We start from the raw sequence: 134,517 nt of genomic DNA on the forward strand, positions 1-134,517 counted from the left end.
CGAAAGCGAGTACGTTCTGAAGAATTCATTGCCGGATGAAGAATTAACTAATTAATCATGGTGCCATGTTCTGTCTTCAGTTAAAAATTGGGCTGCCGGCAAAAGGAATGGATTTGATCTGAAGGATCTTTATTACTCATACATGAGTGGGAAAGAATTCAGAAAGTCCTTTTGATTCCAAAAGATACAAAATGCATGCAAATCCAAGTTCTTCTGAGACACAGAAGCTTACAGTGAACATAACACAAGTGTCCTTTTTGATGAACAGATGGTACTTAACAAAGATAAAGTGTCAATTGGCATCAGTCTGTTGATTTCAAGGGTGCTGTCAATCAGTTTTGTTCAAAGAGTGAGTGACACGCTGAGAGCATAAAGTGATCAATCTGAAGTCTTAGACATGATGTCATAGATCAATTTCTACGGTTGCAGCATAAATGGTTTATAATCTGCCTCTAGTGAAATATTAAGATATCGTCTGTTACCTCTCAACAGAGCTTACAACTTTTATTTCCGCCCTTTGGGCTCCAACGTTCAGAAAGTCAGCACTTCAGACTTCCATCCAGGGGTTCCAGCCAAGTATCTATTGTTGAAAGCACTTGTGAGTGAGAAGAGGCAAAAGATCAAGGACTGCTGCCAAAGGAACAATAAATAAGTGAGATAACATCCACACAAATCGTGTCTCGGAAACCAAACAAAAGAAAATACTGGGCCATAAAAACAGGTTAAGAGAGAATGGTGCAGCACTCAGATACAAGGAAATGCCAAAGACAGGATGACCAGCTTGGGTCCAATAATATGTGAATTATAATATAATATTATCTGGTCATGTTTACCACAATAATCCATACGGGATCATAAGGATTGGGGTGGGGGGAGGCATGAGTGTGTGGTTTGCTCATCATACAATATTCTGCATACTTGTTAGAATGCATGCACTGAATTCAACTCCTGAGTAAACACCTTTACACACACCCCTACACACACACACCAGTATATATATATATATATATATATACACACACACACACACACACACACACACACACACACCATATACGGCTTAATCATAAGAAAAACAAAATGAAGTGGTGAATAACATCATGATTTGATACAAGCCAAAGGCTATGTTACATGCAGAGTAGACCTACTGAAATTAATGCACCAAAGTTGCAGTGTGATCCTAACTACAGTTCCAGCACCCGTTTCTTCTAACATAAGCATTTTGTACATGGTTTTGCCTAATGCGCACATTTTGGCAAATTATCTCCTTTAACATAATACACGGTGTTTGATTTTGAAGTGCATTTGTTTGCTTTGTTGTAAGCTGCTTTGAACATGGTTTTTTTTTGGCGTGTGTGTGGCAAAGCAGCATACAAATCACCAGTGTATTAATTTTTGTTTGCATTTCCCCCTGCTGTATCCATTTTTGTGTGCAAAGTTTTGGATTGGATAAGTTCCTCACAAAATTGGGAGAAGTGTGAATTCCAAAGTATAGCTAGTTGCATTCTGGTTTACATATTAATTCAGGAAATGTGAGGTTTGCTGGCATCAAAATGCAACTTGAATTAGTTACTCTCCCATCCATACATATCCTTAACTCTAGAGCCAATCCAGTAGCATTTTCTAGCATGGCAACATTGACCCACAGCAAATTGTTGGTGGGACAATGTTGTAGACCAGCTTCCAGCATGATGCTGGTCATGACTGTGCATTATAGCAGTGTTTACATCCCATCTAACACACTTTCTTTTTTATTTATTTGCCAGCAGAGTCTCTCGTAGGATTAGGCAATTATTTCTGATTTTCGACAGCTCTGCAAGCAGAAATTGTGCCAGCATTCTGCCCTTGCACCCCCCACAACCCCATCATTTTTCATTAAGACAATTTAATCACACACACATTTAGCGTAGCTATTCTTAGCTGCCCTTTCACAGTCTTGGTGAAAAATCCATGGATGTTACGCATGAGCCAAGTATAAGTCAGCTGAACACTTTTAAATTGAAACCCATTTCCCCTGGAACACAAAGGCATTCCCCAACCCCATCCCACGTTGAAGATTATTTCCACTTTTTAACCACAGTCATTTTGGCTTAAAGGTTCTTTGGAAAAGATCCCCAGCCTTTTTATAGGGGTATCTGGGTGCTTAAAATGCCTGAAAATCAGGCCACTCATTGCCGTGGTTAAATGTGGGATGGGAAGCCAACTTTATTTTAACACTATGGTTTTAAGCAAACCTATATGGCTTTCTTTTTTTGCAAGCAACCTTCCCAAAACGATTCAGCGGCTCAAATTTTGACAGAACATAACTTTGTATAAACTCTGTACGGTGTGTTTATAGGAATAATGTTGCTTGTATAAATACAATTGGCAAGGAGGATGGGAAACAGAGAATGGCCTCTTTGGTGGCCCAAGAGACCCAGAACTGACCCCAACATTAGGTTGGTCTCAAGTGGCATTGAAGAGGGTAGCCCCCAAGATCCCTTGCGCTGTCATAGAGGATGCTGGGAATGGGATGAAACTTTCTGGCCATCTGTGCCAGGGGTGGGCAACCTTTCTCAGTCTGAGGGCCACATTCTCTGCTAGCCAGCCTTCTGAGGGCCACATGCCATTTGTGGGTGGGACCAGAGGAAAAAGTGGGCAGCAGAACAAATGTGAATTCTACTTCTGTACAAGTAGGCTAGTTCCTGTGCCCTCTCACACCCTGACCTCTTCTCCAGCCAGGCAAGAAAACAGCATTATCAGAGTTCAAGGACAGATTCCAGGGAGGCATTGCAGGCGGTTAGTCAAGATGACTGTTTGACCCATCTTCCAACTCTATGATGCTGTTATTGTATGATTCTAAGGACAAAACCCAAAACAGAACAAAGCTCAAGGAGGGTACAAAGCAGAGCTGGTGAAGGGTATGTGTTGGGAGAAGCCCAAGGGCCAGGTAGAAAGAGATGGAGGGCCATTTGGCCCCTGGGCCTCAGTTTTCCCATCCCCGGTGTACACAGAGGAGTTCTGGAAGAGGAGGTACATTTCTCCCTCTGTGCGATTCCAGAGTAAAGACAACTTAAAGGGCATCCATGAAAATGAGAGACATCTGGTATCCCTGTAACCGCCATGCAGCCACTATCAACAAACATGCAGCTTCCCCACACAGCAGAGGCTTTAGTTAAAATGTGGCAAGGAATATAAACAAACAGAGGATAATGGGATGGTAAAACTGTAAAAAAAATTCCACATAACTTCAGGATCAATTACCAGTGTCATCTTACTTGTTTCTGGGAGGTTGTGTGCCTCTCGGAAATGGTCCCCTCCTCCCACCTCCCCATTGTTCTTGGCACCTAGACACATCTAAATTAAAAGTAGCTGGTTGTTGTTTATCATATTGAAGATTGGGTATCCAAGTGCATTGACCATAAATCCTAATGAAACATTTTTAATGCTCAAGCCTGCATTTTCTGTATGGTTTGAATTACCCCATATTCCGTTTACTAGCTTTGGAGTGTTGTGGAGGCAACAAATGCTCCATTAACAGGCCATTCAGCACAGGCTATTTATCTCCAGAAAAACGCTGAGCACTTGCCTGTATGTGAAATGATGGAATTTTCCAATGGAATATTATTAGTGAGATGGCTTATTGGTCAACACACAGAGAGAGAGCTTTTCATAGCATTCATTTAATATTAAAAACATGACCAGGTAATGTTTAGGTTTTGACAATCCTGTCATGGCCCCATGAGGTCTCTCAAGAGCATCCAGGAGCTGATGGGCTAAAATGGGCTTCATCCTCCAAGCAAGGTGGAGTGCTTAAAAGCCTTTTTCATGATGGTTAATCCCAAGTGGACCGAGTGCTAAAAGAACTTTCAAGCTCTCTGCCTTGTTTGGAGTTAACTTGTGCAATTTCAACTGGTCTGGCTTCAGTCATGTAAAGATGAAAGTGTGCAAGCTAAATGCATGGGCAGGGTCTAAATATTATTATTATTATTGCCTTCTCTGTCAAAATGACCTCCAAATGGTTTACAACAAAGGAAACGTATCAATAAGAGTAGGGATGTTGAAGAATTCTAACAAAGAAAGAAATGGGAGTGCAAATTGCTGATACACACCTATTCATTCCATATCCAGAACATAAATTAATTCAGCAACTGTGATTTCATGGTTGTTGATGCATTCAGCCAGCAAAAGATACGTAATTGATTATTTCTCTCACCATCCCTTTGCATTGCATTTCCCATGCACCGCAATGAATAGAGTGGAATAATGTAATGACAATTTAATTTATGTGATTAATTATGTAAATTACTTAAATTAGGTCATTTTACCACAGTGAGACCTTCAGTTTTGGTGGAACACCAACTGCAGCAGCACTGGAACAATGCTGCATGAAATGAAAACAGGGCAACCCATTCAGATAGGCGGGGTACAAATAATAAAATTATTATTATTATTATAAAATGGAAAACAAGGCCTTCTTAGACACATAATGTTACAAAAAAATAGTGAAATCACAATGAAAAGCCAACAGTAAAGCAATAACAATGCAGAAATATTAGAGGGTGGAAAAAAAGTGGAATCAAATGAAATATGGCCTTTGAAAACATGGGAAAACAAAGTCTTTAGTGTGTGGTACCTAGGAGTGGTACCTATTTATCTACTTGTACTTTAACGTGCTTTCAAACTGCCAGGTGGGCAGGAGCAGGGACTGAGCAATGGGAGCTCACCCCATCGGGGGGATTCGAACCGCCGACCTTCTGATCGGCAAGACATAGGCTCTGTGGTTTAATCCACTGTGCCACCCACATCCCTATACTACTATTGGTAGTTTTGTTCAACAGTATAGCAGTAGTAACATTCCGGCCTGAAATTCTAAAAGCCAAACTGGTCATTTTTCTTTTCAGATGGACTTGTAAAGCCTGAGAAACATGCAAAAATGCTCCATTTTGTATGTGTGTTTTTATGAGGACAGCTCTAGGCTGTTTTAAAGTTTTTAAAGGAACCAAATGAAAATGGATCCATTTCTTTACAAGTGGTGGTTTAATCCTGCTGGTAATGTGGTTGTATTCCAGACGACTCTCCCAAGGGACAGGGAGGAGCCCAGCCAAATGTGTCTTGTGTTGAAAGGTTTACAAAGGAGAAACAGATCACATTCAGCAGGCTGATAAATGGCTTCATTTCCACAGCCAGAAGGAAGAGCGCTAATATAAGGCTATTTGTTTGGTTTGTTTGCTTTTGAGAAGCAGAATGACCCGTGTCCTCCCCATTACCTCTCAATTGGGGCTCCCAAGGGAGAACTATTTCCCCATCAGTTCCGAAAGGTAACACACAGACACAAAAAACTTTCATCGTGAACCTCTGGATTCCATTATGGAGTTTTAAAAAAGATTTCTTTCAGTAATGATTTGATCCAAATGAAGTTAGCAGTTTGAACATGATGAAGGCCCTGATGATTTTGATGAAACGCAGGCCTATAAGAACATTAAGGCTGTGAGATTATTGCCATAATCTTAATAATGTCTTAATGACATTAAGACATCAGAGAGGCTGTGGCACCTTAAAGTCTGACAAATTTATTGCAGCATGATCTTCAATAAGCCCAAGAAAGCTCATGTGGGAACAGATTTTTCTAGGCTGCAAGATATTCCAGGAACTATTGAAGTGCACTGGAAATCCCTGATTTAAATCTCAGGCCAGTGGGTAGTTTTAGACAACTGAGGATGCCCAGGGCCAGCATCTTGTTCTGGGTGGAAGACAATTGTGTTTCCTCCTAAACAGTTTCTCCAAATGATGCCTCTTTTCTATATAACCAATGGGAAGGGATTTACTATGACTACATTTAGAGCTCACCTTTTCTCCAGGGAGCTTGAAGTGGTGCGTATGGTTCTCCCCCTCTCCCTTTTATCTTTACAACAATACAGAGAAGTAGATCAGGCTGGACCATAAAGAAGGCTGATCGCCGAAGAATTGATTCTTTTGAATTATGGTGCTGGAGGAGACTCTTAAGAGTCCCATGGACTGCAAGAAGATCAAACTGATCCATTCTTAAGGAAATCAGCCCTGAGTGCTCACTAGAAGGACAGATCCTGAAGCTGAGGCTCCACTACTTTGGCCACCTCATGAGAAGAGAAGACTCCCTGGAAAAGACCCTGATGTTGGGAAAGATGGAGGGCTCAAGGAGAAGGGGACGACAGAGGACGAGATGGCTGGACAGTGTTCTCAAAGCTACCAGCATGAGTTTGAGCAAGCTGCGGGAGGCAGTGGAAGACAGGAATGTCTGGTGTGCTCTGGTCCATGGGGTCACAAAGTGTCAGACACAACTAAATGACTAAACAACAACAACAAGATTAGGCTGAGAGACCGTGGTCACCCAGGTCACCCACAGAGCTTCATGGCTAAATGGAGATTGAAGCTGGTCTCCCAGATCTTAGTACGACACTCTAATCACAAAACTACATGGATAAGTCAGGGGAAAGGCTGTGAATAAGGGGAGAAATTGCCCCCATTATTTAGCCCACACACGGTCCCTAGATAGCCACTAATAATGCCTTTTGAGCCTATTGGGTTTCACCAGTCTCAACTGTTATTTAGAAGATTTCTATCCCATTTTTCAGTTGAGTGATTCTCAAGAACAGCTTACAAACACACACACACAAACCCCAAACCCACACAGGCTGGCACTCCTCAGCCTGTTGGCTGTTGAATAGGGCCGGAGTGTGATTTCCTTCATCTCCACAGTCCCAGAGTATCTAGCAATTGGAACAGAATGTTCTTTCTAGGGGTGGAGAAGCAAGATCCCTGCAGCAGATGGATGGGACCAGAGTCAGCCCAAGACATTTTGCTCCCTGAAGCAAAGGGCGAGATGGGTCCCTCCCCCCATGTACAGAAACCAGCTGGAACAGGGCACTTAAATCTTACTTCAACACTTTGTTGATGGGTGGATCCAGAGTGTGCAAGGCAAAAGCCATAGCCCAGTGGTAGACCATTTGCTTTGCAGGTTCAACCCCAGGCACCTCCAGGTAGGTTTGGAACCCCAGAGAACCACTGGCAGTGAATGTGGGCAATATTGAGCCAGGTGGACCATTGCTCTGACTTGCTATAAGGCAATATCCTATATTCTTATGATTACTGTGGACAGACCAGCAGCTTCTGCTGTACTTGAGGGCAATGTGCTAACTTGGGGGTGCAGGGCAGCTCATGTGGCACATACTGCCCTACCCACTCTGTGCTCCACAACATCTGCCTCAGGGGGCATCATCTCACTTTACCTGATGGTAGGGCCATTCTTTGATGGGGCCATCTTTCTTTCTTTCTTTCTTTCTTTCTTTCTTTCTTTCTTTCTTTCTTTCTTTCTTTCTTGAATTTATATGCTGCCCTATACCCGCAGGTCTCAAGGTGGTTCACAGAATAACATCAGAATATTAAACCAGGATGTCAGTCAAATCAACCAAAGGCCTGGTTTAAAAGCAATGTTTTTGCCTGGCACCTAAAGGTGTATAATGAAGGCACCAGGAGAACTTCCCTGGGGAGAGCATTCCACAGACGGGGAGCCACTGCAAAGAAGGCCCATTCTCATGTTACCACCCTCTGGAGGAGGAGGCACACAAAGAAGTGCCTCAGAAGATGATCTCAGGGTCTGGGTAGGTTCATATGGAAAGAGGCGGTCCTTGAGGTATTGCAGTCCTGAGCCGTTTCCCCTGGTCATTGTGTTCTTTCTGGGAAGCAGGGGGTACATATGGAAAATAGGACCAGAGTATGCTTCCCTTCAGTTTTGCAGTCCCAGAGCAACTGGCTGTCCTTTCTGGAAGGGATGGAGAGTGACGCAAATGCAACCATGATGGCTGATCTATTCCTTGATCCAAGCTAGAAGTTCAAAATGCTCTGAGCTAAGCACAAATTATTGCATCCCAGAACTTGCTGTAAGTGGAAAGGAGAGTGGGAATTCTGGAAGAAGTAACAATAGTCTGTGTATACAGTGGTACCTCTGGTTAAGAACTTAATTCGTTCTGGGGGGTCCATTCTTAACCTGAAACTGTTCTTAACCTGAGGTACCACTTTAGCTAATGGAGCCTCCCACTGCTGCCGCACCGCTATCGCAGGATTTCTGTTCTCATCCTGAGGTAAAGTTCTTAACCAGAGGTACTACTTCTGGGTTCGTGGAGTCTGTAACCTGAAGCGTTTGTAACCCAAGGTACCACTGTAGCTGTATGCAAGGAAGAAACTCTGAAATAAAACTATGCATCTGCAAAACCTAGGCTGAATCTAGGTTCTTATTTCTAAGAGTTTTGTTGTTGTTGTTGGTAACTACTTCTTCGACTGAATTGCCGCTTCTCCATGATATTCTTCCTGAGAGACATCTCCATGGATGGAGTAAGGGGTTCTTAACCTTATGTAGTTAATATTCTGCAGTGTGAGTATGCTGTATTATATTGTCCAAAGAAAATATCCCAGCCAATGAGATTTGCACTCAAATTGTAGCTTTCAACCAATGAAAAAAGTGACAATCTTTTAATTTATTAAGGATGTGTGTTTAGAAAAATAAACTCACGGGTACAATGAATTTATTAAATATCCACTGATATTTCCCCCCTTCCCCCCAAAATTATTTGCAAGAGGGTTGAGGTTAGAGATGAAGAATCTTTAATATTTTCCCAAACCTTGTTTATATAAAAAGCAAAAAACAAAAGCATTACAAGATGAGAGCTAATTGCAAGTAGAGTTGCAATCTCATGATATGCCTGGATAGATATCACAATACTTTGAAGAGGGAGAGAAAAATTTGGATGGGAGGGAAAGTGAGAGACATGATTCGTATTATGTTGTCTTCTTTTTTCTGTTTTGTATTAGACAAGGCTCTCAATATAAATTCTTCACAGTGGAAAAATGTGTCTCATGGGGATCTATTATATTATTGCATTTTTCTCTTTTGATGAAAAAAATGGTAATGATACGAAGAGGGAAATGTCAAGAAAAATTAGTCTAAATGCTTGACGCTCTAAAGCAAAATAGGAAACACATTTAGTGACATGTCACTGCTCTTTGCCAGAGGCTTATCATACAGGTGAGCCAAAATATTGAAATATGATGGATAGCTTTTCTTTTGCACCTAAGTGTTCTGTCCTTTAGGATCTTTATCCCTCCTTCAGGTCTTGATTCAGAAAAGTCATCACAAACCTGCTTAAATCCAGATTGTTCTGAATCTATTTTGTCCCGCACTTGGGGAAGGGAATTCCTTGATGCTGGATGGCTGACCTTGGTGTGACCTTAACGTTCCCCAATGGTCCAGGAAGCAATGCTATCAGAAGGGTCACTGAACTGGTAGGGAATGAAGAAGAAAGCACAAGAATATGGATGGTCTAAAGGGGTTGTACACCAGGGGTGGGCACATGCTAGAGGTGGACAAGGCTAGCAGCAAAAGTGGTTGAACCAATGACTGTAAATGTTTCTTTTGCTTTTTGTTTTGTACAATAAGCATTTCTACCCTCCCTCTCTATCTTCCATTCAGGCAAGCAAGAGGCACTAGCAGAATTCAAGGCACAATCACTCAAGGAAGATGAAAATCAGTCCCACTGAGGTGTCATGGAGGCGATGACCATGAGGATGACCATGAGGAGGAATCTCAGTGGGCTGGGATAGTGGTTTCTGAACTCCAATAGATGTCTGATCCTGGGGAGGGTTTCAGTAGGATAGAGGGTGGATTCCTGCCCCCCAGAGAAGGCTCAGGCAAACTTCTAAAAGTGCCTCCTGTTACCTCCCTCACAGACATGCCTCCTTAGCTTCTCCAGCTACACAGTTACAAAGTAATATATTTTCCCCTGTATAAGACAATGCTTTTTGCTAAAAAAAAGGCAAAAATTGGGTGTCGTCTTATACACAGAGAATGAATGCGGGGGGGGGGGATGTGCAATTAATGACAGCAGCAAGCAGGAGATTGGCAGCGGCGATTGGGCGGGTGATTGGTGGCTGTGGCAAGGCCTGCTGGCGACTGGCTGTGGCTGTGGCAATTGGGAGGCGATTGGCAGCTGTGGCGAGGCGAGCAGGCGATTGGCGGTTGTGGCAAGTGGGTAGGTGGGCTGCTGGTGGCGACGGGCGGGCAGACAATTGGCGACTGTGGCGAGGTGTGTGATCGGCAGTGGCTGTGGCAAGCGATCAGCGGTGGCAGGCAGGCGGGTGAGCGATTGGTGGAAGTGACCTCCCCCACCCCCAAAAGGTAAACAACTTAATTTCTTAATTTTGGGTTAAAAAAATAGGGGTCATCTTATACACGGAAAAATACTGTAATTTCTCCCTTTAGGCAGCAGGGAGTATATCTGGTGCTGGGATGGCACCCATCACACCTCTGTTGCCTAGGACAAGGAGACACCAACATGAGTACACACAAACCTCACCTAGCCAGCCCACTAGAAGGTGTGCCCATTTGCTTACCAGTCTGGGGACTCCAGCTAAATGCTGGTCCTGACCTGTCCTCCCAGTAGTATTGCTTGTTGGCTCAGTGCCATAGCTCACACTTAGCTATGCCTCTGATGCCTCATGAAACTGCTAATCCTTGCAACTTGTGAGTTCCCTGATGTTGATGATGAAGATGGTGATGGTGATTTTACCCCACCCATCTGACTGGGTTTCCTCAGCAACTCTGAGTGGCTTCCATGAGGAGGCAGCCCCCGGCTGAGGTAGAGAATTATTTATTATTATTATTAATTATTATTATTATTATTATTATTATTATTATTATTATTATTATTATTAACCCACCCTCCACCCCAAGGTTCTAGGGTGGGTTACAACATTAAAACACAATTATGATTTTTTAAATTTAAAAAATGGATAAAATCTAAGAAATGCTGAGTGCAGGACACTTAAGTCTAGGAACTGAGCAATGTACAGAAGGTTTTGAGAAGCTATTTACTGGCCAAGCTCAGGTGGAAGACTTAGTGCAATCACACTACCAGATGTCAGTTTTGCAGAAATAAAAATCAAAAAGGTTACCATCCACCCATAGAGAGTGTGCAGACTTCCCAAACTGACCTGCAAAGCACTAGATGTCTTGAGCCAATTGTAGCTGAAACAACTGAGAATATAGATGTAGATATATATATATGATGCAGGTATTGTGAAGTCATAGTTCAGAGCAAGTGAAACTGCCAGAGCACAGAGTGATGGCTGCGCTGGCCCTTCCAACCTTCTAAAACCATCTTCTCCACCAATGAATTCCTTGTTGCTGTCCCTTTTTAAATACAGCTGCTACTGCTGCTTGATAGTGAGAATGCATAAAATGCATGCGAGTGGGGAGACAATATATTCCTGTGTGAAGGTGCTTACTGTGTGTGTGAATACAAGCCCATATTTTACACTCGTTTTAAATACTGTTGCTGTCCAATTGAAGTTGCCAGTTTGGTCCTGGACAAAATTGGTTCCCCCATCTCTGGCTGAACAAGAGCAGCACATTGATTCATCTTTCCTTTGGGTGGCCTCATTTCACTTCACGTGCAGAATATATTTTACGATTTCAGTTCACTGGTGCTTGCATGTAGTAATTGCAGGAATATTTCAGGCTAGCAAATGGAAGGAAATTGGCTGTTGTCTCTAATTTAAAGTGAAATTGACAGGAAATACCTTATTTTAGGCTTAGAGGGTGCATACACATTTTCAGAAGGGAACTCTTAAGACCTTAATGTGAGCCACATTAAATAATAACTTATGAAATTAATCAGCTGCTTCCCATATGGTCTTCAAAATATTTTCCAATAAGGTAAATATGAGCAAACGTGATTTTTTGATTGAATAGATTATTTAATGTTTTCGTACTCTCTATCTTTCCAGAAAGTAAGATGGTTATCGGAACATAAAAAGGATTTTAATTCAAAGTGACTTTGCCAGGTTCAAATAACATCACTGGGGTTTGATATTCTGTTCAGAGATGTAAGATTTAGACCTATTTCCTTGCTTCAGCTGCAGTGAACGTGGTGGTGGTCGTGACTTCAAGAGGAGTTTGCCGTTAATAAAAACGAAGGGCTGGAGGGTTTGGGTTTTATTAAAAGCATAAGCCATAATGATCAATTTGGATAAATTAAGCTTCTGTAATTACTTGCAACTGATGCACTGCGAGGACCTTGAGGGCTCTGTTTTATCAGGAGCACAAAACTCAGTTCTGAGCGCAATCTCTGCGCTTTCTCTGAGCTCTCCAGAGGGCCTACAGCTCAGTGACAAAGCAGATACTGAATCTCCAGCAACCTGCAGACAAAGAGCCCATAGAAAGCGCTGCCAGTCTGAGTAAGCCAGACTGATTAGATGGACTATGGTCTGACCCACCATAAGTCTGTTTCATATGTTCATGAGGGTTGCTAGGGCTGCACTCCTCACCTTACTTTCCCAAAAGGAAGCTCCGCTGAATTCAACAAGAGTTATTTCTGAGTGGACGTGTGCAGTAATGCTGCTATTCTAACCCACGTACCTGGGAATCAGGACCATTGAATACAATGGGACTTACTTCTGAGTAGAAAGTGGTTGGAAACTGAGAGCTCCCAGTTCTCTCAAGTGTCTTCCCTTTTTATTTATGGGCAACGTCCTCTTCAGATATAACTTGCAACCCAAGCCCATATTGCTAATATTTGGCACAACCCTGGGCTTACATTTCCCTTCAAAAATGTCACATGTGCTCTTTGCGAGCCTTTCTTTATTTGCTTCAACATTTGGGACTACAGTATATCTCCAATGACTCACATAAACTGTTGCATCTATGTCAGTGTCTATAATTAACTAGACCCTATTTGCTAGAACTGAGGATCTAGTTAGGGTAAATGAAGTGACTGTCTACCAAAATATGGAGAGAGTTGTCTGCTACGTTAGGTTCAATCTAATTTGGATACCCATATTTTTCTGTATATAAGACATCCCCTACTTTTGGGTACCCCAAATTTAGAAAATGGGCATATGCATTATCCGTGTATAAGACGCCCCCAGATTTTTAACCTTCTTTTAAAGTAAAAAAACCTAGTCTTATACACGGAAAAGTATGGTGTGTGTGTACACACATACACACAAACACACAAACACCGCTAAATCACAAAGCATATACAACATTTAAAAGATAAAAGCTATACAACAAAACATAAAAAGTCAAAAACAAATTAAAAGCAGAAAAGCATTGAAAAGTTAAAAGCATGCATCAATAAACCATTGTTGGAAATGGACTCTTAAATGCCTGCATAGACTTGGTGGCATAAAAAAGTTTTTAGCAGGCACTTAAAAGATGAGCAGGGTATAAATAAAGTATTATTGTTGTTGTTGTTATTAGTCCCCTAATGCATGGAGAATTCCATGTGAATAAAAGACCCCTGTAGATGAGAAGGTGGGAGGGTCAAGGCTGATGCACACAAGGGCAAATGCACACGGGGACACTGAGAGTAGGATATGTGCGTGAGTCTCTGCTATCATCCCCCATTTTAACCATGGCACATTTTGGGCATATGTCTCAATTCTCTCAATAAGTTTCCCCGTGATTTTTCAAGTGGCGGGGAAACGAAGAGCAAAAACAACCAGATGAAAAATATTGCTTGAAAATAAATATTTTGCAAAGTTCTCTTTTTTTGACAATTGAGCTTTTATGCTTGTTCCGAACATATTTATGGAGCAGAGCCACTTGGGTGCAATCCCATCAAGACACAATGAATAGCAAGGAGGAAAAGCAACGTGTTGGCAAACAAATGGTTTTATGTCTAAAAGATGGGAGAGGGGGAGTTTGAGGAATAACTCATTCAGGTGACCTTTCGCTGAGTTTTAGCAGAAAATTTATATGGTTAATACCAGCGTCTGTCCATTTCTTCATTTTGTGGAAGCCAGCAGTGGTTTTGTTTAAGAAAGACAGAGCAAAAGAACAAAAGCAGAGTTTGTGCTATAAAACGACAACTTTAATATGTTCCAGGACTGACTTTCACCAGAAACACTTAAGCTGGAGACAGATTGTCCTTTTGGAGAACGGGATTTCTTAATTTATTTAAAACTATGTATTTCTGCCTGATAACAGGCCTCTAGGGCAGCTGGCAATAAGTGAAAATGAATTTGTAACAACTCTTCATAGTATTCCTTTAAATGGCTGTGGTGACTTATGAAGGCTCTAGGGGATCGACAATGGGAAATTTATTTATTTAATGATAGCAGTTGTGCCCCACTTGTCAACTGAAGGGAGAAAAAGCTGTCAAACTGTCTTATAAAGAGCAATAATAAGACAGTCTATGTGAGATTCGGCATCACACCAGATGATGTTTCCTTTTCCTCCATATGAGAGAAAGGGGAAGTCCCATTTTCCCAATGACTCTGGCATTGGCATCTGGCTCCAGTAACTACTTGAAATGAAAGCAACACCAGCCATTTTTCAGGCATCATGATCACTCACTATTAAACCACAGCCAGATCCTGGTTTATAATCCGCAAGTAAACCACAGTTTCCAAGTTCAGATGTCACAGGAAACTGTGGTTTGATAAGTGAGGATCAAAGCACATGAGCCAGGTTGATAAGGGAAGAAGAAGTCCAACAACTTTGACTCATGTTATTCTCAGGCTCATAAAACCATGATTTTATCAGCCTAAGACTGTTATATATGAACTGGGCCTATCTGAAAGCACATTGAGCAATGGACAACCTTCTAGGATGGGTATAACTTTCCACTACTCATGATTATTTATTTTTATTTTATTTATTCATCAAATTTATTTACATTCTGTGAAAGCAGTCCACCCCCCAAAAAGATATCATGATACTTCAGTATCCAGCCCTGAAAACATCATTGTAAAACTGAAGCATGCATCATATCTCAAGAGAACAAAATGCAAATGTGCCTCAGGTTTACTCAGGAGGAGTTACTTGATATGGCAACTGTTACATGGACTGTGAGATAAGCTACTTCCATAACAAAAAAAGGCACCATTTTTCATATTGGCTCCAAAAGCCCCAGGAACAATGCTAAAGATCTGCAGGAAATGCAGAGTCATGAACACCAGGTGCTGTTGCTCTTCCCCAAGTGATTCTTTCAGAATAATTTGCTCTATGCAAGCAATACTACATATTCCCACTCCAACTCCAAACGACCAAGGAGAACCAAACATATTTTTCAACAGGAGATTTCATGTGGGAAAAGAAGAGGAACCACATACTGACATGTGGGAAAAGAAGAGGAACATACATTGATGACTCTTCTGAGTCCGGCCTCCTTAATTTGACATGTAAATTTAGCCCACCGAAGCTGTAAAAGTGTATGTCTTTTTTGATGAGTCAAGTTGTTGCAACTAGGTTCATAAATTGAGAGCAATGGGAGCTGAGAGAAATTAATCCTTTGTTGATACATTACACGCCTGATGCCATCACCACCAGCTTAGGAGTATAGGAAGATGCCCTACATTGGGGGGGGGGACCACTGGCCCATCAAACTACCGTAAGTATTGCCAGCATTGTTTGGTAGAGGCTCTACTGGGTTTCAGTCTTACCTGGAGATGCTGGAGATTGGACCTAGGAGCTTTTATATGCCAGGTAGATGCTCCACCACTGAGCTGTGGCCCTTCCCCACAGGCTGGGGGGATAAATGTTGCAGTTGTGGAGGCTTTTCTGTTCCTGTAGTTTCCCTGTGCAAGTTGGAAGCCTGATTGTCCAGGGTTTTCAACTGAGCAAGGAGCCTAAATGTGTAGAGGAGGCTCTCTGCGCCTATGTTTGCCTCCAACTTGTGAAGGAAAATGAGGATGCTGGAACTACTCTGCCCAATTCCATTCTAGAAGAAGAAGAAGAAGAAGAAGGAGGAGGAGGAGGAGGAGGAGGAGGAGGAGGATAATTTATATGGTGCCCATCTGACTGGGTTGTCGTAGCCACCCTGGGCTGATTCCAGCAAAGACTCTCCTCCCCAAAGGGAGGGGAGTGGTTGTGGACGGGAGCTCCGACCCCGCCCACGCAGGGGCGGGAGCCCCTGCCTCTTCCTACTCACCTGGCCGGCGCCACACGCCCAGGAGGCGGCTCCCACCTGGAGCCGCCCGTAAGGGGGCGGGCCGAACCTGGAATATATGCTGGGGCCGGCCCCTTCCTCAGCCTCTTTCTTCGCAGCCGCTTCGAGAGTCAGCAGCTAGGAGTCATCACAGCCATCACAGGGAAGAGCCACGAGGTTTGGAGTTGGGGGGTCTGTGTGTGTGGAGGCTTGCCTTTTAACTTTAGGAGGCTTGCGTGCGCTCATTGCTTTACTGCTTTTAAAAATCCAGGTTTGCCTTGCTGTGTCCTCCTTTTTCCATGTAAAAACCTACATTTAACCTTCCATTTCCCCCCTCTCCTTGATTTGTTTGTGCTGTCTAAGTGCGAATTACCTTTCTTAAGCTGCAGCTTGCTCCCTTGCCCAGCACATGCCCCCGGTGAGGTCTGAGTGTGAGTGTGGCTCCATCTTTCTTTCTCCCTTGTCTCCTCGCTTGTCTTCCCTGCCTCTGCTTGGTAGCTGAGCTGTGCGTCTTATTTTAATTTTTGGCCAGGGTGCTTGTACATTTCCCCTCTATTGCCCTTGCCTGTCCAATCGCATGGCTGGTCCGGGTGACTGCATGGTGCTGATAATGCCAAGGTTGCAAGTTTGATCCCTGTATGGGACAGCTGAATATTTCTGCATTGCCTGGGTTGGACTAAATGATCCTCAGGGTTCCTTTTCCTGTTCCTCTCTAATTTTAAGTTGTGTGTGTGTGCTTGCAGCGTGTGTTGGTGCCTGCCGTTTATTGATTTATTACTCTTCTAGCGTGGGTTTAATTAATTTACCCTGCCATCCCTTCCATTGGTACCACTTAAATCGGGAGCCCCCTGTAAATTTTAAAGGCGGCCGGGGCTTGGGAAAGACTGTGCGCTTAAACCTCACCCCACTTGGTTTCTCTAAGCCACCCCCCCCCCTTCGCTTGAGGTTTGGGGGATAGAAATAAGGCAGGGCTTGGGGTGGACAATTCAGGGTTTCTGATCGGGGAACCATTCCTCAGCACTGCACGTTCATACGTTTAGAACCTTTGAAGGTGTGCCTTTGCCTGGTTCTTGTCATTGGCTTCACTTGCCAGTACAGGCTCCCTAAAGAAAACCACTTTTAAACAACAACAACAACAACAACAACAAAGGTTACGGCTTATGGTACCTTAATGAAAAGTCCAGGTTAATACACTGTTTATATTTCCACTTCATTTTGGCTCACTGTACAGGATAGCTATTTTTCCTTTTCTTCAAAAAGATTTTCCTTGCCTGGCATGTTCATTTTCCCTCCACCCCTCCTCCCTCCCAACTCTCCCCCCCCCCCCACTTTCCTTCTCTGCCCTCCACCTCTCCTCCCTCCCTACACCCCTCCCCTTGCAGGAGATACATTGGTCTTTGGAGTTTCCTTTGCTTCTTGCCTGAGTAATCACAGTTGCCAGACAGGTTTTTCAACTGCTGGGGCAGGCTTGATTGCTCTCTGAGTGACCAGCATTTTGGGAGGCATTGTCTTTATGCACCTGGCAGTTCAGCAGCTCTAGTTGCATTGTCAGTTTAACTAACCAGCAGTTTGACCAATTACAGTCTTTTGTCTGTTTAAGCACCCTTATTTCCCTCAACTGGTCTTGAGCCACCTTGTGGGCAAAGATTTACTTTCCTTTGTTGGGCAAAGTTTCCTTTGTTTGATAAAGTTTCTCCAGCATGGCCGCTGGTGTGGAATCTTATTGATTTCCTTTGTCTTATTTTGGCTGCAGCTTTTGAGCATCTCCTTGTGAGCAGTTATTTTCAATTCTGTTTGATTACTTGGCATTGCTTTGCGCCTAGATTTGCCTATCATTTAAAAGGGGCAACTTAAGAGCCTGGATAGCTCAACTGGTTGGAGCATAATGCTGATAATGCCAAGGTTGCTGGTTATTGTTCATTTTGTCAGCATTTACGCAGAGCAATTGATAATAGTAATTCCTACTCATAGCTATAAATCCATTGGCTATTAATTGAGATACTATTGATTAATAGTTAATTCATCAACAGTGCTCCGAACTTTATTGATGCACAATAATTGTTTACTAACATTTATTTACAGTCAAGTTATTAATTGATTGGTGATATTAATACTAATTAAAAAAATAACAACAACAATAATAAAATAAAATAATAAATAAAATAAATTTGAAAAATAAGTAATAATAATAATAATATTAATAATTAATAATTAATAATTAATAATTAATAATTAATAATATTAAATAAATAAATAAATGAAAATTAAATTTAAAATAAAATAAAGTAATTAGTGACAAAATAAATAGCATTTTGCTAGTGCACAGAGCAGCTCATGGCGCCCAAGAAGAAGCGCACGGGTGCAGCACCAGCACACACTGCTGCTGGCGACCGTCATAATAATAAAACCAAAACCCATTTCGCATTTCCTCAATGCCTTCAGATCATTCATTGTTGACTATGAGCAGCGCTTTCTCTTAGCTATTCTTTAGTTCTATTTGCCTTGCGTTTCTTACTTCCTTGTTTCGCAAACCAGTTCCAGCCTTTAAACAACCCAGGCGCAGGCCCAAGCCCTCAGTCAGGAACGGCGGCTGTGCAAACTAGGTCTCGGGCTTGCTCGGTGACGACTTTCAGAACCGCATCAGGGCGCCTGTGTGGTGGCTGCCGGCCCGTATCAATAACCAGGTGGCTTCCAGTTCTTCTAGTTCTTTGCAGAATAAGCAGCCCAGGGTCTAGCTTCCAGAATCAGGCACCTCATCAGTCGGTGATGACGAGTCAGAATGGCTTACGCCCTTCATGTCGAGAAGAAGCCATCAGAGGTGTATCGCACTGGAAAGCTGGACCTTAGAAGGATTTAAAACGTAAGGTGTGCGGGTAATTCAATAAAGGGCAATGCCAATGTGCAGGGGCTCACCCAGCCACAGTGTGTTACAAAGGGAAGCGGCTCTTTCGGGGAGGTCGGGGCTTTCACCACTCTAGTTCCAGATGAACCCCCGCAGCAGGGAACCATCGATAAAGTCCTTCTGGGTCTAGCATTTTCTCAAATTCAGCTTTCTCCTCTCCTCAACCACTTGTCTATCCATCCGGACGGAAGTGCAGCATCCTATCTTTGGAAGGGTTTCTCAGAGGGTTAGAATCCTAGTAGTTGGCTCCTTAACCGCGAAGGACTCTACTAATCAGAAGTCAGTAAGGGAAAGGACGGTCGCCCCGCCCCATGGGTAGCTAGCCCCACCCCACCATGTGTGCCACTCTGGGTGCCAGAGCAGCTACCTCTGCCTCTGGAGTCACACTATGGCATACACTATGGGATGAACCCAACAGGGCCACCACTTAGCCCCTGCTTGGTCTCCAGACAGAGACACCCCTTCCCAGACCCACCCCCCTTTTGAGATTATTAGGCTACCAAATGTATCATTCCATAACACCTCATACAGGAATTATTTTTTCCTGGGGAACCTGCCTTTTCGCCCAGATCAACTACAAGAGCAGGACCACAGCTTTAACAAAATGACAGCCCAAACAGAAAGACACATGGGAGCAATGGTACTGCTTTGAAGTGTTCCAGATCCATTCCCTGTTCTCCCAATGAGCAGGGCAGCTGTGGGCAAAATTGCAAAGAAGTACAATAATGATTTAGTCCTCAGTCCTAGAATCTAGTAAGCCTTTAAGCCCAACAGTCGGAATCGCATAATTTCAGTCCGTTAACCATATTAGGGAACATGTATAGTTAGTAAACAAATTGCTAGTTTTGTGAGAAATAACACTGAAGTGGATAACGCTTTGGCTAAGAGCTCACCTTTGGCAATCTTCTAGAACATGTTGCATATGTAGCAGTTATTTCTAGCTAGAGTGAAACTGAAACCTGACATTTACAGTATCAAAACAACAACAACAACAACAGCAACAACAACAACAACAAAAACCCTTCCCAAACCTGCATATAAACCTTGGGCAACGTGCCGAAGAAGAATCCCAGGGAATTTCGGCTCATTCACAATTTATCCTATCCGAAGGGCGGCTTAGTAAATGACGCCATTCCACCAGAGTTATGCTCGGTGAAGTATGCCACCTTCGATCACACGGTTAAATTGATCAGGAGTTTTGGTCAAGGGGCGCTTTTGGCGCAGTGTGATATTGAATCGGCTTTCCGCCTTTTGCCGGTGCATATTTCAAGGTAAATATTATGTGGATAAGGCCATGCCAATGGGCTGCTCTGTAGCCTGTTCGGCTTTCGAAACATTTAGCACCTTTTTGGATTGGGCCTTAAGATTTAAAACAAATTCCATTGGGGTTACGCACTATTTGGACGACTTTCTCTTCGTGGGGAGGTCCGGCTCCGGGGAATGCGCCTCACTGCTGGAGGCCTTTTCGGCCTTGGTGCAGTACCTGTAGGGGGGTTTCCCCAGGGCGCCCCTTCTGCGCTCGGCTGGCCAGACTATCAGCGGGCCTCAAGTACCCGCATCAGAGGGTCCGACTTCCCATGTCAATCAAGTCAGACTTGGAGGTTTGGGCTATGTTTCTGGAGCGCTACAATGGGGTCTCCTTGTGGCAGGATGTTATTAATCTGTCCTCAGACTTCCAGGTCCAATCCGACGCAGCAGGATCCTTAGGCTTCGGCATGTATTTCAGGGGTCGTTGGTGCGCTCAGCAGTGGCCGGCGAGCTGGCAGGGTACCGCCATCACTCGTGACCTTACTTTTCTCGAGTTCTTCCCTATAGCAGTAGCGGTACACATCTGGACAGAGGAGTTCCGAAATTGCCGGGTGTGCTTCAGATCTGACAATCAGGCAGTGGTAAAAATCTTGGCGAGGCAATCATCAAAAACGATGTCCCACTTCTGGTCGCTAGCACCTGGAGCTCAACTGTTGCCCAAACCCTTTCCGGAGCACCTGTGCAGCGTTGGAGACGCAAAGTGATCAAGGGAGTATTAGCGTCTATCGCGCCTTCCACTCTTAGGTCCTACAAGAAGGCCTGGTGCAATTTCCTGGGCTTTAGGGTCAGGGTATCCGGGCAACCTGCTAGCGTGCCACCCACCACTGATGACGTCTTAGAATACTTAGCCCACCTGGACGACTTGGGGCGAGCATCTAAAACCTTTAAAATACATACGGCCGCCATCAGTTTTTTCGCCAAAGCGACATTGGCCTCTGACCCTTGCTGTGACTTTCTAGTTCGTAGAGCAATAGAGGGATGGGGTTGATTGCAACCGTCCAGAGCTAGGGGCCGCAAACCAATCTCATATGGGCTGCTCTGCCAGATACGGAAAAGCTAAGGTCGGTTTGTTGGTCCAAGTTCGAGGCCAGACTCTTTTCAGCGGCCTTCGCCATCGCCTTTTCCGGCGCCCTCCGGGTGGGCGAGGTGGTGGTTGAGGCAGCTGGAAATGGGTCTGGCTGCGGGCTCCTGATGGAGGACGTCCACTTGTCTGAGGCAGGCATGACAGTCCGGATACGTCAGTCAAAGATGGATCAGGCTGGCAGGGGAGTCCTAATAAAGCTTACAGCATCAGTCAAGGATACCAGGCGTTTCCTCCGCCTGCGCCCTCCCGGTCCCGGTCCACTTCTAGTCCACGAGGACGGGTCTCCTCTGTTGAGGCACCAGTTCTCTAGGGTGCTCTGCAAGGCCATTGACGCGTGCGGTTTACCATCACAGGATTACGCGGCGCATTCATTTAGGATCGGTGCCGCCACGACAGCCGCGTGCTTGGGGCTGCCTGCTGATAGAATTAAGGAATTGGGCCGCTGGAAGTCTAACGCTTATAAAACTTACATACGTTAATTTGGGCCTATTTCTTCTCCCCGCTTACCCCTTTTTCTCTCTCCTTCATTTTCATAGTGGCTTTCAGGAAGACCGTGTGGATTTGTGGCCACAGTATTGTCCACTGGGCCCACAAGAGGGCTGTCAGCCGGGGCCTCACCGCCAACCTGGGCTTGCACCCAGGAGTACGTGTATATTGGTACACCAGAAGAGGCATGCTCTGGCAGGAGCTTATGCCCTTGCTGAGGGCGAAGGTGGCAGCATTCGGCCCCCCCGACATTATGATCATTCAGTTGGGCGAGAATGATCTTGTGAGCAGAAAAAGCGTGGACTTATCTTGGGCCATAAGGACTGATATCGATGAAATTGCGGCTTTGTGCCCCGGAACGACGTTGTTTTGGTCATCCCTCCTGAAAAGAACTGTTTGGCGCGGTGCGCAGAGTTGTATGGCCATTGAAAGATCCAGGAAAGTCCTGAACCGGGCCGTGTCCCGCTGGGTGCGCTTTTTGTATGGCCAAGTTATCAGTCATGACCGCATCCGGATTGGCGATGGCGCCTTATACCGGGATGACGGGGTTCACCTCACGGATAAGGGGAATGACTTATGGTTGGACAGCGTAATCAGGAGTGTTAGGGATTGGTTACGGCTTTGAGGGTATTGGCGGCGAGCCTTTTCGGCTCGGGTGGCGGTTAGGCATTGGATTTGGGTGTTATGCTGTGTGGGAAGGCTAGGTGTGGCCATCGCCTACGCCTTCGATTTGGGTATTCCGTTAAAGGAATCCGGCGGTCGTGTATTCTGTCCGATGCCTGCTTGGCTGGAGGCCATGGCACGACCCCGGTGACATCAGGGGTGAGCCTATAGTTGGATAGGCATCAACTGGCTCCGTCTACCCTACTGATGATTCAACCCCTCTGCTGTGGTCATCCAATGCCTAAGCCAATACCTTTGCATTGCAGTAACCAATAAACCACGCGTCCTTGTGTGTTTATTTCCACCTCACGGGGGTCGGGGGTCCTCGAACCACAAAGACTCTCCTCCCCAAAGGGAGGGGAGTGGTTGTGGACGGGAGCTCCGACCCCGCCCACGCAGGGGCGGGAGCCCCTGCCTCTTCCTACTCACCTGGCCGGCGCCACACGCCCAGGAGGCGGCTCCCACCTGGAGCCGCCCGTAAGGGGGCGGGCCGAACCTGGAATATATGCTGGGGCCGGCCCCTTCCTCAGCCTCTTTCTTCGCAGCCGCTTCGAGAGTCACCCACCCTCCACTCCCTCTAGCTCAGGGCTCAAGTTTTCTTCTGGCCTTGCTATGGACCTTAGGTTGGTCGCCCGGTTGTCTGGGGGCCTGGTAGGAGTTTTTCCTGTTGGCATTAGGCCTATGGGTTTTTTCGCCTACCTCGTAGCAACCGTCACAACTTTTGTGGTATTGGTGGGTAGGTTAGGCATTGGATTTGGGTGTTATGCTGTGTGGGAAGGCTAGGTGTGGCCATCGCCTACGCCTTCGATTTGGGTATTCCGTTAAAGGAATCCGGCGGTCGTGTATTCTGTCCGATGCCTGCTTGGCTGGAGGCCATGGCACGACCCCGGTGACATCAGGGGTGAGCCTATAGTTGGATAGGCATCAACTGGCTCCGTCTACCCTACTGATGATTCAACCCCTCTGCTGTGGTCATCCAATGCCTAAGCCAATACCTTTGCATTGCAGTAACCAATAAACCACGCGTCCTTGTGTGTTTATTTCCACCTCACGGGGGTCGGGGGTCCTCGAACCACAAATTAAAACATCAAGCATGCTTTTAATTGCACTGGTGTGATTAGGATGCCTCAAAAGCAGTGCAGTTTAGTTTATTTGATGTTCTGACCATAAGCATGAGATACTGTATAGGGTTATCCAGACAACAATACAGAGAGAGAAAACACAATATAAATGCACACAGTTTGTGTCTTTTAAAATAAAGATCAAAAATATATAGACAATTTTGTCTGTTATTAACAATTGTGTCCTAGTTTTCATGGCTATGGCAAAGAACTTGCTATGTATTCTGTGATTTTAGAGTTGGAGTAAAACTTTATCTGAGTTCCCTAAGTTTAAAGAGAGTACTGAACACATAAATTGGGATCTTATATCCCTATAAAAAACACAATAGAGAAGAACATGGGCCAATGCTTCAACTGAGCATTTGAGATTCTGTCCACAAGGGCAGAATCTAAAATGTCAATTTAGCTGGGTTTTGGGTAAATCAAACTTCCAAAATTGCCAGTGGCAAAGTATTAAACCTAACCATTGGAAATGTTTTCCTGTATTTTGGAATCTTTAATGCTGCTAAATACCTATTGGGCTGATTAGATCCCCCCCCCCTCATTGATGACTTTTTCCTAGTTGCTACAAACCTTACCTGTACACACCCTGGGCGACCTACCTGACTAATTTGTGTTTTGATTTTGATTTCTTTGCTTATTTGGTTGATTTTTCTCCTGTTGTGCTGAATGTTCTTCCTGACATGTATCTTCAAATTCAACTAATATAATAGGGTTGTGTTTTTTTTACAAAATAAAATCTAGCTCAAATCATTGCCATCCCATGCCTCTCTTACTAATAAAGCTTCTGGCATAGCTGTATGTTCAGATCCTTTTTGTTTATTGTCCACAGAACCCATCCACCTGGGACGGACAGGAAAGATTGGAAACATGCACAGCGGCCAGCCAGCCAGATTAAAGATCCAAGACAATTGGCAGTCGAAGTGCAGACCAGAATTTAATTTACACCATAAGTATTGGTCTGAATCATATCCCCAAAGAGTTGATTCATTACGGACAATCTCCACCAGCAGGGCCTCAAGCGGAGTGTTGTTTTTTCCCCCTTTTCTGTTTGGCAACTGTTTTTGACACAGCAGCCCATTCAAATTTTGAAGTGAGCACATTCTAATTCTAATTTTGTTGTCACCAAAAGTCAGCTCTCTCATCCAGGCTCAGTGTAGTCACAGATGATACCTAACATTCTTGAGGTGAGATTGACAATTTCCAACAAACAGCATTTTAGATGAAAAAGATGGTATGGGAACATACGGGATCTGCTTCCAACCCTATCCCTCTCCTGTATTTGACTCAAAGCATCAGGAAATTGTCTACAAATTACAGCTCAGTCGTTCTTCAAAGAAACGTACAGTCAGGGTTAATTGGACCATATCGGTGCCTGAAGAAGAGAAGGAGGATATTCTACTACCAGCCTCCCTCTCTGCTTAAGAACGATGTAATACTTGACGTCTTGCTAATCTGCAGGCATGTTATTCTTGATTTCACATTCTTTTTATAAATGTAAGAAAGAGTTGGACCTCAATAGTTTAAATGACTCATGGGACTCCGTCACATCTCAGTGGCTGCAGTCTTACAAATTCTCTCACATTCTTCCTCTGCATTACAACAGGACATGACACAAGTCCATTTGAGCTTCCCATCATAATTGGTGCATTTCTTACCTCATTCCTATTAAGGATCCCTCAGTCTCTAGAAGGGATTATGTTGTGCAGAATAGCCACAGCTTTATTCAGGACACGTAAAGGATCATCTGATCTTCTGTGCTCTGCCTCAGTCACCGAGATCCTCTGATGGGGAACTTCAGCCAGTGTGGTGTAGTGGTTAAGAGTGATAGACTCGTAATCTGGGGAACCGGGTTCGCGTCTCCGCTCCTCCACATGCAGCTGCTGGGTGACCTTGGGCCAGTCACACTTCTTTGAAGTCTCTCAGCCTCACTCACCTCACAGAGTGTTTGTTGCAGGGGAGGAAGGGAAAGGAGATTGTTAGCCGCTTTGAGACTCCTTAGGGTAGTGATAAAATGGGATATCAAATCCAAACACTTCTCCTCTTCTTCTTCTTCTATTGGTCCTCCTTGTCCCTGAGGTTCAGTTGACCTTTAGTGTGCCAGGACTTGCCCAGTGTAGCTCCCTACCAGTAGCAGTTCAGCAAGAATTGCACCTGCCTTCTTTTAGATGACTTTTGAAAAATACTGTTCAGACAGGCCTTTGCAATATGATTTTTTTTTTTCATTTTTAAAGATCCAGCATTTGCTGACATTTTTACTGATGCTTTTACAGAGCTTTTTATATGTGTATACTGCCTTGTTATACTTTTATGAAAGTGCAGATGATAAATTCTTAAATTAGTAAATAATAAATGTTGACCTTTGCAAGATAATAAAACAGTGGTACCTCGGGTTACAAACACCTTGGGTTACAAACACTTCGGGTTACAGACTCCGCTAACCTGGAAGTAGTACCTCGCATTAATAAGTTTACCTCAGGATGAGAACAGAAATCGGGCGCCAGCAGCGCAGCAGCAACAGGAGGCCCCATTAGCTAAAGTGGTACCTCAGGTTAAGAATGGTTTCAGGTTAAGAACGGACCTCCGGAAAAATTAAGTTCATAACCAGAGGTACCACTGTAATAGTAATAATAATAATAATAATAATAATAATAATAATAATAATAATAATGGTATTCTGTTGTCCCTGTTGCTCTTCATACTCGATCATTCATGGGAGGGGTATTTCTAACAGTCCTACCCTTTGGAAGCCTTATAAGGCGCTACTGCAGGAGAGAGACTGTGAGCAACACTTCGGGCGGGTGTTTCTTGGACTAAAGTGAAACAGTGACACTCCTTTGTTATTTTTGCTATTGGATGGTGTATGGGGTTTGTGTAATCTTGTTATATTTATAGTATAGTATGTCATTATATTTGCTATAGTTTTGCTTTGTCATTATGCAATTGTTTTTGTACTGTTTGTTTGAAATGCATTCCTCCTTTTTCTGTAAGCTGTTTTGAGCATGATTGTGTGTGTGTGTGTGTGTGCAAAAGTGGCATACAAATAAAAGGAATGAATGAATGAAATGAATTTTGTGGTAGTGATTATTTTAATAAATGCAACCTTTTAAAAATTCTGTAGGGGTCCCCCATCACACAATGAGCTGGCCCTCTCTGCAGCCCACCCAGATGGCGGTCACTGTTGTTCCTTTTAACAGATAGGAATTGAGAGATATGAACTTGTCCAAGGCGATGTAGTGATTCCATGAGACTGACATTTCTACTCACTGGAACAAATTTCTATAAATGGTTTGCTCAAACTATGAGGTTTCCATTGCTCCCATTGGGAGAATATGGATCTCATTCGTGTGTGTGTGTGTGTGTGTGTGTGTGTGTGTGTGTGTGTGTGTAGGGTTGTATATATTTCATGGCAGTCAGCCTAAATTCTTTGCTCAGTTCCATCCCTATCTGTTCTAATTACATCCTTTGGACCACCAGAAACTATTCTTCTTCCTCTTTGTTTCTTAAAACAGTTCAAATACTCCCCCCAAATTTGTCATTATTTAGCCTTGCTATGCACATTTCCTCCCTTTCATCTTTCTGCATAAGTCAGCGGAGCCCATGGAGCCACCGTAGAGATGCAAGCATTGATGAATAAATCCCATCGTGAGTGTGATTGATACGGCGAGATTGTGGTGGCTCAGAAGAAGCTGCCAAAACGAGACGAGAAATATTAAAGGGGTATTTGCTTACATTTTGCTCCCCTCTCTACCATCCAATTACGCTTCCCAGTTGTAGTTGTTTACATTTTGGAAATGTTGACTGGAGCTGCTCACAGAATGAAAGGGAAAGCCAGCTCCAATATTGCAAGCATTTAGATGCTTTTGCAACACATGTGAGACAAATAATGAAAAAAGCAAGTTAAAATACAGCTATTCCACAGGAAATGCTTTTTGCTAGTGAATGTGCTGGCCATGGTTTTCTTAGGGATAAGCAACTTTCTCCCATTCCATTGCATGATTGTTCCATTTTTCTGCCCTGCAGCCTGCTAGAGTTGGTGCCTCTGCTGGAAGAATCATGTCCAGGATATTGACATACATTTCATTGCGCACATATATAAGGCATTAGTGATAATAGAGGAGTTTAATTACAGGAAGGAATAATGATGTTTAATTGTGGGTTGATTCAACAAATCTCTGATGCTGGCAGACATCTCTGTCCATCTGATTATGGTGAGGGACATTTGTGCCTCATCTAGAGTGTCCTGCTTGTATCCCCCGAAAGCCAAATACCCAAAAGCAATTACTAAGAGCGCAATGACAACATCCAGCATACACATCTCTGTGCTTAAACCTTCCTTTGTTTGGTGTTATGGAAAAAATTGCAGCAACACTGAGCGAGGGAGGGAAGATGAACAAATTGCGATCAGCATTCTCAGTGTTTCCAGAAAATTCAAAACATCAGCTCCTTAGCCTAGAGGCTGAAAATAAACGTTCCCTGTCAGCACAATCTTCCAGTTGGCATAATCTCCATTGACTTTAATGGGTCTTGTGCTAGCTAATGGAACCGCATGATGAACCATTGCCAGCTTATTTAATTGATCTGATCCTCTTTAATCTGGGTGAGCATTAAATTTACATTTTTCACAGAGCCGTTTGAAGTGTATGTGGGCATGCTTGCATTTGATCCTTCACAGGAGAGAAGAAGCCCGTAGCTTTTTTAAAATTGCAGCTCATCAGGGCTGCCTCTCTTCTTCCTCCTTTTTGCTGGAAAAACAAAGGGCTCTACACTTGTACAATGCGCGCATTGTAGGAGGAGTCAGGATGCATGTGGAAGACGTTTGTGTGAATGGCTGTACAAGTGGTGACTATAAAAGTCAACAATGGACTGATCTAAAATAAAATATGGGGTCCAAACTGTGAGTACTGCTGGCATGGGCTGTATGTTCCTATGTGTGATCCTGTGTGGTGTTCTCAAGACATGGACATCTGTTTAACATCTTACTGTCAACATCAAGCTACATGTTATGTGGAAGCTCTGTGATTGGAAATGCCCATATTTTCTTTCTCTCTTAAAAACAATTGGAGGGAGTTTGGTGCTGTGAGGAAGTGGTTCTAATCCTTCCCTCTCATACCAGTTTCCCCATGGAACTCATGCCTGCCTCCCCCTTGTTATTATGTGTAGAGAGGAAAACACCTGGATCACAGGCAGGTCTGGGATTGGCTGGGGACCAGGAAGCTGATATAGTAGTACTATGCTGCACAGGTGTGGCATACCTGGCCAATTTTCCATTGCTTTCTTTACTTTTGACATGATAGAAAGCTACAACCCCCTCTGTTAATTTGAAGCATTTCGTCCCTTGGTTAGTTCCTTGGTCAACAAAAAATGATTTGCCTTAAATCTTAGCTTGCCTGCACAAATGTTACTAGCTCACAAAAAGGTTTCAGTAGCCCGCCCTCTTCCACAAATTGTAGTTGAAGGGTCAGGCTGGGACTACCTGATATTTCAGCATTGTTGAAGCTCAATTTTGGCTAGCAGGTGTCTACTTTACAGAAGACAGTCCTCTATCCAAAGGACTCTTGTCTTTGAAGGGCTGGCTGGTCCACATCCAACTAAAGAGGCTGAAGAAGGGAGAGCAGGAGCCAGGTGTCACTAACAGGCTGCCTTCCAGATTTTATTGGACTCCAACTCCCATCAACCTCAGCTAGCATGGCCAATGATAGGGGATAATGGGAATTGTAGTCCTATGTCATCTGGAGGTCACCATAATGATTAGCTCAGTATTAAGCAGGTTGGTTAGGATTGTGACGTCCTGAAGTACAAGGCATAACTGCAGTGGTTTTGGGGAAGAACACACAAAATGGCCTGTGGTAGCCTTTTAAAAACTTTTACAGTTGCCACTTCCCCCATAGCTTATCCTTATTTTCATTCTTTTGTCATTTTCTTCCTCATATACTTTTCATGTCTGTCCCTCAGCCTTTCCTTCTTAACCACCCTTTATTTTGTCTTTTACGTCTCGGTTAAAAGAAAAAAAAACACTCTGTTAACTCACCCTTTCTTCAAATGATAGACCGACAATAGGTGTGTGGAAGTGGTTGATTTCTATGTTTCAACAGCAACACTGTCCGCCTTTTGCCTCGACAGCCTTGTGGAGTTTTGTCTCATTTTTAGGCTGCAATCCTATGTGCTAGGGAGTAAACATGCTTAGATGCACATCTGCTGAAACTCTCTGATCCCCTTCGGTGATTCTGCTGCACAATTAGTTGCCATCATTATACATGTGTGTACTCAGATTTTCCATTTGACTTAACAAAACGTTAATCCTGTTTGTTGATACTGGTGAATTAAATTTCATGGTGTTGTCTTAAGCCCAGTTTGTTCATCTTTTTTGAATTGTTCTCTTAGTTTATGACATCTTTGCAGCCATAACCTGGCTGTTTTTGATTTTGGTCTTCTTATACCCAATGCCTGATTTCAATTGCGTAGTATAGGGGTAGGTGTACGAGTAATAAAGTGGTGCTGTTAAAAATTTTAGGGGTGCTGGAATGCACTTCCTTTAGAAAGCATGTGACAACGTTGTTGTATCCAGGCACAGTGAATTAGCTATACACTGCCCCCTTAGACATTCAATTCCAGCTTCTAAGTGCCCTTCTTTTTCTTACCCCTTGAACTAACCCTTCCAAAGCATACAGTTGAGTCGTATAGATTCCCAGCTGTATAGGGAGGTGGCTCAAGACAGATTAGATTAGAACCCAGCTGTTGTGATCCCACCAATATCAACTGAAGAGTTACATCTCCATCACAGAAACTGATTCCAACAAATTCAGGACAAGAGGTGTGCACTGCGCCAACATCTTAGCCACCAAGAAATAGGGACAGGGGCATCTGTCAATTTCGGGTTCACTCAGTTTTTCATGTTTCCAGTCTTAAATTTGGTTCTCCACATTTCCACATGAGTTTGCATATATTTTTTAAAATGAAAACATGTCCTCATGAAAGCTGCCAGAATTTTAGTTCAAATTTCTTCTCGTATATCCATTTTTGATGCAACTTCCCCTGATATTTGGACCAATAATGTATTTTTGTATGTTCTTTCCACCTGAACAGAAGTTTTTGTGCATATTTTACCCAATGTGCGCTCGCTCTCTCGCTCTCTTTGGTAAACCTTGCTTTGCTGGGAAACTGCATTGCAAAATTTGGAAAAGTGCAGATTTTGAAAGACAGCTGCATTTCAGTTCCCACATTGTTTCAGGAGTGTGAATTAAGCATGTGTGCCTTTAAATGTGAACTAAACCAAATTCCCCCCCCCATCCCCATTGTGAATAAAATTAAAGGGTTTTGTAGCATTAATTCATAACAAGGATACTTTTTCTACAATTACCTGTTTATATCCTTTTGCTGACTTGGCAAGAACGACATTGTTGGGGGAAAGTTATTGAAATTATAAATTACACATTAGCATATAAAAACCTTTTCATTAGGGAATTTGATGTGGGTCACAATGCATGATCAGAAATAAATTCCAGTCATTTCTCGCTTGTAATGCAGAACTCATTATTTGTCTTTGGCTATGATAGGGTTTCCACATCTGCAGTGCTGAAATACACGGTGCCAAAACTTGCTGCATTGCCTCATTTGAGTAGCCTTACTGACTTTAGTGAAATGATTCTTATGTGCACAGTGGATATGTTTTGGCTTAAAGGCAGTGTGAAAACCAATATCTAGGCCCATATCTGGGCTTTGGACCATTCGTATGTTGCTGGTTAAAGGTGTTCAGTTTTTGTTTCCAAACAGAGTTGTCCATCTAACTTGGAATAACGCTAGCTGAAAGAATTTAACTTGAGTATGGAAAGATAACCAGTAGACCTAAAAAATTAAAACAAGCTTTCTTATACTATGATTACTTTAGAATTTTAAAGAACACATTATAGCACAGTGATGGATGACTTCCAAACATGCCATGCCCCTTATCAAATTGGATTCCGGGTAGCTAAAACAAATTATTAACCCACTAAATCTCAAGATGTAGGGCTGCCATATTTTCCCAGACATTACCGGGATTTCAAAGGTGGAATTGACTTCCGGGCGGAATATCCAAAAGGTGGCACTTTGTCCTGGATCTTAGGCAAGTCAAAAAATAGCGTTCGTAAGTAAAGCTCAATAATTTTGGCAGTTTCCTAAAAAAAAAGCTCAACAACCACTTTTGGGGTGTCCTGGTTTTTACTTTTTGAAATACAAGAAACTCACCTTCTCACCTTCAAGGTCTCCTTCTCCACCACCGCAGCAAGGCCTCAGGGTCCTCCTCCATCGCCGCAGTGAGCTAAAGCCTCCTCCACTGCAAGATGTCCGCAGGGTCAGAAAAAGGTGCTACATTCAAGAAGCACTGAATCACAGCTGGAAAAGAAGAATTGGAGAACACTGAGAGTGCACTCAGGAGTCTTCCTCTGCAAGTTACAGGTTCAAAGTTGAGTCACCAGATGTCACCTGACACCAGGTGATTGACAGGTGGACGGTTCCACCCACCTGTTAAAGTGGTCCACAGAGTAGTGGGGTGATTTCTGGAGCTTGCTGACAGATCCAGCCTCCACTTCTGCAGTAAGGTCTCGCTAGGCAGTGTGAAAACTAAAAGTGAAAGAGGTCTTTCCATCACCCGCCCCCAAAGGGACTGACAGACATAGTGAAATTCAATTTAGGATGTTGGCTTTGATTTTCAAACCCTAATTAAACCTAATCCTCCAAAAACCCAAATAAATAATGCCATTTGATTGTACCACTGGCATTCTCTGGACTGGCTGGGTTGTACAATTGCTTTCTTCTTACTGAAGAGAAAATTGACCAAAGATGTAAATGTGGTTGCTTGTGCTTAACTAGCTATTTCCAGTTCTATACATGGCTTTTTTCTTTCAGAAACCAAACTAACATATGAATGAAGCCACTTGGATAGTTGCCTAGCTTTCGTCTGAAGTACCAATTAAGAATTGGCTCAGGCAGGAAGTGTAGGGCCTAGCCATGTCCATATTAAGTTGGTCTGCCATCCTAGAGCAACTTACAAGTCTTTCCGCACAGTCAAAGGATGTCTGGAGGGAAGAAATGAATTTAGGGCTGTGGTTTTGGTTATTGGAGGAGCGCAATTATAAACAATCTTAAGCAATTGATTGAGGTCTGCATCTGATGTAACATTTTCCACACTTAAGAAACGCAGCGGAGTCTTAGCTTTGTACATCCAGTTCGCATCCCCATTGCCACAAGTACACAGAAACAAATGGCAGGCGATCAAAAGTGTTAGAGGGAAAATCACACACAAACAAGACATCTAAAGAGGGACAGCTTGTTGTACGCTCGTGCAAAAACAAAAGTGTCTGACAGATTGTTGAGCAAGTTGACGGAGGACATATTAGAGAGAAGGCGGGTTGCAATCATAGCTGGAAGCAAGAGCTACAGCAGGGGTGGCTAAGCCGTGGACCTCCAGATGTTGTTGGAACACAGCTCCCATCATTCCTGGCTATTGTGCAGGCAGGCAGGGACTGTTGGGACTTAAGAGTCCAGAAATATCTGGGGGGAACAGCTGACATGGACTGGTTGGGCACAGAGGAATGGTGAGAGGAACCATCTGAGGAACCACCAAGGAAGAAGGCTCAAAGTGGAGTGGGAGTGGCAGTGAAGAAGAAGAAGAAGAGTTTGGATTTGATATCCCTAAGGTGTCTCAAAGCGGCTAACAAACTCCTTTCCCTTCCTCCCCCACAACAAACACTCTGTGAGGTGAGTGAGGCTGAGAGATGCGAACCCGGCTCACCAGATTACGAGTCTACCGCTCTTAACCACTATATCACACTGGCTCTGTGGGACAATGATGAGTGCTCACAGGGAGAAGAGGGAGAAGACTGGAAAGAGGAGGTATCAGGAGATGAAGGGGCAACAGGGTTTCGTGAGCTGGGAGAGTTTGTGCCAGAGAGAAGTTCGGAATCAGAGGCAGGAGCAAAAGCAGAGGTGGAAGGAGGTCAAGAGTCAGAGATGAGAAGAGTCTGGTGATGTGTCTCCCTCTCCTTGCTGTGACAAGCTCCACTTCCTGCTTGTCTACCAGAACCAGATGAGGCATGAAGTGGGAGGTGCAAATGCAGACACATAGGCACAGTCTCCAATTTCTTGGGGGGGGGGGAACCCTGGAGAGGAGGGGACTTAGGCAGCTGTGTGGAGGCAGGGACCTTCAGTCTCAGCAACTGATCCATAGAAGCAAGACCTACAAGGAAAGAGTTCCTGTGCTCATCAGGCCTGACGCTCCATCGCTCTGTGCAGATCCTGTTCTAGCTAATAAAGAGTTAACTCCAATGTGCATGGTGTGAGTTACTGCTGGCTTGCTCCGGTCAACACCTTAGCCACCCCTGATTTACAGGACATATCACACTGGAGATGGAGGTACCATTTGTTTCAAAAAGAGCCAATAAACAAAAATCTTAAAAGAAGCCAGTTTGCCTGCGGACTCACTGTGGCTAGGAATTCAATGCCCCAAACCTTCTTCATACTAAAGATTAATGATTGTACTCCTAAACCGAACACTGAGGATGTTTTTGAGTTGCAGAACAATATCACAGAAATAACTGAGGTGGCTGGAGTTGCAAATGACATTTCATTTCATCTTAAATGATGCCCAGCATGAAATGTAAGTGTTGTTGAACTGTTTAGAAATAGTAACTGTCTGCTCACAACATCCAGGATAGCCATATTTTATTTGAAGAAGGACGGCATTGTGTAAAATAATAATAATTAGAATGTTAGTTTAAGGTAAGGCTGAGTGAAAATGGCATTCTAAAACTGGTCTCAACATTACATAACACTGGGTTAAGATTTTCTTGCTTGCCTGGGGATTTTAAAGATCTTACATTTGTATTTAGTCTGCTTTTTCAGCTTTGAAGCTGTTGTCTCTTGTTTTAATGTTTTTATGATGGATTCTGTTTTACATCTATCATATGTTGTTGATATTGTTGTTATTTGTTGTTGAATGTCATCCTATCCATTTGGATGAAAAGCAATTTTGGATTTTTAAAGAAAATAAATAGAATGTCTTTGGCAAAAAACTATTATAATTATTTGCCATTAAAAAACAACAACACACATTCTTTCAAGAAGGACCAAATTCTAAAAAACGAATCAACTGAAAGGAAGTGGAAAGGCATAGTTGGTGGAATTCTTAGTTCCTGGAGATTAAAACCAACACCACAAACAAATCTACCATAAAAATAAAATGTCCATTACACCTATGCAGGTTATTGCTGGGGCTGGGTGGTGATTACTTGAAAACTCATAGTGTTGAAAAGACATCTAGGGTTGGACAGAAGCCCTACTAAAATTCAAATGACTACCCTTCCCCTACACCCCAGAGGCCAGAGAATAGGCTTTAATGTAATAATAATAAGGGCTGGACTACTTAAGGTTATTTCATAGGATAGAAAACAGACAGAAGAAAAGCATTAAGAGCTCATCCTGCTCCCTTTTTGATATGGCTCCCCTCAGCATGAGGCTACTGCTCTCTTGCTAGCATGTTCATAAAAGCTTTCCCCTTTGCTTGCTAGCACGTCCTTGGCTACGAAACACAGAAAATGTTTGGCTCCCCTGCTTCTTAATGGAGAACAAGGAACTAGAACAGGCTTTCTGTGTTTGCTTGGAATACATTTCCAGTGCTCTGCCCTGTGGCTGACCTTTAAGCCTGCAGTCTTCATATGCATCACTCTCCTTCTGGCAAATGTCTTGGTAAGAAAGGATGGTCAGGTGGTTTGCTGGCTGAAGCCGACATTATTAATTGAACACATAGAGAGAAGTGAAATGAGTTTTCATGGTGATGTCATTACACCTTTGCCCTGTAATCAATCTGTGCAGCTTCTTCTCCTCCCCTGGGCACTCTGAGCTCCACACAGTGTTCTTCTTCCATGAGCAAAAGATCTGACTAGACTACTGAAAGGTTATCAGCAGCTAGTGGAGATGCAATCCTTAACTGATTTAGAAGCAGTTGTGATGACCGGCTCTGAGGATGGATTACGTTGCATCCCAAAGAAATGCAGTGTACTCTTCCTCAAGCGAGGGAGCCCCACGTCTAACATGTAGAGTTTATTTCCAGCTATCAAAGGAAATATTCCTTATTCCTTCTGGTTAACTTTCAGGATTCTCAGTCATTCAGACTTGAACCATTTTGAATGCTCTCATTCATTTTACAATTTGGCCACTGTTCTGTGTCTCTAAACTATTAGAGGTGGTGAGTTGCTGTGAAAGTAGCTGAAGATGACAAGGTCTCTTGACTAGATTAGAATGGTGATTACACTTTATGACTTCACTTAGCTGAGTCGAGGCCTCACAGCAGCTCAGCCACACACAAAATCTAATAAAAATATTGGTGTATATATAACTGCTACCCAGCAATATTATATGCCCCTTTCAGGCATAGCAGTTGTAGTGCTATAACAGCTATTTCTTTACAACCCCCCCCCCCCCCGCATACTTCCATATGATGTCATTGTCAATCTGTCACTATCCGGAATATTGCACTCATCCAGCCACACAAGCACATTTCTATACAGTGGTACCTCGGGTTACAGACGCTTCAGGTTACAGACACTTCAGGTTACAGACTCCGCTAACCCAGAAATAGTACCCTGGGTTAAGAACTTTGCTTCAGGATGAGAACAGAAATTGCACAGCAGCGGTAACAGAAGGCCCCATCAGCTAAAGTGGTATCTCAGGTTAAGAATAGATTCATGTTAAGAATGGACCTCTGGAACGAATTAAGTTCTTTCTGTTCTGGCTTCTGAGATTCAGAATATTTTTTTTCTTGTTTTCCTCCTCCAAAAACTAGGTGCATCTTATGGTCTGGCGCCTCTTATAGAGTGAAAAATACTGTATATGAACCAAAAGTGTGGATTATAAATGTGTAAGTAAATAAAACGATGTTCATAACACCAACATTTGATTGGAGGAACAAGGGAATGGAAGGGGTGTGGCTATCTACAGAACTTTTTTTAGTCCAACCACATCCTATCTTTGGCGTGAATGGGAAAAAGCTCACCCACCCTCCAAAGGAATGCATAAAAGTCCAGTGATATGCAACTGAGTGCGATGGACAGTCCACTACAATATCTCCTCCCAAAGCATCAGAACAAACAGCAGTTATGTGCTATAAACAGTGTGCCTGGAAAGGCCCTCAGTCAAGAAGGTTTTACGGGATTTTTAGCTCTCATAATTGACCAAGGAAATATATTCACATGTCTTGTCCTGAAACACCTCCAAGATCAGATTGGCATGTGACTGGGCCTGATTCTATTTCAAAAGGCAATATATTAGTCCCCAGATAATTCCGCAGACACTCTGCAGGCTCCAATAGTATTAAATAAAAACACAAAAACACAAAACAGAAATCGGACCTAGGAAGCGGTTCTAGGAACTGGCATGGCAGAAGAGTTGGCCATGTGCCCATAACGGAAGCGGTTCCATAATGAGTGGCCACTTCTACATTATTATAAGAAGGATCTGAGGAAAGCCAAGAGATGGGCTGGATAAGACATCGATGCAATTATCATCTCTGGTACTTGGAGTTTACCCCAGAATAATCAGGCCTGTCTAGTAGAGATGGGTGCCTACAACCAAATCCTTGACTGTGGAACGTTGGCTCAGCACTGCAGCTTAATGAGCAACTGAACACTCCAATATGCTGCCAGAAACCAGAAAAAATGACTAATTCCAGCAGTGTGAATGATTTTCCATTTGAGCCTTGGCTCAGTGCACATACCCTCCCCTCTGAGACAGACCCTCTGGATTCTGCAGAACCATTCCCACCCTTAAGTCCTCATTCTGTTGTGCATAACCTTCCAGGGGCTGCATCCCAGTGACAGGTGGTGCCAGAGAGAAAAGTGGGTGAGTCAATGGATGTGTCTTACTATTTATGGGGTCCTTTTAAGGCTTATTTTCCAAGTTCAGGGTGTGTGTGTACAGAAGGGATGGAACTGCCTGCCATATGAACCAACGTTCAGTTTCAGTAAGCCATGATTATCAATATAGGCCTATGCCTAGGCTGAAGGCTAGATGAGCAGAAAGGATCTTGGCTTGAAGGCACAGATAATTCTTCCTATCATACCGGCTTTGAGATAAACACAGAAATAAACGCAGCAATATCTTCCTTTGAAGCTGGGTGTCCGGGTGGTTAACAGTTCTCTGACAGCAACAGCAAAGGGGGCCCTGGACAAGCAAATTTTGTTTCTTCCTATTCTAATTAACAACAAAATAAAAAGGAAAAGAGAATTTAATTATGTGATATATTTGAGCCTGTGCTGGAAAATAATAATAATATTTTTTTGTTTAGTTGGGAATGAAATACCTTCTGGTTTATATTTTTGAGTGCCCTTAGGTGTTACTTGTTTCTTGTTCAGATGTTTTTGGGCTACAAAACCTTCCCTGAGGTCTCCCACTTCACTTGGCATTTTTGGCATCTAATGACACTTTTCAGCACTATTAAAAGGGCTTTAATTAACATCTGGCCTTTGGGAATTAATAAATATATAAACCACCTGAGTCAATTCAATTGCAAAGCCCTAAAAAGCTTGGAAGCCAAATACCTGCAAGAGCACCTTGTTCCATATGTCTCTGAGATCATTTGGTGAGGTTCTCCTAGTGATGCTGTCAATGGACTCTACTTAGTTGATTGTGACATAAGACATGGTCTTCCCTACAGTGGCACCCCAATTATAGAACTCCCTCCCTTTGGATATACATTTGGATATACAAACAGTAGTGTATTTTGGCATCTTTTAAAGACACGTTCATTCATTCAAGCCTTTAGTTGGGACATCAGGGTGTATCTGTTTTTATATTTTTGAGATTGGCCAGAGCTGAATACTTTATTGAAATTAATATGAATCTAATTTTATAATGTTTTATGGCATGGATGGTGCTTTCAGTCTGAGGACCGGATTCAAACCTGTCTGAACTTCAAGGTCTGCTTTCAAATGAGGAGCACAGCTAGAGGCAAAAAGCAAAAGAGGGTGTGACCAATTTTCAACTAGTTTATATATTTTACATACATTTCTCTTATTTCACATTTCCTTTTGGAGAATTAGATGTAAATTCCGCAAAATGTACCTAAGATGCATAATATTCACATAAAATCTGCAAAATTTACAATCTAGTCATAGGAAAGCCACAGTTAGTGCAGAAAGTGGCTAGGTTGATAGATGACATCAAAGATTGACAGATGACATCAAATAATGTTGGAGGTTCCTCACAACTGCTCTAATATATTTTTTAAATGTTTTATTGCTGGTTTCATGTTTCAAATGGTTATATTTGAATGAAGGGCAGTTTAGAAACATAACAGCAACAACCCGTGAATTAAATGACTGCAAAATGGGCTAACACATCCCATTCCTTGAATCACACCTATAGAATCAGTGGGGCCTGGGAAAAGAAAGCTCAACCCAAACTTGACAACTGATCACCCCTCCTAGCTTTGGAAGTACACTGAGGCTAAAGGCAGGTGGTGGTGGAGAGAGAGCAATTAACTCATTTATTTCCTCCCCTGCCCCCACAAGTGCTAAGAGATGGGCATCTCATAACTAATCCCAGTTATAAAATTTCAATGTTCCAGATGAACAAATTTAACCATTTCCTTCGGTCCAAAGACTGTAAAGGAGAAACTCCGAATGTCTGAAATGTGCCCTTCCCTCCTATGAAGTACTGGTTACATAAGCTGTCGTGAGCAGAAAATACTTGAAAGCCAGAATAGAAGCTGAAAGTGGGAAAACATTTTGCAGCGAAGAATATACATTTATTTATTTTCAATCGGTGGTTTTAGGCCCATCTGTGGGCTTGACACAAATTAATCTCAGTGGTCTACGTTTGGTCCCATTAGGGAGACTTTTACATCCCCAAACTCGAATACCCGATTTTGCAGAATTTGACACTTATCTGCTGCCTTGATGCCAAACGAAAACAAACCTCTTAGGTGCATGGAAATTAAATCATCTCCTACCCCAGAGATGGTCATCTTCCCAGGTCAGGGTTATGTTAAGAACAAATGAGCAGGCTTGTGTTTCATTGCTTGGACCATAACTCTTACTATCCACACAACATACTGTACAGTATTTTATTATTATTATTATTTTAAAAAATGACAAAGGGTTATATCTGCACACACAACTTTCTTTTAAAGTAATAATGCCACACACAGTGCTGCATTTAGCAAACCATTAGCTAGAGAAATGTGTTGGATCTGAACATGGGTTGGTTTTGTTGTTGTCATTGTTTAACATGCGCATCCCTTCAGAGGCCTTCGCCAAAACATACGGTTTGCATTCATTGTCATGAACGAACATTAGGAAAATGGTTTTGAACTTTCCAAACATAGCCAGTGAGGACAGTGAAACAGAGAGACACTGTGAATGAAAAGAAAAGGCTATCTGTCAGAGACTGGACTAAGGGAGAACGGAGGACGGATGGTTTTGATAGCATGCTGATGTTTTGCAAAAGTTCACAATGTTTAAGAAGCCTGAAGGCACCAGAGGAAGAAAAAAATAGATTAAAAATAAAAAAGCAGGAAGGAAGCCACAGCTACATCACCAGGGCCACCATGAACATTTCTGGGCCTGTAAGAATTTGCAAGTTTTGCACAGCTCCCCTTAATTGGTTTAATCAGAATTTGTGTTTGATATTTTTGTATATTAATACCATACATATGAGAGTTCTGTGTTCAATGTTTGTTTTGCTCTTGGATAGCCCAATACAATCCAGTTGTAGAAACAGTCTGACAGTTAGACACACACATATTGGGATTCATAAGAGCTGAAACACTGGAGCAAGTAATCTCTTGATTGTGCTATGCTCAGATAGCTGCTACGTCCAATCAGAATTAGTGGTGGCAGGCTGACGCCATGTCTGGGCGTTTATCCTACCCTGCCTCTTCCAAATGGGTAAAGAGTGTCCGCCTTCCCAAATCTAAATCCACGAGTAATGAAATACTTGTGTACACACACACACAAATATACGCATATACACCAAACTGGAAATCTGGTGGAAGGGTTTGTGAGAGGTCATTGAAGATCCAGTCATCTGTTGTTGTTTTTAGCACCCCAGATGACTGTTGCTTCTGGTACTGAAAAGAACAAGAAAAGTCTTCACATTTATGTTGCAGGTGGGAATCAGTAGAAGTGTGGAGTTGGGGTACATAACATCTGAAGGGCACCAGCTTATGGAAACCTGATGTACATCACCTCATAAAGAGGAGGCAAGGATTTCTATAATGAGCTAGCAGCTCCTGGTCTACTCTCTATGAGCCCAAATCTGATAGCATCAATTTCATTTTGCAAAAATAGTCCAACTCAGCTTTGTATTAGTACTTGCTTTTCATCACATTTTGGTTGTTAGAGTATGATAACCAAAAGGGATATAAATACTCCGTTTCATTTCTGAGTTTCAAATGTATTTATACAAACAGATACATTTGTCTCTGCGCATGTGGTATATAAATTTTATGAAATAAATAATAAATAAAATGGGCAACATCACAATGTAACCCCACGGAATAGAGTTCAGGTTACTGTGTCTTAATATGGATATTGTAGAGCTGGGAAAGTTTCTGAAAAAGGTAACTGGGTGATCAGAGGAACGCCATGAGGAATGATTGCAAAGGTCCATGACTCAACTCAGTGGCAAAGCACCCAGCATCTCCAAGTACGCCTGAGAGGGTACCTTGTTTGAAATCCTGGAGAGCCCCTCAGTGTAGACAAACCTGAGCCAGGTGGACCAATGATCTGACTTGGAATAAAGCAGCTCCCTATATTCCTAAGGTTGCCGCATAACATGTTGTGGAGGAAGTGGACACAAAGAGAAGTTTTTCTACCTCTAATTCTATAAGGTCACGCAATGAAGAGTGCAGTTGTGCTCAGTTCCAACCTGTAGGCTTCTTTTAGGCATCTTGTTGGCCACTGTAAGAACAGAATGTTGGACTAAAAGGGTCTTTAGTTTGAATCATTAGGGTTCTCCTTATGTTCTTAAAATCCAGAAGGCCCTAGAGCAAACTCTCCTTTACATCAAAGGCAACCAGGATGACTGTGCTGCTGTCATTGGAATTAAGGTTTACACTAGGCTAGCTAAGAAAAATATCAAGCTTGATTTTATTATTTAGTTATGTCTTTCTTCCTGCCTGTTTGCTTCTTGATTAGACTGAAGACCTAGTAAAAATTCTTACTAATCAAGCTTTGTCTATTTTTCTACAAGGACCTGAATCTAAATACAAAGTTCTCTTTAGTTACCTCTGAGATTTACAGTTGAAAAGTTTGATGGACATTTACTGCCTAAGAAAATGCCCAACTAAATGCCAAAAAATACTTCCGCTCATTCAGCACAATCATATTATAATTCACTGCATGTCATACTGTAATTCACTAGCAGAGCATTGTCACAGGAACACAGGAAGTTCATTATACCAAGTATACCACTGGTCCATCTACACCAGTGGTGCATTAGCTACACTAAATGGTAGTGGCATCCCAGGATTTCAGGAGTTTTTCCGAGTCATAATAGGAAATGTGAAGGATTGAAAGGATGCAGGCAAAACATGTCAGTCACTGAGCTATGATCCATTCTAACTGAGGCAGGGCTGGCTCAAGACATTTTGTTGCCTGAAGCAGAAAAATTGCCTCCTCCCAGTTCCATTCGCAGTATGAAAGCTCAGCAGACCATTGAATCTTCATCCTCCGCAAGCACCCTGAGGGCAGTGGCTTACACACACAGCATTCCCTTCAATATTTGCTGCCTGAGGCACCTGCCTCACTCTGCCTCATGGTAAGGCCAGTTCTGAAATGAGGGCTTATTCACATTACCTCTTAAGCAAGGACTGGGGAACCTTCTTCATCTTGATGTCCACATTACCTCCTTGCATAGGTTTCGCCAGTGGGGCTCATTAGTTGAATCCCTCCCAACAGACCTAACTTGACAGGTTAATTAATTTCAGTGAGTATCCTCTAAAATTGAATACCACCCATTTTGGCAGTTCAAGGGCACATTCCAGCCAGGCAAAAGTACTCAAGGAGAGAGTGGCTAGTGGGAGGGAGCTTAGCCTGGAGACAGTCCCAAGGGCCAAATAGATAGGAGTGGAGGGCTGCATCATCCCCTTGGGCCCGAGGTTCCCTGCCTCCTTCCTAAACCATGGTTTGTTTTCATCTCAAGTCAGCTGCTCAAAAGAATGAACATGTTAGCTTAGCTTAGCCTAGCATTATTTCTCCCTCTAACACTGGCCAGCTGTGTGGCTCACAAGAGGAGCAAGATGCTGGCAGGATTTCTCCTAAAAAATAGAGGTATAATAAAAGTTTAGGAAACCTATAATTCACTTCTAGGTAGGTACTCATGATTGCTATAAAAATGGCTACATCAACCCAATGGGTACATCCCTTTTCAGCCTCACCCAATTTCATCTTCAAAAATACTTTTTTGGCCATAATTAATTGATAGCTTTGAATGGATGAGCAGGTCTTGGATTCACCCCACCCCCAACCCCCTCTACTCACTATGATTCAAAGACAGTTATAAATGAACACTTGCAATCACCACAGATCATGTTTTACCAGGAATGTCAACTTCTACATTGTTCATATTTACTAAACCAAATTCTTGTTTGAAAGACACGGGACTCTTCCAGATGACCCATTTATTGAGCATTCAGCTTGATTTGTTTGCAGGGAGGTAATAAAGCAATGAACATTCATCCTAATTTTCTTGATGGGTGATTACGCATCTTTGTGTTAAACATTCATTCATTCCACGCTTTTCAATGCAAAAGGTCAGTTTCTTTTTTAAAAGGAGGATTTGTTCCACTAGGCTGACAGAGCGCTTTAATCCATTTTAATTGCGCAAACTGAAATCTCCCTGCATGCTTGAATTCGTCCTGCAAAAGACTGGCAGTCTAGAGGTGCTCATGGATGTACTCTGTCTAATCAACACTGTATACGCCTATGAATACCTGAGTAAAAAAAAAAAAAAACCTCAACTAACTCATGAGAAGCAGCTGTAAGTGATGCTAGGTTGGTTCCAACGGCTGAAGAAGCAAGCCAATGTTCATTTTTTTAATTAAAAAGCATGTACATCTCAAATCTGACACATTAAAACATCTTGAAAACATTACGTTCATATATTATACCATGTCTTTGTTATTCCAGAACTCAATAAAGAGCATCCACTTTGCCTCAAAGACATTTGTTCTCTGTCATCCTTCCTTTACCCACACATAATTAGTCAGTTTATCCATTGCAGTATATTCATATTTTCCCACCAATTTCCAGCACGATGCATGAAGAACTTTGCATAGTGCTATGGGAAGGGCCTTGCGTGCGGAAGGTCCCAGGTTCACCCTCCAGTGTCTTCAGGTAGGGCTGGGAGAGAACACTGCCTGAAGCCCCAGGGACCGACTAGCCAGTCAGTGTAGGCAATGCTCAGTTTAACAACAACAACAACAACCATTTTTTGCTGCTGCTGTCTTCTTCTTCTTCTTCTTCTTCTTCTTCTTCTTCTTCTTCTTCTTCTTCTTCTCCTCCTCCTCCTCCTCTTCCTCCTCCTCCTCCTCCTCCTCCTCTTCCTCCCCCTCTTCCTCTTCTTCCTCTTCTTCTTCTCTCCCAGAACTTAGGAGCCATAGAGTGAGAGAAGAGGGTGAGGAAGTTGTACTGCCCAATTAAAAGACTTTGTGCTCGTAGAAGGATACTGTCCAATAGGACCCATTTTAGATTCAAACCAATGGTATAGTTCCTTTTTGAGAGAATAACAGCCCAAACCTTTGTTGCTATTGGAGATGACTGCTTCCGAATACCAGAAGGGCTGTCACATACAGTAGAAGAAGGCGGAGGCCCAGAGGCAAAGACTGGATCCAATGGGCTTATGTTATACTAGGGTAGATGTTGGTGGAACTTCAGCAGAAACTTATTAGCAGTTAGAGCAACCTGATGATTGAAGCAATTACTAACTAAGAGAGTGGTGAGTTTTTCATTTCTGGCTGCAGGGACCCGATAGCCAGATTCTCTAGCACCACATTTCCTGCACTGAGTAGTAAATTGGACTAGATAGCCTAGAATGCTCAACGATTTTATAAGCAGTGCATGTGAAGACTCACTTTTCCGAAGTAGAGGGTTCTGCAATCACCTGTTGTATTCTGCAATTGCAGCATTCAGTTTAAAATGCCACACACCTCATCTCTCCGTGTGCTGCTTTGGAATACTTGCCCTTGGCAAAGGATACTTAACAGAACACAAATTGGAAAAAATAGAAATTAACATTTCCCTCTTCTGTAGGCTGAGGTAATGAGGGGAAATGTGAAATTCACGAAAATTCAATTTCCTGGGGGAAGCAAGCAACATCTGCATTAGCAAGAAATATAGCTTCATTAATTACTTTGGCTAGCCGTGGTCTTTTCAAGAAGGGTGCTTCCAAAAGGGGGTTTATTGTGGGATTGGTGCTCCTCATGCCTGCAAGCTTTTTGCAGCATCCGCAGGATGCTATTGACATCAAAATGGCAGCATGTATCCCCTTCCCTGAATTTAATCAGGATTTATCCTTCATGCAGGAAATCTGTCCTCAGCTGTGCTATTCACTGAAGGCAGTATCATACCACTTTCAACAGTCATGCCCCCCCCCCCATTAATCATGGGAACTGTAGTATGCTAAGGCTCCTGAGAGCTGTTAGGAAAGCATTGAAAAAGGTAAAGTGACCCCTGACCATTAGGTCCAGTCATGGCCAACTCTGGGGCTGCAGTGCTCATTTTGCTTTATTGGCCGAGGGAGCTGGCATACAGCTTCCGGGTCATGTGGCCAGCATGACTAAGCCGCTTCTGGCGAATGAGAGCAGTGCACGGAAACGCCGTTTACCTTCCCGCCAGAGTGGTACCTATTTATCTACTTGCACTTTGACGTGCTTTCGAACTGCTAGGTTGGCAGGAGCAGGGACTGAGCAACGGGAGCTCACCCTATCGCAGGGATTTGAACCACCAACCTTCTGATCAGCAAGTCCTAGGCTCTGTGGTTTAACCCACAGCGCCACCTTACAAAGCTGCAATTCTCATATTGGTTTCACAATCAATCTTCCCCAGGAACTCTAGCACTTTTGGGGAAACACTTTTGGGGAAAGAACTCTCAGCATCCTTAACAAATTTCCAGGAGTCTTTTGGGGGGAGCCATGGCTGTTGAAAATGGTATGATATGGTTTAAATGTATAGTTCAGATGGGCCCTCTGATAAGGCGCGGGGTGGGGTGTGGGAACCTTATTGCCGATGTCCCATTTGTGGTATCCGAATTACCTGTTTGTGATACCAAGCCCCCACACGTCTTAGTTTGACATGGCTGTGCTTCCCTGTGCCTCTTTCAGAGCATTCTCTTAGGGAGCAGTACCCTGAGACTTTGGTTGTGACTTATCTCTGGCTGCAGCCAATTGCAACAGCGCACTTGAAAAGCTGTGTGAATACTCACAAGATGATGGGTCAAGTGCCATACATTGTGGACTTTTGATCCGAGTGTCAACTTTGGGTTTGACAGCTAATATGCTGCATTCCACGAGGATTCTTTGCAGATGTTGCTGTGGTGTTTATGACATAATATCTCTTCCCACCGCAGTCAGATAACTGAAAGTGACCATCAATAAAGAAGGAAAGGAAAGCACTCGCATGTGTTATTTCATGGGGGAAGTAAGTCAAGCATCACATGTGCGAGAAACTTGGCCAAATAACACACATTAAACCTGACTGTGTCTCGGTGTTTCCCCAGGAGGCTTCGTGTACAGATGTTACTAGGGCATTTACAATATGCGCGCACACACAAAAATTATCCCTTCTCTGTGAACTAAATCGAAGTTGGGCCATGGAGACCCCGGCTCAAGATCTCTGTGGCACAGGTTCCTCGAGCAATTTTTATAAACACTTCCTAAACGCTTTATGAGCTATGAAAACAGTTGGGAGAAACTGTGCAGCCACATAAAGGTCACATGCTAAGTATGTTGCTGGAAAACAATCGGGAAGGATTGGGGAACTGGAGTTCACAATGACAAATGTTGCGGGCCTAAGGCAACATTTCCTGCTGTAGTTCTTAACATCTGTGTTATACTCTGCAATACTCCTACACACACACACACACACACACACACACACACACTCATGCAGAGCTGTGGAGTACGCATTTCAGTCACCAAACACGTGTCTTAATTCGCATTCTTTAAATTCAGGGCTATAAATCATAAAGCTTGGGAAGAAAAAGAACCTGGATCACTGGGGTCTGAATTTCCACCCCCACCCCTTCTGTTTCTGGTCTAGATTACAGACATGTAGTTGCTAAAAACAATTCTTCTTTCCTTTTCTTCTTTTCTTTCTTTTTCCCCCCTTTTCCTTTTTTTTAAAAAAAAGCCATTTGCTGAATTAGCTGATTTATGTCTTGCAATTTCCGTAAATGCCATCAGATATAATTCTCTCAAATGGCTGGGGTTTTGCTGCCTTGTTTTGCATTGCACACAAGGGCTCCTTGAAGCAGACATCAGAGAGCGAAGACGTGGCCTAACAGTCTGTAGCGCCTCCCATGCAAAATGTGCTGCCTGAGATCAAATGTTAACTGAAGTGATAGAGTTAATTACAGTGCCGAAAGAACCCAATCCTGCAAGGTGTTGAGCTTTGCCAGTGAGGTGCTGAGTGTTTGGGTTCTCACTGAGGTTTGTGGGAGATGAAAGTGCTTAGCACCTTGATGTGGAATTGTATTGAATCTAGATTTGCAACCCACTCCCAGAAAGCTGTGTTACCATGTCGTTGCAAAACAGACTCTTAGTTTTGGCATCATCCTGATGAAAGCATATGGGGGAAACCTCATGGGGGAAACCCTTTATCTCTGCTGTTGTTTAAAACTACAGTTTTCCTCTCAGTGATCCTTCACCGCCACTTTACTCAAACTTCTGCCATTGTTTAAAACAGTCACTCATTTTCCTTTCAGTATTCCTCCCTTCTCACTATACTCAAACTATACTCCCTCTTCCATTGCCCAGCTGCCTTATGTGAGAGCAATAATGGATGTTGAGCCCTCAAATATTCCATATTCAAAGCTCTGCTGTTGGTTAAAACCACCATCTCCCTCTCAGTTCCCTTTATCCTTGATTTATTCAAATTTCCACCATTGTTTTAAACCACTGCTTTCCCCCTCTTAGTGCTTTTCCCATCTTGCTCCTATGCCATGGCTACTGCTGTTTTCACATTTGCTCCCCTCCCACACAATGAAAATCAAGGATTGTGATATGGCACTACAAATACTTCAATGGTGGCTGTGTGATGACATTCTTACATTTTTATTATATAGAGAGAAAATATAAAATTGACCCGTGGGGATCTGTTAACATAGCTGGCTCTGTGGGAGCCAGAATGGTGAACCTAAAGATGTCATTGTCACATTCCACAGCACTTCTGTAGATAACCTGCCTGAGACAGACCCCCTTGAAAGATTTGCCTATGCTTATTAAGTTGTTTTAACACCTCTCAAAATCCCCCCCAAAAAAGAAGCACCCTCACATTGATTGTAAGCTCCTTGGGACAGAGACCTGCCATTTTCTTTTAACTTTTTGCTAGCTATAGCAGCAAAAGGAGAGAAAGAAAATGAGGTGCAAGAGCACAGTAGACAACTACATGGGTCCCCGGTTTGCAAATAATTCCAATTTGACTTGCATTGTATTGTCTTGATTCCGAGAATGGTGCAACTCACCCTGAATGATCTTTCTCTGAAAATTCAGTTGTGATGCTCCCTCCCCAAAGTACCCATCTGGATAAAGTCTAACATACTGAAGCATCTATCAGCTTTCTTCAGACATCAATAACGATGCAAAGGGAGCAGGAGAGAGTTATACATATAGATGTATTGTTTGGAAGCTATTACACAGGAAGTGTCAAATCCAGGCAAGACTGGTTTCCTCCAAGCATTCAATATTCAAGCCATGCCAAGAAATGTGGTTATATGATACACCTGTCCAAAAAAGCAGCCCTCTCTGCACAGCTGCAGCATCACTAGCCACCAAGACGGCTTTTGATGGTATCAAGTGGGAATAGGCTTCATGTGCGCAAATGGATTCAATTGGACTTGCTTTTCATTGATTCAGCTACGATTCCGCACACAAATCCATCTGTCAGCAAACAATGAGAGATAGTTGATAAATGCTGCTTGGAGGGGCAGCGGTTGCCTGCTGTATCGTGATGCTGTATTTATCTTGGCCTTTGTGAACATAACTCAGGCGATTTGAAAAGCAGCAAATGTAACAGAGATGGAGACATATGCAATGGGATTTCAGAGATCTGAGTGAGCTCTTTTCGAAAAGCCACAGGCTTCGTCCCAGTACTCTCAATGTTGTCTGGAATATTTCTCTGTCATCTTAATGGGAGGGAACACACTTAGCCAAGGGGATTTGGTCACTAACCTATCTTCCATAGGCACTTGAGGGTTGCCAGGTTCAAATCCACTTGGTAGCTCTGGTCTCTAGCCTGGAAGCACAATCCCATCAGCAGGTTTGGGGGGAGAATTGAGGTTTCGTTTGCATTTTCATTCATGCTTCTTGAAACAATATGCAAGCCAAAAGGCAGCTATACTTCAACACAGATACTTCTCTGATTTTTGTGATACCATTCTCCAGCCAAAAATAAAATAAAATGTGTGTTTAGTGGCATAGAGATAGGAATGTAAAAAGGCATCATTTCCCATTTACACTTGTATTCCTCACATACAGCGCTGTTTCTCTTCCTCTGAAGTTTGCCTTCTGTCAAAAACCATATTGTTTGTCTCACTGTTTGCTGTATTGAAATTACATAAATTATGTTGTCCACCACGTTGCAAAGGAAACACAATGCAAATAGGGGAAACCATGCAAATCAATTGCATATTGTTTGTGGACTGCAAGCAACAGCAACACTGAATGCTGACTATAGCCACTCGGTTGATTTCCGTTCTGGACCTGGGATGAATAAATAAACATTGGCAACTTCTGCACCAATTTCCATTTCCATTGCAATTCTTTGATGTCCCTTGATAGAGGCTTTGTGATACAAATATAGCCATCATGAGTAGTAGCCATTGATGGAAAAATAGCTCCTGAGAAGAGAGCAAAGGTTTAATGAATTACTTAAATGTGAGTGTTCCTTAAGTTACTGTTCCGTGTTACCACTGTGCAGCTTGGCTTTGTGAGAACTGCAAGTTGTATCACTTAGGCAATGATTGCCCATGTTTATTAATCTTTTTACGAGGTTCCCTTTGCCCAGAATACTCCCCTGCCCCATACAAATATATCCATGGGCCTCCTTTTTAGCATGTGTCCCAGGCTTGGTTTATTTTGTGGGTTGCACAGTTAGCAATACCTCTAATAAATTTTGACGGAGAGTTTCCGTTGTTGTTTTTCACATGGTGCCATTGCCTTTGGAAGTCTTTTTGGAGAAGAGGAGCAAGGAAACATGTTTGGGTGAGATCCTACTGCATAGCAAACCACCTTCTGGCAAGTGTTAAAATTAATTTCTCTAGAGTTAGATGAAATTAATAACATTTGTTTGCCTTTGCCTCTATCTATAAACATTTCTGCTGTTTGAATACCCTTTCTGCTGGAAAGTGACATGCATATGGATGATTTATGAGGAATCAAATTGTTTCGTAAGGGTAAAAGGAAAAACAAAGTAGATTGTTTCACAGTTCAGCATTCCTTGAAACTTAAATTTCAGGCTTGGTGTTACTTCCATTAAAGTTGGCAGGAGTTTTGCCATCGACTTCAGCGGAGTGGAGCAAATGTTCTTGAAGTCCTGGCCAGATGGTGAAAATAGTTGTGGGCCTGGATTCAAAGGACTGTGTGGGGAGTCCCATATATGCAATAGGGATGCTGAGGCCCCCTGACCACAATGCTCCCAAACCTGAAAAGCTTGTCTTGAAACACAAGGGATTTTCAAGAACAGCGTCCAGCACGGTGCAAAGAGCTGCGGTTGGACAACAGCCTCCAGGGAAGCTTTTGTCCACATGTGGAAGCATTTGTGCATGGCTATGGGGCTGTTTGGATCCTGGCCTGATGCTCTTCATTTATACCTTGGAGTCAAGAGGCTTTCTGTTTGTGTTAGTTTCTTTTCCGTCAAGAGGTGCAAAGTGTGGAGAGAAAGGGGGAGAAGATCGCAGCTCCAATTCCCATAGATATGCAAAAGTTACTTGTTCTTCTAACTCACTCCTCTTCCTGATGGCAACTGAAAATCTATACCTGATCCCCATCCCTGACCCACAGTCCAGAGCTTTCGTTCACAGCTAAATCATTCATATAAATGGAGAAAGTATCTTGCCCATCTGGATATTCAAAGGAATGCTTGCATAGATTTGACTTCACTGGAATGAATAAGGTGCTATTTGCATGCAGGGAAACTTTTGCTGCATCCAGACAGAATGCTAAACCATGGCTTAGTTCAAGAAGAATAAATCATAGTGAGTCCTGGGCTGGCATAGCTGTGAGAAAGGGATTGAAAGCTTTCCATTCTGATATATATTAGCTGAAGTTTAATGTGTCATCTGAACCCTTAACTGCGGTTAATCTTAATTATGGTGAGTAGAAACAAGGCAACTTAATAAATTGTCATTTGCATATCTTCACTAATCAAAGCTACAGTATAGTTTGATAGGGTTGTCATATGTCCAGATTTTCTAATGACAGAATTAGCATCTGGGGGGAATTTTGGGAAATCAGCAAAATGTCCAGATTTTTACTTGAAATATGGCAGCCCTAAGTTTGGAAGCATTCTGAACTGTCCCATGTCCTCTCTGTGCCATTCCAATGTTATTTGTTATTTGGGTCCAAGTCTTATTTGTTAAATCTGAAGTTCTGTTTCACCCACATTGACTCTAATGCTGGAACTAAAAACAGTGATCTCTTTCCCTTGCTTTTCATGTAAGTGAATGAAATGTGCAGGCAGAAGTGCCCCTCCAGAGTGGATTCAACCTTATTACATTTTATCAAGATTCACATGGGACACGGGTAGCGCTGTGGTCTAAACCACAGAGCCTAGGGCTTGCCAATCAGAAGGTCGGTGGTTTGAATCCCCGTGACGGGGTGAGCTCCCGTTGCTCGGTCCCTGCTCCTGCCAACCTAGCAGTTCAAAAGGACGTCAAAGTGCAAGTAGATAAATAGGTACCGCTCCAGCGGGAAGGTAAACAGCGTTTCCATGCGCTGCTCTGGTTTCGCCAGAAGCGGCTTAGTCATGCTGACCACATGACCTGGAAGCTGTCTGTGGACAAACGCTGGCTCCCTCGGCCAGTAAAGTGAGATGAGTGGTGCCACCCCAGAGTCATCCACGACTGGACTGTCAGGGGTCAAGATTCACATTGTTTGGGTGGGTTGTTCCGTTTTTAGAAGCATAACAATAACATATAATTCAGTATGACCTCCTAGCATCAGTTTGTGTTTGAGGAGTCGATACCTCCCATGGCTGGAAAAAAACACAACATGGTTGCAGTTATAATGTTTGCTAGCCCTCCTAGCCCAGTATTCTGTTCTCACAGTGGCCAGCCAGATGCCTAGAAGTCCACAAGCCCAGAAGAGCATTCTCCGTGTCCCTGCACTTTCTTGCAACTGGCATTCTGAAGCACACTATCTCCAGCACCCAAAACATTAATTTGCACAGCCATGGATTTTAGGAGGATCAAAAATGCAATAAAGTCCCAGTTTGATCATGAAGTCATCTCTGAAGGAGGAAGAAAACCACACATCTGGTGACAACAATGACTTCAGAGTCATGTGAGAGACTCCAAATATAGGGGGGGGGGGGAATGGCATTCTGCATAGAGTAATAACTGGAATTGGCTCACACATTTTTCATTTCCATGCATTTGTTATTTGTTGTTGAGGCATGCAATGAGGGAAAGTTCCTTTGGAGCTCTCTGCAGTAGTGAGCTGTCTTTCTGGGTGACACAATTTTCCTTTTACACAGAGCAGGAGGACAGACCCACACCTTTCAAAATGAGGCATCCCTCCCAGTTTTTTTTCCGGCCCTGGAATAGCAAGGGATCTGTTCTTCACCCCATATGTTGTGTCAGCCTGGAGTTTATTCAAAGGCCACCAAGCCTGTGGGAGGATCTAATATCTTGAATGAATTTGGACCATCTCCTAAGTACGTTTCATTCTCTGAATGAACAGGGATGGTTATATAATCCTCAAATACTCTTCTAAAGCAATAGAGTTAGGGTTGGGTTTTTTTTTTTTGTAAGCTGGGATGCAGATGCAATTTTTAAAAAATCAGGAAATTCAGGGATTAGTTATCATAACTTGAAAACAGAAGAATTTACCCCAGTTGCTGGAAATCACAGGGGGGGGGGAGAATGCTGTTCCTTATGAACTTTCCTTAGACATTTTTGGCCACTGTGAGACCAGAATGCTGGACTGTGTGGGCTATGTGCCTTGTCAGGGGACTGCCATAGAAAAGGGCACAAGAATACAGGGAGCCTCCAACGTTGCTGAGAAGTAGCTCTTCGTCAGGCAGTGGAGAGAGCCACGCCTCCAGTGAAGCAGAGGAGGAAAGGAGGGGCGAGGCGAGGGAAAGGCTCACAGATGCTACTGTGATCCCAAGCGCCTCACTTAGCCAGGCTGGTTAGGAAACAGACATGCTGCTTCTGTCGCCCAGTTTTCGCAGAGGGGTGAAACGGAAGGAGGGGAGGCGGAGATTTGGGGTGGCCAAGTTCTTATGTTGAGGGGAAAACTGGAAGGGGGCACTCCCAGAATCTGCAAGTGACTGAGACAGACATGAACTTGGGGTTTCTGCACTGTACATAGTTTGCACGAAATAAAACCTGTAAAAGACAGGTCAGAGTCCTGGCAACCATCTGCAAACCTGACAGCCCTGATCCAACAGGCTCTTCTTATGTAGTTCTGAACAGTTAGCAGTCCTTTTCCCCCTCCTCCACTTTGCTTGTAGAGCCCTGCTCAGCTGTTAGTTTTAGATCAGCAGAACTGGCTCTGCTAAAGGGGCCACATAATACCTGTTCCACATTTGTAAGAACTTAATCGCATAGTATGGCAGCACCAGCACTTAGGAACTCTCTGCCTATTGAGATCAAGCAGGTGCCTTCACTGTACTTTTTTTTTTTGGCACCTGAGAAAAACATTCTTGTTTAGACAAGACAACCTGATGCTTAAATAGTCAAGGTAAGTTGTATGTTTTGTACTGCTGTGAATTTTTCTCTCTTTTTTTGTTTTATCTTTTTGTAAACCGCTTTGAGGGTTTTCTCCCCTTTATACAGCCAAGAGGCATATAAATTTTATGAAATAAATAAAATAACTATGCATATAGGAATGCTTCCTTAAAGAAACATGAGCTTTGAGAGAAGTTATAATGGTTTCATTCTCACTTCTGTTGCTGTGCAGTTGGAGGACTCCCACAGAAATCATTGAATCAGAATATAATTACACATATTTCGTGCTACTCTGAATTTTGTGGTATAGTTTTCAGTTCAAAAAATGTCCTAAAATGTGTTAATGTGTATTTTTAGGATCAAATGTGATTGGAAATGAGTATATTAAAATAAAATACATGTATATTAAGATGAAATACTTCTTCAACTCTGCAATATGTGATAAAATAAATAAAGGTAAAGGTAAAGGTACCCCTGCCCATACGGGCCAGTCTTGACAGACTCTAGGGTTGTGCGACCATCTCACTTAAGAGGCCGAGGGCCAGCGCTGTCCGAAGACACTTCCGGGTCACGTGGCCAGCATGACAAAGCTGCATCTGGCGAGCCAGCGCAGCACACGGAAACGCCGTTTACCTTCCCGCTAGTAAGCGGTCCCTATTTATCTACTTGCACCCAAGGGTGCTTTCGAACTGCTAGGTTGGCAGGCGCTGGGAACGAACAACGGGAGCGCACCCCGCTGCCGGGATTCGAACCGCCGACCTTTCGATCGGCAAGCCCTAGGCGCTGAGGCTTTTACCCACAGCGCCACCCAGGTCCCTGATAAAATAAATACATTTCAATAAATTTTTAAAATCTCAGATTAATCTGGAAACAGGATGATGATGAGGAGGATGGATGAAGTGGTCTTAATTTGTGAGTGGGCATATGTGAAATAGACTGATCCACACATCCCTAGTTGAAAGATCCCAGTGGAGTAAGTCTAATACGGTTCCAGTTTCATACTCTGTATGGCAATGCTAATTGAAGTTAAACAGGTAACGCTTTAGAAAGAATTGAGATTCAAATGTATTAGATAATTTTTTTAAAAAAAAAAATAAAGAACCTTAATAGTATCTCATGAGTGTAAATGAAGTTTAAAGCACACTTGCTGAGGCGATTCCCAAAATAAACACCCGAAAACGATGAAAGATGTCCTGAATCTGGTAAAATATTGTGCAATCTCTATAAGAATCCCCAATGAGTGGAAATTCTGTCATCCCAGCTGCTGCTAAAGTCTTTTAAAATAATGGAAAAGGAGGATTTATCGGTGGGTGACTGCTTTGTGGATTTGGTTCTGGAATATAAGCAGTTGGCTGAGATCAAGGATGGAAATCTACGAGCATTCATGGCACAGATGTTCCAGGTACAGGACTGATCGCATTGTGATTTTTCGTTGCCTACCTTTGAGACTGTCCATAGTCAAAGTGAGTCCATTAAAAGCTATATCCATCACTGCAAACACTCAAGGGTAAGTCTGAATAAAACGGCAGGAAGGAAATGCTTCAGATTAACATTTTGGCGGAATGCCTCACGAAGAAGGCATTAGCTGAAATATTAGTCTATAGGATTTCCTTCCTCTAGTTGTTCTCAATACGCCAAGGACCCATTGCTAAAAGAGTTGGGATATGTTGGTTTAGGATCACTGTGTTTGGGGGCAGAAGAGTGTGATAGCCTGGGCATTTGTTGCTGCGTACCAAAATACAACAAAGCCAGTTCTGATTAATTGTTCTTGAACATTAATGTGATAAATGGCACAGTGTTTTAACATGCATCACTGTCTAAAAGATATAACAACAACAACAACAACAATCATCCAACATCACACAATCACACAAACACAACGCATGCTGGGCCCCCTCAAACTAGGGGGCAACTAGGTGCCTCTGCATCCCATCATAGTAAGGAATACTGTTTTCAGGCGACCAGTGTGCCTGCTCAGTCTGTTATTGAGGTAATGACAGCTGATGAGTAACTTCAAGGCCCCTTCTCTTCCTTCTTACGGTTTCTTTGTCTAAGCTGGACTTGGACCAGGCAGTCTTTCAAAGAGAGGAGGGCCCCATGTAAAGTGTATGTGCTCTGTGTGTGCATTAGATGATGTCTGCAGCTTTAAATCAGTATGAATGAGATTAATTCTAATTCAGGAATTCCATCTGAACTAGGCCGGGACTGGTATTTATGTAATGAAATTCTAATCTATGAAATTATTTCATACAAGAAGTCTGAAAACATTGACTCTGGAGTAAGCACACCAGCTTCAGAGGTCTACTCTGGACAAAATGGTTTCAGGAATGCTTCTGATGCATGTGATTTCTATAATAAGAAAAATACTTTCAGAATTCCAATTTGTATTATATTAAGCACTCATAGCATTTGTGTGCCATAAAATGTGAGCTATATCAAGCGAAGGATGACATCCAACAATAACAAACCAAAGATCCTCATTCCAGGATTGTGGTTCGATGAATGCCTAAATATATCTGCTGACATTAAGGATTTTCTACACTTCTACACTTCTACGCCACATACAGCACACGTTATCTGAGGAAAACCATCTTTAAGAACTCTTTAATCCTACAGGCTAGGGGTTGTGTCCAATATCAGTAGACACATTGAAATTAATGGACATGACCAATTTAGGTCCATTCATTTCAAAGGGTCTGCGCTGAGTAAAACTTAGTTGAATTTATTGGTATCCGTCTGTCTTGAGAGACAATGGAATGCACTTCTCGGGATGAAGTCAAAGTGCTGCATTAGCATCACCAAAGTGACCTCCCTGGGGTACAAGCCTGGCCGGTGTGTATGGAGGTCCTGGGCTGCCCAGACGACAAGACCCTCCTCTTGGCCTCACTGATGTGGTCCAAAGAAAAGCAGAGCAATATGATTGACATCAGCTTGGCTGCAGGAATTGCCATAAGGAGGCATACAAGGTGCCATCCAACAATCTTAGGGATTCCACTCCAGATTTCTGTAGGATTTACTCCTTTTTCTTCTCTTGAAGATATCCCACAAAGCAGTAGAAGTTTAGGACCAGTGTTTTCCTTCTCCTAGATGGGCTACCTTCCCAGGTTGATGAGCCCCATCTGCCCGTCACTTCCCTCTACATGACATGCAGAAAATGCCTTCTTGACGGTTGGACCTGCTGCTGATCTTGGCTGCTCAATATACCAGAGCTTGCAAAAGTTGTTGGGCTCCATCAGTTCTATAAAGCATGGCCAATGATCGGGGGGGGGGCAACAATATCTAGAGCAGCCTTTCTCAACCTGTGGGTCCCCAGATGTTGTTGGACTACAACTCCCATAACCCCAGCTAGCAAGGCCAGAGCTCGGGGATGATGGGTGTTGTAGTCCAACAACATCTGGGGACCCACAGGTTGAGAACCGCTGATCAAGAGGGTCATAGGTTCCCATCTCTGCTGTGGTATTCAGCAAAATCTGCATGCTGTGAAAGCAATTTTTAACAGACTTCATCAGGCAAACAGTATACAGTAGTAAATTGTATTTGACAACCTATGAACTTTCATATTTGAAACACACATATTTTAAAATTGCCACAAGAGATGTCAACTATAGGCATTTCAAACATTTTAATTCTTCAACCTTATTTTTCAGGTACACATTTTACATTCAAATTGTAAATTTGAATTCAAAATTCGTCATCCAAAGTTTAGATTTTGAAATTGGGGCAGGGGTTCACTGAAATGTCATATATTTGTGATTATTTATGTTGTCTCTGTCAACACCATTGTGTGATCAGTTTATTACTACCAACAGATTCAGCAAAACCATGTTTTGCTTGGGGAAGAAAATGAGGTCATAAGCGTATATAACTTATGAAATCAGTGTGAATGCTGTTTTTAGGTTTTTTACCATTTAAATAATCAGCTTAAATAAATGGGAACAAGTACCCTATTGCTTTTGAAACATTGTCTGCTTGTTCTGAAGATGTCGGAAAACAAGCACAGGGCGCCTGTATGTTTAAAGTTAGCCAGCATTGCGGATTGACAGATGTGATGCCTGCATCCGCTTGCAGCTGGGATGGATTCCTCACAAGTGTAGAAATATCAGATGAGGATAATCTTTCAGTGAACTATTAATTATTTGGTTAGTTTCCAGTATCTTGAACTGCAACAGCTCATTTTGTTCTGAACTCACTTAATTTATTCTTGCCAGGATGCACTTAGGTGATGTATTTGCTAGTTTGATACATTCTGGGTAACATTAGCACTTCCTTAAAATGTGTTAACAGGTGCACAGGTGAAAAGTTGAACAGCTTAAAGGGCTCAAGTGGTGCAAAGAAAGGCGACGGATATTTTAGGTGTGCTCCAGGAAAATGTTTACATGCTCCTTCTGAGCTGTACAAATCTCTGAGTGCTGCAGATGCTTGCTCTTTGGACAAAGAAGGGCAGCGAAAGGTCAGTTTGCTGCTGCTTTGGGTGTTTCTCTCCATCTTTCCTCTCCTTCAGAGCTGGCCAACTTTATGGAGCTGTCTTCTGAACTCTGCACTGAATTTTTCCACATTGTTTGCACTTCGTATTGCAAGGTTATGCAATGGGAACGAAAATTCACATGGAGGCTTATTGCTTTAGTATACATTTAATGAAAGTTAGTGGTGCTGTCTTTGCTTGATGTTTCACCTGCAAAGAGGCCTTCTCTTTCCCTTAGCGTTATGGACACATTTCTTTCTCAATAGGGTGATTTCCTAAAGGTCTTATGCTGCTGTTGTCTGACACATTCAGTAAAGCGATTTGTTTTTTGACTAAGCGGCACTAGCAGATGCTTCTCATTTGCTCCCGCTGTAGAGAGGCATGCAGATCGCCCCAACGCAAATGCCAGAACAGTTCAAATCTGGAAAGTTACTACTTTTCCGTCAGAGGCAGACTGACCAAGAGAAGACTTCCTGAACTTCAAGAAAAGCTTGTCAGGAACAGGCTGTCTGACCCATGAAAGCCTGAGGCAAATGCCATCTTTGATTTCATATCCGAAACAACTTTACAACCTCGTAGCAGAGTCCAAGAACAGTATATTTTCTCAAGCCTCTTTCTGTCACTTCCCTGATCCTTCTGCAACAAGTGTAATAGGAAATACGCCTCCCCCCTCCAGCCCTACCACCCCAATATCAGCAACGCACGCACTTGCCTAGCCAGGCAAATTCAAAGTGACATCTTATTTTTCATTTTTATTGTTTGCATGTGGTAGTCTCATTCTGAAGCTTAGAATGCATCCTTTCTGAAGTCGCAGAGGTATCCCATCTGAGGCGATCTTTTATTACCATTAATACTTCTCTGCCCACAATACTTGAGTCTCAGGACAGTTCCGTAATATATTAATTAATGGTGCGCTAGGATGTGACATTTCTGGCGTACATCACCGGTTCACTACACTCCCTAATTTTGTGTAAATCTTGGTGTTTTATAACTGCAGAGAATTAAATCTGCTATCAAAACAGACTTCCCTTTATCCTGGGAGTGTCATAAAATTTTAAGGCCTTTATTATTTAGTGCGCTATATATGTCAGGAACAATTTTCTGGGTTTTTTTCTTTCATTACCCTTGAGCAACCCCCCCCCCCACCTCAAACTTTGCAGGATGCACATAGCCCCCTGAGAGATCTCTACATTGCCCAAATAAACTTATGTGGTGTCACAAACTGTTCTAGAAAACCCCCCTTTTTTGGCATGCTACATATAATATATTTTTGCATGTGATTCTGGTGGGTGATTGGCTAGTTAATAGTCGGAGTTCTTTATTTCTCCTATAATATTCTATTAACGTACACATCTAATTTCACCACAGTAATTTTCACAGACGTTATCCAGTTTCTCTTTTCTGCTGTTCTGGCCAGCTGGGAATGCTTTTCTGTTTCGTTCCATTATTTTACTCAGCTTACTGTAATAATGTATGAAGGCAAAATATGCAGAGAAGACAAGCTTCTGCTGTGGTTTGAGTGGACAAAATGTCTACTCAAATGAATAATCCATTACCATAGCTGCTGTTTTCCTAGTTTCAAGCATAGCTACAGTTCAGAAAAGATCATTTGGGATGAAAGAAGAGAATCCTGTTGCATTGGACCACAAACATATCCCCACAGTGACCAATCAAGGTGCCCGTGGGAATCCCACTGGCAGGACATGAGTGTTGTTCCCTGAAAACTGGTGTTTTGAGACATGCCTCCTATGATATTGGAGGCACTATGCTGATATCTGGATGTATAGGGTGTTAGGGAAGGGGTAGTACCTATCAGGCGCAGGTTGGCACAAAGAGGCAGAGGCAGTTGTCAGTGAAGTTAACTCTTTATTCAAGGAAATGGCCTACAAATCAGCAACACTTCCCAGTCGTTCTTGACCCTATAGAGCTGTTGCCAGAACTGAAGGTCCCTGCCTTCCATCCTTTCTCAGGCTCCTGGATGTTTCCCAAGCAGTCTCAAACTACGTCTGCACACCTCTGGTCTCTGGCCAGTGTGGTGTAGTGGTTAAGAGTGGTAGACTCGTAATCTGGTGAACCAGGTTCGCATCGCCGCTCCTCCACATGCAGCTGCTGGGTGGCCTTGGGCTGGTCACACTTCTCTGAAGTCTCTCAGCCTCACTCAACTCTCAGAGTGTTTGTCGTGGGGGAGGAAGGGAAAGGAGAATGTTAGCCGCTTTGAGACTCCTTAGGGTAGTGATAAAGCGGGATATCAAATCCAAACTACTCTTTTTCTTTTTCTTCTTCTCCTCCTCCTCCTCCTCCTCCTCCTCCTCCTCCTCCTCCTCCTCCTCCTCTTCTTCTCCTCTTGTCATTATCCTGCACGTTCTTGGAGACCAGGGGGAGCAGCAGGAGAGGGAGACTTCCAGCATTCTTCAGCAGCCTCTTACCTGACCCCCCCCTCCTCTGCTTCAGCCTCAGAGTCTGAATGGCTCTCTGTCGCTGGCTCTCCCTCCTCACTAAACCCTGTTGCCCTTTCAGCATCCAGCCGCTCCTCCCAATCTGCTTCCTCCCAATCTGCTTGACCTCTCCTCAGTCAGAACCAATTCCCTGGCTCTGAGCCTTCCTCCTCTGGGGTTTCCTTTGTGGATTCCCTGGTTAGCACTTCCCACCAATACTCGTCGTGCAGCCGGTCCCTGACAGTACCTCTCGTGGAGAACATGTTGTGCTCCTTCTGGGGTAGTTTGTCCACCTTTGGTCCCCACCCTGCACTCAGCTCTCACCTGTGGCTTCCAGAAACCATCAGGATGTGACAGCAGACACACGCTGGGAAAGGGTTTCAACATATCATTTTCCACAATTATAAAACATACTTTTATATCTTATACATTTTTTTTTTACTTTCGTCAATCACATCTGAGAATTTACCAATCTTTTCCACTTAATTTACATTTCTTACTTCCACTACAGTGATACCTTGGGTTACAAATGTTTCAGGTTACAGATGCTTCAGGTTACAGACTCCCCTAACCCAGAAATAGTACCTCGGGTTAAGAACTTTACTTCAAGATGAGAACAGAAACCATGTGGCAGCAGTGCGGCGACAGTGGGAGGCCCCATCAGCTAAAGTGGTACCTCAGATTAAGAATAGTTTCAGGCTAAGAACGGACCTCCAGAACAAATTAAGTTCTTAACCCGAGGTACCACTGTATTAGATTTCAGTATCATAACTAATGTGTCTCTTCTTTATCTTCTTTGCAATATTTCATATATTTCTCCTTACAAAACTTATTGTAGTCCTACTAGTGTAATTTGTTGATTACAGTTGTTCTTCAAATAGTTCGTATATTTCTTCTGTGAATCTCTGGTCCCACAGGTTTCATATCCTTCCTGTGATCTTATCTAATTCTCTGTAGTTCATTAATTTCATCAGGAGGGCATCTGATGGGTCTTAGACCCTCAGTGAGTTAGGGACTTCCCCTGTATGCGAAGACAGACTCTGGCACACTGAGCAGACAAGATGGGGCTTGTCAACCTGGGAAGGTCGTACATCTTAGAGCAGGAAAACTGTGGTCCTAAAATTCTGCTGCCTTGAGGGATATCTTCAGGAGAAGAACAAGCTAAGGATTAAACCCTACACAAAACCAGAGTGGAATCCCTAAGATTGTTGGATGGAAATCCCTGCAGCCAAGCTGGTGTCAATCATATTGCACTGCTTTCCTTTGGACCATATTAGTGAGGCCAAGAGGGGACTTTTGTTGTCTTGCCAGCCCAGGATCTCCATACACATTGCCTAGGCATGCACCCTGGGGAAATCACTTCACTAACACAGTGATTTGACTCCATTGTCTCTCTGGACAGAAAGGTGCCAAGAACAATGCAGCTGTCATAGCTAGTAGCCATTGATAACTTTACCTTCTGTGAATTTAACTGATCGCCTTTGAAAGCTAATCAAGTTGGTGACTATGACTTCATCTTGTGGCAGCAAATGCCATATCAGCTGTGTGAATCTCACACCAGTCAACCTTTTCCAGCTGTACAATATCATTTTTTGAGATAGATTCAGGCAGTGCTTTTCCATATTGAGTTTTCTTGAAATAGGGTGGGAGATACCAGGACCAATTCTTAAATCCACAGTCCCCCTCAAGTCCCTATTCTGCTTAAAAAAAAAAAAAAAAGAATCAGTGTGTGCACTCACCTTCAGAGTTACCATTAATCAGATTACATCCTCAACCTTCGTATCTAAAGGTTATGCCTCTGAGAGTGGGTGGGCAGATGAGTTTATTGAATATGTCTGTGGACTGAATTTAAACTACAGTGGTACCTCGGATTAAGAACTTAATTCGTTCTGGAGGTCCGTTCTTAACCTGAAACTGTTCTTAACCTGAGGTACCACTTTAGCTAATGGGGCCTCCTGCTGCTGCCGCGCTGCCGGAGCACGATTTCTGTTCTCATCCTGAAGCAAAGTTCTTAATCTGAGTTAATCTGGGTTAGTGGAGTCTGTAACCTGAAGCGTCTGTAACCTGAAGCGTCTGTAACCCGAGGTACCACTATAAACTAATATATCCAAAATCACAAAATATCATTGAAGTGTCCTGATCCAGTGGAACATATTCCATGCATTGAAAACAACTTTTCAAAAAGTATTGTTGCATGTGAGAAATGCATAGATGTTAAGATAAATATAACTTCATTTCATAGTTATTGGCCAGCTATCAAGACTGCATCATTATCTGCTTTCAGCACTTTAACTTTATGAAGGCAGGAATCCAATGTTTACAGGGGAGGAGCAGTCTCTTGGGATCGAAGGGGCTAATATTCTTGGCCATTTAATGCATTTCAATGCTTATGGTCACATGGAAAGCACTTACCCTGAGTGATTTATGGTATGTAAAGCCAAAATAAGGGTTATCAGCTTCCTTTTAACTAACCAATTGATTGAGCAAAGCAGAAAATTACCAAAGCTTCATCATTAGTGCTTATTGAAGGGAAATAAATTGTAAGTTTCTTTGGCTACCTCTACTAACCCCTTTTGAACATTAACTACCCGAACCAGCCCTTACACTGTATGTGAATAACAAGACTTCCGACAATTTCTCTCCCCCACCTCCAAACAAAGTATGTTTTTACATAAGGTTTTTGTAAGGCAAGAAGTTAAATAGTTTGTGAGAAAATAATTTTAGGAATAAACCCTAATTTCACTGCTTGCATAGCTACCCACATGGGCAAATAAAAAAAACGCACAGAGCTAAATGCATCCAGATATACCTACCCTAGGGATGCGGGTGGCGCTGTGGGTTAAACCACAGAGCCTAGGACTTGCTGATCAGAAGGTCGGCGGTTCGAATCCCTGCGACGGGGTGAGCTCCCGTTGCTCGGTCCCTGCTCCTGCCAACCTAGCAGTTCGAAAGCATCTCAAAGTGCAAGTAGATAAATAGGTACCGCTCTGGCAGGAAGGTAAACGGCGTTTCCGTACGCTGCTCTGGTTTGCCAGAAGTGACTTAGTCATGCTGGCCACATGACCCAGAAGCTGTACACCGGCTCCGCCGACCAATAAAGCGAGATGAGCGCCGCAACCCCAGAGTCGGTCACGACTGGACCTAATGGTCAGGGGTCCCTTTACCTTTACCTTATACCTACCCTACGATTTCCCCTAACTAAGCCAATCTACATCTGTCAGCTCATCTTCTGGGTCCCTTTCTGGCCTTCTCTCGGCTCCTTCCTTGGTTCATCTTTGCTCTTTAACAGTTTACAGTGTTCCAACTCTCTTAAAGATTTCAGTTCTTTCTTGCTTTTGCAGCTCTTCAACTCCTCAACTCTTCATATCTCTGCCTCCATAACTTCTCTTCTCTTCAACTAGCTACGCTATTTTCCAACTCAACTATGGGCTGTGTTCAGTGCTGTGCCAGCACGGTTCCTCTGATATAGCTGGACTTCTTCCCCATCTCTCTCTATGCACCCCAAAATCTGCTTTTCAGGATCCCCCAAACAGAAGGTTATCCAACTTGAAATCTCGCCGCACATTAAAAAAAAAAAATCTACTAATTAGTAGTCATAGTGTTGGGTCTCCATGCCAGAATACCTGTGTTGTTTCAGAACACACTATGGTATGTTTAGAATATTTCCTGGTACTCTCTAGCCCCATCTATTGGGAATATTTCATAGCTTTGATCTAACTTGGATGCATTCCAGGTTCCGGCTTTTAATACGTGAAAGGAAGGCTGAAGGATACGTAATGTTTTTTAAAAGCCCTGCAGTGGGACTGACACTATGGTACTTTTAAAAGGTGGAATTAAAATTATGTGGACATATGACAGGTTCTCTTGTAATATTAACCATGTAGCATTACTCTTCAAATTCTGAAATCTACAATCAGTTTCGGCTCACAATATTACATGAATTCAAAAAATCGTCTTATATTTTTCCTTTTGGACGGCATGAGAGAACTGCTAACCTCACTGTGGAAATAAACCAATGCTTATTTCCACAGTTCATAGTTTTCTATAGAACACTACTCTCTATTTCAGTGGATAAGCATAAATCTGTGTGGGCAGATTTGGAGGGTTGGATCCAAAGAATATGAGTAGAAGGAAACTAGCCATGGGCACTATTCTGCAAATGCTTGCACAAGATCTTTCACTAGGGTTTACACATTCATTCATATCGTTACAGGCCACCTCAATCTCAGTTGAGAAGTAGCAGCAAGAGATTCCAGGGGTCTTGGCACCTAACCAGAGTTGTGTTTCCATTGGAAAATTAAGGCACAGTGGAGATTGGTGTCTTTGAGAAATAAGGTTTATTTTACACCTTCCATGAAGCCTTTCACACCCCAAGTGTCTCTCTCATGGTTCCTCTCATAGCTTCAGCAATCTTGGGTCAAAAACAACAGCCAGTCATGACCTCCGGTCTCTTGGTACAACCTCACCCAGCCAGCATGCATAGAATTCTGCCTACTTCCTGCAAAATAAATCCCGGCTCCCAAAATCTTTGTAAAAGGACACTCTCTTTCCCTGAGGTGACACCATGCCCCCCTCTTACCCTGACAACGTCCCTCTGTGCCTGAGAGAGCCTCCTGCCTGGTTGATGACTTCCACTGAGGGGCTAATGGCTGGCCATCGGCACCATTGTTTCTTCAATGTCTCACCATCACCGTGTGGAAGTCAGCTGAAGTTATTCCCAGCTCTTCCTAAACTCAGGAATTTATGATTTTGCTCAAATTCTGACCCTTCACTGAATGTAGAGATTATGGAAAGTCCTGGCACCCAGGAACTGATCACTACAAATCCATAACAGCAAAATGGTGGTGGCCCTCTTGGCCTTTTTGTATGGCCCTTGAAACATTCCTCAAACCATACCTCTCAATGGCCCTGCTCAACGCCCTGAGTGTTTTTGCTTGGTTGGGATTTCTCTTTGTACTCTGATAATGCCTCTTGCTTGCTTGGCGTAGGATAGAGAGGGTTGTGTGAGTAGGTGTAGAAAATGTTTTTCTTATGCAGTGCTGCAGTGCTAATTGTAAAATGGCCCTTCTGCAGACAGAAGACACATTTTTGTGTGTGAAAAGTACATCTTTAGATCCAACCCAAAATACTTAATCAATCCTGGTCTGCAGTGAATGAACACAGAACTAGTTTTAATTATCATCATCATTATTCTACAATGAGCACATGGCAGTTGATTATTGCTGGTGTCTGCTGGAGAAGAAATTGAAACATTACTGAGAAAAGCCCATGTATATAAATGCTCTTTCATGCTCTTGCAAGCATCTTTGTTGAGCCTATTATCTATTCTGGGCAGCATTTCAGAAGATCTGATGTAAACCTTCTAAAGGTATAGGCAGCCATTTATTTTTAAAAAAATAATTAAGCACAGATATTTAAACAAATTTTAGGCCAGTTTTGGGGGGGAAGTGATTGGGAAGGTATCTGTTTTGCTTCCCTTCAGAGTTCTTGGACCATTCCTAAATACGGCAGAGTTGGCTTGCCTCTTTGCTTAAGAACTTATAGCCAACCCTACACAAAACAAAATCATTGCTGCATCCAAAGAGTTCAAAGGGATGTAGTTCAGCCAAGTTGTAAGCTGCATAAAGGGCTAAAGCCCTCTTACCTACCAACAGGGTACCAATCTGGATAGGCGGGCTTCCAATGGCAGCTGTTTTCTTTTGAAAGGCATTCACACAGTTACCTAATTATGACAATCACTATATTGTGTGAATTGTGTCTTGGCTAGATTTCTTTGGGTTCAGTCATTCTTTCTGAGGGTGCAGAGCTACACAGGCTTCGTGAATGGAAGGGGAGGATTTGCTGGAGGAATAAGAGCTAGGTGTTCTCAGTCCCTTATAAAAACTAGTGGAATCCTAAATTTTGCACACATGCAGAAATGCACGCAGAAATTGCACCCATGTATCTGAGCACTGTAACCAGAGCTCAGTGTGCAATGCTCAACAGGCAACAAGGAAAAACATGTTGAGGAGAAACGTTACAAACAGCATGGAAGAGTTCTGGGGAAGGCATAGCCTTTGGCTATGTAGCACCAGTAGGGATATGGCTTGTTCCGGCACCACTATTGCAGCAGCACATTGACAAAAATTGGGAACCAGTGGAGTGCTGGAAGACATCCACTTGGATGGAGCAGATTAGAGTTTTAAATTACTTCAGTTGATGTGGACATTCCCAGACTTCCTATAAGGCTATTTTATTTTTTTAAGGTGCCTGTCTTCTTCATTTAATATCCAAGTGAAGAGAAAATCACATGATCCCTCTAAACACAACACACCATTGTTTTTCTAGTGATGCTTAAGAAGTTTGAACAGGCAGGCACAGCTTGATGAGCAAAGGTCCCACACACTCTTACCCACAAACATTCTTGCTTTGAAGTCAATGGCATTACTCATGGGCAAACCGTTCGCTGAAGAATGTGAACTCTTCTCATGGCAATCAGCAAGGGGGCCTTTGCTTTATCCTAAGTGAAAGGTAGGAGAGAGCAGCAATAATTATGGATCTGACAGATCACAAACATATATATATATTTTCATTATTTGCAGATGGTGAAAGTTTTCTGAGTTGGGCACAAGTTGGTGACAAATAATGGGATCCTGGTAATTGAACAGTCCTGTGTCTATCTATTGCTTACGAACAGAGAGCATCCTCTGAACCAGGGGTTGCCAACCTTTATGATCCAGTGGGCACATTTGGAATTTTGATACAGTGCTGTGCATAGGGATGTGGGAAGAATTTGACTGAGCTCACATTTTGCAATTCACAGTTCCTAAAACAACACACAAACCGGAACACATCTAATACTTCAAAATTCACAAATCTTCAGATTTTGAAAAGCAGGTCAATGAGCATGTGCAAAAATGCATTTGCTTGGGTAAAAATGAAAAGAACATTCAAAAATGTGTTGTATCAGGGAAAGTTGCTATGCAAAAATGTATACCTTGAGGAAAATTGCATACAAACATGGATATATTAGAAGAAATTTGAACTAAAATGCTGATGAATTTTCACGAGGACTTCTTTTTTAAACAAACAAACAAACTAATGTGGAAATATGGAAAACTGAACTGAATATCCCCCCCTCCAATTGAGAGAAACAAACATTGGAAGACTCATCCAAACCTAGCTATGGGTAGCATTCATAAAATAGCTGCTGTGGGAGATGTGGCAAGTAAGGATGGGTGTCCAATCCTGGAATCCACTGAAAGGTGGACCTGTCTGAGGAAGCATATTCAATGTAGGAGATGCTCAGCCAGTGCAGACAAGACTAGAAGAGACATCACAGGAGGTACTGGCAGGCCCACCATGTTGGCTGGCACCCTGTGACACCATCTCTATTTCATACTCAGTGAAGTCTGGCCATCCTACTCTTCCTCTATGGGACTCAAGAGGAAGGCTTTTAAAACATTCCTGTTCACCCATGGATTTTATGTCTGAAATATATTGTTCCCAGCAACCCTGAATTTATTTTAGTTGTGAGGGTATGTGGCTGTTTTTAAATATTATTGCTGTTTTTAATGGGTTGTTTTTTTAAAAAATAAAAATGTTCTCATTGGCTTAACAATCAATCCAACTTTCTAAGGAACTCTTGGGAATTGTGGTTCTGTCAGGGGAAGAGGGATCTGATAACAACTCTTAAGGAAGCACAGTTCCCAGGATGCATTGGGGCAAGCCATGACAGTTAAAGTGCATGGTGCTTCTGGTGTAGATGTGACGACATATAAGGATGGTCCAGAAAACCTCATTGTCACCCCCAAACATTCTACCTCATTCAGTTCATCTTGAATCTGCACCATCTAAAAGAACAAAAGAACTAATTATATATAAGCTGGCCTTTCTTTTTCTTTTTTTCTTCCTTCCTTCCTTCCTTCCTTCCTTCCTTCTTTTTTCTTTTCTTTTCTTTTCTTTTCTTTTCAAGAAAAGCCATTAGGAGTCAAAGCTTCAAACTTTATCCAATTTACCATGTATCTGGAGGCTTAACCAAACCTATTATTGCATGAAAGAATGGAGAAAATTGAGAACAGGGGGCTTTGTAGATTGTTAACAAAACATGACCCATGTACACACAATTTACAGATTGCCAAATGCCAGTAAGAATTCTTTTTGTGTTTTTTAGTGTCTAATTAACTGTGTCAGGAGTTCAAAAACAATTAGGAATTCAAAAGGACAAGGGGAGAAAGGAAAAAGAGGGCATTGCCTAATTCCTCAGTACATAAATATTTCCATGTTATGCTGCAGGACTTCATCAAACTTAAAAGAGAACCATCAAGGTAGTTTTCACAATGTTTTAAAATCTTTCCCATTCCAAAGCTCTCTTGCTGTGTCTAATCAGCCTCCGCAAGCTTGATGTCGAAACCTGTTTCCTTCTGACATTTTAAATGGTATGCTTGATTTTCCATGCCATTACAATGCATTTGGTAGACCCTGTAGACTCATAGCAGTGAAGCCTCTGGCATCAATTGGCTGAGCTGCTGTGAGGCCACAGAATGTTCACAAGCAGTACAAGTGCTCAAAGAACAAAGCAGTCAACAATGAAATGTTGACAATTCAGCTTCCGGTAAAAAGGGAGACTTTCTGTTTGTCTCCTTCACATGGACCCTATGGACGCGCGAGCTGTGTGGGAAAGGCTAAGGACTGGAAAACTGGCTAAGAGGTGATGCCAGCAATAGAGGATCTAAATGGCAGAAGCCCTAGAGAAGAAGGTGCCTGAAAGAAAGGGTCATAATAAGCAGAGGGGTGAGTTAATGAGTGACAGGTAATAAGGTTGCACTAATAAGGTTACAGAAATAGGAATGACATGATCCAGCACATTCACACTAAATAGCCAGCATTCTAAAGACTTTGCTGCATATTACATTAAGCTGAAATATCTTAACCTAAGTGAATTTTCTGAAAATCCAAACACTTTGTAAGGAGAACCTGGTGTCTAGAGCTTTAGCAAGTAAAATTAAATCTAAAACGGGCCTCATACCTAGAATTCACTTGCTGGGTTATGAGTTTCCGGTCACAATTCCAAACCTACATTTACTAGAGGTACATTCAAGCAAACATGCATATCCCTGCACTGTTAAAAAATCCTCACTCAATTGCCTTGGAAGGAAAACAGCACTGGCAAACTCTTTTGCCTAGCATTGGGTAATGTGATATTGGGAGACAGTGAGTTGTCTGCTGCCTGTATCCCCCACTAGCCTCTGTGCCTGTTGGATGTATATGTGATAGCTCATGGATCACACAGCACCATAAACCTACAGAAGATGTACCAACGGTCTGACTCACTATAAGGCAGCATCCTGTGTCCTTCAGAGGAATGCCTCTGCTGTGAAAACTCTGTGCCATGTTCCAGTCTGTCAGATCGCAGACATTGCAGGATGGAGGATGTTTCACGGGGCAATGCCCAACAGTCTCTTCTGCATATAGTCCATCACATTTGTTCCAGCTCTAATTCATTGCTGCATGGGATTATTTGCCAAGTGGGATTGTAGTGCAGCATTATGAAGAATTAAGATTGCGGCAGGCCTAAAAATGCGGTAAGAAAAAATATATATCGGAAGCAGCAAGGGTTTCATTTTTTGCTGCTTTTGTTTTTCCAAATGAAGAAGACAGAGCAGTTCAAACAGCTGCTGTTAAGCTATTCCATTTCCTTTCCGTATACATTTCTGCAAAATCACAAATCATCTCTGCTGGGAGGATTTAAATTGCCACTTAATGTCTTTATTGAAGCTGGATAATATGGTATCTTGCCTTTCTTTGCCTTTCTTTGGCAGCCGTGCAGTACCCAACATGACATCAGATTAAAGAACTGGAAGTGGCTCGCAGAGCATTGCTTCCGCTCTGGATAAAATCACTCTTTCTGCAATAATCATCAAGGACTCCATCTATATCCCATTTTGGATTACAAAAGGGCCCTGCTTTTACTAATGACTAAGCCCAAATACCCAGTGGCCACGATAGGATCACACCTGGGCCAAAGGTTCAACATATACATTTTGTTAGGAAGTATAGATCATTTTTCATGAAATGGTTTTTTTAGACCCTTTTTGCATCAACATATGAAAAATTTGAACCCTGTGATCAGGATGCCATGCAGTGGATGTGCAGCTTCAATTATGGAATAGATTTGATGTAAAATCTCAGATGTGTTAATTCCAGATCTGGCTCATGGGCTTCAGGATACAATCTAAATTGATGGCTTACGCACAGCTTTAATAATGGGGGGAAATCATCTGTGAGGTTTTGGGGGAATTTCATCCTAAACTGCTGAGACCAGCTAAAGTTAGTTGTGTGACTAAGTGGAAATTAGATAAGTGAAATGTGTGGGGGAAATCAACAAAAGTGCCTCTCCAGTGCCACAAAATATTACAGTGTTTTACAATATTCCTATCTAGGATGCTCAGAGAACTTGTTCTTTTCTGATTCCAATACTAAATTACCTTATCTGCACCTCCCTTGTGAACAGATGAGAATGTAGTTTGGATTTTGCATATCTACCAAATATCTGCCATGTTTATCATTTTTGGGAGGGAAGAAAGAAGGGGAAAATAGATTTGTGATTGATAGGCCCTTCTTGAAGAGGCTTTTCAAGGAAGAGGAAGTGGAGGATGAATCCAGCTTTCAAGGGTTGGTTATACAAGTTTCTCTGAGACATGTAGTTAGATTCTAAGAACCTGGTTAGAAGAACATGATTCTGAAATTCCATAAGACACAAGATACATAATTCTTCAATATTCCTCTATTTAGTGTTCTGCAAAAATGTGGTGACTGATTAGGCCTACAACTGAATGAAATAAATCAAAGACAATGAGTTCTATACAGTATTATTAAGCCTCATGCCAGGACTTATTAGAGTCAATTAAATTTGCCTCCTTTAATGTATTCTGACTACTTTGGACAAGCCAGAGCATTTGATGAAAGTATAATTACAGCCTTTGATAACTGTAGTTGATGTTTCAATACTTTCTGGAAGTTGTCCAATTCCTTGCTCAGCCAAATGGAGAACTCTTGCCACTGAGAACTTTCCAACAAATGAGAAAAGGATAGGCTTGACTTCATTATAAGTTGCTTGAGAAGTTTCTCTCATGAAACAGGATGTTATGTTTTCTTTCAAGAAAACAGGTATGGGTCATATGACTAAAGGACCAAACATCTTAGGCTTAATCCACTCCAGTCAAGTCACGTTCTATAGACCGATACAAAGCAGTGACTCTGCCTAACACTGGCAGTTTGTTTCTTGACTAAGCATACGTTAGACCAGTGAACTATCTAAACAACTAGCAACTACCTAAATAAAAACTTTGGCCATTTAAAAAAAAATAAAGCTAGACTGTGCATGTTCCTCTGATAACAAGCAAGAAATATCAGTTATAGACCTGTGCATATGCAATGTAGAAGGACGTGAGAAAAATTGAGATCTCAGTCCATTATTCAGTGCACACTCAAACACATAGCATGCAACACCATTAAGTTGGACAATGCCACTGATACAATACAGGCAAGCCACTGGAATTTGATGACACTTGGTCTTCTATCCAAGTATGCTGAAAGCACTGATTGAAATCTTAGCCCTGTAAAAAGTAACCTGAGTTGAAAGAATGTACATTCCTGCAAATATTGAAAACTATTTTGATCTTGTTTCAATAAAGCATACAAAGAACAACCCAATAATCCCTCCCTCCCCAACACATTTTAAAAGGGCATTGGCTGTCAATCTGCCCAAGGCCAAATTGAAGAGGAATGTATTTGCCTGGTGCCGATAGGTGTATCATGAAGGTGCCAGGTGAACCTCCCTGGGGAGAACATTCCAGACAGGGAGTCACTGCAGAGAAGGCCTGTTCTCATGTTGCCACCCTCCAGACCGCTCGTGGAGGAGGCACATGAAGAAGGGCCTCAGAAGATGATCTCAGGGTCCAGGCAGGTTCATATGGAGAGAAGTGACCCTTGAGGTCTGCCTTATATCTTTGGTCCTTTTAGCTTAGTCTTCTCTATGCTTACTGACAGTGGCTTCCCAGAGATTTAAGCAGAGTCTTTCCCAGTCCTATCTGGAGATGCTGGGGTTTGTACCTGTCTTGAATCCTTTTCATGTTAAGTATGTGCATTGCGTGTTCAGACTCAGAAACCTCCCCCCTAAATAAATTCACACATGACTCAAATTTTGGTTTTGGTTTTTGGCAGAATTTAGGCCACAACTTTATTGATTACAGGAAGTGACTGGTTGCATAGGCTCTGGTTCAACTGGCTCCCTGCCATGCAGGTAGCACTGACCCAGGGGACCAGCATAGATCAGCCTAGGGTGAACACCCGGATAAGCAGAAAGTCGGGCATGGGCTAACTCTGCCACCCAAATGTCCCCCTGGACTCAGGCACAGGCACAACCCCCTCTCAGGGGTTGACCAAACCATCGAGTCCCTGGATTCCTTTAATGGAATACCCTTCACATAGGGATGGCAAGAGCGTTCTCCTATCCCTATCACCTGAACCAGAGCCTATCCGCAACCTTACAAGTTGTGACGATTTGCTACGCGGCAGGCGAAACCCAAATGGCAACAGCCAATCAGCCAAGTGGGGAAAATTCCTGCCATGCCCCTGTCCCAATGACAGATGACACACGACGGCATAGCAAGGTCAAGCGCAAAGCCCTAAAAGTAGGGAGAGGTGGGCGGGTGTTCCGAATGCACGTGCTGAAACAGGAAGCTCTGGGTCACCTGCATGGGCATAAATAGGACCCTCGAACCGTTTAGACTGTGTCCCATTGGCCAGATTGTACCCAGCTTCGAGGAACCTACCAACCGGGTGTTGTGGATGACCAATTGTACCCACCCACAACACAGGGTGTCAGTTCTCCAGGTCTCACCGCAATACGTGGCCTCTTTAAGGGAGGACCCGATCTACCATATTGCTACAGAGCTTCCCAGTGAACCGTTCCTTCTTTGGGTGGGTGGAAAGGGAATGACAATTGTGTCTTGTTTGCATGCTTGGGACCTAAGCATTGAATGTGCACATCTGGCTTAGTGTACCTCCCTCTGTCCTCCCTATTTGTGGCATACTATAAATCAAGTTAATGTGGGTTCACTCTTCTTCGGTAGAGGAGTTTAGGCCGGATTATCCTCAGGTCCTTTTTCAGACCTAGAATGCTATGATTTAAATGGTCCTTTCCCCCCATCCCACACCTTTTGATGGACACAGATATTAAGAGTTTGACAAAGCACTTTGAAATGAAATGAAAATCTCCTGTGGCACATATGCAATCCCCTTCAGCAGACCTTCCTTGGCTGCAGCTGCAATCATATGCTTAACCTCAGGGGTTGAAAGGTTCGGCAGCACTGGAGAAAGTTCACCTCTATCCACACAGGGGATTTCAAAGACATTTCTTGGCAGCCTGCCACCCCCAGGTGACCAAGACTGAAACGTAGCAGATCTGTGTGCTTATGCAAATATTCCCAGCTTCGCTATTGGTATATATTTCTGGACTGAACTTAACTTACTCTATTTAAGCCTTTTCTGATTTCACATAACTCAGGGAATGTGGAACTTTTCTTCATTCAAATAAGAATACAGAAACACAGAAGATGTTTTCTCGTTTGCTGTTGGTAGAAATTGGACTGCTCCTATGTAGTCATTCATCTTCTTGAGAAATACTTCAAAACATACAACTCCCTGTCTGAAACTATTTCATTTATCTGTTTATTACTTAAATTTATATCCCATTGTTCCTCCTGAAGGAGCCCAAATCCACTTTTTTCTAAAATAGTTTAAAAATTACTGCTGCAGTTAAAAACAGCTTCAGGTAAAAACTTTGTTTTATCCGGTGATCTCAGGGTTGCCAGGAGCCCTTGAACTGTCGTAAAGCATCTTGCTTGCTTGAATAAAGGATAAAGAAGAGTGTGCAAGTCTGTAGTGACCAGCCTACTGTGCAAAGGTAAAAATTCATATATGTTGTTTGCCTCTGGCCTTGACCACCTCTAGCATGTGTCCCCCAAAAAGGTTACACAGAAGGAAATGTGTCTCCCAGGGCTAAGAAAGGGACTGCAGTTTGTTAAGCATGCTGAGAGTTGTTATGAGAACCTTATTGCTTTCCCGAGCTAAAATCCCCAGAATTATTTAACAACCAGTCCCTCTTCCCAGAGAACTCTGGGAATTGTAGCTCTGTAATGGAGTCGGGGGTTTCCTAACAATTCTCAGCGCCCTTCACAAATGTGGGTGGTGCTGTGGTCTAAACCACAGAGCTTAGGGCTTGTTGATCAGAAGGTCAGCGGTTCGAATCCCCACAACGGGGTGAGCTCCCGTTGCTCGGTCCCTGCTCCTGCCAACCTAGCAGTTCGAAAGCACATCAAAGTGCAAGTAGATAAATAGGTACCGCTCCGGCGGGAAGGTAAACGGCGTTTCCATGTGCTGTTCTGGTTCACCAGAAGCGGCTTAGTCATGCTGGTCTCATGACCAGGAAGCTGTACGCCGGCTTCCTCGGCCAATAAAGCAAGATGAGTGCTGGAACCCCAGAGTTGTCTGTGACTGGACCTAATGGTCCCTTTACCCTTACCTAATGGGGACAGGGGTCTCCTAACAACCTTCAGCACCCTTCACAAACTACAGTTCCCAAGATCCTTTAGTGGAAGCCATGGCTGCACAAAGTAGTATGATACTGCTTTAATGTATAGTGCAAATGGGACCAGAGCCTACACTGGTTTCTGATCATTTTCTTTGGACTCAGTCTGTCTTTGTCAGGCTAAGCAAAACAAAAAGAGAGAGGCTGGGATGACCTCACAGAAATTGGAGTTGTTAACCTTAAATTAAGTGCTAATGTACAGGGATCCCTTATTGTATTTCTTGATTGCTGACATGAGCGAGCTGCAGAGAGCGACAGCAGACCCCGTCCCCTGAGCAAGGACAATGCCCATCTTACTCACAACTTGGCAAGAAAAAGGGATGTTTAAATGGTTGAAAGGAGTGCAATATGTTTCCTTCGGTTTCATTTACAGTTGGCTGCGTGCGGTCTTAGGACTGCATGCCGCAGTTATGTGGTCAGTGATACTCTGCGTTTCCACCGCAACAGACCCCATGAATCTATCCAGGTACTCTGTCTCTGACGTGGAGGGTGAGTCTGCTCAGCCTTGCTCCGTTCGCTTTCTGCAGCATTTCAGACATGAAATGCCCTTGCTGTCAGTAAGAGATCAAGCTCGTTACACACAGTCCTTGCAGTGATTCTCCCTCTTTGTTGCTGGAGAATTATTTACATAAAAAAATTATGTTTCACATGGGCTATAGCTTTGGGACATTGGAAAAATCTTTCAGTATTGCTCAGAACATGAAACCAAACCATCTGTTATGAAGCTTCAGATCATTCAGCTAATGAATTATCTATGGAGTCTAACCATCCCCAGTTAATTAAAATGATCACTTTTAACTAAAAATCCATTCTCTCCTTCCTAGCCATGAATGAATGAATGAATCTTTATTTGCATCAGCCACCAGCCACAGCAATAAAACAAAATGCAGTATACAGGAGGATAAAGGTAAAAAGTTAATTATATAAAATACATTTTGGGGGTTTGGATCAATAGTCAAAAAATGGATCTAATTCTATTTGCCCCGGTTAAAAACCTTGCAACTTTTGCTGTCACCTGTTCATCTTGATCTGCCAAGAAAAAGAACACTGTTAACAGTGGTTGGGAGACCCAGAATGGACAATAAATGATAAATGGTTAAATGATAACCATTTAAATTAGTCTATTTGCAACCATTTGCGACCACAGTTTAGAATAAACTGTTGGCTACATTAGACACCCAGCACTGTTAATCAATAGATGTTTCCGTTGCTCCTGTGAATTTATACGCAGGGATAAATTTGCATATGCCTCTGGTTCCCAAACTTTGCCTCCCCCCCCCCAAAAAAAAATGACTTGAAAGTTTTTCTGGGTATTAGTGGACCATTTAATTTAAAAAATAAATAAATCTGGCTCTTGTAACAATTGTAATGCCCTGTGCTAGATGCTGTATGATTTTCAGCTGAATTTTTTATTGCTTCTGTTATTGCTTCTGTTGTATTTTATTGTATTGTGATTTGAATTCCATAAAATTCAGATTGAAAGTGTTCTTCACAAACGCACCGCTTATGGACCACGGGTGGTCTGCAGACCACAGTGCTGGACACACACACACACACACACCGGCATATGTTATATTATTTATATGTTTGTGCTCTTTCTGTGAATTTACACAGAGGGATAAAATAAATAGCATAGCAGAAAATATAATTAGTCAAGCAATCAATCATTCTTAAGCTTCATTATGAATTTTCCACTTCATATATTTATGGAAACCTTCATCTGTTTCTTTGAATGTGTTCATCATTCATGTTTATTAGCCAAATAGCCAGTGAAGCTGAGTTTCGGAATGTTTTTGCGTGTGCGAAATGTTTACTTCAAACCATTTGCTCCTTGTTACTTGTGTTTTGTCCAACACTATTGTTCCTGGTCCTTTGGAGGGTGATCGGCATATTTTAAACAGAAGACTAATGAATAGGAAATACTTCTTGAATTAATGTTTAGGCAAATAGTTTCGATAATATTCCTGAACCATAAGGAGTAGATGTTTCATGCATAGCTAGAAAGTTTTCTAAATACTTACTAAGGCCACAGCCCTGTGTCTAATTACACATTGTTATTTCAATGGACTAAATAATGGACAACAGAACTTCAGCCTATGAACTGAGATGCCACCAGAGTCCAAAATGAAGCAGAATGCAACAATATGTTTGTGGTTCTCTTCATGGTGACCTTCTCCAGAAAAGACCCAGGGCATTTCCAGAAACCAGTATGTTTCACCTTGATACTGGAGATCCAGGCCCTGCTGACTTCAGTATTATTAATTCATTAAATTTGTATACATACTGCCCTGCATCCCAGGATGGTTCACAATAGGGCCGGTAGATATATCGTCCAAAACCATTTCGTGATAGCAGTTTCATCATTTTTGACTTGGCAATATATCACGAATCATGATGTATTTTTTGTGTGCTATGCAAAAAAAATACCATGATGTGGGGAAAACCGTGAAATCAGCCAATGCCTCTACACAGCTCCATCCTTATTTCAGACATCGTGCTATACCAGCATAATACAATGTTTAGCTGGTTATGTATCACAATGTTGAAAACCAGATGCTGCCCAGCCCTAGTTCACAACAGACCAAAAAAAACCCCATCGTGCCCTGGTGTTGGCTGGAGGTCAGTCTTGCTTGTATACTCAGGACTAAGTTGATTTGCATAGTTATAATCCAGGAAGGAATTTTACAAGGTTGCATTAGCTAGCGGCTTTGGGATGTTTCCAGCTTTATCTGTAGAATGATATAGGCTGCTTTTGTGTTTGCGGTTCATACATCCATGCATTTATTTTGTTTAATTATTTCATTAAATTTATATACCATGTGATTGTAAAAAATAATTTTAAAAACCCCAGGGTGGTTTACAAAAAGATAAAACCAAGGAAATCAAGGGGGGAAATATAATACTTTAAAATATACATTTGCAGCACCTAGACAGCTTAAGCACCTGAGGTATTTCCATAAAGTTCGTCTAGCCCACAAACTCCACAGGCAGGTAGACCGAAATTCTTTCTGTGTTGACAACCATACTTGTTTTGAGTTCTAGGAAGATGTGCTGGGCCCCATACTGGGCAGCATATATGGAAGTGTTTGTGTCTGTAATCGTAATTCATTATTTGTACCCCGCCCATCTGGCTGGGTTTCCCCAGCCACTCTGGGTGGCTTCCAACAAAGATTTAAAATACATTAAAATGTCACACATTAAAAACTTCCCTGAACAGGGCTGCCTTCAGATGTCTTCTAAATGTTAGGTAGTTGTTTTTCTCTTTGACATCTGGTGGGAGAGCGTTCCACAGGGTGGACGCCACTACCGAGAAGGCCATCTGCCTGGTTCCTTGTGGCTTAGCTTCTCACAGTGAGGGAACCACCAGAAGGCCCTTGGCGCTGGACCTCAGTGTCCGGGCAGAATGATGGGGGTGGAGACTTTCCTTCAGGTATACTGGGCCGAGGCTGTTTAGGGCTTTAAAGGTCAACACCAACACTTTGAATTGTGTGTGGTCATGAGGGGACCCCCAGCAATCTCTGTGAATGTGCATATACATTTTACTTTTTTGAATAGCTCAGTTGGTAGCACACAAGACTCTTCATCTTAAGATTGTGGGTTTGAGCCCCATGTTGGGCAAAAAGACCCCAGCATTGCAGGAGTTGGTCCCATCCAACTCATCAATTCTATGACTCTGCAAAATGTGTATAGTCCAAAAAAGTCTCTGGAAAGAAACTGAACATTGGGCAGAAGAGAGATGTCAAGTAGAGACCTAGAAAATCCTGTTGGCCCCCCCCCCCTTTTTTTTTGAAAACTCAAGCCTTTTGAGTTATTATTTTAAAGTTCCATATGGTGAATGCACACAATCCCTATTATCAGTTCTTAAATGAATCTTACCCATAGGGATTAAGTATAACTGGTATAATTTTGCTTATTTTGCTGTATAATTTCAGATATCATAGGCTTTACTGTGTGGGTAATTGCCTAGGAAGAATTACTTATGGAGAAGTCTGATAGAGTTTGGCCAGAGAACTATGAGGGTGGGCACATCTCGGGTGCCCTCATTTCCTTGAATTGGCTATTCCAAAGTGAACCGGTGTGGTATAATGGGTGGAGTGTTAGAATTTTGCCAGGGAGACTTGGGTTCATATCCACACTGAGACATGAAGCCCACTGGGTGACCATGGGAAAAATACTTATCTCTTAGCCTACGCTATCTCACAAGGTTGTTGAAAACAAAATAAGCTCCACATAAGCCACCCTGAGCTCCTTCAAGAAAGGGTAGGTTAACAATGGGATAAATAAAGGAGAAGATGTCCTCATCCCTCAACTTCTCTTTAAGCTCTCGTGAATTTAACAATTTTGTACACTCCAAATACTGCAAGCTTTCTCTCTCTCTCATAATCCAGAATAATTACTGGTTTTAGTAAGAGGATGGCTTGATTAAGTGCATTTTGAGACATGTTTATTCCTTCTGCTCCTTTTCATGTTTTATACATTATGGATGCTTGTGGTATTGTTTCCCTGTGATGTTCTGTTGAAAGAATACTGTGGAATCTAGCTGTGTGCCATCAATTTCATTTTCTCCCCAGACAGGCATGGTGTCTGACAAACAATTCTGGGTTGGGTGAGATGAAACTTAGTGTGTCTTGGATTTCTCCTGCTGCCTGCACAGGTGGCCGACACATTTGATGAAAAGTGTCCAGCCACAAGGCTGGGTTCAATTAAGAACCTCAGAAAGCCATGGGGTCTCACGCTGTAGATCAAGTCACCTACCAGAGTGCTCGCCAAGCTGAGTGCTGATATGTGCTAACCACAATACCAAAGGTAATCCTTGACAACCACAGTGGCTATTATACCTTGTTCACGTCTGTGGACATGGAGCAGAGTTAGACTCCCTCTATGCGGCCTGTTGAAATCAAGGCCCTCTGTGGAGTCCTTTGTGTTTTCTTAGGGTTGCAAGAATTTACCACCCAAAGAGATGAATGAAGATATGCCTGGACTCTTCAATTTGAGGAGCAATGCAGAGATGTGTGGCTTCATGACAAAACAAAACAAAACTCAATTAAAAGGTGTGGCTTAGGAAACTATGGCTGCAACCCTAAATACACTTATCTGGGAGTAAGGTAAGGTAAAGGACCCCTGGACGGTTAAATCCAATCAAAGGCGACTATGGGGCTGTGGTGCTCATCTCGCTTTCAGGCTGAGGGAGCTGGCGTTTGTCCACAGGCAGCTTTCCAGGTCATGTGGCCAGCATGACTAAACTGCTTCTGGCACAACGGAACACCATGACGGAAGCCAGAGCACACGGAAACGCCGTTTACCTTCCCACCACAGTGGGAATAAGTAAGACCCTTTGAACACAGTGGGATTTACTTCTGAGCAGGCGTTCACCGTATTGCACTGTCATATGGCTATTTAATATTTTCCAGTAGAGCAAACCACAGAAACAAAGGCAAAAAAAAATGACCCCTGTTTCCTCCAATGCAATTTCCAAAACCAGGGTAATTATATTTTCTGAGTCATTTGCCTTTATTGTTCCTTAAAAACTCATCACCTCATCCGGCCTAGAACCACCACTTTTCTGCCGCCCAGAAAAGAACAGGGAATTAAGTTATGTCTGTGGATTTGCAGCCATGTTGGAGGGCCTCTTATTACAGCTGGAAGCCTATTGTCATTGTGTGGATTCATCACAGCTGTTTGTGGTGCAGAACAAGCCTCCATTCAAATTTCATCCTTGAATGCTTGCCCCTTGCAAATCCAACGCACTATGATGTGTAGCTACATGCTCCCTAAACCTTTTTTTCCATGCTTTATTTGACTATGAGCCTGTGGGCAGGGACCTGTCTGCTTTATTCATCTATACTATTTAATTAGTAGATGCTTGAGGTGCTATTAATATATGGTGAAAAGCTCCTAGATACCCCTTTGTGAATGTTACAACAAATACATTTTTCCTAGGTTCACCTATGGATGAGGGTGAAATTTTGTTTGGTCCACATTTTTATGTGAATCTGCCTATTTCACACCTCCCAAAATGATATGTTAATGAAAACACCATTTATTTTGAAATTCGCCCTTCTCTGAATTTTCTGATGCAGTTCTCCAACCATATAATGTATACAAAATGCATGCGTTATCAGAAAAGGAGCACAAAAATGCATATGATATTAGTGAAAATAACATCAGAATTGTTTTACATTTGGGGAAATTGCTTGCAGAAATTGCTTGCAGTTTTTGAACATTTTTGGGGGGAAGCTGAAAATCCGATGAGGTTTCCACTATTGTTTCCAGCGCGCCTGCGCAATCATAAGCCATGCCTTGGTTTCTGAATGTTTCAGAAGTCGAAAGGACTTCCGGAACGCATTCTGTTTGAAAACCAAGGTACGACTGTATTGGCTTCTTACTTTTTATCCTTTTTAGTTTATTATATTCTTAGTATTTAAGGTTTTCAATGTCCTACTCAAAAAAGAGCTACTGAAATTATTACACACAGTAACTTATGTTCGCTAATGTGATATATATATATATATATATATATATATATATATAATCATTAGCAGTACAGCCCTATGAGTGTTTCCTCATATCATCCCTGACCATTGACCATGCTGGTTGGGGCTAATGGAAGCTGGAGTCATCTGGAGGACCACTGGTTACCCACTCTGATCTTGAGTTTCTACATAAAAATGCGTCTAGAGTTAAAAACAAGCTGAATAACCTATTTTAATTTATTTATTATATTTATACCTCCACTCCACACCATAGAACTCACAGGCTCCCAAAGCCATGAACAGCATATTAACAGAAAAGAAACAATATAAGTACAATAAATAAATCAAAACAATATAAAACAATGCAATCCTCAGATACCCACAAATTTGCGAGCTGTATTCATGCAATTACCACCCACCCACACCTCCCTGCCATTTCACCTGCCTCTTGGAGGCCATATTAACTCAAAACTCCCTCACCGCTGGCTGCTCCAATCTCTCACCTAGGAGCAAGCCCATCTACAACCACATGGGGCTGTGCCCTCGCCCTCATCACATTCTGAAGAGGCAGCTCAAAGGTCAGACACTCCTTTAGTGTCGTCACACTGAGGCTAGATGCTGCACTTCTTTCTCAACTTGTATCACCTCAAGCCCAATACTCTTCAGCAAACACCACAGAAACAACCAGCTGAGAGTCACTGAGGGATAATATATCAAATGATGTATGTCAACAAGATGTGAATCAGCCTTATAGCCCAGTCCTTGATCCAGAATTATGTTTGCAGACCTACGCTATACTGCCAGGTGTACCGGAATCTTTGGAAGTGGCTGAGTGCTATCATTTGACAAGCAGAGAGGGAGAGGGGACAGGGAGGTTGGTGCAATGCAAACACTCTAGCAGGTGCTCCAGATTGACTTCACCAGTGCATTTGCACTGCACCAACCTCTCTGCCACCTCGCTCTTCTCCCTCCTGATAAGCAACAGTGACCCACCAGCTGGGAAGCTAGCCCCACTCAGCTTGCCACTTCTGATGGTGCACATGCTAAAGACCCAGAAATGCTTTTCCTCAGCAAAGCTCATGCATCGTGTGTCTTCAGGTCATAGCCCTTGGACCAGCAGTCAAGATGGAAGTATCTTGAGATACTTTATAAACACTTTTAAAGCCTTTGTCATACCATTTTAGTGACCCAACCAACTCTATGATACAGATATTTTGGACAAATATTTGCTCAGCTTAGTCTGAGGACAATGCAGCAGCAAAAGTACCCCCACTCCCCCAAAGAAACACCTATCCTCATAGGGAAAAAACCCACACCCTTGTCATTCCTTTAAATGCATTTAGAAAAAGAGAAAAGAAAATGAACTCACACTTTGACTAGGTTTAGGCAAACTTTCTGTTTAAAGGCCCCAGACTGCATGTCCATTATATGCATCCAACTCTTTATTATGTTCTGCTGCTGTAACAGGAAAAACACAACACAACATGTCAAGAGAAGCTAAGCCCTTCTCCCTCCGTGTAAACACTTTCATACTATCCTGTTACATTTCTACGAGAATGTTATTACACGAATATCAATGATTTCCTTTTTGTTTCCTAAGGTAAACACACAGCTGCCTTAGCAATTTTAAGTGCTCTTGGGAGTTATTGTGATGAGTCCTCCTGGAAAAAAGAAAAGCAGAAGACCAGCATCTCAGCTGTTGGAAATTTGCATCCTTAATACTGATGTCAACAGAACAAACCTGATATACACCAGCTAAGGTCCTGGACCAAGTTTCTTAACATGTAATGAACTTGTTTAATTTGTAGAGCCATTTTTAGAAAACTATCTCAGATGGCCTTACGACTTGCCTTTCTACAATTTTCAAACAAAGCGCTGTTGTAGAACTCCTTCCCAAGTGAATATTCTTACATCAGTTTTTCAAAAGGTAGGCAGGCAGAAAACACCTGAGGATGTGCATCTTTGTAATGCTGGTTCAGTATAAAGCTTGCTCATTAGGAGTCCACATGAAGCATTTATGTAGTGAAAAGCTTCTAGTGACTGTATGAACTAATTTGGCCTGCACTCCCTGGGGGGGGAAAAGCTCATTCCAGCCTGCTTCCTTGTCCTGGGCTGTTACTTCTTGAAGCCAGACATTTCTAAAGAGCGCAGAGCTTATGGGCCAACAAGCATACAGTACTGAAAAAGAGCTAGAAAGGTGCCGCTTGTGTGTGACCATAACCACTTATCAGAACTAAGAGCTATTACAGTCACTCAGAGGCTTCCAGCCACATGGAGGATGTAACTATTTAGGGCTCCTGTGTCAATTGGGTTTTAGAGTTATGCCTGAAACTCGTGTTTCAGAAAGCTTCTAAGACTTTCTTTTTGAATCCATATATCTCAAATTTGTCATTGACTTTTATGGCATATGCATCCTGAGCTACTTCCCCACAAGTATTTTTAAAACGCAGCCAGGGAAATATAATGGCAGATGCAGCCCTGAATAGCTCCATTGATTCCAATGGGATTTCTCCAGAAAAAGTGATTTGAAGACAGTGGTCCAAGATCCATCATTTGTAATGCAACTTCCCTGCTACCAAGTACAGACAAAAATGTTAATGATTTGTGCAGAAAACGTCAAACTGGTGTGATAGATAGCTGGGACTCCTAGAGTTCTATCTGCAGCACCTTGGACAATGGAGGAAAAGAAAGTTACTGTGTATAGTTTTCAGGTGTGAAATTTTATTTAGCTATTTTACAAAGTTCTCTGACACCTCCTGAGATTCAGAAGCTTCACATCTGTTTTGGTTCCTCGATGGAGTGTTGATTTAGCAGACTAACAAAGGATTAAAAAGGGGAGGGCGAACACATTCTGAAGAATACGTTGGTTACTGGAATTGTAGACACACTTGCTTATGGGAGCAGGAAATATGATGATATGATTTCCAGACAAATAGGGTCATCAACCACAGGTGAGGGTTGGGCTTTGGGAAACGAGGCTGGACTTTTGAGACTGTGCAGAATCTTCTGCTTGCATGTGCACTACAGGGGGAAAATTGCTCTTCTCTGGACAGGTTCCTTAACAGATGTGCCTTAGTACATCATCTGCACTACTGAGAAACCAAAATACATCTGGCGATTTAAACATCTTTATATAGTTGCATGATTTATTCAGAAAGTATGGCTGAAGCTGTGGAAAGCTGAAGAATTCCATGTAAATAACTCGACAAGAATCTCAACAGAGATAATAACCCATGAAACTGAAAATTAGACAAAAGTGCTGTTGTTTGCTACAGAAATATTTTAAGGTCATTACATACAACGCAGCCTCCTATTTACATTCTGCTATTTTGGTATTTCCCTTACAGTCAAGGGATTTGAATAAACCTGCAGTCTCTGTGGGTTATAGTTATGTACTGTTTTATACATACTAGAGAACTATAAGCCTGCAGGCTGAGATAACTGCACAATAAACATATATTTTATGAAATAATACCTTTAACATATGTTAGTTGAGAGAGAGAGAGAGAAATCTATTCTTCCATGTAGATTTTAACCTAAGCCGCTACCCATATAAATGTTGTAGGCTTCCATTAAGAAAATGGCTTTTCACAGGGGTGAGATGGAGGGTTCAGGTTGCCCCCACTTTTGTACCAACTGTGATTGTTGTTGTTGTTTAGTTGTTTAGTCATGTCCAACTCTTTGTGACCCCATGGACCAGAGCACACCAGGCACTCCTGTCTTCCACTGCCTCCTGCAGTTTGGTCAAGCTCATGTTGGTAGCTTCGAGAACACTGTCCAGCCATCTCATCCTCTGTCGTCCCCTTCTCCTTGTGCCCTCAATCTTTCCCAACATCAGGGTCTTTTCCAGGGAGTCTTCTCTTGGCATGAAGTGGCCAAAATATTGGAGCCTCAGCTTCAGGATCTGTCCTTCCAGTGAGCACTCAGGGCTGATTTCCTTCAGAATAGATAGGTTTGATCTTCTTGAAGTCCATGGGACTCTCAAGAGTTTCCTCCAGCACCATAATTCAAAAGCATCAATTCTTCAGCAATCAGCCTTCTTTATGGTCCAGCTCTCACTTCCATACATCATTACTGGGAAAACCATAGCTTTAACTATACGGACCTTTGTCAGCAAGGTGATGTCTCTGCTTTTTAAGATGCTGTCTAGATTTGTCATTGCTTTTCTCCCAAGAAGCAGGCATCTTTTAATTTCGTGACTGCTGTCACCATCTGCAGTGATCATGGAACCCAAGAAAGTAAAATCTCTCACTGCCTCCATTTCTTCCCCTTCTATTTGCCAGGAGGTGATGGGACCAGTGGCCATGAATTTAGTTTTTTTGATGTTGAGCTTCAGACCATATTTTGCACTCTCCTCTTTCACCATCATTAAAAAGTTCTATAATTCCTCTTCACTTTCTGCCATCAAGGTTGTGTCATCTGCATATCTGAGGTTGTTGATATTTCTTCCGGCAATCTTAATTCTGGCTTGGAATTCATCCAGTCAAGTCTTTTGCATGATGAATTCTGTGTATAAGTTAAATAAGCAGGGAGACAATAGACAGCCTTGTCGTACTCCTTTCCCAATTTTGAACCAATCAGTTGTTCCATATCCAGTTCTAACTATAGCTTCTTGTCCTACATAGAGATTTCTCAGGAGACAGATGAAGTGATCAGGCACTCCCATTTTTTTAAAGATCTTGCCATAGTTTGCTGTGGTCGACACAGTCAAAGGCTTTTGCATAGTGTGCACTGGCTACCTATTTATTTCTGAACACAGTTCAAAGTGCAGCTTTTGACCTATAATGACTTACCTGAAGGATCACTTTATCTGCCTTTAAAAAATTGAAATAAAACATATATATATCTATAAGCTGTTCTAGAAGCCTTTTTGGCTGAAAAGTGAAGAAAAAAGGTTTAAAAATAAAATAGAACAGTAAAGCAAGAAAAAAAATTGCTCCTATTGTGGCCTTGCTGAACTTATCTGAGGATGATAAATAGTATCTTAAGGCAAAGGAAACTGATTACTCACCTTCTTTTTGTAGCAAGAATTACAATAACTAAGTAATGGTTGGGGTGTGGATTCATGAATCTGGAAAATTGGTGGATTAAATAAAGCAAATAGCTGTTGTGGAATGACTATTTCACAGACTTCAAGTTCAAACAAAAATGGACAAGCTTTTGACAGGCTGGCGTTCATCTATTGATTTTATAAAGAGGCAGGAATCTGGCAGATCGGTTCCAACTATATTAAAAGTTGTTTGGCCATTTTAAAGGGAAAATTGGATCAACTAGAAGAGGGTTAGATGAATGAAGAAACTTGAAATGTGGCTCTAATTAAGGGAGTCATTTGTTTTGATTATAGGTTATCAAAAACAATGAACACTGTAAATGAAAAAATGAATTATATATCACAGTAGATCAAATACTATGTTAAATAGAAGATTATTGGTCCTACTTGTAGAATATATTGTGTTTTAATGTAACCTGAATCCTGAAATACTGTTCATGGGGGGAACAGAAGGCAATTTATGCTTAGATTTAGATTTACTTTTGTAATATTTTTCAGATAATACAATACAGCAGAATCCTACCCAATAATTGGGATCTTTTACAGAGGCCCCCTGTATGGCAGTAGCAAGTGGGTAAGAAGATGCCAGTCAGCTGTCTATTGAGTTGAAGCATGTGAGCCTGCAGGTGGTGTATTTGAGGGAGGTACACAATCCACCCCATCCTCATCTGTCTGACGTGAGCCCTGGTTGTAACCTAACAGATACTTGAAGGGACATATTAAGCAGAAGGATATTGATAAGCTAGAATGGGTGCAGAAACAGGTGACCAAGATGATCAAGGGTCTGGAAACCAAGCCTTGGTTGGCTGGGTATGTTTAGCCTGGGAAAGCGAAGATGGAGAGGATATATGACAGCTACCTTCAAATATCTAAAAGGCATGGAAGATGGAGCAAGCTTGTTTTCTTCTGTTCTAGAGGGTAGGACCACTACCAATGGATTCAAGTTACAAGAAATGAGATTTCAATGAAACATCAGAAAGAACTTTCTGACAGTAAGATCTGTTCGACGGTGGAACGGTCTCCCTCAGGAGGTTATGGACTCTCCTTCCTTGGAGGTCTTTAAGCAGAGGTTGGATGGCCATCTGTCATGGATGCTTTAGTTCAGGCTTCCTCAAACTCGGCCCTCCAGATGTTTTGAGACTACAATTCCTATCATCCCTGACCACTGGTCCTGCTAGCTAGGGATCATGGGAGTTGTAGGCCAAAAACATCTGGAGGGCCGAGTTTGAGGAAGCCTGCTTTAGCTGATATTCCTACATTGCAAGGGGTTGAACTAGATGACCCTCAAAGTCCTTTTCAACTCTACAGTTCTGTGCATTCATAATCACACCACTTTAAACAGCAACGGCTCCCCTCAGAGAATACTGTAGTCTGTAGTCTGTTAATTGTTGGGATACCCTAGGTCCCCTCACAAAGCTGCAATTCCCAGAGTTCATTGGGAAGAGGGACTGACTGAAAGCCAGTTTCAGAATTGCAGGTCTACGAGGGGAATGGGGGTGTCCTAACAACTGTCAGAACCCTTAACAAACTATAATTCCCAATATGGTTTAACAGCTGACCTCTTTTTCCAGGGAAGTCTGGGAATTGCTGCTCTGTGAGGGAAATAGGGGTTTTGAAATATACTTAGAGCCCTGTAGTGATTTCATGCTCTTTATTGCAGCTTGTAAAACTGTGATTGAATTGCCCCCCCCCCCCAAACCTCAGGCTTTTATATACATTATTTACACAATGAATCCTGTCTGATTGGCTGATTCTGCTTCCCTCCTGGAGCCTGATTGGTCCTCTCCTGCAGGCCAATCAGTTCAGTTGTTGCATTCTACAATCCTACCAGCCTAATAGGCTGATTAACTTCTTCCTGGAGCCTGATTGGTCTTCTTCTGCAAGCCAATCAGTTGTTGCATTCTAGGATCCTACTTGCCTATTGTTCTAGGATCCAAGGTTAGTACATAACAGGCTTCCTAATAACTCTCAGCATCAAAGTTCAGTTTCTAGCATTCTTCGGGAGGAGCCGGGATCATTTAAAGTCGAATGGTACTGCCTTAAATGTATAACACAGGTGGGGCCTAACTCAGGCCCATAGTTCAGAGGGTTTTACTCTGGATACAACACAGAGAATAGGATTGGATTGACAGTCAAAACGTCTTTCAGTCCTGTTGATGGGACAACATTCTCCAGCTGAGAACTGCAGTCTAATGCAGGAGATACAGAGCTGGGACTCAGGAGGAATGAGTGAATGTGTGCTGTTACACCCTGGCATGTGCTGCCTGAGCAGTTGTCTCACTCTGCCGATTGGTAGGGCTGGCCTCAGCCACACAGTAGGGCTACTCAACCAAGGCATGTTTAGCTTTGGTTTTAATAAGCCTGATACCTTCCTGTAGAAATGCAGGGCTTTACTTTTCATTTTGATGCCTTTCAAAAAGGAGTGATGAACAGCGTATCTGTTGATCTAAACTCACTTTAGGCAGTTCATTTATTTAATTTTGTAATAACCTGCTCGTGCCCTTGACGTTTCCAACTGTGGGGACATTATCAATGACTAGTTAGGATGAAAGGAAATACTTCACCTCAGCTGTGGAGGATCCAGCATCTGTTACATTTTAGCTGTTATCTTTGGCCAGAGACCTATAACTGATCTCACAACGGAGACAGGAACCATATGCATTAGAAACATATTAACCCTCACCTAGCCATCCTGGTGAAAATACTATAATGGTGACCCACACATAATAGATCCCCAACCACCATCCCGTGCATCGCAACTGTATATTCCTGGTGTGTGTGTGTGTGTGTGTGTGTGTATGTGTGTGTGTGAGAGAGAGACATAGTTCAGCTTGTCCGTCCTGAGTCTTTTTTATTTAAAAAGTAACACTCAGAGCAGCTGTAGTTTTGTATTTTAAACTTGAATAAAATTGTAGCACCATTACAGCTGCAGGAATAAAATGGGGCTTGGTTAGACCTGACAGTGAATGTGTCTACTTGCAGAAAAGTGCCATTTTGTTGTAGAAGGTGATAATATGCATTAAAGTAAATATAATAAAATGAACATCTGTAACCATGGACATGCCAGCCCACCAGCCCTGACAATAAAATGTAATAACAATAAAAAGATAAGGAAGAAAGGATGGGGCAGTTATTAAATTCTCAGTCTTTGAGTATAGCTTTTTAATACATACCTTAGTCTGTCTCAAGTGATTTTAATGAATTTTACTGCCAAGCCTTATTTAGTAGTAGTAGTAACAGTAGTTAAATTCCTCTTCCTTTCTGTTTGTAGCATTGTCATGCAGACACCTTAGTCTGTCCCAGGTAATTTTATTTACTTTTTTGCCAAACCATAGGCTGTCTTATTGTGTTGCTGTTAATATCATCATCACCATGCACTTTGTGTGTGTGTTTGACTTTTTCACATGGATGCCTTAGTCCAGTGATTCCCAAACTTGGGTCTTCAGCTGTTTTGGGGCCACATTTCCCATCATTCCTGACCGGTCCTGCTAGTTAAGGATGGTGGGAGTTGTAGCCCCCAAACAGCTGGAGACCCAAGTTTGGAAAACCCTGCCTTAGTCTGTCCCAGGTGATTTTTATTTATTTTGTTGGCTGGTCATGGTCTGCCTTATCGAGTCATTATTGTTGTCTGATTGTGAGCCACATATGCACTGCTGGCAAAAAACAACAACACATGGCGCTCCCAAGACCAGAGTGCCCAAGTGTGTGGAGAAAATACAGATGTGGCAGCAGCACTGGCTTTCTGAGTTCACCTCGCCCCAAGCTCAAAAAACACATTTACTGTTGCAGGCAGTGATTATATGCAGCAGCAGCAGGTTGGATCCTGCACCAGAATTGGGACTAAACGGCTGAGCATAGCCTAGGATCCGTTTGAGCTGAGAGTGGATCCTTGCCTGTATTCCTGGAAGAAGTCGATAAGGGGAAAGCTTTCAGAGTGCTACACCAACAGCCTATGTCTGCGCTGGCGGCACCAGTACTTTTGCTTGGGGAAGAAAAGAGCCAGGGAAGTCAAGCAGAAATGATGAGAGGTGTGCAAGGCAGAGCAAGACTAAGAAGTCTCTGCACACTCTCAAACTCTGCCCCACCACCACCACCTAAAAGCTGAAGCAGATTCAAATTAGGAAAATGGCTATGGAGAATTTGGAATGAAGGACGTTTGGCTCCAAGAGATGAAAATTTCCAGTGATGAATTTCCAGTCTACTTCCTGAATCAAAAGATATTGCTAGCGTACCATCTAGGGATACCTGCCGAATGCGATTGAATTGGTCTCCAGAACCAAAATAGCAGCTTTTAATCCTCCCCCAAATCAATTTTAAAGGTTTCTAGCACACACAAAGGGACGTGGGTGGCGCTGTGGGTAAAACCTCAGCACCTAGGACTTGCGGATCGCATGGTCGGCGGTTCGAATCCCCGCGGCGGGGTGAGCTCCCGTCTTTCGGTCCCAGCTCCTGCCCACCTAGCAGTTCGAAAGCACCACTAAGTGCAAGTAGATAAATAGGTACCGCTTTATAGGGGGAAGGTAAAGGCATTTCCGTGTGCTGCGCTGGTGCCAGCTCGCCAGAGCAGCTTTGTCACGCTGGCCACGTGACCCGGAAGTGTCTCCGGACAGCGCTGGCCCCCGGCCTCTTAAGCGAGATGGGCGCGCAACCCTAGAGTCGGACATGACTGGCCCGTACGGGCAGGGGTCCCTTTACCTTTACCTTTTAACACACACAAAAATCCTGAACCTATTTGTCTGAAATTTAGCAGGTTTCTTATCCAGTGGCATCTTTCTCATGCCTGTTATTTTCAGACCATTTGTTTACAAAACACTAGGGGAGATTAAGTGATTCACTTTTGTCTCCTCTCCAGTACTGGAAAGATTGAAATTCTGGGGAAATCACTGCATCCCTCCTCCTGGAATTTGTCAGAATTCACCTTCAGATTCAATCCAAACCTGCCCTCAAAATGAAAAAGTTTCTTTAAAATTTTATATCAAAATGTAAAGTTATCTAGCAGGAAAACCCCCGCACCAATCTGCCTATAATTTGGCAGGTTTCATACACTCTGTAAGGGCCACACATTTCATTCACTTCTGTCAAAAGAAAAGAGGGAGTGGGAGGAGGGGAAACGAACCCTCTTTCTTCCTGAAATTGACTTGGACCCAGATCCTGAGTCTAACCAAGAAGCCTCTGAACGTCTTCAGATGAAGTTGAGCTGTTTCCCAAGCACCAATGCAGTCCAAACCAAATATTGTGATTGGTACACATCCCTAGACTGGAGGTCACTTCATAAAAGCTTGATTTGGCTTGTCAGGGAAACAAACAAAAATTAAATATACCCCAAACGAAATGTTATTATTTTAAAAAATGCAAATCAAAGGAGCAATCCAAAAATGGCTGTACTAACAGTAAATTGTAGGAGAATGTGTATGCATGCGTGTATTTTAATAAAAAGATGAGAAACCTCAACCTAGAAAGTGTTTTATGTGCAGTGAAAACTGAAATTAAAACTTGCTACATTTTCTGTTATGTGATATTATATTGAATTATATGACACTTCCCCTTATCCCACTGCACATGTTGGCTTAGTTCTAAACTCTTTACTCACACAACTATGATTTGCAAGGTGGATGACATTGTCTTGGCAGTACAGAGTCCTTCTTAGATAGGAGAGCCCATGAGAAAAAGAACCAAAAGCAAGGATTAGTGAGGAGTGATCTTGCCTGCCTTTAGCCATCAATACTCGCCATTCCAAAACTAGTTCTACACCATTAACAATCCTTTTGGCACTGAAATTTGAGGCTCAGAGACTCCTTCTGCATTGACTCTTTGTGGTCTCACATATGTTTAAATGGTTGTTATCAGAAAAGAAATACGCTGCACATTGAAACTGCTAAATTATTTCTGTTGGATGAGTTAATTGTCAAAATGTTAATTTGTCAGATGGATATGGTGAAGACTTCTGCAGCTTGGGAGTCCCAGTTGCTATGCCCATCACCTCTTTGCCTGTTGACCAGCACAAACATTAAAGCCCTTCAGGTAATTATCTGGAATTTCATCATCAGGGGGTTGAAAGGCATTTGTTATGAAGAGAGAAAGTGGTACAGTGGTACCTTGGGTTACATACGCTTCAGGTTACATATGCTTCAGGTTACACACTCCGCTAACCCAGAAATAGTGCTTCAGGTTAAGAACTTTGCTTCAGGATAAGAACAGAAATCGGGCTCCAGCGGCGCAGCAGCAGCAGGAGGCCCCATTAGCTAAAGTGGTGCTTCAGGTTAAGAACAGTTTCAGGTTAAGAACAGACCTCCGGAACGAATTAAGTACTTAACCCGAGGTACCACTGTATTTAAATATCTACTTCCTCTAACCCATCAGACTCCAGATCTCCTTCTATTAAAACCCTGAATTCCTAAATTAGAATTAAATGTAAAACTATGAGAAGCGAAAGCTTTCATGTTCAAGTTCTGAACAAAAGAGCTGCTATGGAGCTGCCACAGCATGGAATGTCAACAATTATCTGATCAGCAATAAGTTTCTTTAAAGGAACCCCCAACAATGATGATGGGGAAAGACCCTCCAACATACCTCAGGTCAGCCAGCTAATTTAGGTTGCACAGTGCAGGCCGCATAGCAAGCAGAGCTTTGCCGTCCATTGCCTTAGTGCTACCGCCCTTAGCAGAATCTGCCAAGCAAGGCAGCCACCTCACTCTGCCCAATGGTAGGGCCAGCCTTGGTCCATAGAGTTCAGTATTGTCTACTGCCAGGGAATGGTCCGAACAGGAGGATTGGGAAGGGTATCTGCAGTCAGATCAGCTTCTCTCCGAAGGCGGGGGGGGGGGGTAGTTTCAGTAGGAGAGAGAGAGGAGAATACTGCATAGCCTCCACTGGAGTTACCGAGCTATGAGATAGTGGAAGGAGAGAGGGGAGGGAGAGAACAGCCAGCAGAGACATCCCTAGAGAGCCTGGGCGACCCCTCCTCCCCTCAGGCTCGTAGGTCTCTCCATATTAGGGAACAGAGAGCACGGAGAGGCGGAACTTCCTGTTGGTGCCCAGGATGTTGCTGGGGGCGGAAGGGGAAGGGCTCAGAGTTGCCAACACCTCTCTTTGTGGAGAGATATGAATTCTTGCTTTGCAATCAGATGACTGAATAAAAATGACTATAAAATACAAACTGCTTGTGATTCTCGCCTATGAGGTTACCGGGGGAGGACAGGACTCTCCACACATGACACCTACACTGACAGGCAGCAGTTGTCCAGGGTTTCAGACAAGGGACAGCTCTACCTGGACATTCCAGGGACTGAACCCAGGACCCTTTGCAAGGAAAGCAGTTGCTCTGCTGCTGACCACAGCCCTTTCTTTAAACGTGGCACCAATTCAATGAGGCTTTCAACCTCTGAAAGCAATAAATATAATAAGAGAGAAAGCAAATGTACTAATCGCACCAAAACCACCTAGTGTGGGTTTTCTATGCATAAGTAATCATGTCACAACTTTTTTCAAAGTTAGGTATTTTTCAATTTTACAGAGCTAAAGCACCTGTGTGTTCATGTGGGATTTAAAAAAAAATAATCTAGTTGCTTAACTTTACTATTCCTAAATCACCATGCGGGGGGGGGGGGGGGGGAGAGTCACAGCTGCTATTCAAGGTGCAAGACAGTAATATTGTTTAGTTTTGGCTTCAGAGCAATGAAAATTTGGCAGCTTCAGAGTTAGGAATGGGAGGAGATGGGTGTGCGAGAGAGCCAGGGCTTGGCATGAAGATTTCATCACTGGGCTAAGAAAACATCAGGCAGAATGGGGTCTTCTGTATGTGAATTAGACTGCAGAAATTTATAAAGCTGATTAAGGTGTGCATTAAAAAGTGCAAACCCGAGCCTCTCTGTTTTGACATACTGATTTTGCACCTAATCCTAACACTGTGGTGGCAGCAGAGCCATCTTTCCTATTGGGCCTAGTGCATTGCACTAGGGCGCTGGCCTCTCAGGGGCACCCCAGTGAGTGGGGGAGCTGCGTGGCTTTGCTGGTGGCCTCCCCTTTCCCTGCACGCCCACCAGCTGTGCCCCGTCAACCATATGACTGGTGGGCGTGCAGCTTGCCTCCAAAGCCTCTGTGGGACGAGAGTGTTCCCTGCAGAGGCTTAGGATGGAAGCTGTGCCCTGCCAACTATATGGCTGGCAGCAGCAGGAGCAGCAGCAGCAGCAGCTAGGTGCTCGCTTGTGGGTGCACGCGCTCTCCCGTCCATCCGTTGGTGCCGCAGGAGCCTCTGTGCACTCGCCATGGTGGACAGCATCTACTGGACCTGCTCGCTGGGTGTGGTGGCTGAGGAGCTGCTGGACCAGTATGCCAACGGCCGCGCAGCACAGGTCTGGCAGCTCTACATCGGCGACACGCGGAGCCGCACTGCCGAGTACAAGAACTGGCTAGTGTCACTGCTGCATGCCCAGTGCTGCAACATGGTGCTCGACGTGGCTTGCAGCATCAGGTGAGTCACATGGCAGGAGGAGGAGGAGGCAGTGCTGGGTGCTGGATCATGACCCAGCTTGAAGGCCTGGGCTCCCTTCTCCCCAGGGGGGTTTGTGGCTCTAATCCGGATCCACGCATGCGGCAGCTGATAAGACCTCCCCCCCCATTGAAAGCACATGGCTCAACACCCCGCACCCAAGAATCCTGGGAACTACAATCCCCGAACTACAATTCCCAGAGCCCTCTAACAAACCACCACTTCTCAGGATTCTTTGAAGGCGTGTGCTTCAAACGAGTTGGGTGTGATTTAAATGAAAGGAAAGGGCCCCCGTCGCTTTGTTGTGGGAGAGGCTCCCCCCGTTAGGAACATGACACGTGTGTGTGCAGCTTCCTTCCCAAGCCTCTGCAGGAGGAGCGCGATCCCTGCAGAGGCTTGGGAAAAGGTCGACAACTCTGGGAAACGGGGGGGGGGGGGGCAGGCCGCTGGAGGGATCTTTGCACCACAGCGCCGGCTAAGCTTAAGACGGCCCTGGGTGGCAGGAAGTTCTCCTTGCTTGCCAGTAGGTGGCAACATCCACAGAGCTCCGCTTTATTATCTTCATTCACCCCTTCTAAACGCTGCAGTCATTTGACTAAGGGCCCCGAAGAAATTGCCATTTAGAGATGGTGTGCAGTGGCTAAGTGTGTTTGGTGGGAGCCTAGAGGTCCCTGGTTCAGATCTCACGGCAGCCACACGCTTGCTATGTCACTTTATGTCACTGGGGAACACGTTGCAGTCTGAGGGGTGCATTATTCCCTTCGGAGCAATATTCCAAGACCAAATGCCAGTCAGTGACAGGCATGGCGACACTCTTGAGTTTAAGGATACATACGCTTCAGGTTACATACGCTTCAGGTTACATACACTTCAGGTTACACACTCCGCTAACCCAGAAATAGTACCTCGGATTAAGAACTTTGCTTCAGGATGAGAACAGAAATCGTGCTCCGGCGACGCGGCAGCAGCAGGAGGCCCCATTAGCTAAAGTGGTGCTTCAGGTTAAGAACAGTTTCAGGTTAAGAACAGGCCTGCGGAACGAATTAAGTACTTAACTCGAGGTACCACTGTATAGAGAAACAGTACACAAATAAAGTGACTATGACCCATGAGGCAAGGTGAGGCAACCATCTCAGGTGGCAGGATCCACAGAGGTAGCAGATCCCAATGTAGATCTTTATGCTCATCTCCTCGCTATAATGTACATCTTCACTCACCCCCTTCTTCCCTGCTGGGGAAGGGGGGCACTGTTTTGTGGTTCGCTTCAGCATACCCTCCCAGAGCCTCTATTTTCCAGGGACAGTCCTGGAATTACGAAAGCCATCCTGGCTTCCGATTCGATCCAGGAATCCTATTTTCCCTGCCAGTGGAAAGGAGGATGAGCAGTGGCAGCGGCAGTGGGCAGTGGCAAGGGAGCATCCCTTTGCCTCTCCATGGCCACAACTGTCAGCTTCCTCCCTTGAATAGCTTGTAGCAGCTGCTGGAGTGCAAGTGAGGAGCAAGAGAGACTGCTGTCACTAAGGTCCAGCTGGCAGAGGGCAAGGCCACCCTGGGCAGGAAGAAAGGAGGCATGGAGCCCAAGAAGTTTTGATTTTTTTTCTGCATCCACATCTACTCTTGCCCTCTTGTATAATTTATTTATTGTTGCATGTTTTTCTTTTTGTAAATCTACCAAACAATAAAACAAAACAAGAATTTACTGAGCCAACCCAACAAAAAAAGTTTCCCCAGCCATTCTGGGCTGCTTCCAACAAAATATTAAAAAATACAATAAAACATCAAACTTTAAAAACTTCCCTAAAAAAGGCTGCCTTCAGATGTCTTCTGAAAGTCAGATAGTTGTTTATTTCCTTGACATCTGGTGGGAGAATGTTCCACAGGGCAGCCACCACTATCAAGAAGGCCCTCTGCCTGGTTCCCTGTAGCTTCACTTCTCGCAGTGAGGGAACCGCCAGAAGGCCCTCGGAACTGGACCTCAGTGAACGATGGGGGTGGAGACGCTCCTTCAGGTATACTGAGCCTAACCCTAACAGAATTAACCCTTTGGTTATAGACTGAATGATCTCTGCTGTTGCACTCCCAACACTGGGCAGCCTGGTGATTGGAAATAATTGGTTTCACATTCTTGAGTTTAACTCAGATCATGAAGGCGGGCACTCATCTTTGGGAATGTTCGCATCTGGTGTTAGCAGCTCTTCTGGCCCTGATTCATGGAGCAAGTAGGTGGCTGGATTCTCCATGACCGATGCCAAGAAAAGGGAGAAACAAAAGGGAAACAGTTTCATCTGTATTGTAAGCCTCACGGGTGGCAGACTCTCCAGCCAGAATGTGTGAATGAAAGGAAGGATGGAGGGGAAGGAAGGGGGTCCATCCGCACCGTTTTTACAATCGATGTCTATTATTCAAAATAAGGGAGGCAGTTTTATAAGGCCTGCGAGTGCAGATTTCCTAGCCTGCTTCTTCTAAAATTACCAAGAATGCAAAAAAGGAAAATAAAATAAAACCCCAATAGTTTGACCTCTTAAATCACAAATTGGATAGGTTTACTACTAAAGTGCATTGTAAATATGTTTCCCATTATTTAGCTCATTTAGCATGTTCAGCAGTGAGCATTCGGATGTTTTGCGTCTTATTATTATTATTATTATTTCATAGCAGGCATTTGATGATTTTCCAAGCCATGGGGATATTTAAAAGACCTGAACGCAACTGGCACAATGCTAATAGGTCATTGTAAGCCATCTGGATGCAGACAAAAAAAGATGAAAGATGTAATAGACTCAGATCAGGCTGCTTATATTGGAGCCCTGGATGCTAAGATACTTAACATACTCAGCATTAAAAAAAAAGCTGAATAGCTCTTACATATTTGTTCAAACCTTATGGAAATAGCCTTTCTGGTATTGTTTGTGAGTGCAGCCCTCACTCTGATTAAGTAGAGATAAATCTTATGGACAGTACCCAATGAAGTACCTCATTTCACCATCTTCTCCTCTGAGTGACCCTACTGTTTCTTTGTTCTTCCTTTTGCTACGGACATACCCATAAAAGCCTTTTTTGTTGCTTTTAACCTCTCTAGCAAGCCTGAGTTCATTCTGTGCTTTAGCTTTTCTGACTTTGTGTCTACATGTGCTGGCTATTTGTTTGAATTCCTCTTTGGTGGTTTCCCCACTTTTCCATTTTTTGTACACATCCTTTTTTAATCTTAACTCAGTTAAAAGTTCTTTAGATAGCCACCCTGGCTTCTTTAGGCACCTTCCATGTATCCGTCTCATTGGTATTGCCTGAAGTTGTGCTTTTACTATCTCCCTCTTAACAAACTCCCAGCCATCATGAACTCCCTTTCCTTTTAGTATTACTGTCCATGGGATCTCACCCAGCACGTCCCTAAGTTTTATGAAGTCGGCTTTTTGGGATGAGCACGGGGTGAGTAGCAGAAGAGAAGTTCGATTGCACAATCAAAAGCTAGAGGAACTATTTATTTGGATACCACCTTACCAAATTCTATGGTGCTGTGAGCAAGATTGTAGTCTTTGCCCAAATCCACAGAGAAGTCTTTATACGTGTTTGTGTGTCTGTGTTTATATGCATATGTGCAGCAGTGTGGTGCAGAGTGATCTACTACGACCTGGGAGACCAGTGTTCAGCTCCCCGCTCAAGCCAGAAGCTCACTAGGTTACCTTATGTATCTTAGGTAGGTTAACCTACCTCACATGGTTGTTGTGAGGTTACAATGGGGAGAGGGAGAACCATGCCCACCAGCTAGAGCTCTTTGGAACAGAGGCAGAATGTAAATTTAATAAATGAATAAATAACAGTAATAGAACACAGTAATGCTATTTAACCCTTCCATATTGCAATACAGCCATACTTTATACAGTCACAATTTTCTTGTTATACCATTAACATAATATAATGCATTTTTGCATGTTGTTCTGACTAATCTATGCATTTTTTATGTACACTTTTCCCATATGAATGCTTTTTTAACACTTTATTTGCCTTGAGAATGGCATCATAAAATTCAGAAAAGTGAGGATTTCAAAGGATAGCTGTGTTCTGGTTTGTGTATTTCAGGAAGCCTGAATTAGGTAGATTCGTGTTTTTAACTAAATCCCACCCCCATCCCTAGTCAGTACAGCAGGCAGATGATGGGATCAGAGGGAGAATCCAATGGGAGAAGCTGTCGCTACCCCCCCCCCCCCTTCACTACATTCAAAGTTTCACACCTTCTCTAGGATGTAGCCTGATTCACATCTGGACAATATTTGGAGGACGTGAGATCACCTGGGAGCTCCATGTATGCCACTCTGGAGTCCTCAGAGAAAGGCAGGAATGTAACAAACAAGGAAATGTGTATAGCTGAAATCTGTAGCAAAGTGATGTCTCATTGCACAACGTAAGAAGAAGAGAATGAATTTCTGCGACCAACTTTGAAGGAGTTTTTCAGAAGCATTTCCTCTTGTCCAAGAGGTCTACGTTTAGCACTTATTAGAAACCATATACAGTATTTTGCGCTCTATAAGACGCACCAGACCACAAGACGCACCTAGTTTTTGGAGGATGAAAACAAGAAAAAAAATATTCTGAATCTCAGAAGTCAGAACAGCAAGAGGGATCGCTGCGCAGTGAAAGCAGCAATCCCTCTTGCTGTTCTGCCTTCTGGGATAGCTGTGTGGCCTGCATTCGCTCCATAAGATGCACTCACATTTCCCCTTACTTTTTAGGAGGGAAAAATGAGTCTTATAGAGCAAAAAATACGGTATTTAATGGCACACCACAAAATAGTTATAATGCCTTCTGCCTGCATTGGATTGCAGCCCAAGACTCTTGTAACACTGAAGCATAGGAAGCTGACTTATACAGAGTGATACCACTGGTCCATCTACCTCAGTACTGTTTGCACTGACTGGCAGTGCCTCTACAAAATTTCAGATGGAGTTTTCCCCCCTGGCCTACCTGGAGATGCCGGGGATCGAAACTAGGACCTTCTGCACGCAGAACAGATGCTCTTCCACTGAGCTATGGCCCTTCCATGTGTTTTAGCAAGGGACTATGGGAATACTGTAATGCTAGATTCTACCGCTTTGGTTAAATAAGAATTACTTTCATTTGCTTTTATTCTTGATAACTAGAGTGGGCCTATTTCCAGATTTTCCAGTGGATTTATTCCTTTGCATTTTAATGTACATCAGACTTCCTTTGCACTGTACTTTTTACATATTTTAAGCTTGGAAAAAAATGTACTGGAACAATAAGGATAATGGAGCAAGGAGAAAGGAGTCCCAAATGCTGCATTAAGGGAATATGCATGACTTTCGATGCAAAAGCCAGGGACTGCAATCCTGCTCCATTAATATCCACAGATTTTGCCACTGATTCCTAGAGGTGCAGGATTGCACCCAGAATAAACTAGCTTAGCACAACCTGAATACCACGTAAACCTTGCATTTAAATCGTCTTAGTCCCCCCTGGTTTAAGCGCAATGGTACTGCCTTTTGTCCTTTGCAGATGCCAGACCCGGGTCTCAAACGGAAACAGAATGAAAAGCCCTTTCACTAATGATCCATGGATGCTTACAAACTAATAGAGCATCATTGGCCAGCTGTATCCCTACCTAAATGGCGCATATGGTGAGCAAGTTCATGCACTCTCCCAATTAGGCCCTGTGTCTTAAAACTGCAAACCTGTTTAACAGTTAGCCTGGGAGTAGCTCTGTGAATACAGTAAAATGACACTTATGCTGAAAGTGGTTGATAGACTTCGCAAAAGGGTGAATTTATTGATCTGTGCTTCTAACTGGACACAAACTGGAAGAATTCCATTAAACCCGGGAATCATATTAGCCTTCAGATGACACAAATGGCATTCTCCATACTTTTTGTTCTGACAGAGAAACATATTGTGATTAACCTCCCTCACATGTTCGACAGTGGAATTTGCTGCCAAGGAGTGTGGTGGAGTCTCCTTTTTTGGAGGTCTTTAAGCAGAGGCTTGACAACCATATGTCAGGAGTGCTCTGATGGTGTTTCCTGCTTGGCAGGGGGTTGGACTCGATGGCCCTTGTGGTCTCTTCCAACTCTATGATTCTATGATTCACATGATTCTCCCTCATACACCAAAATGCTGTGTGTTAGTAGAAGATTCACAAGGACCATATAACTCAGAGGATATCAACATGGTGCCTTCCGGAGTCCAGCTCCCATTAGCCCTAGTCCAGCACAACCTTTAGTGAAGGATGCTGGGAGTTGTAGTCCAGCAGACACCATATTAGCTACCCCTGGTATAACTGCTGCCACAGGAGTACACAAAAAACAGAGTTGTCCATGCAGAGAGCACCAGCAAATCATCCTTAACTCAGGCCAAAACCATGTCAAACGATTAGGGCTATACTAAACATTCCCTAATGTCAGTTTATAATATTTGCTTTGAAATTAGCCCATTGTCTACAGCCAAACTAGTTGCTGGGAAAGGTAGTTACATAACTTTAACACTCTTGTTGTTGCAGTGCTGTTTGTCACCCCTTTCTTCCCAGGCTTCTTTACTGAACTTCTCCTCCTTCACTGTCTATGATCCCATTTGTCCTTACCATTGTTTAATCTGTAGTGACTTGTTCAAATCCATTGTACTAGCAGTTTTGACATCATCTGTTGTTGTTGTTGTTACATTTATATACCACCCTTCATCCAAAAATGACAGGGCAGTTAACAACATAAAAAACACAAAATCAAGAATACATAATGTAATAATATGTAAAGGTAGAGGTACCCCTGATCATTAGGTCCAGTCGTGGACAACTCTGGAGTTGCACGCTCATCTCGCTCTATAGGCCGAGGGAGCCGGCATTAGTCCACAGACAGCTTCCGGGTCATGTGGCCAGCATGACTAAGCCGCTTTTGGCAAACCAGAGCAGCACACGGAAATGCCATTTACCTTCCTGCCAGAGCGGTACCTATTTATCTACTTGCACTTTGGCATGCTTTCGAACTGCTAGGTTGGCAGGAGCTGGGCCCAAGCAACGGGAGCTCACCCCGTCACGGGGATTCGAACTGCCTACCTTCTGATTGGCAAGCCCTAGGCTCTGTGGTTTACACCACAGCGCCACCCGCGTCTCGGGTTCCACCCGGAAAATGACATAGGTCACCATTGGAGATTAAATGCCAGTGAGGGCAAATGAGGGAAAGGACAGAGAGGGCAAATAAGAATAATAATTGTGCTGAGATCGAGCAACAGGCAGGAGAACAAGCTGGGGCCAAGCGGCATTGAAACAACACAGTTTTCCAATGAATATGAAAAATCAGGCAATGCTTCAATAATCTGACTGTAAAAAATTTGCTGTGGAAAAGTGTATCCTCAAAAGCTGAGGTGATATCTCAAAGCTTGCCATATTTACCAGAGGGTGGAGAAGGTGGATGGAGAGAGCTGACAGGTTGAGCTTGTAAACAAGGGAAATTATTTTACTTGAAAAGCAAATCCTTTTTAATTCTCGTCCCACCCCACCCCCCACAAAAAACTGTAAAGGTTTCTAGTATATAAGGCCCTGGACTTATTTGTTTGTAATTTGGTAGGTTCCTACCTAGGGGCACATCTCTCATCTCTGCTGTTTTCAGAGTACTTCTCCACAAAGCAGTAAGAGAGACCAAGTGATTCCTTTCTTACTCACTGTAAAATTGCAATGGCTGCCCTTTCAGAACAAAAACACTTAAGGTGTGACTTTGCCTGCAAATTTCTTCCAATTTTACCCTAAAATAAAAGCTATCTATCATCTATCTATCTATCTATCATCTATCTATCTATCATCATCTCTCTCTCTCTCTCTCTCTCTCTCTCTCTCTCTCTCTCTCTCTCTCTCTATTTTCTAGCACAACCCTCCCAGGACCTATTTACCTATAATATCACAGGCATTATCCATTCTGGAGTAGTTACTATGCCTGCAAAATTTATCAACATCTGTCAAAAGGAGGGGGGGGGTTAAAGCTTTCTTTTTTTTTATCTGAATAGTGAATGAGGAGATGACTTAAATAGGTAAAAAAAAAGAAAATGGAACACCATGATGCAAACCAGAGTGCACAGAAACGCTGTTTATCTTCCCGCTGGAGCGGTACCTATTTATCTACTTGCACTGGCTTGCTTTCGAACTGCTAGGTTGGCAGGAGCTGGGACAGAGCAACAGGAGCTCGTCACAATTGTGCAGATTTGAACCACTGACCTTCCGTTCAGCAAGCCCAAGAGGCTTAGTGGTTTAGACCACAATGCCACCCGCTCCTTAGTGGTTTCTTTTAGCTTCAATAGACCCCAGGCCAAATCAGGCAGTCCATGAAGTGCCTTGGACTGAGGAACGTTATTTTCCAAAGCATTAAATTGGGCTCTTGAATCCTGTGGTGAGTGCATTCCCTCACTTCTTTCGAGCACACTTGGTTACCTTTCACCCTCCTGCTTGGGAAATGGGTGGGTTATGGTTGTCCTGAGGAGGTTAAAGAATGTTCCACTGCATAGCAATCTATGAAAGCAGCAAACAGGATTTGATGTTCATTACTCCACTCTGATTCTGACATCGGAGGTGCAAAGGGATTTTAGCAAGTGTGAAATGTCTTAAATTCCTTAAGCCTCACACCGTTCCAGAGCTACCAACATTAACTAAAAGAGCAACGGTGTGAAATTACTTTTGGTCGCTTATAATCTATCCAGACTCTAATGCTGTGTTTAAAATTAAGCCCTGATTGCAAAGGATAAGAAATGTTCTCCTCTAATTTCTCATCTGGGGAGATATAAAGTGACTTACGGTTAACCAGAGGAAATGAAAGAGGGATGAGACCTACAGTTAGAAGTCCAGGTGGTTCTACTGCTTTCTTATTTTTCTTCACTTTTAGATTTTTTCCATCCCTCTCTTCCTTTTGTTTGTGTGTGTGTGTGTGATTTTTTAAAAAACCCGCTTGTGATATTGCGAAGGGAAGAATGTTACCCTTCCATTTTATTTCTCCGCATATAAAGGCAAACGTGTTTCATTAAAACAAGATTCCAAACGTGTTTCATTAAAATAAGATTGCTGAAAAATGCTCTGCTGATGACTAGATCCTCAGCGGCAGATTAATGGAATGTATGCAGTTCTTTACAAACAGATAAAATGTTATCTGCAATTCTTAACCTATATTGCAGCAGCAGCATGCAGGATGGCTGTCCTTTAAAGTTCTCTTGGTTACGCATATGGGTTAATATAGTTACTGGGGGTTATTGTTCTAAGGGGAATTTGCCTGTGAAATGAAAGACATGAAAAGATAATGATAACTCTAAATTATGCAAGTCTGCTTAACAGAAATATGTGGTGAAACGCAGCCAATGGGACATTTCTAAACTGTGGGTACAGTGTTGTAAAATATGTGAGAGTTGCCCAGGCACTGCAGAGCTGATGGGAAACATGTGCCTGCACCACCAGCCCAAAGACCAAGGGTCCCTGAGAGTCCTGCCTCCAAGGAAGAACATTGTGGCAAGGAGAAGTATATGCAGGTGGCAGGTGGCAGAGGAACTGACCCTCAGGACAGGTTGCCAGGAACAGATAAGACAAGGAAAAGTCCTTACCATCTGCTTTTATTCAATATTTACAGAGAGAGGCTTGAGAATGCAACCTCTTGGAATAATAGCGTTGTCCTGAGTAAATCTCTGTCCCCTCTTTTCTCCTACTTCCTCATTCATCACCTTCTTCTGTATGGGTGGTGCTGAGGACCCTTTGCTCCTGAGCCCTTTGCTCTACTACTTTCCGGCTCGCCAAGTTCTGGGGGTGGGTCTGGAATGCTTTCTAGACACAGTGTCTGTCAGCTGTTGCTCTCCTGGTGCTTCCTCTCCCATTATTTCCCAGCTTTCCCCTCATCTGCCTCTGAGCTGTGACCTCCCTCAAATCCCTGTTGCGATTCTGAACAGTCTTCTTCTTTGGAAGGGTCAGGCTTCAGAGGCCGTCTCCACCATTCCTCCTCTGCCCAGTCCCTGACAGCAGGATACTTGGGCTCAAGTACCTGCAGAAGCATCTTCTCTGATACCAAGTGACTTGATCCATAAGATTCTGGTGTGTATGTGCTCTGCTCCATAGCAGGGCCTCAATTTTGGAATGATCGTGCCCTGGAGTTTGATCTGCGTTCTTCATTGCTAGGATTTTTACATCGACTGAAGGTGTTTTTATTCACCCAGGTCTTTTAATGTAAAGGTAAAGGGACCCCTGACCATTAGGTTCAGTCGTGGACGACTCTGGGGTTGTGGCACTCATCTCGCTTTATTGGCCGAGGGAGTACAGCTTCCGGGTCATGTGGCCAGCATGACTAAGCCGCTTCTGGCGAACCCAGAGCAGCGCACAGAAACACCATTTTACCTTCCTGCCGGAGCGGTACCTATTTATCTACTTGCACTTTGACGTGCTTTCGAACTGCTAGGTTGGCAGGAGCAGGGACCAAGCAACGGGAGCTCACCCCATCGCGGGGATTCGAACCGCCAACCTTCTGATCGGCAAGCCATAGGCTCTGTGGTTGAACCCACAGCACCACCCGCGTCCTTGATAATGTAATGTTATCATTAATAGCATTTTCTGGATTGGGTGGGTTTTTTTAATGATTAACATATTAATCAGCGTTTTAGTGACTTATTTAGGGATGCATTTTGTTGGCTTATCTTGTGCTATATGTGGTTTGGGGCTCTGAGGAGAAAGGCTGACTTATAAACATAATAAAATAAGTAAGAACATAAGCCTTTTGGATCAGGCCAACATCCTGTTCTCACAGTGGTCAACCAGATGACTGTGGGACTTGAAGACAAGAGCCCTCTCCCCTCCTGTGGTTTCTTGTTGGCTCTCACTGTGGAGACAGAACATAGACATCAAAATCAGCAGCTCCTAATCTCCTTATTTCCCAAGAATTGGGCCAATCCTCTTTTAAAGCCATCCAAGTTGGTGACCATCACTGCTTCCTGGGAGAGCGTGTTCCATGGTTTAACTGTGTGTTGTGTGGAGAAGAACTTTCTTTTATCTTTCCTGAATCTTCCAGCATTCAGCTTCCTTGGATAGTCATGAGTTCTAGCATCTCACCACTCTCCCCATGCCATGCATAGTTCTATAAACTTCTGTCATGTCAGCTCTTGCTCAACGGTTCTCTAAACTAAAAAATCCCAAATGCTGCAACCATAGCTGTCAACTTTCCCCTTTTCTTGCGAGGAATCCTATTCGGAATAAGGGAATTCCCCTTTAAAAAAGGGAAACGTTGACAGCTATGGCTGCAACCCTTCTCCATAGAGGACCATCCTTGCCCTATCTATAGGGTTGAGAAAAAGCAGCAGGAGGGTAGATAATATCTCTCCCCCCTGCCCTTTCTCTGCCAAAAAATGAACACTCCATTCCAACAGTCAGTTGCCCTGGGGCTGTGGAGCAGAGGAGAAACATATGCTGCCCCCATCCATGTGGCACACAAAACACATACAGATTTAATGACCATTTTAAACAAACACATGGGCTTGCAAATGTCTAATATATTTTCTCCTCCTTTGAGATGTCAAACTTCACTCCCCCACCCCTTTTTGAAAAAAACAAAAGTGTGTGTTTTGAATACAGTGCCAAAGAGGCTTGGTGCTCAAACATGCAAGTCCACTTGTGTATATGGGACTGATAACGTGGAATAAGATACAATGCCATCTTAAGCAACTTGCACAATGGACAGGAAAGGATTCTTCCACTTCAGCTTCAAGATCCCTGCCTCCATCTGACGCTTTCGACTGTCCATAGTAATGATGCTCACTCAGCAAGCAAAATCTTCCCGTAATCCTTTTACCAGCCAGTGCTTTGCGAGTGATGACAGCTGCCTGCTCTTTCCGGGTTACTAATGGCCTCGGATACAGAACAGGCTTTCGGAGCATTCCAGTCCCAATGATACATACATAAGAGTATCCCTGCCAGACATTTTCTGCATCGGTAGGTGTCTCAGGTATCTTGCAAGTGTCTCAGGAGGGATGCAGGAATTCGGAGATGGAAAGATCCTTCTTTAAGCAAGGTGAAGTCCTGGCAATCTGTGTCCTTTAGGAAACAACCGGAATATCTCTGTTTACTTTGAAAAAGAAACCAGCCACCTTCTGTAGTTGCTGACCTGCAGTGGCTAGCCTTGTCCTCTCAGTGCCATAGCTCTTGGCACCTTCTCTTCTCTTCTCTTCTCTTCTCTTCTCTTCTCTTCTCTTCTCTTCTCTTCTCTTTTCTTCTCTTTTTCCTTCCTTTCTTTTTTTTTAAAAAAGGAACAATGAACATCACATTTCCAAAACAGGAGCTGTGCTTTTGATGTACTGTATGTTGTAAGGTGTTATTATAAGGAGTCTTATATATGTCCATGTATTTCCTCTACACAGAAACCCTTAAACGCCCCCCCCCCAACTTCTGTTTGTTTCTGGGCATCCCAAACACTCCAGACTCCAGACTCACATCAATATGGTCTCTGGTACCCAGCGCCTGCCAACCTAGCAGTTCGAAAGCACCTCCGGGTGCAAGTAGATAAATAGGGACCGCTTACTGGCGGGAAGGTAAACGGCGTTTCCGTGTGCTGCGCTGGCTCGCCAGATGCAGCTTGTCACGCTGGCCACGTGACCCCGAAGTGTCTGCGGACAGCGCTGGCCCCCGACCTCTTGAGTGAGATGGGCGCACAACCCTAGAGTCTGTCAAGACTGGCCCATATGGGCAGGGGTACCTTTACCTTTTACCTTTAGCAGCAACTTTTGTAGATAGAATCAGCCAGGGCTCAATCCTCCCAATCTAGATGGAAATAGGTGGCAAAGCTGAGGGTACATCTTGCAGAAATCACATCAGTGTCCGTGTGTGTCTGTGTAAAAGTCTTTCAGAGGGATATCAAATGCATGGATGTCTGCTGGCGAAATACTGAGGGGGGCAGACAACAACCCCATGTGCCTTGCAGCTCCCTCCATGTAGTCTCTGGATGTGCCTGTGTGAAGTCCCTTCTACTGTAACAGTCTCAGTGTGCAAAGCTGTTTCTTTTCTTATTAGTGCTTCATATCAGGCACAAAGGGCTTAAAGGGCTTAAATTTATCTGGGGAATCAGCTCACTTGTCCAAAAGCGCTTCCTCTAATTTGTGATGTGTGGGGTCTGAATGCTGTGTACAGTAGCACTTTCAGCTATTTTTATTTCTCATACTCCAGTTATAAGACCTGGCACCAGACACAAATGAAAAGGCTGGATTTGGATTAGCTCTAGAACAAATAAAACTCAGATTCTTCTGAAAATAAGCCTTAAATTTCCAGGTCATCTGAGACATCAAACGAAGCAGGCTGGAGCCTACAAAATCTTTTGGCGCAATGTGCTTCATGGTCTTTAAAGTGCCACAAGTGTCTCAAATATTAACCCAGTCCTTAGGGCTGAACCAAATGTGACTCTGTGTGTGTGTGTGTGTGTGTGTGTGTGCGCGCGCGCATGCGCATGCGCGCAGGCCCCCAGAATTATCCTTAAGACCTTAGCAAGCAGGAAAGGGGAAGCTTAACCCTTTCCTTTCCCATCCATGTCCCCTTTGTGGTTGTGATGAAATCAGTATATGAGGAAAGACCCTAGCTCCATAGTGGAACACCTGCTTTGTAATCAGAGGGTCCAAGGTTCAGTCCCTGGCATTTCTATAAAGGGCTGGTAATGCCCTCTGTTTGGAAACCTACAGAGTTGCTGCCAGTCAGTGTAGAGAATACTGACCTAGACAAACCAATGGTGCAACTCAGCTTTCTATGTGACCTGCACCTGCTATTCACGGTTTTGTATTTTTTGTTCTTTAAGGATGTGAGTGTAAGTTATACATTATGGCTATGTGAACACTCATTTACTTAGCATCCAATGTGCTCCCACTCCTGGTTTGGGAAGTGTCATACATACAACATTACCCACAAGTTCCATTGTGTCCCATGTAGATGTGTTTAGGATTGCAGGCTTGGCCTTCTAATGTCAAGGCTTCGGGGAATTACGATTCCTCCCCCGGTGGCAGCCAAAAGGCAGATAACCGAAAGAGTTCTTACCACGTGATTTATTCAGTATTCACAGAGAGAGACAAAAGAACGCTGTCTCTAAAATAATGGCGCTGCTCCAACTGAGCTCCTCCCCTTCCCTTCCTAGCAACAGCACATCCCCTTACTTTGGCCTCCAGGGGCTAATTTTCTCAGAGTCCTTCGCTCTTCCGTTTTCAATGCACGCTGAGTTCTGGGAGGAGGGGGTCAGAAATGCTCTCCAGTGATAATGTGTCAGCTGGCTGTTCTGTCTCTGTCTCCCCCTTCTCTTCTCCCAACATCTCCTAACTCTTCTGTTCACCTGTCTCTGAGCTGCGACCTTCCTCAAACCACTGCTGCAATTCAATACTGCCTTCCTCTTCTCTGGGAAGTTCAGGAGGAGGGGAGTCAGTCTCCACCATTCCACCTCAGTCTCGCCCCTCTCAGTCCAGTCCCTGACAAATAACTGCATCACCTGGTAGAGTTGATGTGTCACTTAGCGGATCTGGGTAGGAAGCTGCATCCCTGTTTGCATTAGAAGTCACATCCCTCCAGTTCAGTGTGATCTTCGTGAGCATCATGGTGCACATGCAAACCCAGACGTCCACCTGCACCTTTCTTGCACATGCAGAAAGCTGTGTCACACACCTTTTCTGAAAATATATGAGACTTGGCTGTAGTTTCTTTTGTTGTTGTTGTTCCAAAAAAAAAAAAAATCAATAGAATAACACGTTAGATGTTGCACACAAGGCCCAAGAGGTCGTTTCGCATAATTGCATAAGGAGATGAAAACCCCACACCTGTTTCTGCTCACTGCGGAAGTGGCATCAAGTACAAGGGATTGCAAACGAGCTCTGAAAAAAAGTAAATGGTCAAAAATCACCAAACATGCTGAAAAGTGGAAATATTGAATTTCCACAGGTGGCTTTTAAAACTGAATGTTTCCTGTTTTGTTTTGTTTTTAAATGCCATGAATGAAAAGATGTCCTGCAACCAGACTTCAGTAAAACAACCTTGTGTTGTGGCAAAGCTAGTTGATGGAAGTTCTACCTCTGTCAACAAAACGGAATCCAGGTGAAGCTTTGTTGACATTAATATTAGTTGATTTGCTCATTCTTGTGGGTAAGAGCTAATAATGGATTTCCACATATTCAAGGAATGCATTTGGATTTTGAAGACAAACTCTTCAGCAATTCCCTTTATAGCCAAATAGCACATTAATGCAGAGAGTAATAGTGTAATCAAATCCTGCTATGAGACAAAGGAAAGTCATTTTTCTTTCCTTTCCTTTTTTTTAACCGTAGGAATTTAGCAGCCTCCAGTAATCACACTGATATACTCTAGACTCATACTTACTCCCAGAGAGAGAAGTCAAGGGAATAATAACAGATGCAAGGCTGGGTATCAGTCTCATGTGAAATTAAAAACAACATTGACAGTTTCGAGTGGGGAAGGTTTAAATTCAGAAAGTGTTGGAAGATCTAGTTGAAGATTAGTATTAAACCTCATGTGGGGGAAAGGGAGGTGAAGTCTTTTCCATAAATCATCCAGATACTTAATTTGATATCAAACATGAACCTTAACATGTGTCATATAATCTGGCTTAATACACCCAGGGCTTATTAAAATGGTGTGAGCCAAAGAGTACAGTTATTTAGACAAGTTTGAACAACTCCAATGCAAGGCAGAAAATCTACCTTAATTTGAAATCATCTTGGAATTGTCTTATGTAAGGAAAAAGAGGGAGGGAGGGAAAGAAAATGTTTACCAGTTCTGCTGCTATGAATTTTGATCCAAAAAGCAACAATCTTGAGACCAGCAAGATTATTCTAAGAAAAGGTCATGAAGTAAGCTTTCAGAGGTAGAAAATGTTTTGTGGTTGCCCTGCATGTCAATTTTGGAGAGAGAATAGATGAGGGCTGAGACCCATCCATGCCACCATTTGGTAAATCATTTCAGTGGTAAATTCTGAAATATAGGAGTTCATTCTCTTCTGAAAGTGCTCTGGGGCTGAAGTGATCCTGAAGGATAGTTTCTTGAAATGATATCACTCCAATGGAGTCACTCTAGACTAGACCAATGTACTGATGTTGTCCCAGATCTAATTTAAAGTATATTCATGGCAAAATTACAACTGAATGGTGAACAGGGGTGAGGTTTGGCATAGAGTGTTACAAAACTATTCTATTTGCCCAGCATCCACTCAGTGTGTATTTACTGGAAACCTTGAGAATTCCTTGAAAAATCCACCAGGGCTGCCTCCCTCAACCTTGTGCCCTCCAGATGTTTTGAACTACATCTCTCATCAGCCCTTGCAAACATGTACACCTGAAGGAGCATCTCTACCCCCATCTTTCAGCCCAGACTCTGTGGTCCAGTTCTGAGGGCCTGTTGGCAGTTCCTTCACTACAAGAAGTGAAGTTACAGGGAACTAGCAGAGGGTATTCCCAGTAGTGGCACTAGCCCTGTAGAACACCCTCCCACATCAGATCATAGAATCATAGAATCATAGAATCATAGAGTTGGAAGAGACCACAAGGGCCATCGAGTCCAACCCCCTGCCAAGCAGGAAACACCATCAGAGCACTCCTGACATATGGTTGTCAAGCCTCTGCTTAAAGACCTCCAAAGAAGGAGACTCCACCACACTCCTTGGCAGCAAATTCCACTGTCGAACAGCTCTTACTGTCAGGAAGTTCTTCCTAATGTTTAGGTGGAATCTTCTTTCTTGTAGTTTGGATCCATTGCTCCGTGCCCGCTTCTCTGGAGCAGTAGAAAACAACCTTTCTCCCTCCTCTATGTGACATCCTTTTATATATTTGAACATGGCTATCATATCACCCCTTAACCTCCTCTTCTCCAGGCTAAACATGCCCAGCTCCCTTAGCCGTTCCTCATAAGGCATCGTTTCCAGGCCTTTGACCATTTTGGTTGCCCTCCTCTGGACACGTTCCAGTTTGTCAGTGTCCTTCTTGAACTGTGGTGCCCAGAACTGGACACAGTACTCCAGGTGAGGTCTGACCAGAGCAGAATACAGTGGCACTGTTACTTGTCAGAGAGATGAACAATTATACGACTTCCAGAAGACATCTGAATGCAGACCTGTATTGGGAAGTTTTATGTCTGATGTTTCATTACACACACACACACACACACGGAAGCCACCCAGAGTGGCTGGGGCAAGCCAGTCAGATAGGTGGGTTAATAGTAAATTATTATTATTATTATTATTATTATTATTATTATTATTACTACTACTACTACTACTACTACTACTACTACTACTTTGTAGTTCAAGCCTTTGCAAGTGCTTGAATCCAGCAAATTACTGTGCTTTGAAGCACTGCCCTGAGTTACCAGCTGCTTTTATCTTTTGTGGTTTGAGTGTTGGATATGTATTTTTAAATGGCTGTATATTGCCTTGGAGCTGGTGTAGGAGGCGGCATAGTAGTGTTAACATAATAAAACAAGACATTATTGCTAATTAGTCCTAAGCTGATCAAGATGCAACGAAGAACCTTGTGGTGCAATTATGTCTTGTTTGAGGAGAACAAGTGGAATTTTGAATCGCATTAAACAGTCACCAAACAGCGGTAAGGCAATCAAGTTTAATCACATTTCCAGAAACTCATACCGACGTTCCTTTTCCTTTTGGGAAGCCAAATTCAGTCACAATTGCATTCTTCTCCATATAATTCTTTCAAACCTCTTTGCATCAATGGATACTGGCAGCTCTACAGTTTCGGCATTGCACCCTCCCAAATGATAACAGCAGACATTCAACAAGTTTTGTAATGACCAGTGATGACAGATGTAGATGCATCTCAGGTGCATATGGAGAGGGCAAAGTAAAGAATAAAGATGTCTTATAAGGTCTATTATAACTACAAAGAAATGTAGAAACCAGAACCAAATATGAGTTTTATTTGCACATGGGGGGGAAATCCATTATCTCCATGAATGTTAATTAAGCAATATACCTTTTAAGTATTGGTTGACATTACATGTATTCCAGGAGAAAATTCCACTAGATATGAACCATGATTCCTAGTTGTGTCCTGTTGTCCTGTTGTTCAAGCCACTTTTAATTTTTCCGTATATAGTGAATGTATTTTGCATTATGACATAATACGTTTATGTTGCTATGGAAGCACACAGAAATGTTGTCCTAGTTGTCCTAGGAAACACACAGAAACAGTTTCTGATAATGGCTGTCACACTGTAGCTCAATCCAGACTTTTTCGTTCTTTGTTCTTCTAAAAGCCAGGATGTCATACTGAACCTTGAGCTACAGTACTGAAGTCTTAGTGCAGACCACACACAGCTTAATCATGAGGGAGTTGGGTGCAATGTTTCCATGAATCCAGTGCCTGCAGCCTACCTTTGTCCCATCCTCTATAATCACCTGAGGGGATCACTGGAAGACCAGAATTTCATGGCTGGCTTCTTGCTTTGAGCATGGAAGAAGGGTATACTCATGGTGTATTCATATTTTCCCTTGTTTCCCACCCAGTTGCTCTTGTTGGTCTTCTTGGCTTGGATATGAATGCTGTCCCAGTGTTGGGAAGGTTCAACGAGCTATAGTGTTGCTTTGTGCGTGAGCAAGAAGAACGGCTTTTGTCCAGCTCTTGTGGCTCTTCTGGGCGTGGTACCTATTCCTGGCTGAAGCTTTCCGTGGACTCGGCATTGGGAGTCAATAGCGCAAAGCCCAGCACATCTGCATTTTCTGGCATGGGATGGTTGACTTCATTACTGGTAGTTTGCTACATCCATTTGGGGAGAACAGGGAATCTGCTCATTAGGGGAGGAAATCCAGTGAAGTGATTGTGCCAAATTGAATCATCCAATTAACTGCGCAAGATTTAACAGTCTCAGTGGTACCAGTTCATTTTCATACTAGACAGCAATTAAGGATTGCTATTATTATTACTATTATTTACCTTCCCTTCACTAGAAAGTCCCAGGGTGGGTTACAGCGATATAAAACACATCATTAAAACATTTTAAAACAAACTACGCTCGCAACTAGAGTGGGTCCTAAAAATATATAACTCAGATGTCCAAGCCCAGGTTAAAGAGGTGTGTCTGCAGTATATGATGAAAGCAGTACAATGAAGGGGCCAGACACACCTTTGTGGGGAGGGAATTCCATAATGTAGCAGCTGCTACAGAAAATGTTCACCCAGACTTCTGAGGATGAATGGAATACTATGTGCTTCCTCGGGTATATGGCTCAGCCTATCGAATTCAATGGAGCAAAAAGTTGGGATATACCATATTTTTCGCTCTATAAGACGCACCAGACCACAAGACGCACCTAGTTTTTGGAGGAGGAAAACAAGAAAAAAAATATTCTGAATCTCAGAAGCCAGAACAGCAAGAGGGATCACTGTGAAGTGAAAGCAGCAATCCCTCTTGCTGTTCTGGCTTCTGGGATAGCTGCGCAGCCTGCATTTGCTCCATAAGATGCACACACATTTCCCCTTATTTTTTAGGAGGGAAAAAGTGAGTCTTATAGAGCAAAAAATATGGTACATGCATTTGTTCATGCTGCAGAATATATTTATTTCCACAACACATTTTTCTCCACTTGTTTCGACTGCAACGTTTGAAAATCCGAAAGTTAATAAAGAACATTTTAAAAAACAGTTAACAGAATTAAGCATAAAAGCAATTGCATTTTTAAAAGCCATAAAAGGAGTGTAAAGCAAACAATTTAAGCAAAAATACTGCTTTACCCACTATCTCCAGAGCTCTAAAACTGAACTTACTTAATTCCCACTTGAATACATGAACTAACTGCAGCCATCTTGCTATAAAGAATGCATAGAAAGCATATGTGGCAAAAATAATATACTAACATCCAAGGTATCATTTTAATTTATTACATGTGTAATAAATTATACTTGTAGGTCTTGGGGCAGTTTACAACAAAAAGTTGCAATATACAAAGCACAAAATAAAAATAATAAAAACTTAATCAAAAATAATCAAAACAATTAACAATACTAATGTATAGACACCACTAAACAAAACACTCCCCAACAAAAGGCCCTAAACAGTACTCCAGCCTGAAAATACAAATACAAGAATCCGAATTAACATGTAACATTTAACAGCAATTTAAAACAACCCCACCCTATGAATAAAACGGCTGGCAATGCCCCAGCAGCAACTTCAGATGGTCCCCTTGGTGGGGGAGATGGCAGTCTCCAGGAAAACTGTTTTGCAAAACTGTGTATGTTGGGCAAAATTGCAAGCAAAATGTTCATGTTAGGAGAACTGAAATACTTGGTGTGTTCTCACGAGGACTTTTTTTTTATTATTAAAAAATTGCAAACTAATGTGGAAATGTGAATGGAAATGGGTGGATTGGCCCATCCCTAGCTAGCAGTAGGTTCTTCTTCTTTTTTCCTTTTCCAGAGGTTGCTGTTGCTGGAAGGCCAGAGAGGCTCAGACCGTCTCAGGTAAGCTTACATTCCAAGGCAGGGCGCCGCTGAGAAGCTATTTCAGACAAAGAGAAATGCTCCAAACTTCCTTACATGAAGCTTCTTGATGGATGTGCAGTGATTTCAGATGTTTTTGATTACTTGTTCAATAAATGCCAGCTCCGTTGTAAATTCCTTCACAAGGGAAAGATTGTTTCCACTGCCTTCAGTGAAAAATCACTAAGCCTTTTTATGCTCGGTGCCCTGCCGTTTTAAAGTTTGGTTAGTTTTATACTGCTGATTGCTTTTGAATTTTTCATAAACACATATAACTGGAACTGAGGGGCAGAGAGACAGCCCCTGTCGCACATGCAAGTATTCAAGCTGCAAAAATGGGTGGGTTGTTTCAGCTGGTTTCAGGGGTGGCAGCAAAACTCATCAGTGAGTTTTGGCCACTATTATTGTTTCAAAGAAAAATGCCCAGCATATTTACATCATGACATAACACTGCTCCAAAGAGCATTATTGGGGAGGGGGGATGTTGTCCCTCACTGGCAGGTGCTATTAATATTTTGCTTACTTGAAGTCATGGCTCTCTGTGTGGTATCTGATTCAAATAGTTTTTAAGATGAGAAATCTCACACAAGTCTTTACAAACTTCGAAGCGGTATGACATACAGAAAGAAAGAAAGGAAGGAAGGAAGGAAGGAAGGAAGGAAGGAAGGAAGAAAGGAAGAAAGCCAGACTTCCCTCACCTAAGAGAACACAACTTTCAGTATGAACAAGGTTTGAAGGCAAACTCTGAAAACAGATTAACCATCTAGTCCCCTAGACAAAAAGTTGAGAGTAGAGACAAAAACTTGTGCTAATGCATGGAGAGACCGGTCTTCCTTTCATAGAATAAGTCAGTAACTAAGGATGCAACTGCAGCAACCACAGACTAATGCAAAACACAGGATTGGCTGCAGTTTAGCACACTTTTAAGTAATGGGCAAATGTGTCGTCGTCCCCCATTTATGTACTTATGGTTTTCTGTACTTACACACAGGGTTTGTACTTGGGTGGAAGACAAAACCTGGGTTTGTGCTGGAGGAGAAACAGCCAATTCCCTTTTTCTTTAGCGAGTTATTGCTGTTCACAAAAGCTCGTTCCTAAAATTCATTTAGGAAATCAAGAAGAGGCAACAGAAACTGCTTGGGGAAGGGTCACAGCTCAGTGGTAGAGAATCTGCCGTGCAAGCAGAAGATCCCAGGGTCAATTCTCAGCAACTCCAGGTAGGCTAGGAGAGACTCCCTGCTTGAAACCCTGGAGAGCAGCTGCCAGTCAGTGCAGGCAACACTAAGTGAGATGGACCATTGGTGTGACTAGGTATATGGCAGCTTTCTCCAGTCCTAACTTTCTGAAAAGCAATATGTTCAAATTGTGCATTTTAATATATTTCTTTAGAATAATGTAATGGTAAACACGAAACAAAATGGGTGCCCCCTAGTGGCCATATACTAGCTCTAAATCCTTGTAACATTTAATCAAAGATCAACAATTGGCCGGTGGAATATAAAAATCACTCAATAAACTGCCAAGTAACAATGTTTCACACAGGATGATGTTTCAAATGTATTTCACACACAAACACACACACCCGATCTCCCCCACCATACTGTCTGCTTTTGGCTTTGATTGTTAACGTCTTTATTATCCGACACACAGCTAAATCGTTGCCTTCCTGTTGTGTTGTTTATTTTTATCACTTCCACCCCATACAAACTGTGTGTGTGTGTGTGTGTGTGTGTGTGTGTGAGAGAGAGAGAGAGAGAGAGAGGTGTTCATGGTTTCTTTCTCTGATATGCATGATTAAACAATGCTCCTACAACCCGTTACCTTATAGCATTTGTTTTCCTCTTACAACGGAAGTGTAGAATCTGTGGCCCTCCACAGATCTTGAACTCCAGCCCCCATCAGCCCCAGTCAGCGTGACACTGGATGATGGGAGCTGGAGTCCAGCCACACTTGCAGAGCCACAGGTTTTACAGATTGCTAGAGGGTGAAAAGGAGAAAAACCATGTGAGACTACTAGACCTTCTTGTACAATTCTTTGTAAGTGCAGCCATGGGAGAGAGTGAAAATGGGAATTATCAAACCATACCATTTTCCATATTCAGATCATTTCCCCACACTGCTGTTTGTCCCTCTCTAATCTGAATCAAATTATCTCAGCTTCTTTTGAAAGAAATTGAAATAGACATGGGGTCCAATTATGAATCCGCGTCTCGTTTGACTTTAGTTGTCAGGGAGTCAAAAATCCATGCCAAGACTAACGGGTTTTTCTTTCATGTCAGGATAAGTGATTATATACATAAAAGATGAGTGTGTTGTTGTTTTTTCTGATGAATGAAGATGTCAGTTCTGCGGAGAAACATAAGGCAGCTTCAGACATTTTTACCTGCACCAAAGATCCTGGACTATAACTGCCTCCACTATGTTCATGATGTGATTTGTGAGAGGGGCACTTTATGCGGAAAGCATGTGTCCTCCTTTTCTTCCTACTTTTTAGATGAGAAGAAAGTTAAACAATTCAGTATCTGCATGGAGTGTCCTTGTCACAGTCACACATCTTTGTCACAAGCATGGAAGGAGAGGGATCAATGGGAAGAGGATGGTGGGTCATAGTGTGTGTGTGTGTGTGTGTGTGTGTGTGTGTACAAAATAGTCTGCAAGTGGAGTACAATTGGGGGAGGCAATTAAAGTTCTAGCATACAAAAGATGAACAGGTTAAATCTGTAATGATACACTGGTACCGGTACTGTGTATGCTTGAGTAGCCCCAAAATAAAAGCACTGACTGTACCCATTGCATTATTGGAATACGTTATTGGAGCTGCATTTTCAGGTGGAATAAATGAGCAATGCTGCTTAACTTCTGCTAATGCTCAAATTACTGAACAAATAGAACAACAACAACAAAAAGAGGATGCATTTGTGTGGAGGGAAGCGTGTCTCTAAGTGGCCAGAAAGGATGTGCACTCAATAACAAACATCTCTAAAAGAAGATTTCAGTTTCTTAAAAGCATTTGATGGTGAGACGTGCAGCCCGAAAGTGGAGTTTCTGTGCATTTCATCACAAGGAAGACAAATTTCGTTGACGGAAAGACAAACATCTTTGAGCGAGTCCTTTAAAATGAAAGAACACATGTTATGATTTGTACATATATGGCAATCCTGCGTGACAGACGGCCCGAGAATGTGAAAGGAGCTTTTGGAAAGGTCTGCTGCTGAGAGAACATTAAACAAACACTTAGACCAAGACAACGATATCTCAAGTCTGCTACTGACAGGATGAGAAGCCTGAAGTTTTCACTGCCTGTCTTCATTCCTTTCACAAGCTCGGGTCTTCTGCGATCCTCCCTAGAAAGAGGGAGGTAGAGATGTAAGTGTTAGGTCTCTCTCGAGAGAAGAAACTTGAGATAATCTGAAATGAAGAAGAGATGGACTCCGGTGAATTCGCAGTGATGAGTTGAAGGCACAGTGCACCTACAGATGAGTTTAACAGTTGAGCTCCTCAGGAGTGCAAGCAACTTATTTATGGCAATGCAGCTGGAGGCTAGAAAACCTAGGGATTTAGTAGGCTTTAGTAATGGAAGTTTGCACTGACAAAAAGTTGGCCAGCAATTATCTTACAGGTAATTCAGACTGTCACAAGACTGACTTATTGGACTGGAAATGGCCAAAGCTATTAATTGTAAAGGAAACTCAAGGTATGGTTAAAAGCTTGACAACACAGGTCTACTATTTGACCAGTTTGGGGCTTTGCCACCCAAAAGCCGTTTTGTGGTCACTTAACATCTCTCAAGGCCCTCTGTGGTTAAGTTGCCCCACAATGAGTCAATGCATCCCATTCTGCTTTCCTCAAGTCACCCGCCAGCAATAAGCTATTAGCTTAACCTCGTAACTGAAATTAATATAGAATAAGGAGAAGCAAGACACTGGGGGAGTTATTATCTGTCTTCCAGATGCGGAGGGTGAGGAAAATATGGGAGGAACTGTGCTTTTTAAATAAAAAAATAATAAAAAATCATATTCCGATGGCCACAATCCAGGACCTGACTAATGACTTTGAAATGCTGCGGACAGAAGTTAAACAGCCATCTCGATCTGGATGCACAAGGGAGCTCTTGATCAAGGACTGGAGAGGGCCAAAAGCAAGGGAAGCTCTGCAATTTGAAGTCCTGCCAGAAGCATAAAAACCCACCAGGTCTGTGCCTGTTGCAGGTACTAACAAAGGGAAAGTAGCCCTATGAGAATAGGAGGTACAGTTTGAGGACAGAGAAATCAAGAAACAAGGAGACTGAGAAGGTACCAAATGGCCTTGTATAGATCAACAGGATGCTTTAGCTGTGGTGTCAAATGCATCGCACCACAAAGCTTCATTCTTGATCAAACCTATCTAAGAGGGATATAGAGATACATGCAGTGCTTTTCCCCCCTAAAAAAGATGTTTAGGAGTACTCTCATTTTGACTCAAGAAAATCACCATTCTATAGTTCAAATCAGGGAAAATAAATACAGTAAGAGGACAAAGGTACAAAGATTCACAAAATGTTTAGGGGTATGTGTACCCCTGTATACCCCCAGAAAAAAGCACTGGATACACGTTAAGTTTCCTCCCAACACAATGACAGAAGGTCATATCATATGGAAAGTGGGGTGGGAGAATCTAAAATGGCTTCCCCTGAGAATTTGCTCTCAGCATTGGGTGTTTAAGAACTCCTGGCTCAGTTGAGTAAGGTAGAAAGTGGTAGGAAGTTGGAAAGCAAAATATAAGTGGAGGAATATGGGATTAAACATATTGAAAGTTGGGATTAAAGGTGACTCTTGATTCTGAAAAAGTTTAAGACCACGGCATTATACCCTATAGCCTGATCCTGTTTTATACAAATTAATTATTGGGCATTGTAAAATGTCTTCGTATTGTATTGAGCAAAATCATTTGGATGTATTAATAATTAATCTGATGTGAAAGGTTGTTATTAGAGATGTTCTACAAATTGGCATGTCCAGGTCATTTGTCCTCTGTTTTGATCACTCAAATGCTTAGCCAGAAAGTCAATTGCTTAGCACAACTAGTCATGGCATTGAGAGAATGGTATGTTACCTGTTCATTTTCATCATAGCAACTTGGGGGGAGGGATTTTTAATTGGGAAAAGGTGGAGCTGGAAAGCAGAAAATCTGATCACTAATCTCATGATTTTTTTTTTTTTTTGCATCCTTAGATAATGCAATAAAGATTAATTGTAAACTAATTGTTAAAATACTTTTAAAAAAGAAAATTAAAGCCTTCTGTGGAATCTTCTGCTGCAAACTAATATTAAGAATTGTTATCATGCAAAAAAAAAAAATACACATTCATTTGGGAAGTGTTATAAAAATTACAAAAAAAATCCCCATTTGCAGTAAATGGCATAATCAGAGAGTTAAAGTCCCAGAATTTCCCTGTCTGTCTAAGAATGTGCAGGTGTGCAGTTTCTAATCGGCATTGCAACTGGCTCACTGTTCCCCACAATGCAAAGTCAACAGGTCTGTAAAACAGAATGTCTCAGCTTATTCATCACATCTCCTTGTGGACTGTGTTGTAGGGGTCATAAATGAAATCATTCTGCTCTACCGAGTGATAAATGTTCTGTTCATGAGAGCCTGCTTTTCAACTTTGATAAGCCTGGGAGGCTAGGAGTCCTTTTTTCCATTTGCAGATTGACCCACAATTCCTTGAAGGCTTCTTCATACTGGGGCACCAGTTCCCCCATAGCAGTACTTTGACATTTCTACGGGGCTCATCCTGTCTCCATGTCTGCCTGTTTCTCTCTCTCTCTCTCTCTCTCTCTCTCTCTCTTCTTCTCAACCCAAAATCTGGTATCTCAAATCCAGAGAAAGTTAGGAGTCCTTAAACCTTAAGGAATCAGTTGCACAAGCTGTGACTCATTTATGTCTTATTCATTTCAATAGGACTTTAGGAGAACTTTATTAGTAGTATTATTTCAGCCAATATGTGTGTTCTTCTTGAGCCCCCACCCACCCACCCATTTTTGACCTCCTCACCCCGTCCAATAAAATAAAAGTCTGCCATTTGGACCAAAGTTGACTTGTGGGGGAAGTTTTATTTTTTCTGGCAGTATGGCTTGGGCCATTGAGCATCATACTAGCTGAATATTTTACCATCACATCATCAAATTAAGTTCTAGTCTCTTTGACTGAGGCTGGATTCAAACCAGGATGATTTGAGTGAAAAGCCACCCATTCTCTTTGTAAAGCACTCCATTACTTTTCCATTTCTTAATGGATGATCGCAATGTGGTCTGGGCTGCTTCTTTGCAAGCATTGAACTTGCTCTGTCTGCAGCTGGCAGGTCAAGATTGCACCTGTCTTCGCCCTTTGACAACTGACAGCAGTTTAATTCACAAGCTCTTGGTCTTCATTCAACAGGGCGAGTGGTGGATTGCTCACTTTTTCCAGACAATGGCTTGAAAGTGATATTCCAAACCATATTTAGCATATGACTATCATGCATCATTTCTTTTGAAATATGGGGACTGGAAGTCCCATCTACAGCATATCCACCTTCCTTGCCGGGTCCGGCAAATGCAATTTAAATCATGGCAGCACTTTAGGAGCATTTTAGAATCCCAGCTATATTAAATGCATCTGGTGTCATGTGGTGGGAATGGAGGCTGCTAAGAACTGGGCAAGCATTCAGCTTGATCCTCAAAGCTCTCAACTGGTGCCAGGACTTTTAAACTGAGCCAGGGTGGTATACGGCACATGACCACAAATTGCACCTTTGGGACAGTGCAATCTGCAGCTGTGGCCAACAGCAGCTTGTGAGTTTTGCTGAAGGCTTGGCAGACTGACTAAACCTGTGAGAAGGTTGAAATGCACAATGGATAACCGCATAGACTCACCTTTGAATTGCTCGGTCATATTCTGAAAAGCATCTTTGCCCATTTGTCATGCTTATTTTCCAGTATCTTGTCCTCTAGAAGGCAAGCATTCGCCAGGTGGTCCAGTTTGACCAAGAAATGAAGGGAGACCATTGCCGTATTCATACAATTTGATAAATGTTGGTTGTGTGGAAGCACAGCACACCCACTGTCCTGTCTCCTGTCTTCTATGCTCATTCAGCATAACTTCAGAAAGCCCATGCAGCTGATAAATCCTGAAAAGGGTATGTTCTCTAACCAAAAGAAAACATCACATGAGAGTAGAATTTGTCTGCATGCAGGAGGTGGAAGAAAGGTTGAAGGCTTCAATCTCACCCCCTACCTCTATGGGTACTCTTGGTAATCTGTGAAGAGACTGTTGTCAGGAGTTTGGCCTACACTTGAGTAGGACCCTGGCAGAGACACATGCCCCTACTGACATGTTCCCTCTCACCTGGTTGATCGTTTGGGAGCTTCATAAGCTTTCTTCAGCCAGAACATCACAGCGACCGATGCCAACTGACACCGGCACACTTAGGGATCCGCAGAGTTTGCACACCTGCGTGACAGACCTCAGCAACTCAGCGTTTTGGCTAATCTACTTTACAGTCATGCCTCAGGTTAAATATGCTTCAGGTTGAGCGTTTTCGGGTTGCGCTCTGCGGTGACCTGGAAGTAATGGAACGCATTACTTCCGGGTTTCGCCGCTCGCGCATGTGCAGATGCTCAAAATGACGTCACACGCATGTGCGGAAGCAGCGAATCACGACCTGTGCATGCACAGACGTGGGTTGCATTCGCTTCAGGATGCGAACGGGGCTCTGGAACGGATGCTGTTCGCATCCAGAGGTACCACTGTATTTACATATAAACACACACGGAACACTGCAACATGGCTCCCTATTTCTCTAGCATCAGACAGCAAAGAGAAAAAGAACAAAGGACAATAGTCCCACTTCATGGAACACAGTAACATAAACATCCTGTCTCCGTCACTTCCCACTCTGTGGAGTCAAAACATATACCATCATGTGATAGACAACAACCCTATGACTGCAATCATGGAGCAGGAATTCCAACAGGAATGCCCCTGGATGCTCCAATGAATTGCAGCTGATAGGAACATAAGGAACAGGATCATAAGGAACATATTGCATTAGACCTCCTGTCCTCCTTCTCCCCTCCTTCTGTATGCAACCCCCCATATGCTCTGGAGAGTGGGAGAACCCCTCAAAGTAGATTTGGGGAGGGGTGCATGCAGGGAGGAGAGGGAGGGACATTCTGTGCCACAAGCAGACATCATCCCATGAGTGCAATGATTTCATTGGCTTCAACCATTGGACTTTTTTTTTTTTTTGCCAAGGAGTTCCCTGACAGTAGCTCTCCATGGTCTTCCCCCATTTTGATATCTTTGAACTTGAGATGCCAAGGACTGAAACTGTGAATGTTCTCTGTCCCTGAGCTGTGGCTTCTCTCCGGGACTGCTCATCTCTGTTTAATACACTTCAGGCAGGGTCAATAGAAGACACCATGGGTGTCCTTCCAACTGCTGGGTAACACTAGGATTACTGGCCTGTCTTTGCTATAGGTACATTCATTCTGTGTGTTCTCTCCCCCTAACTGTAGAAGGTGTGTGGGATGCAAATGCTAAACAACTTTTTCATACCTGTGGGCAGAATTGCAATTTTTTTAGGGAGTGCCATGGGTTCAACCACTTCTAGCCACCTCTGGTAGAATACAGTGGTACCTCGGGTTAAGAACTTAATTTGTTCTGGAGGTCCGTTCTTAACCTGAAACTGTCCTTAACCTGAAGCACCACTTTAGCTAATGGGGCCTCCTGCTGCCGCTGCGCCGCCGGAGCACGATTTCTTTTCTCATCCTGAAGCAAAGTTCTTAACCTGAAGCACTATTTCTGGGTTAGCAGAGTCTGTAACCTGAAGTGTCTGTAACCTGAAGTGTCTGTACCCCGAGGTACCACTATAAGTCCAAACCTGGAAAAATACATAGAGCTGAAAGAGGAAGTGGGAAAATGTCACTCTTCTAATTTCCTCCTTCAGCTGTATGTACTGTTCATGGGAGAAGAAAGCAGCAGCCCACACCATCTCATGGCCAAGGAGACATTAGGGGGATCAGAGGTTTTGTGGGCACCAGGGGAAGACCTCCAGGGTGCCATTTGGACAATCCCTGTGCTAAGCTGTCAGGTACAGCACCCCTGCTCTGCAGTCACAGTCCCCAAGGTAATTGCAGATGAATTCTTCCCCGTGGAGAGTAGCATGGATGATTCAGTTGTTGCTGATAGAACAACAATGGAAGGAGCAGAAATATGGAAGAAGCAAGCCTATAGACTAGCTGACTGGAGCTTGTAAACATTAACAACACATTGCACATTGCTACCAGGGGTGATGCCAGATTCAAAAAGGGAGAGAGGGAGAGAGATATTCAGCACAGAGCAGCAATTTGAACACTGAAGTGCTATATAAATGATAAGCATTATTATGATGGATGTGGTCAATTTTTCCCCCTTCCTGCAGTAGTCTCTTGCATGTGTTCTAGGAGGGATCTGCACACAGAAGCCTATTTCCGGGCACTGATCTCTTCTCTCTGGACCAGGGCCAATGCGTTTAGGCCTGGGAATGTTAGAAGTTTAGGCCAAACTGTCTGTATTCAGTAATCCAAGAATGCATCTAGCAAACACTGCTCTCTTGGCCCCCCCCCTTTTTTTTTTGTTTCAGTGACTTTGATTCAGCTCTTGCAGGTTTCTTGGTCAGACAGATTGGGTTGCAGTCCTGCTGTGGCCAGGAGTGTCTCATGAAACCATAAACCAGAAAAGGGAACCTGAACTGGGACTGAGAAAATGTTGATTAGATTTGAAGCGCTGGATGGATGCCTCTTATTTGTGTTGCTTTCCTGACATGTACAATTATGATGATGACATTTGAATTGTCCAGTCCAAGAGTTCAGAAAACACAAGGTTAGCTATATATGAACTTAGATTTCAAGCCACTGCGAAGAAGAATGAAAGGGCTTACTGAATGCAAGATTATTCTTTTTTCAAATGACTCCAAGTCAGCTTCCATTTTGTACAGGGGAGATACAGAAGATCACGTTGCACATGGTTGCCTTTGCTCTGACTGAAACTCTTGCCCTGAGTTCCTCTTTGCACTCTGGACTTCCCTTAATTTAGCCCAATGCAAATTTCTAGGTCACAACCTCAGGAAAAATGATAGGAAGTGTTAGATGTAGTGCTGGACTTGAGAAATGATAGGATCAGATAAACTAATGGGGAGAGAGGTTCTGGAGGTTGCCAGAAAACCAATAACACAAGTTTCTGGCTTTCAGTTTTGGCCACAAACTCCACAGTATCATTTCAGATCTTTGTCTAACTGACAGATATCCTGTGATTTTTACAGCCAGCTGTTCACATAGTACTAGTGTCAACTTGAAGTTACCTCTTAATGTGTTTTTATTTGACTTCTGGTAAGTTATTCTACCCATTGCTTAAAGGTGATGAACCAGACGAACCATAGCACTATCTATTGGTACAGTGGTAAAACTAAAGCTATATGTGACATGAACTATGTAAATATAATTGTCAGGAGTAACGAGAAGTTCCCCTTGATGCCTTGGTGCCAATAGAAGCTTCCCTTGAGATAGAAGTAGCTGGTCCAGAGAGGAGATTGTTGTCAGGACTGTAGCAGAGAGAGAAAGAGTTAAACTCCCCCTTGCTACCCCCCATGGTATCGAAGCTGCCTGGACTTCCTCATGGCTGTTATTAACAAAAAAAATGCAATAACATCATGTCTCGTTTGGAGCTAAAACAAAAGCCCCAGAGTTTATCTGCGTATTGGTCAATGTGTTGATCTGTTTGTAGAATCAGTGACTTTCACCAGTGAGCTCCCAGCAGTTGATAAACTCAGCTGTTTAATCAAGGTGCTTAAGCACAACCTTTTGCACAATAGATGGGATACTTAGAGCTGATTCTTAGTTTTGGTGCTGCCCTGGGTACCTTGGTGTTAGCCAAGGAGAATGCATAAATTGTGAAGAATACATCTAGGTATCCATACATGGAGTGGGTGTGCAGCAGGAATGTGTAGCCAATCACAGCTGCCAATACATCAGCAAGGAATGGAGCCATGCTAAGCAGCCACACCTTTGATGTCACTAGCCTCAACCCCTGGCATCTGCACACACAGCTGCACACAGTGCAAACCTCTGCAGGCAGATGGAGGCTTGCATGTGATCTGGAACCCCAGTTGCTCAGGGATTCAAATTGTGTGGAAGCCTCTGTAAACATGAAAGCTCTCTCCCTGCTGATGTGTTGACTGAATGAATAAACATTGGGGGATGTGGCTAGTCAGCACAATGACATTAGAGGTGCATGTTTCCAAGCACAATTCAAAGTGTTGGTGCTGACTTATAGAGCCCTAAATGGCCTCGGCCCAGTATACCTGAAGGAGCATCTCCACCTCCATCGTTCAGCCTGGACACTGAGGTTCACCTCTGCGAGCCTTCTGGCAGTCCCCTCACTGCGAGAAGTGAGGTTGCAGGGAACCAGACAGAGGGCCTTCTCAGCTGTGGTGCCGTCCCTGTGGAATGCCCTCCCATCAGATGTCAAAGAAATAAACAACTCTCTGACTTTTAGAAGACATCTGAAGGCAACCCTGTTTTGGGAAGATTTTAACATCTTATTATGTTTTTATATGTTTGGAAGCCACCCAGAGTGGCTGGGAAAACCCAGCCAGATTGGCGGGGTATAAATAATAAAATTGTTGTTGTTGTTGTTGTTGTTGTTCTTATACATGGCACAATGCGTGAGTGAATCACCTGTGTAGGACTAAATCAGGGAAGAGAAACCTGTAGTCTTCCAGATGTTGCTACACTCCCAACTCCCAGTAGCCCAAGCCATCATAGTCCATGGTCAGGGATTATGGTAGTTCTTGTCCAGAAACATCTGGAGGGCCACAGGTTCTCCATCCCTGGACTCAACCATTTATATGAATCCTTCTAAGATTCATCTTCAGTTTGGAAATTTTTATCTTTCTATCCGACTGGAAATACTATGAAGAGACAGAGTTCCCTGAGCTGTTTTGGCACACCTACAGCTTTGGCTCGAACTGGAAAGTCCAGAGGTGCAGTGAAATGAAAACAATGTGGTAGAGAATATATCATAACTGTCAGTGCTAGGCATTCAATGGCCCATCAATACTTCATGGTAGCAGCAGGACAGGATGAAAGCTTCCCTAGTCTGTTCTGTAAAACAACAGGTCCATTTCTGAAGAGAAACCACTGATCATTAATGCATGCATGCATACCGACAGAAAAATACATATGTTTCAGCAATTTCTAGAAAATGAAGCTTTAGGGGATCGGGAGACAATGTTCATTGGGACCATGACGCAGGGGGCAGGGCTTCCCTTTGGGTGCTATTTAAGAAATTAAACACATACATAAACACACATGGAATATAATCACACAGTTCACATATCATCTGGAACAGTGATAGGAAACCTGTGGCCTTCTGGGTATTAACTCCCACCAGTACTAGCTAACATGGCCTATAGTCAGTGTCAGGGAACTGCCATCAGTGTCCGAGGGAGAGAGCAAGCTCCGAAGGGATCCCAGAGAGCGTCCCGGGAGTGGGAGGGGCAGCCCATCTTCTGGGGGAGAGAATCAACGTAGCTCCAGTGGAGAAGGGGGGGGGAGATGGGGGAATCGGCGAGGCGATCCCATGTCTCCTTGCCGGGGACCAATGGGGAGAGAAGGGGTCCTCTGCTGCCCACGCCCTCCTTGCGCAGAAGGCTTCCGCGCAGGGAAAGTAGGCGAAGACTGGGCGCCAAAGAACTTCTTTGCTGGAAGAAGTTTAAGAAATGCCCACTGACGGATTCTGCCAGCGATTGAGGCGGTCACGGGCGAGTGGCTGCCCGGACAGAAAAGGTTCACTCAGGCAACCCAGCCAGACGTTGGGACAAGCTTACGCACGAGCAACCCCTAGAACCATTACAGTCAGGGATGATGGAAGTTGCAATCAAGTGAATTGTCCCTCTGGCCTTTTGTGAAGAAGTCTGGAGCTGCTCTCAGAGCCTCTCTGAGACCCTTTGGTAAGCTGAACTTTGTTTTGCGAGTCTTAGCCCATCAAGGTTTCTGTACACCCATGTTCAGCCCACATCTTCAGAGCCTGCATAGGCTGGGCGACGGGAGCACCTTCTCTGACCTTCCCATCACAGGACCGCAGGAACAGCAACACACCATTCCCAAGGAATAGGTCCTGGTGCTGTGGACTCACATCTGCTGATATGAGCACCCAAATGCAGCAGAGTAAATGGAAGCAAAGCTGTGGAGGTTTTGTGGCATACCTAATTTATTTCTCCTAATTAAACAAATAAAAGAACATAACAAACATGTACGAGAGAAGCAGCTCTCATACAGCCATCCTGTCTCTAGACAGATCAAAGGAAAAGTCTTGCATTACTAGAGATGGAAGTCTCGAAGAGTAGCTTCTGCCTCATCCTTTCTCATAGAATGAAAGTAAAACAACATGATCAGGTGATCCTTGCAATGGGAAGGATGAAAATACTGACACAAGGATGGGGCATGAAGCTTAATGGCACTTGTACATTTGGGTCCAATCAATGGGGAAATGAGCTTTGAAGCTGACTGTACCAGGTATGGGTGTTGATTGCTAAAGTCATTGTAGGATAAAAGGAAGATCTCTCCCTATAAGAGATAGAGATGTCATTTAACAATATTCACTTAACCAGTCCAGGCTCAGATTCTTATTGTTTTTTGAAAAATTGTGGATGTGAGAAAGTTATGTTGATATGATTAAGTCCAGAGCGCTTGAGCTTCTGGCACCATGGGATCTGTTTTGATATTCAGATAAATGATACAGTGGTACCTCGGGTTAAGAACTTAATTCGTTCCGGAGGTCCGTTCTTAACCTGAAACTGTTCTTAACCTGAGGTACCACTTTAGCTAATGGGGCCTCCCACCGCCGCTGCGCTGCAGCCGTGCAATTTCTGTTCTCATCCTGAAGCAAAGTTCTTAACCTGAGGTACTATTTCTGGGTTAGCAGAGTCTATAAACTGAAGCGCCTGTAACCTGAAGCGTCTGTAACATAGCTGTCAACTTTTCCCTTTTTTTGAGAGGAATCCTATTCGGAATAAGGGAATTTCCCTTGAAAAAGGAAAACTTTGACAGTTATGGTCTGTAACCCGAGGTACCACTGTAGATAGAAATTAAGGGTGTGCATCAGATATCAGAATCCAAAATCAGAAGTCAAAGAGGGACACTTGGGAATGAATCAGTGCTAGTTCAAGCCAAAGCAGGATCTTTCTGAAGTGTCCTGAACTGAATCATTGAACACTTCATCAATTCAGTCAACTTCTGAGACTGGAACTGTGTGTGTGTGTGTGTGTGTGTGTGTGTGTGTGTGTGAAGGGGAGGCTGGATGATATCTATCCTTCTGAAACATTGCAGATTTCTTACCTAGGGGCACCTCTCTGATGTGTGTGTTTTTTTGTACATATTGCGCACAAAGCAATATGTTTTAGTCTTTAGTCTTTTTTTAAAATCACCTCAAAACTGTAAATGCTGCCATTGCAGGAAAATCACTGTGACTATCCTTCTGAAATATGGCAGAATTCATTCCCATGTAAGAGGTCTGCAAATGTAATCCAATTTGGTCCTTTTTTTTGTTTTAAAGACAAATTAAAGTTGGCTATTTTTTTTAAAAAAGGTTTGGATTTAGCAGGCTTCATCCACCCTAGAGAAGCTAAAATGCCTGCATCCCCCCACCCCAAATTTCATCCAATCTTGTCAAACAGTGAAAAAATAGCCGTTAAAAAAATTCCCCATGACGGTGAATGCAGAGTCATGCAATTGGAATTTTCTGAATTGTGATTTGGATTTGGATCTGAACCAAATCACTCATCTTCTGAACTGGCCTGAACCAAATCAAGCTGTTTTCCAAAGCACCAAATTGGGTTCCAAACCAAATCTTGTGGTTTGTTATAAATCTTTTAAAAAGGGGAACTATCCATCAGAACAGTTCATGCCCTCCTTCTGACAATAAAAATTTAAAGCTCAGCTGTGGTATTTTATATTGTGCTGCAAGCCAGTGTAAATTCACATGTTGCTATTATGATGCTGCAAAAATATAGCAATAAAATTGCCTTCTCTGGCTGTTCCAGCAACTACCCATTTTCTCTGGCAACATCTGTGTTTCGTAACACTTTTAAGATCAATAGGAAATATGAAGAGCTGTCCAGAAAAGAGTAGATGAACTTTTAAAAACTACTGTTTATTTTCCTGTTGCCTGCTATTACTTTTTCTGTCATCTTTTTTTATCCATGTGGGTCCTCCTCTATTTACTTAAAAAGTAGCCTCTCTGATTCAAGATCATATTCTCTTTCAGGAGAAACTGTAGGCAACAGTCAAATCTCCACAACTAATAGTGGGTTTGTATTTGGTGACACAAACATTTATTTCTAGGAGGGCGTTGCAAGTAATTACACTCATGCAACAGTCACAAACTCTAAATAACTGAAACTTCCAGAACAGGGGGAATAAGCTCTAATTTATCAATATGAGAATATGCACTCTCCCCATGCTCAGAGGAACTTTTTCTCACATACTCCAGGAGTCAGTACTGGAAACAGATTCCACATTTTATCCCTGGGTAGCATAGCTGTCAGCTTTTCCCTTTTTTAAAGGGAAATTCCCTTATTCCAAATAGGATTCCTCGCAAGAAAAGGGAAAAGTTGACAGCTATGCGGGTAGCCCTGACACAAAGGATGCCATGGTGGTGGCAATGCTCAACCCCACCACAGTTTGGTTTGGTTTTCTTTCTTTTTGTTCTTAGGAAGTCTCTCTCTCTCTCTCTCTCTCTCTCTCTCTCTCTCTCTCTCTCTGTGGGTGTGTGAGTGTGCATGTGAGTCCCTTGGTTTGTATCTTAAAGGAAATGATCACTGAATAGCACCTTTCTCCTGCGTGAAGGCCCAACTGCATGCAACATGTAATATCTCCTGCTGTTTATACTTTAAAAATAGCTATGCAACAGGGATGGGATGCAAAGGCTGAATTGGTAAAAGTCTGTGTTGCCAGAGATTTGTTTATTCCCCGCCCCCCGTTTTCATATTTTCCCAATCAGCCCCCACTGCCCTGCTAAGATTCTGTATTTCCCCCTCATTTCATTTATAGTTAGGTCACGAGTTTCTATGCCAGCTGGTTTAACCCAAGAAGCAAGGCTGGTGGAACTTTTGTTGTTGTTGATAGCCACGTTCCTTTGTGGGTTAATCTGTCAGGGCCATAGATGGCCACCACTCTTATCTTCTTTTTCAAGCAGATATGAGGGCTTGGCCACTAGCCAGGCACACAAAAGATTCCACCTGTACTTCATACCCCTGTGATTTCTGCTCCCCCACCCCACAACAATGCCCTGAGCCTCAAATCATGTTATGTATTAAAGTTCTCACCCTGGCCACCAGGGGTATCGTGTATATAGTTTTCACTCAGGTCTACATCAGTTAATTTAGGCAGGAAACCCTGGGTTGTTGTTGCTACAATGTTGACAGCCGGCTGCCTATAAAAGCAGGCCGGCTGAGCTGTTTGCTGTTCAGTTCAATTCCAGCTTATTTATAAAGAACCACTTGGAGAAATCTCTGTGTCGTCAGCTATGTCCACCCACTATTTAATAAATCATATATCACACAAGAAATTACTCCTGGGTTTCAAAAATGGTTAGGTGGTTAAGGAGAAGAAGGAACAGCTGTAGAAACTGGGGTTGCCATATTTCAAACAGAAGCAAAATAAACAAACACGGCGTGCCAGCAGATGCGGTAATTTTGCAACCTGTCCCTCAGGCAGCCAGTGCTGCTGACCCCTCTGCCATCGAAGAAGAAGAGTTTGGATTTGATATCCTGTTTTATCACTACCCTAAGGAGTCTCAAAGCAGCTTACAATCTCCTTTCCCTTCCTCCCCCACAACAAACACTCTGAGAGGTGAGTGAGGCTGTGAGTCTTCAGAGAAGTGTGACTAGCCCAAGGTCACCCAGCAACTGCATGTGGAGGAGTGGGGACGCAAACCCGGTTCACCAGATTACGAGTCCACCGCTCTTAACCACTACACCACACTGGCTCTCACATTGCCCCCATATCTGCCTCTGGGGACACCATGTGGTTTGCTGCATACATGCGTCAGGGTCAAACCCAGTGGTGGTTAGCAACAGGAGTGTGACTGTGTGAGGGTGAGATACCACCAGCAAGGGAGCCAGGTTTAAAGCTACATTTCCTGCTTTTTTCAAATTTCCTGCTTGGCCATTCATCTGTATTGCTTCTTGGATTCCGTTCCCTGATTGCAGTCGAAAGTGGTAGGATGTTGGGTTCCTCAGACTAAATGTTGAGAAGTACCGGTAGCTTTTTATAGCAGGAATAGAGAATGTGTGGCCCCTCAGATATCATTGGGCATTAGCCATGCTGACTGAGGCTGGTGGGAGCAGGCCATAATTTCTTCAACCCTTTATAGAAAATGAAGTGGCTACTCACTCCAAGGAACAAAGGACAACTGCAAGTTCGTGGCTGTTTCAGAAGTCACTTGGTATTAAATGTTAGCGATTTCCTATTATCATCTTTACCTCCGATTGTTTCAAAGATATGTGCCAGCACGGCATCTAAAAATACATATCAATTTCATGTCAATTTTGTGCCATTTTCTTAGCCTTCTCCAGAGGTCAAGCCACAGGAAATGGATACACAGCATTCCAAGGTGATAAAAGCAACAGAATCTGGCTGTGTGGTCCAATCCTTTTCATGCTTAGCCAAAGTTGGTATTATTTGAATTATTTGGAACTTACACCACAATAAGTAAGCACAGAATTGCAGCCTTACAGTGCAATGCTGCTCATGTCTACTCAGCATTAACCCCATTGAATTCATTGAGGCTTATTCCCAACTAAGTGTTTATAGGTTTGCAGCCTAAGCCACAATTTTAGAACTGATTTTGCAATGCTGTTCTTAAGTTTAGTCCCGTTGACCATAGCAGGACCTCAGAGTAAATATGCATATAATCTGGTTGTAATGTAGATTATAGAGCACAAGATGGGTTGCTTAAAGCATTAAAACAAGGACAGCGATTTGGAGGTCAGTTCATACAGAGCAAGAATCAGAAATCCCCACACATATATCATCAGGTTTTACATATTTATAAAGTGTTATGTGCTCATGTAGTAATTAATATGACTATCACATTTGGTGATTTACATATGGCAGTTGTGAAATGTCCTACACAGAACTGACTTTTCACATAAGATTTTCATAATGTGTGGGGCAATTATTGTTCACAAAGCACTTAGTGTTTCTGACAGAAAATATATTAACCACTTGAGGGCTAACAGTCTGATGTAATGATTAAAGGAACCCAAGGCTTCTGTTTTCTCTGCAATAAGGTTGTAAGTTTAAATGTTCAAGTCAAAATATTTTCATTTTAAATGTGTTTTATAGGTTGCATTTCAGGACCAGAACCAAGATATTGGGGGGGGGGGGGAAGGTGTTGCTCTCTTGTAAATCTTCCTTGCAATTGATATAATTTGAACTGCTTAAAAAACTGTGACTAAATTTGAATCCCACCTCCCACCCCCCAGCCACTGAGCTGAAAATGAGCAGAGACATATTGCTGGAAACATATTTATTTATGAAAATATTTATATTTTCAGCCCCATTCCAACATGGCTCACAAAAGCCAGTTAAAACAACATACAATTGGTAAAGCGATTAAAACAAAGAACCCAGATGAAAACCAACAACCAGATGTTAAGATTGCAGAAGGGGAGAAAGAAACGAAGAACACTGAATGAGTCAACACAGCAAAATGCCAGTAAATAATGAGTCGGTTGGGCTTCTTGCGGAGCATAATTCCGCAATCTGGGTGCCAAAACTGAAAAGGT

At 43.0% G+C, this 134,517-nt stretch overlaps 3 long non-coding RNA genes across 3 annotated transcripts; 1 reads left to right on the plus strand and 2 right to left on the minus strand.

Moving 5' to 3' along the window:
• Positions 1-305: 305 nt before the first annotated feature.
• LOC310685198 lies at positions 306-11,038 on the minus strand. The gene is made up of 4 exons (XR_014515111.1): positions 11,005-11,038; positions 9,154-9,294; positions 7,248-7,368; positions 306-630 (listed from the first exon to the last, which is right to left on the minus strand). It is a non-coding gene; the product is annotated as an uncharacterized lncRNA (long non-coding RNA).
• A 26,226-nt stretch (positions 11,039-37,264) lies between these two features.
• On the plus strand, positions 37,265-68,856 carry LOC310685205. Its single transcript, XR_014515118.1, has 3 exons — positions 37,265-37,383; positions 49,928-49,996; positions 68,702-68,856. It is a non-coding gene; the product is annotated as an uncharacterized lncRNA (long non-coding RNA).
• LOC310685203 lies at positions 64,919-83,188 on the minus strand. The gene is made up of 3 exons (XR_014515116.1): positions 83,024-83,188; positions 66,941-67,048; positions 64,919-64,960 (listed from the first exon to the last, which is right to left on the minus strand). It is a non-coding gene; the product is annotated as an uncharacterized lncRNA (long non-coding RNA).
• Positions 83,189-134,517: the final 51,329 nt, after the last annotated feature.

Source organism: Podarcis tiliguerta (genome assembly GCF_965153285.1).
Source record: "Podarcis tiliguerta genome assembly, chromosome: 9".
In the NCBI taxonomy this organism is placed as follows: Eukaryota; Metazoa; Chordata; class Lepidosauria; order Squamata; family Lacertidae; genus Podarcis; species Podarcis tiliguerta.